Source organism: Lissotriton helveticus, chromosome 7, assembly GCF_964261635.1.
Source record: "Lissotriton helveticus chromosome 7, aLisHel1.1, whole genome shotgun sequence".
Classification (NCBI taxonomy): domain Eukaryota; kingdom Metazoa; phylum Chordata; class Amphibia; order Caudata; family Salamandridae; genus Lissotriton; species Lissotriton helveticus.
Window position 1 is genome coordinate 135,798,245 of NC_136068.1, and position 124,079 is coordinate 135,922,323.

The 124,079-nt window shown below is 45.1% G+C and overlaps 1 protein-coding gene across 1 annotated transcript; it reads left to right on the forward strand.

The window, feature by feature from the left end:
• The first annotated feature begins 13,908 nt into the window (after nucleotides 1–13,908).
• On the forward strand, nucleotides 13,909–99,617 carry LOC144768231 (purine nucleoside phosphorylase-like). Its single transcript, XM_078651731.1, has 6 exons — nucleotides 13,909–14,112; nucleotides 69,626–69,789; nucleotides 89,344–89,447; nucleotides 91,817–91,992; nucleotides 93,277–93,467; nucleotides 96,707–99,617. The coding sequence occupies exons 1-6, from the start codon at nucleotides 14,042–14,044 to the stop codon at nucleotides 96,949–96,951; spliced, it is 951 nt and encodes a 316-aa protein (XP_078507857.1). The 5' UTR covers nucleotides 13,909–14,041; the 3' UTR covers nucleotides 96,952–99,617.
• The last annotated feature ends 24,462 nt before the right edge of the window (nucleotides 99,618–124,079 follow it).

A 124,079-nucleotide genomic window follows, 5' to 3' on the forward strand; every position in this document is an offset into this window, starting at 1 on the left:
ATGTGATTTGGCTATCCTGTTCCTTCTGTACGTGAGTGTGCCCATGACTCACACATCTTTTCTGTGCATTTCAGCTTTGACAGAGGACACTCAGCCACAGACGGTGGAGAGTAGCCGAGGAAATGAGTCCGGCTCAGACTTCGCACACACGCAGACTGACACGGAGGAGGCCAGCGCCGGAGAGGGGGACAGGACCGTCCCTGAGGACTCGCATGTGGAGACACCATCGTCCTCCTCGTCGGACACTCTGGGTGAGCCTGCACTGTTGTCACAGACTGGGAGTGGGCACTCACCACCTTCTGTCGTAAGACAGCACACAGGGCCCACACTTCCGCCAACTGCACCATGTACTGTTCGTGGCCGGAGGAGTAGGGGGAGCAGAGTGGCGTTCGGTGCAGGCACCGCTGCCCCTGCCACGGTGAGCCAAAATGCACTGTGTGCTGAGGCCGTTGATCTGCTGCGACAGCTGTGTGTGGGGCAGACCAATATGACAAATGCTTTCCAGGACCATGATAGGAAGTTGGGGCAGGTGGTGGCATTCATGGAAGGGATGCATGGCGATCTTGCAGGTCTACACAGGACAGTGCAGTCATTGGCAAGCAGTGTGTCGTCTGCAATAGTACAGTCGAACGAACAGGGTGCTACTTCTGTTTCACCATCTACACCGCTGGATGTCTCAGGGGGTAGTGAATATTCTGAGCAGGACTCAAATACAGCTTATTGCACTAGAAGCAGCGTCAGACAGCACGTCAGGGCACGCAGGGCACAGACCCCATCCCCTAGATCAGCTAAATCTGTTCACGTAGACGACGTCAGATGCACTGGAGTACACACACAGGATCCACAAGTGTTGTTGGGGGACATGCCTTCCGGAGCTACACAGGCATTCAACACGAAAGGTACTCCCAAGGCAAGGGATACTCACATGTCCATGGACTGTTCCTTGGACAAGGCCAGTCAGAAGACAAAGGCACCTACTAAGAGCAGGGAGACTCCCAAGAGCAGGCCCACAGCAGAGGTAAGGGAGACTCCCAAGGACAGTGAGAAGACTAAGGCACCTACTAAGAGCAGGGAGACTCCCAAGAGCAGGCCCACAGCAGAGGTAAGGGAGTCTCCCAAGGACAGTGAGAAGACTAAGGCACCTACTAAGAGCAGGGAGACTCCCAAGAGCAGGCCCACAGCAGAGGTAAGGGAGACTCCCAAGGACAGTGTGAAGACTAAGGCACCTACTAAGAGCAGGGAGACTCCCAAGAGCAGGCCCACAGCAGAGGTAAGGGAGACTCCCAAGGACAGTGAGAAGACTAAGGCACCTACTAAGAGCAGGGAGACTCCCAAGAGCAGGCCCACAGCAGAGGTAAGGGAGACTCCCAAGGACAGTGAGAAGACTAAGGCACCTACTAAGAGCAGGGAGACTCCCAAGAGCAGGCCCACAGCAGAGGTAAGGGACTCTCCCAAGGACAGGGACACACACAGAGAGCAGGTGTCTGCTGGAGACAGGTGCACCACAGACGACAAGTCTGCTGGCAGGAACAGGGCGGCGAGCAGGGCACAGGCTACATCCAGAGACAACACTCCACCTAAGGATAAGGCACATCCTACGGACAAGGCATCTGGCATGGACAATGGCACTATCAAGGACAGGCATACTTCACCCCTGGCTGCACTGAGGCTGATGTTTTCTACTAAACGCAACACTGATGTCTCCGCGGCGGAGTCCCCCCATACCTCCACTCCCATCCAGGCCAGTCAGAAGCAGAGGAGGGTGTCCCCTGTTGTTGCATCCCCCATTACACATCATTCCGAGTCCAGGCGGCAGGCACAGAGCAAACGACAAGCAGGCTCCAGCACGTCCCCCGAAACCAGATCCCCGGCTGCAGTTGCTCCACCTATGCTGGGTGGTGATTCTTTGGAGTCCCCACCACTTGGCAGTCCTGTCCTGTCCAGGGTGCACTCACACCACCCTAAGAAACGCAGACACACACCATTGACATCTGCCAACCCCGATTTGGCTCTAGGTGAGCTATCCCCAGCTCCCAGGCCCACCCTGCCTCCTGGCCCATACAGCCCTGTGGCTCATCATTTCAGTTGTCCCAGTGGCGCTGGTGCAGTTGACTCTCATGTATCAGATGGTGGCACAGTGTCAGTTGTGCCCTCTCCTGTTGCAGATCCTGGCAGGGTATGTGGGTCTATGGCTCACGTGTCAGTTAGGAGATCTGTGGCTGTGTTGCACACTCCTGTTTCTGGTGCTGGCAGTCTGTCTGGGTCAGTGGCTCACGTGTCAGTGACTACATCTGTGGCTGTGTCTCACACTCCTGTTGCTGGTGCTGCCAGTGTGTCTGGGTCCGTGGCCCATGTGTGTGTCACTCGGGCTGTGGCTGTGTCTCACACTCCTGTTGCTGGTGCTGCCAGTGTGTCTGGGTCCGTGGCCCATGTGTGTGTCACTCGGGCTGTGGCTGTGTCTCACACTCCTGTTGCTGGTGCTGCCAGTGTGTCTGGGTCCGTGGCCCATGTGTGTGTCACTCGGGCTGTGGCTGTGTCTCACACTCCTGTTGCTGGTGCTGCCAGTGTGTCTGGGTCCGTGGCCCATGTGTGTGTCACTCGGGCTGTGGCTGTGTCTCACACTCCTGTTGCTGGTGCTGCCAGTGTGTCTGGGTCCGTGGCCCATGTGTGTGTCACTCGGGCTGTGGCTGTGTCTCACACTCCTGTTGCTGGTGCTGCCAGTGTGTCCGAGGCAGGTAGTTCACGCAGTCCCCCTGATTCTGTGATGTGAGGTGCTGTACACTTCACTCAAATGTTAGTTCACATGGTGTGTCCATTGAGAACTGCGTGGCACTCTTGTGGTCCCTGTGACGGTTTGGTAGGGACACGTAGTTGTGCTGCCTCTGATGTACCTGTTCTGTACTGCACAATGCCCTGTTGATGCTCTGATACTGCATTCTGCCCTCTCGTTTACTGCCTCTGATGTACCTGCTCTGTACTGCACAATGCCCTGTTGATGCTCTGATACTGCATTCTGCCCTCTCGTTTACTGCCTATGATGTACCTGCTCTGTACTGCACAATGCCCTGTTGATGCTCTGATACTGCATTCTGCCCTCTCGTTTACTGCCTATGATGTACCTGCTCTGTACTGCACAATGCCCTGTTGATGCTCTGATACTGCATTCTGCCCTCTCGTTTACTGCCTATGATGTACCTGTTCTGTACTGCACAATGCCCTGTTGATGCTCTGATACTGCACTCAGCCCCTCTCATGTGCTGCCAATGATGTACCTGTTCTGTGCAATGGACTGTTGATGCACTTAGCCCCTCTCACGTGCTGCCTCTGATGGACCTGTTCTGTGCAATGGACTGTTGATGCACTTAGCCCCTCTCACGTGCTGCCTCTGATGGACCTGCTCTGTACTGTACAATGCCCTGTTGATGCTCTGATACTGCATTCTGCCCCTCTCATGTGCTGCCAATGATGTACCTGTTCTGTGCAATGGACTGTTGATGCACTTAGCCCCTCTCATGTGCTGCCTCTGATGGACCTGTTCTGTGCAATGGACTGTTGATGCACTTAGCCCCTCTCACGTGCTGCCTCTGATGGACCTGTTCTGTGCAATGGACTGTTGATGCACTTAGCCCCTCTCACGTGCTGCCTCTGATGGACCTGTTCTGTGCAATGGACTGTTGATGCACTTAGCCCCTCTCACGTGCTGCCTCTGATGGACCTGTTCTGTGCAATGGACTGTTGATGCACTTAGCCCCTCTCACGTGCTGCCTGTGATGGACCTGTTCTGTGCAATGGACTGTTGATGCACTTAGCCCCTCTCACGTGCTGCCTCTGATGGACCTGTTCTGTGCAATGGACTGTTGATGCACTTAGCCCCTCTCACGTGCTGCCTCTGATGGACCTGCTCTGTACTGCACAATGCCCTGTTGATGCTCTGATACTGCATTCTGCCCTCTCGTTTACTGCCTCTAATGTACCTGCTCTGTACTGCACAATGCCCTGTTGATGCTCTGATACTGCATTCTGCCCTCTCGTTTACTGCCTCTGATGTACCTGCTCTGTACTGCACAATGCCCTGTTGATGCTCTGATACTGCATTCTGCCCTCTCGTTTACTGCCTCTGATGTACCTGCTCTGTACTGCACAATGCCCTGTTGATGCTCTGATACTGCATTCTGCCCTCTCGTTTACTGCCTCTGATGTACCTGCTCTGTACTGCACAATGCCCTGTTGATGCTCTGATACTGCATTCTGCCCTCTCGTTGACTGCCAATGATGTAGCTGCTGTGGTGCCCACTTTGCCCATGCTCACGCATACACTGTGATTTAACCCCTATTTTGTACAATAAAGGTAGTCTATCAGGTCTCGTGGTCTGTCGTTGTCATTCCTGCTTGCGTACTACTAATGTGTATTTGTATTTGCTTCTCATCAGTGGTTTCGGTAACATGACACTCCCCCTCCCTACGTCACGTCCCTTACTGGTATTCCCCTGCAGACAGCCAATGGTTTGTGCCTTACCTGCGTCGTCGTCCGTGGTGGGCCATGACTAGGACGTGGTGGATCGCGAAGAGCATCGGGAAAGCGTGTAGCGCTGGGTCCATGGTGTTGGTCAGCTTGCGGTGGGTATCTCTGCTATGTCACCTGTCTTCGCAGTGGGGATTCCGCCGTGTTCAGACAGGTTGTTTTTCCGCTGCGGTTTTATGTGTATTTTCCGCCATCTTGATTTGGAGGACGGTCTTCGACGTCAGTCCGTACGGCGTGGCCTCCGGATGTGTTCCGTCCGCCACGCTCTCGTGTGTAGTTCGGCGGCGGAGCGTGCTTTTCCGTCGCGGACGGGAATTTGACACGTTTTCCTATCCTGATATGGCGGACGGAGTATCCGCGGCAGGCGGACACGGAAAAGGCTTTTTCCGCCTACTCCAGGGCCGCGGTGGCTCTTCCGTCCGCCATCCTAATGAGCCCCTTAGTGGTGAGCAGAATTTCCAGCCCTACTTCCTGATAATCTCTCCAAAGTAACGCCCTTATTACGAGGGTGGGCGGAGCTCACAGAGTTTCACTCTGGAATTACGCAGAGTTACTATAAACTCAGCAAGATTCCGCAGAGTTCCAAGAGCGGGGGGAATTCGGCACATCTTGCAGATTTTTTGCGCCGGGAGCTTGTTCCGCGCTGTAAAATCAGCACAAACTGCACTACATGGCATGCTAGAGGGTCCTGCTTCTTTCTGCTTCTTGAGTAGATTTTCTACTGGAGCAGCAGCTTTCTCAACGAGAATAGTCACAACTTGCGCGACACCCTGCATTGAGAAAGTCTCACCAGCTGATGTTCCAGCACTTGAAAACCACGCATGGGGACGCAAAGTCTCGATTGTGCAAGGAAAAAATTCCATCACTCAGCGCTTTCCATAGTTTTGCTGGAACTCTGAGTTTGGGCAAAACTCCCCAAACTCCGCCGGAGGAGCGAAGTTTTCAGCCCACCCCTACTTATTACTACCTAACTCACCGGTCACTGTGTTGGTTCCTTTACCCAGCCTTGATCTCTTAAACTGCCCTAACCTACAAGAATGCTGCACATGACAGGCCCCAAGGTGTGGCGCATTAGGCGCCCAAATGGGTTGAACAGTTTAGTCATGCAAAGCACTCCAATATTGTGCAAAATGCCCCTTTAAGGTGGGAGGCAGTGATTAAAATATTACATGAATGGTCATACTGCCTTACAGGCTTGCGTGACGCATAAGTAATATATAACCTTACTCCCCAGATGCTTAGTCACTTGGTGCACACCCCACATATCTTCAGCCAATCGAAGCAGGAGGAAGGACCAGCACGTGCCAAAACGTGTGCTGTCTACCCCAATCGCCCTGGGTGGGAGGAGTATTCCGTGCAGCACAATCTAGTGGCCTTTTGCCTCCCTTAAGTATGGCCTGCAGCACCCCCTGTTCACTCTGGGTACAATCAATAGTTTCTATGGATCTCTCAGACTCCAAAGCAACCCATCTAGCTGGGCAGTGATCGCAGCCTGTCTCCTGCGCACTGGTCTCGTTTCCTGCGCATGCTTTGCATCGGTATAGAATCTTTGGGGCAGATTTACAAGCCCCCTGCGCCACCAGTACATCACTTTTGGTCCATATTTACAAGGACAGGAAAAGCCAGCCTGCGTGGCTTTTCCTCTCCTTGTAAATACGGCCCCTTCCCTTGCAGCACTTTGCGTTGAAGGGGCGTTCCGTGGGTGTTGCTGTGGATGTTCCCACGCAACACCCATGGAACAAGACACATCTCCAGATTTACGAGAAATCGTAAATCTGGAGATGCGTGTGAATGCTACGCTACCCTAGAGGTGGCGTAGCGAGGCGCAACGTTATTTCCTCTTTCAATGCGTGTTGCATTCTACAGCACACATTGAAGGAGGAAAATACCTGTAGTGATTGTTTTTGTGCAGGAAAGTGCCCCTTCCTGCACAAAAACAAAATCTCCACGACGCAGGCATCCTTGCCTGCGCCTGCGCATGGCTGCAGTTTGTGCGCCAGCGCAGGGGGAAGCACAGAGATGCGACATATTCTTGCAAATATGTCGCATCCCTGTGCTTCGGAAGTGCCGCAGCGTGGCGCAGCCAAAGGGCTTGCAGTGCCACGCTGCGGCACTTCCTCGTAGATCTTCCCCTTGGTCGTCTATCAAATTGCCAGGTTTTCCTCAAGTGCTCTCTGCTGGTTGAGCCAAGGTCACAGTCTCTTAAGCCACTCGCTTGTTCCCGTCTCATCCTCAGCGCCTCCCCTTTGGCAGCTGGGACAACATGACTGTCTCTTCTGTTTGAGTGTTTTCTGTTCCTCGTGCACAGTGAAAGTGCCTGGAAGTCGGGGAAAGGAGACAAGTGGGCGGTGGGGGGCAGACGGAAGTGAAGGTGGCGTGGAGAGTCCAGAGGGGTGTGGACCAAAACTAAACTCTAGGAGACAGTGAGCTGGGCCCAGACTCACCACGGGGCATACCACGAGACATTTGTGGGCGGACATCAGAGGGAAAATTCATCTCCGTGCCTAACCTACAGTCAAACACGTGTCTAATGAAAACACCCCGTATCCTGAGTGCCCTTTCGAGGAGGAGGCGCGAGCCGTGTCCAGTCTCGCCCCACTGACGTGCCCAGTAAGGCCCTGCTTCCGCCTCCCTCGCCCATCAGTGTCAAGTCCAATAACACCGCTGACTTGCCTAAGGCCGCTCTGCTGATGCGTCCAGTGACGCCCTATGGATTTTCCAATAACTCCCTAATAATGCCTGCAATAAAGATCTATTGATACCAAGAACACGCGATTGACCCCTCCAATATCCGTCTATTGACCCGGCAGTAACACTGCTGAATATCTCCTTTATTGCTTTTTGCATGTGTCCAATAACATTCTTTCTTTTGCTTTAGTCAATATCGCTCTGTTGATAATGGCGCCTGATAACACTCCATTGATTTAGCCAACAACATTCTGTTCACGTTGTCAATAATGCTCTATTTATGTGTCCAAAGCCGTTTTATTTTCATGTTCAATAACGCCTTGTCAATGCCTCCAATAATGCACATTTGACATATTCAGTAGCTTTTGACTGACTTTTTCTAGTCTGCTCGGTTGGCATGTCTTCTGCCACTCTTTTGACATGTCCATTCGCACTCTGCGGCTCATTAGGATGGCGGACGGACCTGCGTCCGTCCGCCACCCTAGAGGAGGAGGGACCGTCCGCAGGGGCAGCGGCGGTCCCTCCAGTGCAATTAGGATGTGACCGCCAGCCTGGCGGTCACATCCTCAATATTTAACATTGCGGCGGGTGCTGCTTGAAGCAGCACCCGCCGCAAGGTTAAATATGCATGCTTAGCATTTGCATGCACAAAGCGGCAGGCACCACGCGGTCCCTGCCGCTTCATGCATGCAAATGCAGGGGGGTACCATAGGTACCCCCCATGTGCACCCCCACCCCCCCCCCCACTCACCCTGGGGGCTCGCAACGGCCCCCAAAGAATTCACTGTATGCTTTTCCACGGGGGAGAATCCGCCGCGGAAAGGCATCTGTTTTCCGCCATCCTAATATGGCTGGCGGTGTCTGATAGACACCGCCAGCCATGTTAGAGCTTTTCCGCCGCGGTCGGAAGGCGACCGCGGCGGAAAAGCTGCGGACCGAATTTGAGACCCACCGCCATCCTAATTTGGCGGTGGGTCTTTTGTGCCTCCCCAGCGGTTTTCCCGCATCCTCCGGGCCGGCGGTGGCTTCCGCCAGCCCGGAGGATGCGGGAAAACCGCGATCCTAATCGCCCCCAAAGTATGGTAATCCTGTAATAAACCCTATAGCACTACTCTACTGACACCTTCCATACTGTTGTTTTGAAGGCTTCAATAATCTAATGACCCCACAATACCACTCATTAATGTGCCTAGTACCAGCCACTGTCCCCTAAAATAAAACACATTTGACATTTCCGTTAAATTTCTATACATATTCCTTTAACACAATCAATTATATTTATTGATGAGTCAAATAATATTCTTTTCATGTCTCCAATGACCCTCTATTGCTACATCCAATATTCTTCTTTTGGCAAGTCCAGTATCTCTGTGTTGACACCCGCAATACAATATGAGCGACGCCTAGAATAATGTAGTATTTATTTGCAGCCTTGGAAAAGTTACAGTGTGTTACAGTGTGTAAAGAAACACGTGTCGGCTGCCATCATCCCTCAAAAAACATCGAGGATACATTGGGATTACGTCCATTATTGACTTAGACAGTATATGTTTGTTACCATGCTTTATGAAACTTGAGGTTTTTTTACTTTTGACTATCATGTGAAGAACCACTACTAGATAATTAAAATGTGAATTTTTGGCAAACAAACTAAGGAATGAGTTATTGAAAGCTTTACCTGATTGTGGGCAGTCTCAAAAAATAGAGTCAAGACTGTTTTTGATGACCAGCTTAGACTAGAATATGGACATTTAGAGTGCAGAGACACATTGTTTGTTGTTCTGGGATAATGCGGTGTTAAAGTGTTCATAAACCCTTCATTGGGGCCTCAGTGCCGCTCTGTTGTCCACACTACAGTTCACCTCTAGTGACTACTTCAATAAGGCTGGATTGATGAGCCTAGTTACTCTCTATTGATCAGTATGTTTGTGTTGTAGTACAATGCTTATGTTAAGCACACCTAAACTCCTAGGTCTCACTTAGTGGTAAGAAGTGATACACAGTGAAAATAAAAACCACTTACACAGTTACCCAAAACAAAACTTGTTGGCTAAAGCCATGGTTCAGATGTTTCCTAAAAGTGACCAGAAGTGGGTGTTTTCTCAGCTCCATATTGAGTTCCATAAAGGGGGCACAAAAAAAGGAGCTATCACCGAGCCTCAGCTTCCCAATCGAACAAGTTGTAGGAACGAGAAGGTCTGGAGGGAATTTGGCTCAAAAACCTAAGACCCTATTAAAAAGAGATTGATAGACGATATGAGGAACCCTAATTGAAATTCAAGCCTGAACAGGCAATCAGTAAAAAATAATCTAAATAGAGTTTGCATGGCTTAATCAGGGAGTATTCACAACCCTCCTGTCAGCATATTCGGACTATTTTAAATGATTTGGACAAATTTAAACAAATATTTGGCCATACCTATGTATACTGCACTACTATACGCAGGACACGATCACACCACAGTTGAAACTAGTAAGATAATGATTTTATGCAATATTCCCAATGGACAAATGCATAAAGATGCAACTGCTAATACCTGATCTTTAGGATGGACATCAGAATCAGTTTTAAAGCCCAGATTTGTGACTGCTCTGACTGAGTCAGGACAAGACCCCACAGCAGGGTGAAACGGGAAGAGTGCTAGAGCTCTGGACTACCAGGTATTAGGAAGATCTCCATTGTTTTTGAATTTATTGCCAAGCAAAAAGGGGATGTTGATGTCATTTGCGCAAACAATGTTGGCCAAAGGGATCATGTATGTGTTGAAGAGGATGGGGCTGTGGGATGAACCTTGAGGCACTCCACAGATGAGTTTCAAGGCTCCTGAGGAATAAAGGGGTCAGGTTGAATTCTTGTGTTTTGTCCGTTAAGAAGGAACAGATCCAGCGGAGGACGGGTTCTTGCATGCCAATCTTGTATAGGTGACTTAAGAGGATGGAGTGAGAGACGGTGTCAAATGCTGCAGAGAGGCCAAGGAAGATGAGGGCTGACATATTTCATCTGTCTGGCATCATTCGGATGTTGTCTGTGATGGTAATTGGGGCTGTTTCGGTATTATGGTTAGGCCTGAAGCCGGACTGTGTGGCTTTGAGGAGTTGGTGGTTGATGAGTTGTAGTTGGCGAAAGTGGCTAGGTCAGTGGAGGGTTTCTTGATTAGGGGAGTGACTGTGGCATGTTTCCAAGCATCCAGGAAATTGGCAGAGTTGATGTAGGCATTGAGGATTGGTGTGAGAGATTTGCTGATCTGAAGGAGTCCTTTGTAGAAGGCATGGTGGGGAAGTGGTCAGCTGGGATCCATGAATGGATGGCAGGGGCGGCTCTTCCACGTAGGCCAAGGAGCGTTGCCCCACTGCTTTCTCGCAGTGCGAGAAGCAGAAACATAAAATGGTATTGTGAATACCATTTTTTGTTTTTGCTTCTCGCACTGTGAGAAAGCAGAAGGGTTTGGGTGGGGGAGGGCGGTTAGGTGGTCCTGCTCCTGGCAGGGGAGGAGGTATGTACCTAAAGTAGATGGTATCAATTTAGAGAGAGAACAGCTGGGCTGTGGGTCTGATTAGCAGGCCCACAGCCACACTAAAGTGGAAAAACCAGAAAATCACAGCAAAAAGTGGGGGTGACCATAGGAAGCAGACCCTACTCTCCTACAAACGCATTGATGTATCTGGTACCACTCTATTGACACCTTCAGTGCCTGTCTGTTGCTGTGTTCAGTGCCGTTCTATAGACAGCTTCAGTACCGCTCTATTGTTGTGTCCAGTACCCAGGGAACAAGTATGGGGTACAGGTGGGTACACAGCATCCACCCACTATTTTCGCTGTCCACCCTGCCAAGATTTGGGCCTCACAAAAATATGCTGGGCTGGTCCTGGTGTAATTTTCAGACACCGGGACAAGTTCAGCAGTGCATGCACGCTTTGTACTTTCCATTCCCAACAGCAACGAGCAGGCAGGTAGGGAAGCTTTTTTATTTTCACCTCCCACTGGGCCACCCATTAAGGCCGAAGATAAGAGGCAATCAGGCTTCCTTTTGATTGAGTATCCTGACAGTGCGTTGCCTGGAACCTCACACTTGAATGCAAATGCAACAGAGTGGAAACCAATGCATACAGCTTGTTACCAGTTCACAGGTACTTAAGAGAGGCATACGTTAGACTTTTTTCAGTCCCTGTGTTTAAATGCATGTACTGTAAGAATGTCAGATGTGTTGGTCTGTCCTAGTATTCACACAAATAACAATTTAAATAGCACTTTTTTTTATAGCGCTACTCATCCCAATGCAGGGTGTCAGAGTGCTTTATGTAACATACACATTGGCAATAAATTATGTAAGTGTATAAATCAGTGTACAAGATGTGTTACATGAGACAGTGAGGGTTAAACGGTATTGGAGTCATGTGTCCTTCATAGCTCACTGTGCTATATTAGAAGGATTACAATGTATGAACTGGTAGTAACAATAGGATCTCTCGGTGTAAAAAGCAGTAACCCACTTACCTATCTACATTTTTTTTTAAAGTTGTCATCTACATGTCACATGATGTCCTTTGCAGGAGACACATTAACCTTCTCTACTCCTTCGATTTAGATCTGGGACTTCACAAAACACAGATCTCTCCAACAAACGCGATCACCGACAGAGTTATCTCACCATTACTACTATTCCCAGAGATTTTCTGGGCACCTCTGCAGCAGATGCCTGAACCCCACATAATATTTTAAAATGCAGACTTTGCAACGAAATAAGCAGAACAGGTCTACTACCATGCTTCTCCTTGTTGGCAATTTCTTTGTGGCAGAGTTTTAAAAAAATGTATATCTATTAGTTGAGCCCTAGATTTCGCGTCAGGATTCTGCCACATTTTTGGCACAACCCCGACGCAAAATGTCAATTGTTGAATCTCATAATGCGCTTAAATGTACTCATAATATACCTGCTATACATTTGTGTGAGATCTTAATATAAGTTACTTCTTGTGATGTCACTTCCAGTGAGGTCACTGCCAGTGATGCCATGTACAATGTCACGCATCGTTACGTCATGCGCTGTGATTGCATGCGCCATGATGTCACTTGCATCCTGCCAAACTTGGTTAGAGCCCCTTCTTTTTTTAGGACTTGTGCTCTGCCAATACCGCTCTGTTGATGTATGCAGTAACTCTCTAGTCACACTACCACTCTGTTGATGTGTCCAGTGCCGCTCTATTATCGCCCTGAGTAGCTCTCTATTGACGGTTTTGACGGGAAACGGCCACTACAACGCGGCCTTTCCACGAAAAACTTTACCACGTATGCATTACAACGCATGCATGGTAACATCGAGAGGCTTTACCATGCATACCTTTACTACGAAATACGTAGTAAAGGCATGTGCGGTAAATGAAAAGGAAAAAAAGGGGGTTTGGGGGGTCCCCCCACAAAAAAATAAAGCGTGGGATTAAAAAGGGGGGTTGGGGGGCTCTCCCCCCCCAAAAAAAGCAAACCTGAAGCGCCGAAGCTGATGCAATCAGCGTCGTTAGAGAGGAAAAGGAAAGTAGCTTCCGCTTTCTCTTTACGACGTACGACCGATGTAACCAAAGAAGATAAAGAGGAGGCGAGTTAAAAGGTAAGGGGCATTTTAGTTTAAAAAAATATATATATTAAGGGTTAAGGGCAGGGGTAATTATAAGGAGTGGAGGCTGGGGGCATGTAAGGGGAGAGATATAACCTTTAACAAGAGTATGCCCTCACCATGCATAAATTTACAACGAAAAATGTTGTAAATCTATGCGTGGTAAAGGAATATTCGAGGTAAAGGTTATGTGTGGAAAACGAATTCCGTTGTAACGCATGCGTGTTAAAGGCATGAGTTGCAACGGAATTCGTTGTAACGACATACAACCGGTTTTGACACCTCTAGTACCGCTCTGTCTGTAGGCTTATCCAGGGCTTTAAGTGGGCCGGGTCTCACCGGGTCTGAACAACGGCAGTTTTTTTAAGTGGGCCTCGAAACGGGTCTCTATCGGGCTCTGTTTTGTGCCCTGGCACAAGCGGTCCGTTTTTTTTTTACAGACGGTAGTGACAGCAGACTCATCAATGTGGGCGTTGTAGGGGAAGGGAAACCGTTTAAAGAGTGTAATTTTCTCTCTGGATTTCCCTTCTCTTTATGATTCTCAAGAGCAGCAACATTGTCGTGGTGTCACCAGGGTTTTAAGTGAAAGTGTTTTCAATATTATATGCAAGTCATAGTTGCTGCTTATTTATCTTATGCAACTAACAAACATTGACAAAGCCAATGGTCCTGACTTGTAGGTATGATGTGACTTGTTGTATCATATGACAGGACCAGCTACAAGTCGGGCGGCACACTGCTAAACACAGATTTTTAGCTTACGTGTTTTAAGCCACGCCCTTAATTACATTGACCACGCCCCTTTGAGAGACCCTCCAGTTTTTTCATCCCACTTAAAGTCATGGGCTTAGTTATCTAATAACCCGTCATTGGCCTGTGTGGGCGCGGCAAGCCTTTGTTCATATTACATAATAAGCGACAGCAGGACAGGAGTCAGGAGCTTCCTGTCCTGCGGATCTATGGAGGCACGAGACCCTGACGTGGGCTCAGCCCCTCACACACCCCCAGGGACTGGCCACTGAGAGCCTTCCCTGAGACCCGCCCAGCACCCAATGGGACGGCCCGAGATGCTCGTATTTATGAGCCCACGCCGCCGACCTAAACTGCATCTGACAGACTCACAGCCGCCCGGCAGTGACCCGTGGACCCTGGACCAACTCCCGCGACCGCTGCACCGACGCGCCGCCTACTCCATCCGCCCCGGCCCCGCACAGATAGATCCATGAACCGCACACCCAGAACCCTGGACCTGAAGCAGCCCTGCAGCCAGATGCACAGCAAGGAAACCTTCAGGTGAGTGGGGCGGGAGGCAGGGGCAGCGAAGGGTGAGTGCAGCCCCCTGCCTGGCTGAACTCTGCCCCTGTAAAAGCGCGCGGTGTGCGCCAATGTGCCCAAGAGCGGGTGTGCGCTCTCAGCCGCTGGGATCTATTAGCCAATATCCAGGACTCTTCCTTCCTAATATGCAATGACTCTATTTGTCCAGCCCCTTTTCTGGTACTGCCACCCCTTATACCCTGTATTACTCTGTATGTCCAGTCCCTTGTCTAGTACTATTATTACTCGCCCCTTCTTGGTTCAGAAGCAGCTCAGACACTGAGGTACAAGCAGCGCAAGATTCAAACATCTCACAACTTTGACAGGCAGAGAATGGATAGCTCTGTTTCAGGCGTGAATCCACTAAACCCATATGTATCATTTAATGGATAGCGCTGCTTTCTGAGATGCGAGTTAGCAAGCTCTAAATGGCGTTAGGCATAGCTGTGCTATTTAGAGGAGTGAGTCAGTACGCTCTGTATAACTTGTACGAAAAGTTCTTCAAAGTTGTGTGCCCCTGTGATCTGTGTAACTTTAGTATAGTTCTGCTGTCTGAGGTGTGAGCCAGTAGGATCTGTGTAACTTTAGTATAGTTCTGCTGTCTGAGGTGTGAGCCACTAGGATCTGTGTAACTTTAGTATAGTTCTGCTGTCTGAGGTGTGAGCCACTGGGATCTGTGTAACTTTAGTATAGTTCTGCTGTCTGAGGTGTGAGCCACTAGGATCTGTGTAACTTTAGTATAGTTCTGCTGTCTGCGGTGTGAGCCACTAGGATCTGTGTAACTTTAGTATAGTTCTGCTGTCTGAGGTGTGAGCCACTGTGATCTGTGTAACTTTAGTATAGTTCTGCTGTCTGAGGTGTGAGTCACGAGGATCTGTGTAACTTTAGTATAGTTCTGCTGTCTGAGGTGTGAGCCACTAGGATCTGTGTAACTTTAGTATAGTTCTGCTGTCTGAGGTGTGAGCCACTGGGATCTGTGTAACTTTAGTATAGTTCTGCTGTCTGAGGTGTGAGCCACTAGGATCTGTGTAACTTTAGTATAGTTCTGCTGTCTGAGGTGTGAGCCACTGGGATCTGTGTAACTTTAGTATAGTTCTGCTGTCGGAGGTGTGAGCCACTAGGATCTGTGTAACTTTAGTATAGTTCTGCTGTCTGCGGTGTGAGCCACTAGGATCTGTGTAACTTTAGTATAGTTCTGCTGTCTGAGGTGTGAGCCACTGTGATCTGTGTAACTTTAGTATAGTTCTGCTGTCTGAGGTGTGAGTCACGAGGATCTGTGTAACTTTAGTATAGTTCTGCTGTCTGAGGTGTGAGCCACTAGGATCTGTGTAACTTTAGTATAGTTCTGCTGTCTGAGGTGTGAGCCACTGGGATCTGTGTAACTTTAGTATAGTTCTGCTGTCTGAGGTGTGAGTCACTAGGATCTGTGTAACTTTAGTATAGTTCTGCTGTCTGCGGTGTGAGCCACTAGGATCTGTGTAACTTTAGTATAGTTCTGCTGTCTGAGGTGTGAGCCACTAGGATCTGTGTAACTTTATTATAGTTCTGCTGTCTGAGGTGTGAGCCACTAGGATCTGTGTAACTTTAGTATAGTTCTGCTGTCTGAGGTGTGAGCCACTAGGATCTGTGTAACTTTAGTATAGTTCTGCTGTCTGAGGTGTGAGCCACTAGGATCTGTGTAACTTTAGTATAGTTCTGCTGTCTGAGGTGTGAGCCACTAGGATCTGTGTAACTTTAGTATAGTTCTGCTGTCTGAGGTGTGAGCCACTAGGATCTGTGTAACTTTAGTATAGTTCTGCTGTCTGAGGTGTGAGCCACTAGGATCTGTGTAACTTTAGTATAGTTCTGCTGTCTGAGGTGTGAGCCACTAGGATCTGTGTAACTTTAGTATAGTTCTGCTGTCTGAGGTGTGAGCCACTAGGATCTGTGTAACTTTAGTATAGTTCTGCTGTCTGCGGTGTGAGCCACTAGGATCTGTGTAACTTTAGTATAGTTCTGCTGCCTGAGGTGTGAGCCACTAGGATCTGTGTAACTTTAGTATAGTTCTGCTGTCGGAGGTGTGAGCCACTAGGATCTGTGTAACTTTATTATAGTTCTGCTGCCTGAGGTGTGAGCCAGTAGGATCTGAGTAACTTTAGTATAGTTCTGCTGCCTGAGGTGTGAGCCACTAGGATCTGTGTAACTTTATTATAGTTCTGCTGCCTGAGGTGTGAGCCAGTAGGATCTGTGTAACCTTAGTACAGTTCTGCTGTCTGCGGTGTGAGTCACTAGGATCTGTGTAACTTTAGTATAGTTCTGCTGCCTGAGGTGTGAGACACTAGGATCTGTGTAACTTTAGTATAGTTCTGCTGTCTGAGGTGTGAGCCAGTAGGATCTGTGTAACTTTAGTATAGTTCTGCTGTCTGAGGTGTGAGCCACTAGGATCTGTGTAACTTTAGTATAGTTCTGCTGTTTGAGGTGTGAGCCAGTAGGATCTGTGTAACTTTAGCATAGTTCTGCTGTCTGAGGTGTGAGCCACTAGGATCTGTGTAACTTTAGTATAGTTCTGCTGTCTGAGGTGTGAGCCACTAGGATCTGTGTAACTTTAGTATAGTTCTGCTGTCTGAGGTTTGAGTCACTAGGATCTGTGTAACTTTAGTATAGTTCTGCTGTCTGCGGTGTGAGCCACTAGGATCTGTGTAACTTTAGTATAGTTCTGCTGTCTGAGGTGTGAGCCACTAGGATCTGTGTAACTTTAGTATAGTTCTGCTGTCTGCGGTGTGAGCCACTGGGATCTGTGTAACTTTAGTATAGTTCTGCTGTCTGAGGTGTGAGCCACTGTGATCTGTGTAACTTTAGTATAGTTCTGCTGTCTGAGGTGTGAGTCACTGGGATCTGTGTAACTTTAGTATAGTTCTGCTGTCTGAGGTGTGAGCCACTAGGATCTGTGTAACTTTAGTATAGTTCTGCTGTCTGAGGTGTGAGCCACTGGGATCTGTGTAACTTTAATATAGTTCTGCTGTCTGAGGTGTGAGCCACTAGGATCTGTGTAACTTTAGTATAGTTCTGCTGTCTGCGGTGTGAGCCACTAGGATCTGTGTAACTTTAGTATAGTTCTGCTGTCTGAGGTGTGAGCCACTGTGATCTGTGTAACTTTAGTATAGCTCTGCTGTCCGAGGTGTGAGTCTCTAGGATCTGTGTAACTTTAGTATAGTTCTGCTGTCTGAGGTGTGAGCCACTAGGATCTGTGTAACTTTAGTATAGTTCTGCTGTCTGAGGTGTGAGCCACTGGGATCTGTGTAACTTTAGTATAGTTCTGCTGTCTGAGGTGTGAGCCACTAGGATCTGTGTAACTTTAGTATAGTTCTGCTGTCTGAGGTGTGAGCCAGTAGGATCTGTGTAACTTTAGTATAGTTCTGCTGTCTGAGGTGTGAGTCACTAGGATCTGTGTAACTTTAGTATAGTTCTGCTGTCTGCGGTGTGAGCCACTAGGATCTGTGTAACTTTAGTATAGTTCTGCTGCCTGAGGTGTGAGCCAGTAGGATCTGTGTAACTTTAGTATAGTTCTGCTGTCTGAGGTGTGAGCCCCTGTGATCTGTGTAACTTTAGTATAGTTCTGCTGTCTGAGGTGTGAGCCACTAGGATCTGTGTAACTTTAGTATAGTTCTGCTGTCTGAGGTGTGAGCCACTAGGATCTGTGTAACTTTAGTATAGTTCTGCTGTCTGAGGTGTGAGCCAGTAGGATCTGAGTAACTTTAGTATAGTTCTGCTGTCTGAGGTGTGAGCCACTAGGATCTGTGTAACTTTAGTATAGTTCTGCTGTCTGGGGTGTGAGCCCCTGTGATCTGTGTAACTTTAGTATAGTTCAGCTGTCTGAGGTGTGAGCCCCTGTGATCTGTGTAACTTTAGTATAGTTCAGCTGTCTGAGGTGTGAGCCAGTAAGATCTGTGTAACTTTAGTATAGTTCTGCTGTCTGAGGTGTGAGCCAGTAGGATCTGTGTAACTTTAGTATAGTTCTGCTGTCTGAGGTGTGAGCCAGTAGGATCTGTGTAACTTTAGTATAGTTCTGCTGTCTGAGGTGTGAGCCACTAGGATCTGTGTAACTTTAGCATAGTTCTGCTGTCTGCGGTGTGAGCCACTAGGATCTGTGTAACTTTAGTATAGTTCTGCTGTCTGAGGTGTGAGCCAGTAGGATCTGTGTAACTTTAGTATAGTTCTGCTGTCTGAGGTGTGAGCCAGTAGGATCTGTGTAACTTTAGGATAGTTCTGCTGTCTGAGGTGTGAGCCACTGGGATCTGTGTAACTTTAGTATAGTTCTGCTGTCTGCGGTGTGAGCCACTAGGATCTGTGTAACTTTAGTATAGTTCTGCTGTCTGAGGTGTGAGCCACTGGGATCTGTGTAACTTTAGTATAGTTCTGCTGCCTGAGGTGTGAGCCAGTAGGATCTGTGTAACTTTAGTATAGTTCTGCTGTCTGAGGTGTGAGCCCCTGTGATCTGTGTAACTTTAGTATAGTTCTGCTGTCTGAGGTGTGAGCCACTGGGATCTGTGTAACTTTAGTATAGTTCTGCTGTCTGAGGTGTGAGCCACTAGGATCTGTGTAACTTTAGTATAGTTCTGCTGTCTGAGGTGTGAGCCAGTAGGATCTGAGTAACTTTAGTATAGTTCTGCTGTCTGAGGTGTGAGCCACTAGGATCTGTGTAACTTTAGTATAGTTCTGCTGTCGGAGGTGTGAGCCACTAGGATCTGTGTAACTTTAGTATAGTTCTGCTGTCGGAGGTGTGAGCCAGTAGGATCTGTGTAACTTTAGTACAGTTCTGCTGTCTGCGGTGTGAGCCACTAGGATCTGTGTAACTTTAGTATAGTTCTGCTGTCTGCGGTGTGAGCCACTAGGATCTGTGTAACTTTAGTATAGTTCTGCTGCCTGAGGTGTGAGCCACTAGGATCTGTGTAACTTTAGTATAGTTCTGCTGTCGGAGGTGTGAGCCACTAGGATCTGTGTAACTTTATTATAGTTCTGCTGCCTGAGGTGTGAGCCACTAGGATCTGTGTAACTTTATTATAGTTCTGCTGCCTGAGGTGTGAGCCAGTAGGATCTGAGTAACTTTAGTATAGTTCTGCTGCCTGAGGTGTGAGCCACTAGGATCTGTGTAACTTTATTATAGTTCTGCTGCCTGAGGTGTGAGCCAGTAGGATCTGTGTAACTTTAGTACAGTTCTGCTGTCTGCGGTGTGAGTCACTAGGATCTGTGTAACTTTAGTATAGTTCTGCTGCCTGAGGTGTGAGCCAGTAGGATCTGTGTAACTTTAGTATAGTTCTGCTGTCTGAGGTGTGAGCCAGTAGGATCTGTGTAACTTTAGTATAGTTCTGCTGTCTGAGGTGTGAGCCACTAGGATCTGTGTAACTTTAGTATAGTTCTGCTGTTTGAGGTGTGAGCCAGTAGGATCTGTGTAACTTTAGCATAGTTCTGCTGTCTGAGGTGTGAGCCACTAGGATCTGTGTAACTTTAGTATAGTTCTGCTGTCTGAGGTTTGAGTCACTAGGATCTGTGTAACTTTAGTATAGTTCTGCTGTCTGCGGTGTGAGCCACTAGGATCTGTGTAACTTTAGTATAGTTCTGCTGTCTGAGGTGTGAGCCACTAGGATCTGTGTAACTTTAGTATAGTTCTGCTGTCTGAGGTGTGAGCCACTAGGATCTGTGTAACTTTAGTATAGTTCTGCTGTCTGAGGTGTGAGCCACTAGGATCTGTGTAACTTTAGTATAGTTCTGCTGTCTGAGGTGTGAGCCACTAGGATCTGTGTAACTTTAGTATAGTTCTGCTGTCTGAGGTGTGAGCCACTAGGATCTGTGTAACTTTAGTATAGTTCTGCTGTCTGAGGTGTGAGTCACTAGGATCTGTGTAACTTTAGTATAGTTCTGCTGTCTGCGGTGTGAGCCACTAGGATCTGTGTAACTTTAGTATAGTTCTGCTGTCTGAGGTGTGAGCCACTAGGATCTGTGTAACTTTAGTATAGTTCTGCTGTCTGAGGTGTGAGCCACTAGGATCTGTGTAACTTTAGTATAGTTCTGCTGTCTGCGGTGTGAGCCACTAGGATCTGTGTAACTTTAGTATAGTTCTGCTGTCTGAGGTGTGAGCCACTAGGATCTGTGTAACTTTAGTATAGTTCTGCTGTCTGAGGTGTGAGTCACTAGGATCTGTGTAACTTTAGTATAGTTCTGCTGTCTGAGGTGTGAGCCACTGGGATCTGTGTAACTTTAGTATAGTTCTGCTGTCTGAGGTGTGAGCCAGTAGGATCTGTGTAACTTTAGTATAGTTCTGCAGTCTGAGGTGTGAGCCAGTAGGATCTGTGTAACTTTAGTATAGTTCTGCTGCCTGAGGTGTGAGCCACTGGGATCTGTGTAACTTTAGTATAGTTCTGCTGTCTGAGGTGTGAGCCACTAGGATCTGTGTAACTTTAGTATAGTTCTGCTGTCTGAGGTGTGAGTCACTAGGATCTGTGTAACTTTAGTATAGTTCTGCTGTCTGAGGTGTGAGTCACTAGGATCTGTGTAACTTTAGTATAGTTCTGCTGTCTGAGGTGTGAGTCACTAGGATCTGTGTAACTTTAGTATAGTTCTGCTGTCTGCGGTGTGAGCCACTGGGATCTGTGTAACTTTAGCATAGTTCTGCTGTCTGAGGTGTGAGTCACTGGGATCTGTGTAACTTTAGTATAGTTCTGCTGTCTGAGGTGTGAGTCACTAGGATCTGTGTAACTTTAGTATAGTTCTGCTGTCTGAGGTGTGAGCCACTAGGATCTGTGTAACTTTAGTACAGTTCTGCTGCCTGAGGTGTGAGCCAGTAGGATCTGAGTAACTTTAGTATAGTTCTGCTGTCGGAGGTGTGAGCCAGTAGGATCTGTGTAACTTTAGTATAGTTCTGCTGTCGGAGGTGTGAGCCAGTAGGATCTGTGTAACTTTAGTATAGTTCTGCTGTCTGAGGTGTGAGTCACTAGGATCTGTGTAACTTTAGTATAGTTCTGCTGTCTGAGGTGTGAGTCACTAGGATCTGTGTAACTTTAGTATAGTTCTGCTGTCTGAGGTGTGAGTCACTAGGATCTGTGTAACTTTAGTATAGTTCTGCTGTCTGAGGTGTGAGTCACTAGGATCTGTGTAACTTTAGTATAGTTCTGCTGTCTGAGGTGTGAGCCAGTAGGATCTGTGTAACTTTAGTATAGTTCTGCTGTCTGAGGTGTGAGTCACTAGGATCTGTGTAACTTTAGTATAGTTCTGCTGTCTGCGGTGTGAGCCACTGGGATCTGTGTAACTTTAGTATAGTTCTGCTGTCTGAGGTGTGAGCCACTGGGATCTGTGTAACTTTAGTATAGTTCTGCTGTCTGAGGTGTGAGTCACTAGGATCTGTGTAACTTTAGTATAGTTCTGCTGTCTGAGGTGTGAGTCACTAGGATCTGTGTAACTTTAGTATAGTTCTGCTGTCTGAGGTGTGAGTCACTAGGATCTGTGTAACTTTAGTATAGTTCTGCTGTCTGAGGTGTGAGCCAGTAGGATCTGTGTAACTTTAGTATAGTTCTGCAGTCTGAGGTGTGAGCCAGTAGGATCTGTGTAACTTTAGTATAGTTCTGCTGCCTGAGGTGTGAGCCACTGGGATCTGTGTAACTTTAGTATAGTTCTGCTGTCTGAGGTGTGAGCCACTAGGATCTGTGTAACTTTAGTATAGTTCTGCTGTCTGAGGTGTGAGTCACTAGGATCTGTGTAACTTTAGTATAGTTCTGCTGTCTGAGGTGTGAGTCACTAGGATCTGTGTAACTTTAGTATAGTTCTGCTGTCTGAGGTGTGAGTCACTAGGATCTGTGTAACTTTATTATAGTTCTGCTGTCTGCGGTGTGAGCCACTAGGATCTGTGTAACTTTAGCATAGTTCTGCTGTCTGAGGTGTGAGTCACTGGGATCTGTGTAACTTTAGTATAGTTCTGCTGTCTGAGGTGTGAGTCACTGGGATCTGTGTAACTTTAGTATAGTTCTGCTGTCTGAGGTGTGAGCCACTGGGATCTGTGTAACTTTAGTATAGTTCTGCTGTCGGAGGTGTGAGCCACTGGGATCTGTGTAACTTTAGTATAGTTCTGCTGCCTGAGGTGTGAGCCACTAGGATCTGTGTAACTTTAGTACAGTTCTGCTGCCTGAGGTGTGAGCCAGTAGGATCTGTGTAACTTTAGTATAGTTCTGCTGTCTGAGGTGTGAGTCACTAGGATCTGTGTAACTTTAGTATAGTTCTGCTGTCTGCGGTGTGAGCCACTAGGATCTGTGTAACTTTAGCATAGTTCTGCTGTCTGCGGTGTGAGCCACTAGGATCTGTGTAACTTTAGCATAGTTCTGCTGTCTGAGGTGTGAGCCACTAGGATCTGTGTAACTTTAGTATAGTTCTGCTGTCTGGGGTGTGAGCCCCTGTGATCTGTGTAACTTTAGTATAGTTCTGCTGCCTGAGGTGTGAGCCAGTAGGATCTGTGTAACTTTATTATAGTTCTGCTGCCTGAGGTGTGAGCCAGTAGGATCTGTGTAACTTTAGTATAGTTCTGCTGTCTGCGGTGTGAGCCACTAGGATCTGTGTAACTTTAGTATAGTTCTGCTGTCTGAGGTGTGAGTCCCTAGGATCTGTGTAACTTTAGTATAGTTCTGCTGTCTGAGGTGTGAGTCACTAGGATCTGTGTAACTTTAGTATAGTTCTGCTGTCTGCGGTGTGAGCCAGTAGGATCTGTGTAACTTTAGTATAGTTCTGCTGTCTGCGGTGTGAGCCACTAGGATCTGTGTAACTTTAGTATAGTTCTGCTGTCTGAGGTGTGAGCCACTAGGATCTGTGTAACTTTAGCATAGTTCTGCTGTCTGAGGTGTGAGCCACTAGGATCTGTGTAACTTTAGTATAGTTCTGCTGCCTGAGGTGTGAGCCAGTAGGATCTGTGTAACTTTAGTATAGTTCTGCTGTCTGAGGTGTGAGTCACTAGGATCTGTGTAACTTTAGTATAGTTCTGCTGTCTGAGGTGTGAGCCACTAGGATCTGTGTAACTTTAGTATAGTTCTGCTGTCTGCGGTGTGAGCCACTAGGATCTGTGTAACTTTAGCATAGTTCTGCTGTCTGCGGTGTGAGCCACTAGGATCTGTGTAACTTTAGTATAGTTCTGCTGTCTGAGGTGTGAGCCCCTGTGATCTGTGTAACTTTAGTATAGTTCTGCTGCCTGAGGTGTGAGCCAGTAGGATCTGTGTAACTTTAGTATAGTTCTGCTGTCTGAGGTGTGAGTCACTAGGATCTGTGTAACTTTAGTATAGTTCTGCTGTCTGCGGTGTGAGCCACTAGGATCTGTGTAACTTTAGCATAGTTCTGCTGTCTGAGGTGTGAGCCACTAGGATCTGTGTAACTTTATTATAGTTCTGCTGTCTGAGGTGTGAGACACTAGGATCTGTGTAACTTTAGTATAGTTCTGCTGTCGGAGGTGTGAGCCACTAGGATCTGTGTAACTTTAGTATAGTTCTGCTGTGTGAGGTGTGAGCCACTAGGATCTGTGTAACTTTATTATAGTTCTGCTGTCTGAGGTGTGAGCCACTAGGATCTGTGTAACTTTAGTATAGTTCTGCTGTCTGGGGTGTGAGCCCCTGTGATCTGTGTAACTTTAGTATAGTTCTGCTGCCTGAGGTGTGAGCCACTAGGATCTGTGTAACTTTAGTATAGTTCTGCTGCCTGAGGTGTGAGCCAGTAGGATCTGAGTAACTTTAGTATAGTTCTGCTGTCTGAGGTGTGAGCCACTAGGATCTGTGTAACTTTATTATAGTTCGGCTGTCTGAGGTGTGAGCCACTAGGATCTGTGTAACTTTATTATAGTTCTGCTGTCTGAGGTGTGAGCCACTAGGATCTGTGTAACTTTATTATAGTTCTGCTGTCTGAGGTGTGAGCCACTAGGATCTGTGTAACTTTAGCATAGTTCTGCTGTCTGCGGTGTGAGCCACTAGGATCTGTGTAACTTTAGTATAGTTCTGCTGCCTGAGGTGTGAGCCAGTAGGATCTGTGTAACTTTAGTATAGTTCTGCTGTCTGAGGTGTGAGCCCCTGTGATCTGTGTAACTTTAGTATAGTTCTGAGGTGTGAGCCACTAGGATCTGTGTAACTTTAGTATAGTTCTGCTGTCGGAGGTGTGAGCCACTAGGATCTGTGTAACTTTAGTATAGTTCTGCTGTCGGAGGTGTGAGCCACTAGGATCTGTGTAACTTTAGTATAGTTCTGCTGTCTGAGGTGTGAGTCACTAGGATCTGTGTAACTTTAGCATAGTTCTGCTGTCTGCGGTGTGAGCCACTAGGATCTGTGTAACTTTAGTATAGTTCTGCTGCCTGAGGTGTGAGCCAGTAGGATCTGTGTAACTTTAGTATAGTTCTGCTGTCTGAGGTGTGAGTCACTAGGATCTGTGTAACTTTAGTATAGTTCTGCTGTCTGCGGTGTGAGCCACTAGGATCTGTGTAACTTTAGTATAGTTCTGCTGTCTGAGGTGTGAGCCACTAGGATCTGTGTAACTTTAGTATAGTTCTGCTGTCTGAGGTGTGAGCCACTGGGATCTGTGTAACTTTAGTATAGTTCTGCTGTCTGAGGTGTGAGCCACTAGGATCTGTGTAACTTTAGTATAGTTCTGCTGTCTGAGGTGTGAGCCACTAGGATCTGTGTAACTTTAGTATAGTTCTGCTGCCTGAGGTGTGAGCCACTAGGATCTGTGTAACTTTAGTATAATTCAGCTGTCTGAGGTGTGAGCCAGTAGGATCTGTGTAACTTTAGTATAGTTCTGCTGCCTGAGGTGTGAGCCAGTAGGATCTGTGTAACTTTAGTATAGTTCTGCTGTCTGAGGTGTGAGCCCCTGTGATCTGTGTAACTTTAGTATAGTTCTGCTGTCTGAGGTGTGAGCCACTAGGATCTGTGTAACTTTAGTATAGTTCTGCTGTCTGAGGTGTGAGCCACTAGGATCTGTGTAACTTTAGTATAGTTCTGCTGTCTGAGGTGTGAGCCAGTAGGATCTGAGTAACTTTAGTATAGTTCTGCTGTCTGAGGTGTGAGCCACTAGGATCTGTGTAACTTTAGTATAGTTCTGCTGTCTGGGGTGTGAGCCCCTGTGATCTGTGTAACTTTAGTATAGTTCAGCTGTCTGAGGTGTGAGCCAGTAAGATCTGTGTAACTTTAGTATAGTTCTGCTGTCTGAGGTGTGAGCCAGTAGGATCTGTGTAACTTTAGTATAGTTCTGCTGTCTGAGGTGTGAGCCAGTAGGATCTGAGTAACTTTAGTATAGTTCTGCTGTCTGAGGTGTGAGCCACTAGGATCTGTGTAACTTTAGTATAGTTCTGCTGTCTGAGGTGTGAGCCAGTAGGATCTGTGTAACTTTAGTATAGTTCTGCTGTCTGAGGTGTGAGCCAGTAGGATCTGTGTAACTTTAGTATAGTTCTGCTGTCTGAGGTGTGAGCCAGTAGGATCTGAGTAACTTTAGTATAGTTCTGCTGTCTGAGGTGTGAGCCACTAGGATCTGTGTAACTTTAGTATAGTTCTGCTGTCTGAGGTGTGAGCCAGTAGGATCTGAGTAACTTTAGTATAGTTCTGCTGTCTGAGGTGTGAGCCACTAGGATCTGTGTAACTTTAGTATAGTTCTGCTGTCTGAGGTGTGAGCCACTGGGATCTGTGTAACTTTAGTATAGTTCTGCTGTCTGAGGTGTGAGCCACTAGGATCTGTGTAACTTTAGTATAGTTCTGCTGTCTGAGGTGTGAGCCACTAGGATCTGTGTAACTTTAGTATAGTTCTGCTGCCTGAGGTGTGAGCCACTAGGATCTGTGTAACTTTAGTATAATTCAGCTGTCTGAGGTGTGAGCCAGTAGGATCTGTGTAACTTTAGTATAGTTCTGCTGTCTGAGGTGTGAGCCAGTAGGATCTGTGTAACTTTAGTATAGTTCTGCTGTCTGCGGTGTGAGCCACTAGGATCTGTGTAACTTGGGTATAGTTCTGCTGCCTGAGGTGTGAGCCAGTAGGATCTGTGTAACTTTAGTATAGTTCTGCTGTCTGAGGTGTGAGTCACTAGGATCTGTGTAACTTTAGTATAGTTCTGCTGTCTGCGGTGTGAGCCACTAGGATCTGTGTAACTTTAGTATAGTTCTGCTGTCTGAGGTGTGAGCCCCTGTGATCTGTGTAACTTTAGTATAGTTCAGCTGTCTGAGGTGTGAGCCACTAGGATCTGTGTAACTTTAGTATAGTTCTGCTGTCTGAGGTGTGAGCCACTGGGATCTGTGTAACTTCAGTATAGTTCTCCTGTCTGAGGTGTGAGCCACTGGGATCTGTGTAACTTTAGTATAGTTCTGCTGTCTGAGGTGTGAGCCACTAGGATCTGTGTAACTTTAGTATAGTTCTGCTGTCTGAGGTGTGAGCCAGTAGGATCTGTGTAACTTTAGCATAGTTCTGCTGTCTGAGGTGTGAGCCACTAGGATCTGTGTAACTTTAGTATAGTTCTGCTGCCTGAGGTGTGAGACACTAGGATCTGTGTAACTTTAGTATAGTTCAGCTGTCTGAGGTGTGAGCCAGTAGGATCTGTGTAACTTTAGTGTAGTTCTGCTGTCTGAGGTGTGAGCCACTAGGATCTGTGTAACTTTAGTATAGTTCTGCTGTCTGAGGTGTGAGCCACTAGGATCTGTGTAACTTTAGTATAGTTCTGCTGTCTGAGGTGTGAGCCAGTAGGATCTGTGTAACTTTAGCATAGTTCTGCTGTCTGAGGTGTGAGCCACTAGGATCTGTGTAACTTTAGTATAGTTCTGCTGCCTGAGGTGTGAGACACTAGGATCTGTGTAACTTTAGTATAGTTCAGCTGTCTGAGGTGTGAGCCAGTAGGATCTGTGTAACTTTAGTGTAGTTCTGCTGTCTGAGGTGTGAGCCACTAGGATCTGTGTAACTTTAGTGTAGTTCTGCTGTCTGAGGTGTGAGCCACTAGGATCTGTGTAACTGTAATATAGTTCTGCTGTTTGAGGTGTGAGCCACTAGGATCTGTGTAACTTTAGTATAGTTCTGCTGTCTGAGGTGTGAGCCACTAGGATCTGTGTAACTTTATTATAGTTCTGCTGTCTGAGGTGTGAGCCACTAGGATCTGTGTAACTTTAGTATAGTTCTGCTGTCTGCGGTGTGAGCCACTAGGATCTGTGTAACTTTAGTATAGTTCTGCTGTCTGAGGTGTGAGCCCCTGTGATCTGTGTAACTTTAGTATAGTTCTGCTGTCTGAGGTGTGAGCCACTAGGATCTGTGTAACTTTAGTATAGTTCTGCTGTCGGAGGTGTGAGCCACTAGGATCTGTGTAACTTTAGTATAGTTCTGCTGTCTGAGGTGTGAGCCACTAGGATCTGTGTAACTTTAGTATAGTTCTGCTGTCTGAGGTGTGAGCCAGTAGGATCTGTGTAACTTTAGTATAGTTCTGCTGTCTGAGGTGTGAGCCAGTAGGATCTGTGTAACTTTAGTATAGTTCTGCTGTCTGCGGTGTGAGCCACTAGGATCTGTGTAACTTTAGTATAGTTCTGCTGTCTGAGGTGTGAGCCACTAGGATCTGTGTAACTTTATTATAGTTCTGCTGTCTGAGGTGTGAGCCACTAGGATCTGTGTAACTTTAGTATAGTTCTGCTGTCTGAGGTGTGAGCCACTGGGATCTGTGTAACTTTAGTATAGTTCTGCTGTCTGAGGTGTGAGCCACTAGGATCTGTGTAACTTTAGTATAGTTCTGCTGTCTGCGGTGTGAGCCACTAGGATCTGTGTAACTTTAGTATAGTTCTGCTGTCTGAGGTGTGAGCCACTGTGATCTGTGTAACTTTAGTATAGTTCTGCTGTCTGAGGTGTGAGTCACTGGGATCTGTGTAACTTTAGTATAGTTCTGCTGTCTGAGGTGTGAGCCACTGGGATCTGTGTAACTTTAGTATAGTTCTGCTGTCTGAGGTGTGAGCCACTGGGATCTGTGTAACTTTAGTATAGTTCTGCTGTCTGAGGTGTGAGCCACTAGGATCTGTGTAACTTTAGTATAGTTCTGCTGTCTGAGGTGTGAGCCACTAGGATCTGTGTAACTTTAGTATAGTTCTGCTGTCGGAGGTGTGAGCCAGTAGGATCTGTGTATCTTTAGTATAGTTCTGCTGTCTGAGGTGTGAGCCAGTAGGATCTGTGTAACTTTAGTATAGTTCTGCTGTCTGCGGTGTGAGCCACTAGGATCTGTGTAACTTTAGTATAGTTCTGCTGTCTGAGGTGTGAGCCACTAGGATCTGTGTAACTTTATTATAGTTCTGCTGTCTGAGGTGTGAGCCACTAGGATCTGTGTAACTTTAGTATAGTTCTGCTGTCTGAGGTGTGAGCCACTGGGATCTGTGTAACTTTAGTATAGTTCTGCTGTCTGAGGTGTGAGCCACTAGGATCTGTGTAACTTTAGTATAGTTCTGCTGTCTGCGGTGTGAGCCACTAGGATCTGTGTAACTTTAGTATAGTTCTGCTGTCTGAGGTGTGAGCCACTAGGATCTGTGTAACTTTAGTATAGTTCTGCTGTCTGAGGTGTGAGTCACGAGGATCTGTGTAACTTTAGTATAGTTCTGCTGTCTGAGGTGTGAGCCACTGGGATCTGTGTAACTTTAGTATAGTTCTGCTGTCTGAGGTGTGAGCCACTGGGATCTGTGTAACTTTAGTATAGTTCTGCTGTCTGAGGTGTGAGCCACTAGGATCTGTGTAACTTTAGTATAGTTCTGCTGTCTGAGGTGTGAGCCACTAGGATCTGTGTAACTTTAGTATAGTTCTGCTGTCTGAGGTGTGAGCCACTAGGATCTGTGTAACTTTAGTATAGTTCTGCTGTCTGAGGCGTGAGCCACTAGGATCTGTGTAACTTTAGTATAGTTCTGCTGTCTGAGGCGTGAGCCACTAGGATCTGAGTAACTTTAGTATAGTTCTGCTGTCTGAGGCGTGAGCCACTAGGATCTGTGTAACTTTAGTATAGTTCTGCTGTCTGAGGCGTGAGCCACTAGGATCTGTGTAACTTTAGTATAGTTCTGCTGTCTGCGGTGTGAGCCACTAGGATCTGTGTAACTTTAGTATAGTTCTGCTGTCTGAGGTGTGAGCCACTAGGATCTGTGTAACTTTATTATAGTTCTGCTGTCTGAGGTGTGAGCCACTAGGATCTGTGTAACTTTAGTATAGTTCTGCTGTCTGAGGTGTGAGCCACTAGGATCTGTGTAACTTTAGTATAGTTCTGCTGTCTGAGGTGTGAGCCACTAGGATCTGTGTAACTTTAGTATAGTTCTGCTGTCTGAGGTGTGAGCCACTAGGATCTGTGTAACTTTAGTATAGTTCTGCTGTCTGAGGTGTGAGCCACTAGGATCTGTGTAACTTTAGTATAGTTCTGCTGTCTGAGGTGTGAGCCACTAGGATCTGTGTAACTTTAGTATAGTTCTGCTGTCTGAGGTGTGAGCCACTGGGATCTGTGTAACTTTAGTATAGTTCTGCTGTCTGAGGTGTGAGCCAGTAGGATCTGTGTAACTTTAGTATAGTTCTGCTGTCTGAGGTGTGAGCCAGTAGGATCTGTGTAACTTTAGTATAGTTCTGCTGTCTGAGGTGTGAGCCAGTAGGATCTGTGTAACTTTAGTATAGTTCTGCTGTCTGAGGTGTGAGCCAGTAGGATCTGAGTAACTTTAGTATAGTTCTGCTGTCTGAGGTGTGAGCCACTAGGATCTGTGTAACTTTAGTATAGTTCTGCTGTCTGAGGTGTGAGCCACTGGGATCTGTGTAACTTTAGTATAGTTCTGCTGTCTGAGGTGTGAGCCACTAGGATCTGTGTAACTTTAGTATAGTTCTGCTGTCTGAGGTGTGAGCCACTAGGATCTGTGTAACTTTAGTATAGTTCTGCTGTCTGAGGTGTGAGCCAGTAGGATCTGTGTAACTTTAGTATAGTTCTGCTGTCTGAGGTGTGAGCCAGTAGGATCTGTGTAACTTTAGTATAGTTCTGCTGTCTGAGGTGTGAGCCAGTAGGATCTGTGTAACTTTAGTATAGTTCTGCTGTCTGAGGTGTGAGCCAGTAGGATCTGAGTAACTTTAGTATAGTTCTGCTGTCTGAGGTGTGAGCCACTAGGATCTGTGTAACTTTAGTATAGTTCTGCTGTCTGAGGTGTGAGCCACTGGGATCTGTGTAACTTTAGTATAGTTCTGCTGTCTGAGGTGTGAGCCACTAGGATCTGTGTAACTTTAGTATAGTTCTGCTGTCTGAGGTGTGAGCCACTAGGATCTGTGTAACTTTAGTATAGTTCTGCTGCCTGAGGTGTGAGCCACTAGGATCTGTGTAACTTTAGTATAATTCAGCTGTCTGAGGTGTGAGCCAGTAGGATCTGTGTAACTTTAGTATAGTTCTGCTGTCTGAGGTGTGAGCCAGTAGGATCTGTGTAACTTTAGTATAGTTCTGCTGTCTGCGGTGTGAGCCACTAGGATCTGTGTAACTTGGGTATAGTTCTGCTGCCTGAGGTGTGAGCCACTAGGATCTGTGTAACTTTAGTATAGTTCTGCTGTCTGCGGTGTGAGTCACTAGGATCTGTGTAACTTTAGTATAGTTCTGCTGTCTGAGGTGTGAGTCACTAGGATCTGTGTAACTTTAGTATAGTTCTGCTGTCTGCGGTGTGAGTCACTAGGATCTGTGTAACTTTAGTATAGTTCTGCTGTCTGCGGTGTGAGCCACTAGGATCTGTGTAACTTTAGTATAGTTCTGCTGTCTGAGGTGTGAGCCCCTGTGATCTGTGTAACTTTAGTATAGTTCAGCTGTCTGAGGTGTGAGCCACTAGGATCTGTGTAACTTTAGTATAGTTCTGCTGTCTGAGGTGTGAGCCACTGGGATCTGTGTAACTTTAGTATAGTTCTCCTGTCTGAGGTGTGAGCCACTGGGATCTGTGTAACTTTAGTATAGTTCTGCTGTCTGAGGTGTGAGCCAGTAGGATCTGTGTAACTTTAGCATAGTTCTGCTGTCTGAGGTGTGAGCCACTAGGATCTGTGTAACTTTAGTATAGTTCTGCTGCCTGAGGTGTGAGACATTAGGATCTGTGTAACTTTAGTATAGTTTACTTTAGTACAGTTCTGCTGTCTGCGGTGTGAGTCACTAGGATCTGTGTAACTTTAGTACAGTTCTGCTGTCTGCGGTGTGAGCCACTAGGATCTGTGTAACTTTAGTACAGTTCTGCTGTCTGCGGTGTGAGCCACTAGGATCTGTGTAACTTTAGTATAGTTCTGCTGCCTGAGGTGTGAGCCACTAGGATCTGTGTAACTTTAGTATAGTTCTGCTGTCGGAGGTGTGAGCCACTAGGATCTGTGTAACTTTATTATAGTTCTGCTGCCTGAGGTGTGAGCCAGTAGGATCTGAGTAACTTTAGTATAGTTCTGCTGCCTGAGGTGTGAGCCACTAGGATCTGTGTAACTTTATTATAGTTCTGCTGCCTGAGGTGTGAGCCAGTAGGATCTGTGTAACTTTAGTACAGTTCTGCTGCCTGTGGTGTGAGTCACTAGGATCTGTGTAACTTTAGTACAGTTCTGCTGCCTGAGGTGTGAGACACTAGGATCTGTGTAACTTTAGTACAGTTCTGCTGTCTGAGGTGTGAGCCAGTAGGATCTGTGTAACTTTAGTATAGTTCTGCTGTCTGAGGTGTGAGCCACTAGGATCTGTGTAACTTTAGTATAGTTCTGCTGTCTGAGGTGTGAGCCAGTAGGATCTGTGTAACTTTAGCATAGTTCTGCTGTCTGAGGTGTGAGCCACTAGGATCTGTGTAACGTTAGCATAGTTCTGCTGTCTGAGGTTTGAGTCACTAGGATCTGTGTAACTTTAGCATAGTTCTGCTGTCTGCGGTGTGAGCCACTAGGATCTGTGTAACTTTAGTATAGTTCTGCTGTCTGAGGTGTGAGCCACTAGGATCTGTGTAACTTTAGTATAGTTCTGCTGTCTGAGGTGTGAGCCACTAGGATCTGTGTAACTTTAGTATAGTTCTGCTGTCTGAGGTGTGAGCCACTAGGATCTGTGTAACTTTAGTATAGTTCTGCTGTCTGAGGTGTGAGCCACTAGGATCTGTGTAACTTTAGTATAGTTCTGCTGTCTGAGGTGTGAGCCACTAGGATCTGTGTAACTTTAGTATAGTTCTGCTGTCTGAGGTGTGAGCCACTATGATCTGTGTAACTTTAGTATAGTTCTGCTGTCTGCGGTGTGAGCCACTGGGATCTGTGTAACTTTAGTATAGTTCTGCTGTCTGAGGTGTGAGCCACTAGGATCTGTGTAACTTTAGTATAGTTCTGCTGTCTGAGGTGTGAGCCACTGGGATCTGTGTAACTTTAGTATAGTTCTGCTGTCTGAGGTGTGAGCCAGTAGGATCTGTATAACTTTAGTATAGTTCTGCAGTCTGAGGTGTGAGCCAGTAGGATCTGTGTAACTTTAGTATAGTTCTGCTGCCTGAGGTGTGAGCCACTGGGATCTGTGTAACTTTAGTATAGTTCTGCTGTCTGAGGTGTGAGCCAGTAGGATCTGTGTAACTTTAGTATAGTTCTGCTGTCTGAGGTGTGAGCCAGTAGGATCTGTGTAACTTTAGTATAGTTCTGCTGTCTGGGGTGTGAGCCCCTGTGATCTGTGTAACTTTAGTATAGTTCAGCTGTCTGAGGTGTGAGCCAGTAGGATCTGTGTAACTTTAGTATAGTTCTGCTGTCTGCGGTGTGAGCCACTAGGATCTGTGTAACTTTAGTATAGTTCTGCTGTCTGAGGTGTGAGCCACTAGGATCTGTGTAACTTTATTATAGTTCTGCTGTCTGAGGTGTGAGCCACTAGGATCTGTGTAACTTTAGTATAGTTCTGCTGTCTGAGGTGTGAGCCACTGGGATCTGTGTAACTTTAGTATAGTTCTGCTGTCTGAGGTGTGAGCCACTAGGATCTGTGTAACTTTAGTATAGTTCTGCTGTCTGCGGTGTGAGCCACTAGGATCTGTGTAACTTTAGTATAGTTCTGCTGTCTGAGGTGTGAGCCACTGTGATCTGTGTAACTTTAGTATAGTTCTGCTGTCTGAGGTGTGAGTCACTGGGATCTGTGTAACTTTAGTATAGTTCTGCTGTCTGAGGTGTGAGCCACTAGGATCTGTGTAACTTTAGTATAGTTCTGCTGTCTGAGGTGTGAGCCACTGGGATCTGTGTAACTTTAGTATAGTTCTGCTGTCTGAGGTGTGAGCCACTAGGATCTGTGTAACTTTAGTATAGTTCTGCTGTCTGAGGTGTGAGCCACTAGGATCTGTGTAACTTTAGTATAGTTTTGCTGTCTGAGGTGTGAGCCACTAGGATCTGTGTAACTTTAGTATAGTTCTGCTGTCGGAGGTGTGAGCCACTAGGATCTGTGTAACTTTAGTATAGTTCTGCTGTCTGAGGTGTGAGCCACTAGGATCTGTGTAACTTTCGTATAGTTCTGCTGTCTGAGGTGTGAGCCAGTAGGATCTGTGTAACTTTAGCATAGTTCTGCTGTCTGAGGTGTGAGCCAGTAGGATCTGTGTAACTTTAGTATAGTTCTGCTGTCTGCGGTGTGAGCCACTAGGATCTGTGTAACTTTAGTATAGTTCTGCTGTCTGAGGTGTGAGCCACTAGGATCTGTGTAACTTTATTATAGTTCTGCTGTCTGAGGTGTGAGCCACTAGGATCTGTGTAACTTTAGTATAGTTCTGCTGTCTGAGGTGTGAGCCACTGGGATCTGTGTAACTTTAATATAGTTCTGCTGTCTGAGGTGTGAGCCACTAGGATCTGTGTAACTTTAGTATAGTTCTGCTGTCTGCGGTGTGAGCCACTAGGATCTGTGTAACTTTAGTATAGTTCTGCTGTCTGAGGTGTGAGCCACTGTGATCTGTGTAACTTTAGTATAGCTCTGCTGTCTGAGGTGTGAGTCTCTAGGATCTGTGTAACTTTAGTATAGTTCTGCTGTCTGAGGTGTGAGCCACTAGGATCTGTGTAACTTTAGTATAGTTCTGCTGTCTGAGGTGTGAGCCACTGGGATCTGTGTAACTTTAGTATAGTTCTGCTGTCTGAGGTGTGAGCCACTAGGATCTGTGTAACTTTAGTATAGTTCTGCTGTCTGAGGTGTGAGCCAGTAGGATCTGTGTAACTTTAGTATAGTTCTGCTGTCTGAGGTGTGAGTCACTAGGATCTGTGTAACTTTAGTATAGTTCTGCTGTCTGCGGTGTGAGCCACTAGGATCTGTGTAACTTTAGTATAGTTCTGCTGTCTGAGGTGTGAGCCACTAGGATCTGTGTAACTTTAGTATAGTTCTGCTGTCTGAGGTGTGAGTCACTAGGATCTGTGTAACTTTAGTATAGTTCTGCTGTCTGAGGTGTGAGCCACTAGGATCTGTGTAACTTTAGTATAGTTCTGCTGTCTGAGGTGTGAGCCACTGGGATCTGTGTAACTTTAGTATAGTTCTGCTGCCTGAGGTGTGAGCCAGTAGGATCTGTGTAACTTTAGTATAGTTCTGCTGTCGGAGGTGTGAGCCACTAGGATCTGTGTAACTTTAGTACAGTTCTGCTGTCTGAGGTGTGAGCCCCTGTGATCTGTGTAACTTTAGTATAGTTCTGCTGTCTGAGGTGTGAGCCACTAGGATCTGTGTAACTTTAGTATAGTTCTGCTGTCTGAGGTGTGAGCCACTAGGATCTGTGTAACTTTAGTATAGTTTTGCTGTCTGAGGTGTGAGCCAGTAGGATCTGAGTAACTTTAGTATAGTTCTGCTGTCTGAGGTGTGAGCCACTAGGATCTGTGTAACTTTAGTATAGTTCTGCTGTCTGGGGTGTGAGCCCCTGTGATCTGTGTAACTTTAGTATAGTTCAGCTGTCTGAGGTGTGAGCCAGTAAGATCTGTGTAACTTTAGTATAGTTCTGCTGTCTGAGGTGTGAGCCAGTAGGATCTGTGTAACTTTAGTATAGTTCTGCTGTCTGAGGTGTGAGCCAGTAGGATCTGAGTAACTTTAGTATAGTTCTGCTGTCTGAGGTGTGAGCCACTAGGATCTGTGTAACTTTAGTATAGTTCTGCTGTCTGAGGTGTGAGCCAGTAGGATCTGTGTAACTTTAGTATAGTTCTGCTGTCTGAGGTGTGAGCCAGTAGGATCTGTGTAACTTTAGTATAGTTCTGCTGTCTGAGGTGTGAGCCAGTAGGATCTGTGTAACTTTAGGATAGTTCTGCTGTCTGAGGTGTGAGCCAGTAGGATCTGAGTAACTTTAGTATAGTTCTGCTGTCTGAGGTGTGAGCCACTAGGATCTGTGTAACTTTAGTATAGTTCTGCTGTCTGCGGTGTGAGCCACTAGGATCTGTGTAACTTTAGTATAGTTCTGCTGTCTGGGGTGTGAGCCCCTGTGATCTGTGTAACTTTAGTATAGTTCAGCTGTCTGAGGTGTGAGCCAGTAGGATCTGTGTAACTTTAGTATAGTTCTGCTGTCTGAGGTGTGAGCCAGTAGGATCTGTGTAACTTTAGTATAGTTCTGCTGTCTGAGGTGTGAGCCACTAGGATCTGTGTAACTTTAGTATAGTTCTGCTGTCTGAGGTGTGAGCCACTAGGATCTGTGTAACTTTAGTATAGTTCTGCTGCCTGAGGTGTGAGCCACTAGGATCTGTGTAACTTTAGTATAGTTCTGCTGTCTGAGGTGTGAGCCACTAGGATCTGTGTAACTTTAGTATAGTTCTGCTGTCTGAGGTGTGAGCCACTAGGATCTGTGTAACTTTAGTATAGTTCTGCTGTCGGAGGTGTGAGCCACTAGGATCTGTGTAACTTTAGTATAGTTCTGCTGTCTGCGGTGTGAGCCACTAGGATCTGTGTAACTTTAGTATAGTTCTGCTGTCGGAGGTGTGAGCCACTAGGATCTGTGTAACTTTAGTATAGTTCTGCTGTCGGAGGTGTGAGCCAGTAGGATCTGTGTAACTTTAGTACAGTTCTGCTGTCTGCGGTGTGAGTCACTAGGATCTGTGTAACTTTAGTATAGTTCTGCTGTCTGCGGTGTGAGCCACTAGGATCTGTGTAACTTTAGTATAGTTCTGCTGTCTGCGGTGTGAGCCACTAGGATCTGTGTAACTTTAGTATAGTTCTGCTGCCTGAGGTGTGAGCCACTAGGATCTGTGTAACTTTAGTATAGTTCTGCTGTCTGAGGTGTGAGCCACTAGGATCTGTGTAACTTTAGTATAGTTTTGCTGTCTGAGGTGTGAGCCAGTAGGATCTGAGTAACTTTAGTATAGTTCTGCTGTCTGAGGTGTGAGCCACTAGGATCTGTGTAACTTTAGTATAGTTCTGCTGTCTGGGGTGTGAGCCCCTGTGATCTGTGTAACTTTAGTATAGTTCAGCTGTCTGAGGTGTGAGCCAGTAAGATCTGTGTAACTTTAGTATAGTTCTGCTGTCTGAGGTGTGAGCCACTGGGATCTGTGTAACTTTAGTATAGTTCTGCTGTCTGAGGTGTGAGCCAGTAGGATCTGTGTAACTTTAGTATAGTTCTGCTGTCTGAGGTGTGAGCCAGTAGGATCTGTGTAACTTTAGTATAGTTCTGCTGTCTGAGGTGTGAGCCAGTAGGATCTGTGTAACTTTAGTATAGTTCTGCTGTCTGAGGTGTGAGCCAGTAGGATCTGAGTAACTTTAGTATAGTTCTGCTGTCTGAGGTGTGAGCCACTAGGATCTGTGTAACTTTAGTATAGTTCTGCTGTCTGAGGTGTGAGCCACTGGGATCTGTGTAACTTTAGTATAGTTCTGCTGTCTGAGGTGTGAGCCACTAGGATCTGTGTAACTTTAGTATAGTTCTGCTGTCTGAGGTGTGAGCCACTAGGATCTGTGTAACTTTAGTATAGTTCTGCTGTCTGAGGTGTGAGCCAGTAGGATCTGTGTAACTTTAGTATAGTTCTGCTGTCTGAGGTGTGAGCCAGTAGGATCTGTGTAACTTTAGTATAGTTCTGCTGTCTGAGGTGTGAGCCAGTAGGATCTGTGTAACTTTAGTATAGTTCTGCTGTCTGAGGTGTGAGCCAGTAGGATCTGAGTAACTTTAGTATAGTTCTGCTGTCTGAGGTGTGAGCCACTAGGATCTGTGTAACTTTAGTATAGTTCTGCTGTCTGAGGTGTGAGCCACTGGGATCTGTGTAACTTTAGTATAGTTCTGCTGTCTGAGGTGTGAGCCACTAGGATCTGTGTAACTTTAGTATAGTTCTGCTGTCTGAGGTGTGAGCCACTAGGATCTGTGTAACTTTAGTATAGTTCTGCTGCCTGAGGTGTGAGCCACTAGGATCTGTGTAACTTTAGTATAATTCAGCTGTCTGAGGTGTGAGCCAGTAGGATCTGTGTAACTTTAGTATAGTTCTGCTGTCTGAGGTGTGAGCCAGTAGGATCTGTGTAACTTTAGTATAGTTCTGCTGTCTGCGGTGTGAGCCACTAGGATCTGTGTAACTTGGGTATAGTTCTGCTGCCTGAGGTGTGAGCCACTAGGATCTGTGTAACTTTAGTATAGTTCTGCTGTCTGCGGTGTGAGTCACTAGGATCTGTGTAACTTTAGTATAGTTCTGCTGTCTGAGGTGTGAGTCACTAGGATCTGTGTAACTTTAGTATAGTTCTGCTGTCTGCGGTGTGAGTCACTAGGATCTGTGTAACTTTAGTATAGTTCTGCTGTCTGCGGTGTGAGCCACTAGGATCTGTGTAACTTTAGTATAGTTCTGCTGTCTGAGGTGTGAGCCCCTGTGATCTGTGTAACTTTAGTATAGTTCAGCTGTCTGAGGTGTGAGCCACTAGGATCTGTGTAACTTTAGTATAGTTCTGCTGTCTGAGGTGTGAGCCACTGGGATCTGTGTAACTTTAGTATAGTTCTCCTGTCTGAGGTGTGAGCCACTGGGATCTGTGTAACTTTAGTATAGTTCTGCTGTCTGAGGTGTGAGCCAGTAGGATCTGTGTAACTTTAGCATAGTTCTGCTGTCTGAGGTGTGAGCCACTAGGATCTGTGTAACTTTAGTATAGTTCTGCTGCCTGAGGTGTGAGACATTAGGATCTGTGTAACTTTAGTATAGTTTACTTTAGTACAGTTCTGCTGTCTGCGGTGTGAGTCACTAGGATCTGTGTAACTTTAGTACAGTTCTGCTGTCTGCGGTGTGAGCCACTAGGATCTGTGTAACTTTAGTACAGTTCTGCTGTCTGCGGTGTGAGCCACTAGGATCTGTGTAACTTTAGTATAGTTCTGCTGCCTGAGGTGTGAGCCACTAGGATCTGTGTAACTTTAGTATAGTTCTGCTGTCGGAGGTGTGAGCCACTAGGATCTGTGTAACTTTATTATAGTTCTGCTGCCTGAGGTGTGAGCCAGTAGGATCTGAGTAACTTTAGTATAGTTCTGCTGCCTGAGGTGTGAGCCACTAGGATCTGTGTAACTTTATTATAGTTCTGCTGCCTGAGGTGTGAGCCAGTAGGATCTGTGTAACTTTAGTACAGTTCTGCTGCCTGTGGTGTGAGTCACTAGGATCTGTGTAACTTTAGTACAGTTCTGCTGCCTGAGGTGTGAGACACTAGGATCTGTGTAACTTTAGTACAGTTCTGCTGTCTGAGGTGTGAGCCAGTAGGATCTGTGTAACTTTAGTATAGTTCTGCTGTCTGAGGTGTGAGCCACTAGGATCTGTGTAACTTTAGTATAGTTCTGCTGTCTGAGGTGTGAGCCAGTAGGATCTGTGTAACTTTAGCATAGTTCTGCTGTCTGAGGTGTGAGCCACTAGGATCTGTGTAACGTTAGCATAGTTCTGCTGTCTGAGGTTTGAGTCACTAGGATCTGTGTAACTTTAGCATAGTTCTGCTGTCTGCGGTGTGAGCCACTAGGATCTGTGTAACTTTAGTATAGTTCTGCTGTCTGAGGTGTGAGCCACTAGGATCTGTGTAACTTTAGTATAGTTCTGCTGTCTGAGGTGTGAGCCACTAGGATCTGTGTAACTTTAGTATAGTTCTGCTGTCTGAGGTGTGAGCCACTAGGATCTGTGTAACTTTAGTATAGTTCTGCTGTCTGAGGTGTGAGCCACTAGGATCTGTGTAACTTTAGTATAGTTCTGCTGTCTGAGGTGTGAGCCACTAGGATCTGTGTAACTTTAGTATAGTTCTGCTGTCTGAGGTGTGAGCCACTATGATCTGTGTAACTTTAGTATAGTTCTGCTGTCTGCGGTGTGAGCCACTGGGATCTGTGTAACTTTAGTATAGTTCTGCTGTCTGAGGTGTGAGCCACTAGGATCTGTGTAACTTTAGTATAGTTCTGCTGTCTGAGGTGTGAGCCACTGGGATCTGTGTAACTTTAGTATAGTTCTGCTGTCTGAGGTGTGAGCCAGTAGGATCTGTATAACTTTAGTATAGTTCTGCAGTCTGAGGTGTGAGCCAGTAGGATCTGTGTAACTTTAGTATAGTTCTGCTGCCTGAGGTGTGAGCCACTGGGATCTGTGTAACTTTAGTATAGTTCTGCTGTCTGAGGTGTGAGCCAGTAGGATCTGTGTAACTTTAGTATAGTTCTGCTGTCTGAGGTGTGAGCCAGTAGGATCTGTGTAACTTTAGTATAGTTCTGCTGTCTGGGGTGTGAGCCCCTGTGATCTGTGTAACTTTAGTATAGTTCAGCTGTCTGAGGTGTGAGCCAGTAGGATCTGTGTAACTTTAGTATAGTTCTGCTGTCTGCGGTGTGAGCCACTAGGATCTGTGTAACTTTAGTATAGTTCTGCTGTCTGAGGTGTGAGCCACTAGGATCTGTGTAACTTTATTATAGTTCTGCTGTCTGAGGTGTGAGCCACTAGGATCTGTGTAACTTTAGTATAGTTCTGCTGTCTGAGGTGTGAGCCACTGGGATCTGTGTAACTTTAGTATAGTTCTGCTGTCTGAGGTGTGAGCCACTAGGATCTGTGTAACTTTAGTATAGTTCTGCTGTCTGCGGTGTGAGCCACTAGGATCTGTGTAACTTTAGTATAGTTCTGCTGTCTGAGGTGTGAGCCACTGTGATCTGTGTAACTTTAGTATAGTTCTGCTGTCTGAGGTGTGAGTCACTGGGATCTGTGTAACTTTAGTATAGTTCTGCTGTCTGAGGTGTGAGCCACTAGGATCTGTGTAACTTTAGTATAGTTCTGCTGTCTGAGGTGTGAGCCACTGGGATCTGTGTAACTTTAGTATAGTTCTGCTGTCTGAGGTGTGAGCCACTAGGATCTGTGTAACTTTAGTATAGTTCTGCTGTCTGAGGTGTGAGCCACTAGGATCTGTGTAACTTTAGTATAGTTTTGCTGTCTGAGGTGTGAGCCACTAGGATCTGTGTAACTTTAGTATAGTTCTGCTGTCGGAGGTGTGAGCCACTAGGATCTGTGTAACTTTAGTATAGTTCTGCTGTCTGAGGTGTGAGCCACTAGGATCTGTGTAACTTTCGTATAGTTCTGCTGTCTGAGGTGTGAGCCAGTAGGATCTGTGTAACTTTAGCATAGTTCTGCTGTCTGAGGTGTGAGCCAGTAGGATCTGTGTAACTTTAGTATAGTTCTGCTGTCTGCGGTGTGAGCCACTAGGATCTGTGTAACTTTAGTATAGTTCTGCTGTCTGAGGTGTGAGCCACTAGGATCTGTGTAACTTTATTATAGTTCTGCTGTCTGAGGTGTGAGCCACTAGGATCTGTGTAACTTTAGTATAGTTCTGCTGTCTGAGGTGTGAGCCACTGGGATCTGTGTAACTTTAATATAGTTCTGCTGTCTGAGGTGTGAGCCACTAGGATCTGTGTAACTTTAGTATAGTTCTGCTGTCTGCGGTGTGAGCCACTAGGATCTGTGTAACTTTAGTATAGTTCTGCTGTCTGAGGTGTGAGCCACTGTGATCTGTGTAACTTTAGTATAGCTCTGCTGTCTGAGGTGTGAGTCTCTAGGATCTGTGTAACTTTAGTATAGTTCTGCTGTCTGAGGTGTGAGCCACTAGGATCTGTGTAACTTTAGTATAGTTCTGCTGTCTGAGGTGTGAGCCACTGGGATCTGTGTAACTTTAGTATAGTTCTGCTGTCTGAGGTGTGAGCCACTAGGATCTGTGTAACTTTAGTATAGTTCTGCTGTCTGAGGTGTGAGCCAGTAGGATCTGTGTAACTTTAGTATAGTTCTGCTGTCTGAGGTGTGAGTCACTAGGATCTGTGTAACTTTAGTATAGTTCTGCTGTCTGCGGTGTGAGCCACTAGGATCTGTGTAACTTTAGTATAGTTCTGCTGTCTGAGGTGTGAGCCACTAGGATCTGTGTAACTTTAGTATAGTTCTGCTGTCTGAGGTGTGAGTCACTAGGATCTGTGTAACTTTAGTATAGTTCTGCTGTCTGAGGTGTGAGCCACTAGGATCTGTGTAACTTTAGTATAGTTCTGCTGTCTGAGGTGTGAGCCACTGGGATCTGTGTAACTTTAGTATAGTTCTGCTGCCTGAGGTGTGAGCCAGTAGGATCTGTGTAACTTTAGTATAGTTCTGCTGTCGGAGGTGTGAGCCACTAGGATCTGTGTAACTTTAGTACAGTTCTGCTGTCTGAGGTGTGAGCCCCTGTGATCTGTGTAACTTTAGTATAGTTCTGCTGTCTGAGGTGTGAGCCACTAGGATCTGTGTAACTTTAGTATAGTTCTGCTGTCTGAGGTGTGAGCCACTAGGATCTGTGTAACTTTAGTATAGTTTTGCTGTCTGAGGTGTGAGCCAGTAGGATCTGAGTAACTTTAGTATAGTTCTGCTGTCTGAGGTGTGAGCCACTAGGATCTGTGTAACTTTAGTATAGTTCTGCTGTCTGGGGTGTGAGCCCCTGTGATCTGTGTAACTTTAGTATAGTTCAGCTGTCTGAGGTGTGAGCCAGTAAGATCTGTGTAACTTTAGTATAGTTCTGCTGTCTGAGGTGTGAGCCAGTAGGATCTGTGTAACTTTAGTATAGTTCTGCTGTCTGAGGTGTGAGCCAGTAGGATCTGAGTAACTTTAGTATAGTTCTGCTGTCTGAGGTGTGAGCCACTAGGATCTGTGTAACTTTAGTATAGTTCTGCTGTCTGAGGTGTGAGCCAGTAGGATCTGTGTAACTTTAGTATAGTTCTGCTGTCTGAGGTGTGAGCCAGTAGGATCTGTGTAACTTTAGTATAGTTCTGCTGTCTGAGGTGTGAGCCAGTAGGATCTGTGTAACTTTAGGATAGTTCTGCTGTCTGAGGTGTGAGCCAGTAGGATCTGAGTAACTTTAGTATAGTTCTGCTGTCTGAGGTGTGAGCCACTAGGATCTGTGTAACTTTAGTATAGTTCTGCTGTCTGCGGTGTGAGCCACTAGGATCTGTGTAACTTTAGTATAGTTCTGCTGTCTGGGGTGTGAGCCCCTGTGATCTGTGTAACTTTAGTATAGTTCAGCTGTCTGAGGTGTGAGCCAGTAGGATCTGTGTAACTTTAGTATAGTTCTGCTGTCTGAGGTGTGAGCCAGTAGGATCTGTGTAACTTTAGTATAGTTCTGCTGTCTGAGGTGTGAGCCACTAGGATCTGTGTAACTTTAGTATAGTTCTGCTGTCTGAGGTGTGAGCCACTAGGATCTGTGTAACTTTAGTATAGTTCTGCTGCCTGAGGTGTGAGCCACTAGGATCTGTGTAACTTTAGTATAGTTCTGCTGTCTGAGGTGTGAGCCACTAGGATCTGTGTAACTTTAGTATAGTTCTGCTGTCTGAGGTGTGAGCCACTAGGATCTGTGTAACTTTAGTATAGTTCTGCTGTCGGAGGTGTGAGCCACTAGGATCTGTGTAACTTTAGTATAGTTCTGCTGTCTGCGGTGTGAGCCACTAGGATCTGTGTAACTTTAGTATAGTTCTGCTGTCGGAGGTGTGAGCCACTAGGATCTGTGTAACTTTAGTATAGTTCTGCTGTCGGAGGTGTGAGCCAGTAGGATCTGTGTAACTTTAGTACAGTTCTGCTGTCTGCGGTGTGAGTCACTAGGATCTGTGTAACTTTAGTATAGTTCTGCTGTCTGCGGTGTGAGCCACTAGGATCTGTGTAACTTTAGTATAGTTCTGCTGTCTGCGGTGTGAGCCACTAGGATCTGTGTAACTTTAGTATAGTTCTGCTGCCTGAGGTGTGAGCCACTAGGATCTGTGTAACTTTAGTATAGTTCTGCTGTCTGAGGTGTGAGCCACTAGGATCTGTGTAACTTTAGTATAGTTTTGCTGTCTGAGGTGTGAGCCAGTAGGATCTGAGTAACTTTAGTATAGTTCTGCTGTCTGAGGTGTGAGCCACTAGGATCTGTGTAACTTTAGTATAGTTCTGCTGTCTGGGGTGTGAGCCCCTGTGATCTGTGTAACTTTAGTATAGTTCAGCTGTCTGAGGTGTGAGCCAGTAAGATCTGTGTAACTTTAGTATAGTTCTGCTGTCTGAGGTGTGAGCCAGTAGGATCTGTGTAACTTTAGTATAGTTCTGCTGTCTGAGGTGTGAGCCAGTAGGATCTGAGTAACTTTAGTATAGTTCTGCTGTCTGAGGTGTGAGCCACTAGGATCTGTGTAACTTTAGTATAGTTCTGCTGTCTGAGGTGTGAGCCAGTAGGATCTGTGTAACTTTAGTATAGTTCTGCTGTCTGAGGTGTGAGCCAGTAGGATCTGTGTAACTTTAGTATAGTTCTGCTGTCTGAGGTGTGAGCCAGTAGGATCTGTGTAACTTTAGGATAGTTCTGCTGTCTGAGGTGTGAGCCAGTAGGATCTGAGTAACTTTAGTATAGTTCTGCTGTCTGAGGTGTGAGCCACTAGGATCTGTGTAACTTTAGTATAGTTCTGCTGTCTGCGGTGTGAGCCACTAGGATCTGTGTAACTTTAGTATAGTTCTGCTGTCTGGGGTGTGAGCCCCTGTGATCTGTGTAACTTTAGTATAGTTCAGCTGTCTGAGGTGTGAGCCAGTAGGATCTGTGTAACTTTAGTATAGCTCTGCTGTCTGAGGTGTGAGCCAGTAGGATCTGTGTAACTTTAGTATAGTTCTGCTGTCTGAGGTGTGAGCCACTAGGATCTGTGTAACTTTAGTATAGTTCTGCTGTCTGAGGTGTGAGCCACTAGGATCTGTGTAACTTTAGTATAGTTCTGCTGCCTGAGGTGTGAGCCACTAGGATCTGTGTAACTTTAGTATAGTTCTGCTGTCTGAGGTGTGAGCCACTAGGATCTGTGTAACTTTAGTATAGTTCTGCTGTCTGAGGTGTGAGCCACTAGGATCTGTGTAACTTTAGTATAGTTCTGCTGTCGGAGGTGTGAGCCACTAGGATCTGTGTAACTTTAGTATAGTTCTGCTGTCTGCGGTGTGAGCCACTAGGATCTGTGTAACTTTAGTATAGTTCTGCTGTCGGAGGTGTGAGCCACTAGGATCTGTGTAACTTTAGTATAGTTCTGCTGTCGGAGGTGTGAGCCAGTAGGATCTGTGTAACTTTAGTACAGTTCTGCTGTCTGCGGTGTGAGTCACTAGGATCTGTGTAACTTTAGTATAGTTCTGCTGTCTGCGGTGTGAGCCACTAGGATCTGTGTAACTTTAGTATAGTTCTGCGGTGTGAGCCACTAGGATCTGTGTAACTTTAGTATAGTTCTGCTGCCTGAGGTGTGAGCCACTAGGATCTGTGTAACTTTAGTATAGTTCTGCTGTCGGAGGTGTGAGCCACTAGGATCTGTGTAACTTTATTATAGTTCTGCTGCCTGAGGTGTGAGCCACTAGGATCTGTGTAACTTTATTATAGTTCTGCTGCCTGAGGTGTGAGCCAGTAGGATCTGAGTAACTTTAGTATAGTTCTGCTGCCTGAGGTGTGAGCCACTAGGATCTGTGTAACTTTATTATAGTTCTGCTGCCTGAGGTGTGAGCCAGTAGGATCTGTGTAACTTTAGTACAGTTCTGCTGTCTGCGGTGTGAGTCACTAGGATCTGTGTAACTTTAGTATAGTTCTGCTGCCTGAGGTGTGAGCCAGTAGGATCTGTGTAACTTTAGTATAGTTCTGCTGTCTGAGGTGTGAGCCAGTAGGATCTGTGTAACTTTAGTATAGTTCTGCTGTCTGAGGTGTGAGTCACTAGGATCTGTGTAACTTTAGTATAGTTCTGCTGTTTGAGGTGTGAGCCAGTAGGATCTGTGTAACTTTAGCATAGTTCTGCTGTCTGAGGTGTGAGCCACTAGGATCTGTGTAACTTTAGTATAGTTCTGCTGTCTGAGGTGTGAGCCACTAGGATCTGTGTAACTTTAGTATAGTTCTGCTGTCTGAGGTGTGAGCCACTAGGATCTGTGTAACTTTAGTATAGTTCTGCTGTCTGAGGTGTGAGCCACTAGGATCTGTGTAACTTTAGTATAGTTCTGCTGTCTGAGGTGTGAGCCACTAGGATCTGTGTAACTTTAGTATAGTTCTGCTGTCTGAGGTGTGAGCCACTAGGATCTGTGTAACTTTAGTATAGTTCTGCTGTCTGAGGTGTGAGTCACTAGGATCTGTGTAACTTTAGTATAGTTCTGCTGTCTGAGGTGTGAGTCACTAGGATCTGTGTAACTTTAGTATAGTTCTGCTGTCTGAGGTGTGAGTCACTAGGATCTGTGTAACTTTATTATAGTTCTGCTGTCTGCGGTGTGAGCCCCTGTGATCTGTGTAACTTTAGTATAGTTCTGCTGCCTGAGGTGTGAGCCAGTAGGATCTGTGTAACTTTAGTATAGTTCTGCTGTCTGAGGTGTGAGTCACTAGGATCTGTGTAACTTTAGTATAGTTCTGCTGTCTGCGGTGTGAGCCACTAGGATCTGTGTAACTTTAGCATAGTTCTGCTGTCTGAGGTGTGAGCCACTAGGATCTGTGTAACTTTATTATAGTTCTGCTGTCTGAGGTGTGAGACACTAGGATCTGTGTAACTTTAGTATAGTTCTGCTGTCGGAGGTGTGAGCCACTAGGATCTGTGTAACTTTAGTATAGTTCTGCTGTGTGAGGTGTGAGCCACTAGGATCTGTGTAACTTTATTATAGTTCTGCTGTCTGAGGTGTGAGCCACTAGGATCTGTGTAACTTTAGTATAGTTCTGCTGTCTGGGGTGTGAGCCCCTGTGATCTGTGTAACTTTAGTATAGTTCTGCTGCCTGAGGTGTGAGCCACTAGGATCTGTGTAACTTTAGTATAGTTCTGCTGCCTGAGGTGTGAGCCAGTAGGATCTGAGTAACTTTAGTATAGTTCTGCTGTCTGAGGTGTGAGCCACTAGGATCTGTGTAACTTTATTATAGTTCGGCTGTCTGAGGTGTGAGCCACTAGGATCTGTGTAACTTTATTATAGTTCTGCTGTCTGAGGTGTGAGCCACTAGGATCTGTGTAACTTTATTATAGTTCTGCTGTCTGAGGTGTGAGCCACTAGGATCTGTGTAACTTTAGCATAGTTCTGCTGTCTGCGGTGTGAGCCACTAGGATCTGTGTAACTTTAGTATAGTTCTGCTGCCTGAGGTGTGAGCCAGTAGGATCTGTGTAACTTTAGTATAGTTCTGCTGTCTGAGGTGTGAGCCCCTGTGATCTGTGTAACTTTAGTATAGTTCTGAGGTGTGAGCCACTAGGATCTGTGTAACTTTAGTATAGTTCTGCTGTCTGAGGTGTGAGCCACTAGGATCTGTGTAACTTTAGTATAGTTCTGCTGTCGGAGGTGTGAGCCACTAGGATCTGTGTAACTTTAGTATAGTTCTGCTGTCTGAGGTGTGAGTCACTAGGATCTGTGTAACTTTAGCATAGTTCTGCTGTCTGCGGTGTGAGCCACTAGGATCTGTGTAACTTTAGTATAGTTCTGCTGCCTGAGGTGTGAGCCAGTAGGATCTGTGTAACTTTAGTATAGTTCTGCTGTCTGAGGTGTGAGTCACTAGGATCTGTGTAACTTTAGTATAGTTCTGCTGTCTGCGGTGTGAGCCACTAGGATCTGTGTAACTTTAGTATAGTTCTGCTGTCTGAGGTGTGAGCCACTGGGATCTGTGTAACTTTAGTATAGTTCTGCTGCCTGAGGTGTGAGCCAGTAGGATCTGTGTAACTTTAGTATAGTTCTGCTGTCTGAGGTGTGAGCCCCTGTGATCTGTGTAACTTTAGTATAGTTCTGCTGTCTGAGGTGTGAGCCACTAGGATCTGTGTAACTTTAGTATAGTTCTGCTGTCTGAGGTGTGAGCCACTAGGATCTGTGTAACTTTAGTATAGTTCTGCTGTCTGAGGTGTGAGCCAGTAGGATCTGAGTAACTTTAGTATAGTTCTGCTGTCTGAGGTGTGAGCCACTAGGATCTGTGTAACTTTAGTATAGTTCTGCTGTCTGGGGTGTGAGCCCCTGTGATCTGTGTAACTTTAGTATAGTTCAGCTGTCTGAGGTGTGAGCCAGTAAGATCTGTGTAACTTTAGTATAGTTCTGCTGTCTGAGGTGTGAGCCAGTAGGATCTGTGTAACTTTAGTATAGTTCTGCTGTCTGAGGTGTGAGCCAGTAGGATCTGAGTAACTTTAGTATAGTTCTGCTGTCTGAGGTGTGAGCCACTAGGATCTGTGTAACTTTAGTATAGTTCTGCTGTCTGAGGTGTGAGCCAGTAGGATCTGTGTAACTTTAGTATAGTTCTGCTGTCTGAGGTGTGAGCCAGTAGGATCTGTGTAACTGTAGTATAGTTCTGCTGTCTGAGGTGTGAGCCCCTGTGATCTGTGTAACTTTAGTATAGTTCTGCTGTCTGAGGTGTGAGCCAGTAGGATCTGTGTAACTTTAGTATAGTTCTGCTGTCTGAGGTGTGAGCCAGTAGGATCTGTGTAACTTTAGTATAGTTCTGCTGTCTGAGGTGTGAGCCAGTAGGATCTGTGTAACTTTAGTATAGTTCTGCTGTCTGAGGTGTGAGCCACTAGGATCTGTGTAACTTTAGTATAGTTCTGCTGTCTGAGGTGTGAGCCAGTAGGATCTGTGTAACTTTAGTATAGTTCTGCTGTCTGAGGTGTGAGCCAGTAGGATCTGTGTAACTTTAGTATAGTTCTGCTGTCTGAGGTGTGAGCCAGTAGGATCTGAGTAACTTTAGTATAGTTCTGCTGTCTGAGGTGTGAGCCACTAGGATCTGTGTAACTTTAGTATAGTTCTGCTGTCTGGGGTGTGAGCCCCTGTGATCTGTGTAACTTTAGTATAGTTCAGCTGTCTGAGGTGTGAGCCAGTAGGATCTGTGTAACTTTAGTATAGTTCTGCTGTCTGAGGTGTGAGCCAGTAGGATCTGTGTAACTTTAGTATAGTTCTGCTGTCTGAGGTGTGAGCCAGTAGGATCTGAGTAACTTTAGTATAGTTCTGCTGTCTGAGGTGTGAGCCACTAGGATCTGTGTAACTTTAGTATAGTTCTGCTGTCTGCGGTGTGAGCCACTAGGATCTGTGTAACTTTAGTATAGTTCTGCTGTCGGAGGTGTGAGCCACTAGGATCTGTGTAACTTTAGTATAGTTCAGCTGTCTGAGGTGTGAGCCAGTAGGATCTGTGTAACTTTAGTATAGTTCTGCTGTCTGAGGTGTGAGCCAGTAGGATCTGTGTAACTTTAGTATAGTTCTGCTGTCTGAGGTGTGAGCCAGTAGGATCTGTGTAACTTTAGTATAGTTCTGCTGTCTGAGGTGTGAGCCAGTAGGATCTGTGTAACTTTAGTATAGTTCTGCTGTCTGAGGTGTGAGCCACTAGGATCTGTGTAACTTTAGTATAGTTCTGCTGCCTGAGGTGTGAGCCACTAGGATCTGTGTAACTTTAGTATAGTTCTGCTGTCTGCGGTGTGAGTCACTAGGATCTGTGTAACTTTAGTATAGTTCTGCTGTCGGAGGTGTGAGCCAGTAGGATCTGTGTAACTTTAGTATAGTTCTGCTGTCTGAGGTGTGAGCCACTAGGATCTGTGTAACTTTAGTATAGTTCTGCTGTCTGAGGTGGGAGCCACTAGGATCTGTGTAACTTTAGTATAGTTCTGCTGTCTGAGGTGTGAGCCACTAGGATCTGTGTAACTTTAGTATAGTTCTGCTGTCGGAGGTGTGAGCCAGTAGGATCTGTGTAACTTTATTATAGTTCTGCTGTCTGAGGTGTGAGCCACTAGGATCTGTGTAACTTTATTATAGTTCTGCTGTCTGAGGTGTGAGCCCCTGTGATCTGTGTAACTTTAGTATAGTTCTGCTGTCTGAGGTGTGAGCCACTAGGATCTGTGTAACTTTAGTATAGTTCTGCTGTCTGAGGTGTGAGCCACTGGGATCTGTGTAACTTTAGTATAGTTCTGCTGTCTGAGGTGTGAGCCACTAGGATCTGTGTAACTTTAGTACAGTTCTGCTGTCTGAGGTGTGAGACACTAGGATCTGTGTAACTTTAGTATAGTTCTGCTGTCTGAGGTGTGAGCCCCTGTGATCTGTGTAACTTTAGTATAGTTCTGCTGTCTGAGGTGTGAGCCACTAGGATCTGTGTAACTTTAGTATAGTTCTGCTGTCTGAGGTGTGAGCCACTAGGATCTGTGTAACTTTATTATAGTTCTGCTGTCTGAGGTGTGAGCCACTAGGATCTGTGTAACTTTAGTATAGGTCTGCTGTCTGCGGTGTGAGCCACTAGGATCTGTGTACCTTTAGTATAGTTCTGCTGTCTGAGGTGTGAGCCACTAGGATCTGTGTAACTTTAGTATAGTTCTGCTGTCTGAGGTGTGAGCCCCTGTGATCTGTGTAACTTTAGTATAGTTCTGCTGTCTGAGGTGTGAGCCACTAGGATCTGTGTAACTTTAGTATAGTTCTGCTGTCTGAGGTGTGAGCCCCTGTGATCTGTGTAACTTTAGTATAGTTCTGCTGTCTGAGGTGTGAGCCACTAGGATCTGTGTAACTTTATTATAGTTCTGCTGTTGGAGGTGTGAGCCACTAGGATCTGTGTAACTTTAGTATAGTTCTGCTGTCTGAGGTGTGAGTCACTAGGATCTGTGTAACTTTAGCATAGTTCTGCTGTCTGCGGTGTGAGCCACTAGGATCTGTGTAACTTTAGTATAGTTCTGCTGCCTGAGGTGTGAGCCAGTAGGATCTGTGTAACTTTAGTATAGTTCTGCTGTCTGAGGTGTGAGCCAGTAGGATCTGTGTAACTTTAGTATAGTTCTGCTGTCTGAGGTGTGAGCCAGTAGGATCTGTGTAACTTTAGTATAGTTCTGCTGTCTGAGGTGTGAGCCACTAGGATCTGTGTAACTTTAGTATAGTTCTGCTGTCTGAGGTGTGAGCCACTAGGATCTGTGTAACTTTAGCATAGTTCTGCTGTCTGAGGTGTGAGTCACGAGGATCTGTGTAACTTTAGTATAGTTCTGCTGTCTGAGGTGTGAGTCACTAGGATCTGTGTAACTTTAGTATAGTTCTGCTGTCGGAGGTGTGAGCCACTAGGATCTGTGTAACTTTAGTATAGGTCTGCTGTCTGAGGTGTGAGCCAGTAGGATCTGTGTAACTTTAGTACAGTTCTGCTGTCTGAGGTGTGAGCCACTGGGATCTGTGTAACTTTAGTATAGTTCTGCTGTCTGAGGTGTGAGCCACTAGGATCTGTGTAACTTTAGTATAGTTCAGCTGTCTGAGGTGTGAGCCACTAGGATCTGTGTAACTTTAGTATAGTTCTGCTGTCTGAGGTGTGAGCCACTGGGATCTGTGTAACTTTAGTATAGTTCTGCTGTCGGAGGTGTGAGCCACTAGGATCTGTGTAACTTTAGTATAGTTCTGCTGTCAGAGGTGTGAGCCAGTAGGATCTGTGTAACTTTAGTATAGTTCTGCTGTCTGAGGTGTGAGCCCCTGTGATCTGTGTAACTTTAGTATAGTTCTGCTGCCTGAGGTGTGAGCCACTAGGATCTGTGTAACTTTAGTATAGTTCTGCTGCCTGAGGTGTGAGCCACTAGGATCTGTGAAACTTTAGTATAGTTCTGCTGTCAGAGGTGTGAGCCAGTAGGATCTGTGTAACTTTAGTATAGTTCTGCTGTCTGAGGTGTGAGCCACTAGGATCTGTGTAAATTACGAGACAGGTCTGTCGTCTGAGGAGTAAGCAGTAGTATCTGCCTAACATAAGATATATAGCTCTGCTCCCTGGGGTGCATGACTGTAAGGATAGTTCTGCTGTCTGAGATGTGAATCTGTAGTTCAGTGTATCTTCAGGGATGAGTCCTGTTGCCTGAGGTGTGAGCCCGTGCATCTGTGTAACCACCGGTAAATCTCTGCTTCCTGAGGTGTGGGTCAGTCTGCACTGTATAACTTTCGCAATAGCACTGCTGTCTTGGGTGAGAGTTAGTCGTTGTTCCATCATACAACCTCCTTTCCCATTGCTAGCTTTTTGAAATCTATTAAGATTCTTAATCTGAAAAACATAACATGCAGATCCAGATGACCTACACCTCAGAGCCACTTCTTAAATTATATAGATTCTACTAACTCTCACCTAAAACAGCAGTGCTATCCCTAAAGTTATACAGTGCATACTGACCAGTTGTATGATAGAACAACGACCTCTGGATCAACTAGAGTCTTAACAACGATGCCTAAACAACGACTTAGTCTAAACAACAGTTTTTAACAATGACTATGCCTTTAGCACGATTGCCTTTACCTCAATCATGTATCTTTTTTTACAGGTAAGTATTAATATATATATATATATATATATATATATATATATATATGAAACACGTCATGCTGCCGTTCCTTTCTTTGGATTAAAGCACTTTATTTTCTACTGAAGTCCTCGTTGTGGTCTGTACCTGTTGACCGTGTTGGTGCCTTGCCGGTTGCTGACATTACAGGATTGTGAACCTATATATATATATATATATATATATATATATACATATATACACATATATATATATATATATATATATATATATATGTGACCAAGCCTTAACGGCGAAACGCGTTGGTTTGTGACTTCTTGTTGCCAATAAATTTACAGAAGCATCCTGGAGTGTCCGGATTACCTTTTTTTCGAAAAGAAAAGGTGGTTGTTATATATTTAGAAAACGCTGGTTTTCAAGAATGACCGCCGCGAGGCAAAGCCCTGAGCTACCGGCAACTTTTTGGTGGAGATATATATCTATATAATATATGTACAATGGGTTTATATGTACCTGTAAAATACATTTTGTGGTAAAGGCATGCATGCATGCTAAAGACATATGCGTTGTAAAATTAATATGGGTAAGTATTAAATATATATATACACACACACGCACACACCCCTATACTCACTCTTCATGTTATAAATTCCCTTTACACCCATAAACCCACCCAAACCGTAAAAATCTCCTTTATACCCAAAAACCCAAACCCACCCTAAAAATGTCCTTACAATCCCGAAAACCCATACCTACTCCTAACCCTAAAATGACTCCTGCCTCCCAAAAACCCGTACCTCCCCAAAAATACCCGTGCCACCCAAATACCCATACCCACCCTAAAATTACCATTGCCACCCAAAAAACAATACCCACCCTAATCCCTAAAATTCCCTTGACACCCAAAAACCCTTACCCCCTAATTCCTAAAACGTCCCTTGCCACCCAAAAAGCCATACCCACCCAAAACCTAAAATTACCCTGTCACCCAAAAAGCCATACCCACCCTAAAAATACCCTTACCACCCAAAAAACCCTACCCAACCTAAACCCTAAAATTACCCTTGCCAACCCAAAAACCCATACCCACCCAAAACTTGAAAATACCATTGCCACCCATACCCACCCTACACCCTAAATTTACCCTTGCCACCCAAAAATCCATACCCACCCTAAACACACCCTTGCCACCCTAAAAAAACACACCATCTTAAACCCTAAAATACCCTTGCCACCCAAAAATCCATACCTACCCTAATTTCTAAAAATACTCTTGCCACCCAAAAACCCACAACCACTCTAAACTCTAATAATAACCTTGTCAATCAAAACGCCATACCTACCCTAAACTCTAAAAATACTCTTGCCACCCAAACACCCACCCCAAACCCTAAAAATACCCTTGCCACCCCAAAAAACACACCAACCCTATACCCTAAAAATACCTTTGCCACCCAAATGCCATCTCCACCCTAAACCCTATAATTTCCCTTGCCACCCAAAATGCCCATTGCCAGCCTAAACCCTTAAAAATACCCTTGCCAATATATATATATATATATATATATATATATATATATATATATATATATATACATATATATATATATATATATATATATATACTCGTTTGCACATGCAAAACAGGGTCGCACATATGGCCCCCTTAACCTATTACATTTGGGGAATTTGAGGATCACTGATGGTCCCTCACCAACGACCCCGCCACCGCCAAAGCCAACCTCCAGGAAGGAATGAAAGACGTCGCAGAATGGCTGAAGATCAGCCATCTGAAACTGAACTCAGACAAGACGGAAGTCCTCATCCTCGGACCATCCCCCTCCGCCTGGGACGACTCCTGGTGGCCCCCTGCCCTGGGCACTGCACCCAAGCCAACAGACCACGCACGCAACCTGGGATTCATCCTGGACTCCTCCCTCACGATGACCAAGCAAGTCAACGCCGTCTCGTCATCCTGCTTCAACACCCTACGCATGCTCCGCAAGATCTTCCGATGGATCCCCACCGAAACCAGGAAGACAGTCACTCAGGCCCTCGTCACCAGCTGTCTGGACTACGGGAACACCCTCTACACTGGAACCACAGCCAAACTCCAGAAAAGACTCCAGCACATTCAGAACGCCTCAGCACGACTCATCCTGGACATCCCTCGCCACAGCCACATCTCTGCCCACCTGAAAGACCTGTACTGGCTCCCCGTCAACAAGAGGATCACTTTCAGACTCCTCACCCCCGCACACAAGGCTCTCCACGACATGGGCCCGAAGTACCTCAACAGCCGCCTCTCTTTCTACACACCCACCCGCCAGCTCCGATCCACCAGCCTCGCCCTCGCCTCCGTCCCACGAATCCGCAAATCCACCGTCGGAGGAAGATCCTTCTCCTACCTGGCAGCCAAGACTTGGAACTCCCTCCCCACTCACCTACGGCTGACCCGGGACCATCTCGCCTTCAGGAAACAACTCAAGACCTGGCTGTTCGAGCAGTAGGGACCCCCCCCCCCCTCAGCGCCTTGAGACCCTACGGGTGAGTAGCGCGCTATACAAATCCTGATGATGATGATGATTGGCCAGTAGGATATAATTATATCATGCCTTGGGAAATGTAACATCTAATTCTAAAGATTCTACGTAAGGCACCCACCGAGTCAATTACCAGCAGGAGTAGAGAGGGCAAGTGATCATTCACTGTAATTATCTGTGTGACGGCAACGTGATTACTGTAATGGATTACTTCGAGAACCTGTCTTATTTACTTTAGGATGTGGTGTGACTTCAGCCGAGGGTGGGGGCTGGACGCCGCTAGAGCCGTGTGTACCAGCCCCCGCCCCCCCTCCCGTGCTCCAGCCATCCGTCCTCCGGCACTGCAGTGTACCCATTAAAACCAAGCGCACAGAATGTGCCGGCGGGTGGAAGTTTTCTGGCTTGAAAGAAGAAAGCTCAACGTCAGCAAATGAAATGCTGCAAACCCTGCAGTATGCACGCGCAGGAGTGAAGGATGATGCGGACCGAAAAGTGCCCAAAACATTGTCGTCGTTTTGGGCTAAGAACGTTTTGTTTTGTTTACTTTCATCACGGCTCGTTGGCTTCGGCCTCGGGGGATCACCGTGGAACACCCGGACCCTCTGTCAGGCCTGTGCAGTTCTCATTGTAAATAAGAAAATAATGAATATTTAAATCAATCTCTGTCGAGAGTGTCTGGCTAGACAGCAAGGACTGGACTGGAATGTGGCCTAAAGTAATTACCAGGGTCTGAGATGGATTCACGCGTCTCACGCTGCACCTGTTCATGCGCCCAGCTCTCAAGCGAATCTGCTGCTAGCGCTATACATGGACTGAGAATTGGGTTCGACCCTTTCAGCCTTCGGCTTTCTTCGACCAGTCCCTTTATCAATGGCTTCCTCGCACGGCCCATTGGAGTTTTCATCACTTACCCAGGGGTTGATTTACAACAAGCATCTGCAATGCAATACGTCTCGCATTTACGGGAGTTTGAGCTATTGGCATTGTAAATGACAATGCCTTTTATTTATGTTTTGGTTTCTAAAACATAAATAAAAGGCATTCCCCCAGATGCATCAAGAACCCATTTTGCTATTCCTTAATAGCGAAAAATAACGATTCGCTATTAAGGAATAGCAAAATGCAATGCATGAAGAAATCACTAAAAAAATAGCGATTTCTTAAAATTCTTAATTGCGACTCACAAATTGCGAGTCGCAATTAAGGAATACCCTGCCATTCATTCCTATGGGCCTTGAGATTCCTTAAATGCAAGTAATCGCAATTAATTTGCGATTTTTGTATTTGGGATGATGCATCCCAAATGCAAAAATACCAGTCGAAAAGGGGCAGATTCTGAGAATCTGCCTCTTTGCAAGCGGATTTTACCTTGATGCATCTATGCCATTGTCATTTACAATGCCAACAGCTTAAACTCTCGCAATTGAGAGACCTATTCTATTTCATTGCAAATGCTTGAAGGGTTGGGGGCCGCTTAAAGGGCTGGGGGCCTCCCTGGGCTGCAGGGCCTGTGTTACGCCCCTGGTCACTGTCCAATACCAGCACTGTGTCATTGTGTCATCTCTGAGTGGACTTTGATATTGAACCAAAACGTCTGTCCAATCGCTGAACTGCCAAGGAAAAGAAACTGAAACTGGTCAAAGAGGTGAAAGTGATCTGGAGTGACCGTGTTTGGCCTTTTCTCCAGGTCCTGTGAAAGACTGAGTCCTGGGGACCTCCACTGTTCGTCCTAATGCTCTCCACTGCCCCCTACTGTTGACTGTCTGCAACGTTACTCCACACGCTCCCTTTATCCCGGCGGTAGCTGTGATTGAGCGGCCGAAGTGCAGCTATAGGGGCGGTCAAATCATAAACAGGTGCCCGCTTCTATGCTTTTCTCTTTGACTCGATATTTCTGAAGGTTATAGCGTGATTTTCAGACGGCTCAACTCGGGAGCAGTAAGCAATTTTTGCCCATTCTGTTTTTGAACTGTGCTGTCCGAAAAACATGCACTAACTTGGAGAAATTATGAGGTAAAGGCGGTAAGAAAACAGGCAGCGTGCACAGAGCCAGCGCCGCTGGTCATGGCACAGCCCATGGTGTGCTGCTTGATGCCAGTACAACATAGCACAGACTTTACAGTCAAAACAAAGGCCCAGAAGAAGTCAGATCACCAGTTTAAATCCCAATCCGGGATGACTGACTCGGGCTTTCAGTCTTTGAAGGTTGAGGTCTATTACCCTGGTCATTAGTAACACTAGAGGTGCGAAATGAAGTCCTATTTGAAAGCACGTTCTTCTTCTAACTATCATTAAAAACTCTGATAGAATAACAGAGCTGTTAAAGGGAAAGACCGTGTTGACCATCAGTAGCATCAGCGCTTGCTCAGTGAACACCAGAAGCATTCAGCACTTACTCAGGGAGCAGCAGAAGCATTCAGCACTTCCTCAGGGAACAGCAGAAGCATTCAGCACTTACTCAGGGAACACCGGAAGCATTCAGCACTTACTCTGGGAACACCAGAAGCATCCAGCACTTACTGAATGAACACCAGTAGCATTCAGCACTTACTCAGTGAACACCAGAAGCATCAGCACTTACTCAGTGAACAACAGAAGCATTCAGCACTTACTCAGTGAACAACAGAAGCATTCAGCACTTACTCAGTGAACACCAGAAGCATCAGCACTTACTCAGGGAACAACAGAAGCATTCAGCACTTACTCTGGGAACAACAGAAGCATTCAGCACTTACTCAATGAACACCAGTAGCATTCAGCACTTACTCAGTGAACACCAGAAGCATTCAGCACTTACTCAGTGAACACCAGAAGCATTCAGCACTTACTCAGTGAACACCAGAAGCATTCAGCACTTACTCAGTGAACAACAGAAGCATTCAGCACTTACTCAATGAACACCAGTAGCATTCAGCACTTACTCAATGAACATCAGTAGCATTCAGCACTTACTCAGGGAACACCGGAAGCATTCAGCACTTACTCAGTGAACACCAGTAGCATTCAGCACTTACTCAATGAACACCAGTAGCATTCAGCACTTACTCAGTGAACACCAGAAGCATTCAGCACTTACTCAGTGAACAACATAAGCATTCAGCACTTACTCAGTGAACAACAGAAGCATTCAGCACTTACTCAGTGAACAACATAAGCATTCAGCACTTACTCAGTGAACAACAGAAGCATTCAACACTTACTCAATGAACACCAGTAGCATTCAGCACTTACTCAGTGAACAACAGAAACATTCCGCACTTGCTCAGTACACACCAGAGGCATTCAGCACTTACTCAGGGAACACCAGAAGCATTCACATTCAGCACTTACTTAAGTGAACACCAGAAGCATTCAGCACTTACTCAGTGAACACCAGAAGCATTCAGCACTTACTCAATGAACACCAGTAGCATTCAGCACTTACTCAATGAACATCAGTAGCATTCAGCACTTACTCAGGGAACACCGGAAGCATTCAGCACTTACTCAGTGAACACCAGTAGCATTCAGCACTTACTCAATGAACACCAGTAGCATTCAGCACTTACTCAGTGAACACCAGAAGCATTCAGCACTTACTCAGTGAACAACATAAGCATTCAGCACTTACTCAGTGAACAACAGAAGCATTCAGCACTTACTCAGTGAACAACATAAGCATTCAGCACTTACTCAGTGAACAACAGAAGCATTCAGCACTTACTCAGTGAACAACATAAGCATTCAACACTTACTCAATGAACACCAGTAGCATTCAGCACTTACTCAGTGAACAACAGAAACATTCCGCACTTGCTCAGTACACACCAGAGGCATTCAGCACTTACTCAGGGAACACCAGAAGCATTCACATTCAGCACTTACTTAAGTGAACACCAGAAGCATTCAGCACTTACTCAGTGAACACCAGAACCATTTGCATTACACACTCTCAGTTAACACCAGTAGCATTCTTCACTTGCTCAGTGTACACTAGAAGCATTCAGCACTTACTCATTGACCAAGCATAGGCAAAGTCAATAGGTCATGCCCTTGTGAAATATTGGCCTTGCCAATGGGTTTACTGTGCAGGAAGACTAAAGCTAAAAAATAAAACCGCCTTTGATGCGCCCGCCCGTGTCATTTTGTTGGTGCGTTCACCTTGCATGCACATGCTTACAAAACAATCCAGGCGCTTTGTTTTACCTTTAGTTCGCTATCCCAGCTAGATCGGTAAATAAAAATAAAATAAAAGGTGCAAATGCGTTTAAATTTTTTTTTTTAAAGCTGGAGGACTGGGGAGCAGTAGCAGCACAAGGGAGGCTGGAACTAACTGCAAAGCAACATGGTAAAAGGTGTGGGGGCAAGCGGCGAAGTAACACGGGGAATTGGAAGCAACATGGGGGAAGGTGGGGAGACAGTGATGGTGGTCCCAAAAAAAAAATACAGGAGGGGACGCAAAAGCAACAGTGGGGAGAGGGCTGAATGGGACATGAAAACATGGGGAAGGGTGCGAGCGAGAGCAAAACAGGAGTTGGGGGGGAAGGAACATAGAGGGCTCGAGTGATGGGGAGAAGCACACAGGAGACCACAATAGAGAAGAGGGCTGGAAGAAACAGTCAGCGACAGATAGCAACACAGAATGTGGGGCAAGATGTATACTAGGAAGATGGCTCGAAAACACACACACTCTGAGTGCTTCACACAAAAAAAGTAGTACTTTAAAGCAAGCACTGGAAGCACCAATGCCAGTCAATCAAATAGACTGTATATAGGCAATGCTCCATGGGATGGACAAATACATGATTGACAAGCTAGGACACGAATAAGAAGCAATCAAATGGGAATGACAAGGAAAGCCAACCAATGGTAAACATTGGGTGGACTCCAAGCCCCTCTATGTTCTTGGTAAGGCACAATATGCCTTGCAATAGGCAGCCCATGCTCTGTCTAGAAGGCTTAACCTACCTTGAGATGGTTGCAAGCCTAGGATTTTATCAAGTAGTCTGTCCGGATAGGGAACTTCATTTGTGGTGCTGTCTGTCCTCATCTAACCCCTACAGTTTGCCATCTGTCACAACACCAGACCTTGACGTGGGACTGCCATCTCTAGGGCTATGTCCACTTCGCTCAAAATTCTCTATACTGACAGATCACTGTAGCTTGAAAAAGTCCTAGGATCTCAAGCCATCTCACTGGTGAAACACGTGTGGGCTGATTAATTGAAATCTGTAAGTAAATAATAATATATATCTTACAAAAATTAAGGCTGATTGAGTGCAATTTACAAATTATTGATAGATGCCTCACAGAAACTAAAACAACACCACCAGGAATAGAAAAAATGTTTGGAATCTGTATGTACTGTACTGGAAGAGGTGTGGCGCCGCGGCCAGGGCGACTGACGCTGGAATCTGGGGATCAGGGTTCGATCCCCGGCTCCGGCGGCAGGTTAGCCCAGCACCATGTGACTCTGGGCAATAGCTTGCTTAATCTTACCGACGGCCCCCAGCGCCTAGAGACCCTAACGGGTGATTGTGCGCTATACAAATGTGGATTATTATATGTTTGCATGTGAATGTACATGCCTTGGAGCGTATAACGCACTTACCCCCACATGCATCAACCTATTTAAGAAGTGCAAACGGTGCGAATCGGTAAATTCGGCCGTTTGCACTTCCTAAATACGTTTTTGGGATGCATCAAACAGTGCCATATTTCGCTATTTTTTGCATTTCTTAAAAATGCGAATGCAATTAAGGAATCGCATTTGTGCGATTCCTTAATTGCAATGCATCATTTTTTTTTAAAATTGCGATTTTTGAAATTGGAAGTGCAAATTAACATGAGGTTGACCCTCGTGTTAATTTGCGAAAATTTATAAAAAAGCAAAAAAATGCATTTTTTAAACTTGCATGTTACAGACACACATGTCCTTAGGACATGTGTGTGTGAAACATGCACTTGAAAATACATTTCAGGGGTGCAGGGGAGGGGGTCCTTTGGACCCCCGTCTGCACCCTTGCAATGCATCAACAAATTGCGAGTGCAAAAAAAAAAAAATGCAAAACGGCATTGATTCCTATGGGCCTCTAAGCCCATAGGAATCAATGTAATGCCATTCCTTAATTGCGATTCGCAATTAAGGAATCGCAATTTCCGAAAATTAAGAAATCCTAAAAACTTTTAGGATTTCTTGATGCATAGGATTTTGCATTTCCTAAATAGCGATTCCTTAATTTTCGCTATTTAAGAAATGCTAAATCCTAGATTGATGCATGTGGGGGTTAGCACCTTACAAGTAAATACCTCAACTATGCTCTTCTCCTGTCTGAGGTTTCCCAAACATTAAAATCCTTGCATAGTTCAAGGTTTGAAGGAGTATGAATTACGTTCAGGTGAGTGCAGACCTTCAAATCCCAAACAATTGCTAATATGTTTTTGGATCTCTTTCGCTTCGGTTGACACCTTGGCCCAGTGGGTACAGGATATCATGGCTGAAACCAGCATTAATAATAGATGGATGGTGAACACTCAGCGAGACCGTTATGGCCTCAAAGTCCTTGGTGGCCGATGGTCATTCAGAATTTTTGGGGGAAATTCGAGGACTTATCTTCCGAATCAATATTTAAAAGTGATTTTACTTCCAGCCTGTGTCCAATGTGGGTAAACTTTGAGCAAGCATAATCCTTGCCTCCAGTCCTGACACAGATTGTAAAATTTCCTAGATTTTGCATCTAAACGTTTTGAAATCTATTAGAGACACAGAGACAGGGGTTCTCTATCCCAAGGATGCTTGTTAAAACTGATTACATATTGCTTTGAGAGTCATAACCACTCATTGTAATGATGTTAAATAATTTAGTTTGGCTGAGATGTTGTGCTACACTAGGAACTGTGGGAAGTTCTTTGTATATTGAAAAGAGGTTTAGAAAATGTTTGTTGTACAAGAGTCACATATCGAGATGTGATATATATGCTGTTTTTCTAGGTATCGATAACAAACAACATTGACAGATATGAAAAGTTAAATGCGTCCGTTTTCCAGCAAAAAGAGCTGGTTAGTGTACAGGAGGCAGGTTTATTCAAGATTCTCCATCCTGATTGGTGGCAGCGTTGATGTCATGTTATCATTTTAATCAGAGACTCCTAGAACATGTACTCCTTACGTTTGTGTTGATAGTTGTTCATGTTATAAATGGGCTGCTCAGTATGCAAGTAATTGAAAAGAAGGTAACACCTTGCCTGCGTGTCCTAAATAGAATTGAAAACTTTCAGATCCGAAAGCTAGGAAACTTTACGTCCCGTTGAAGTCCATGGAGCACTGTTGGATGCTACCCGCTGTTTGTGATTTTCAGTATGTGGTAAAAGGAAGCAGAACCCCAAAAGGTGAATTTGCCTGGGCTTCTCTTCCACTTTCCATAAACTGAAAAAATCACTCTACCCTATAGCTGGGCCTTACAGATTGGTGTCAGCCAGTTTTGTCATATGGCCCACCAGACTGCCTGTGGCAGGGGCTGCCACCAAGCTGCTTGTCTTCATTACACCTAGGGTCTAGACTGAGTTTTCCATTGGAAAACATTATAATCAGTTTAATCAGTCCCACGGCCTAAACAGAATCACACCAAGGTTACAACATCCAGAATGCCCTGAATTGCCAAACGAAAGGCCAGGACTGCAAACATGGCGTCCTTATGACGTAAGGTAAGCAATGCCCACCTGTGGCATGGGCGCCGTTGCTTGTGTATTGTCCCAGGCAGACAGTAGCAGCTGCTACCGGACAGGAGTGGTGGGGCGGGGGAGTTAACCCCTTCGATGCTCATGACGGATCCCAGCCATCATGAGTCACGGGTGGCCTGTGCGCATGGCGGCTGGGTTCCATCACAAACACGCCCGCGATTGGAATGTCCAGCACAGGGCTGGAATTCCTGCCACAGGCAAGGTGTTAAAAAAAGAAAAACACTCACCTTTTTGCCAGCCACCGCCTCTCCTCTGTCTTCTTCCAGCATCCTTCTTCCTGCAGTCCAGGCAGAAGGAAGTACCTGGCACACAGCCTCCCCACAGCCAATCACAACGCTGCAATGCAGCGTTGAGATTGCTCTGAGCACTGTGGATCGGCGCTCAGACGGGGACTGGGAGGGTTTGTATGTTCCTTACCAGGCTGTGTAATGCAGCCTGGCGAGGAAGATGCAGAGTGCGCATGACAGTTTGGTCGCCCAATAGGGCTGATAAAGCAGTCATAGGAAAAATCCAATGATAATAATGGTACGTTATTATCCCTGCATTTTTCCTTTTGAGCAGTGGAGTGACACTCCTCCGCCATAGGGGATGAGCCGCCACTGCAGGCAGAACAGCTTGCAATATGGCTGCCTTGCTAGGAAAGCCTTGCCATTGGTGCTTGAAGACAGGTCTGTCAATATCAGGCCAAGACACGGTATTATTATTTTACTGGTATTTACATATCTCTTTGCATCAAAGTCGTCCAGCTTAAACCAGTCCTCCTATCAGGGTCAGTAGAAATGCAGTTACTTTGCTGCCTATTTCCTTTACTGTGTTTACACCTGACCATCTGTATCAATCAATCAATCAATCAATCAATCAGGATTTGTAGAGCACAGCTAATCACCCGTGAGGTTATCCAGGTGCTGGGTTCCTGCTGCATCCTGCAACTTCTTACTCATACTGGCACAGCCATGGGCACCCAGAAGCAGCTCGACTCTACATGTAGCATATATTAAATAATTAATAAACACACATACTTTTTTTGGGCCCAGCACTGTCACCGACTTCCACCCTCTGGCTTTAGATTGCCCTCTAGACAGATTTGTGCTATTGGGACTTCGCCTCACCTTGTACTTTAAACAGATCACCATGCTTCACACTTTTATATTTTTCTCATTACTTTATATCAAAACTCTTCGTCCATAGTATAACATTTTATGTCTTGTGGGTGTACGTTGTTGGGGGGGAGAAGTATCATAGAACAGTGGTAGAAAGGCCAGTACATCTCACACAAATTGGAGAAATTCACACACGTTGCTTTTTATTTTGTGAAATTAATGTGCTCAGCATTTTCACTGCAGGGCAAGCTGTATTGCAGCAAGGGAAATTAGCAAATATTCCCATTGGATGTCTGCCCACATGCCGCCTGGGCCTACTGACCTGAACAAGGAGTTGGGACGGACTGACCTACAGGGAACTTGGCAGAATTCAAGGCAAGCCAGTGCCCAGATAAGGCCAGTAGGATTGTACTACGGAATATCGAAACCCTAGAATACCGGGGTACAAGAATATCATGGAGACTGGCGTGGCCCATGCAGGTAAAAGCGGGGGGGGGAGGGAGGGGGGGGGGCTGGGTGGGGGGAGTCGAGGGATGACGATGGGTGGAGAAACTTGCATTTAAAAAAAGAAAACCATAACCATGCGCTCGCCGTATCACCGAGTCGGCGATGCGGCGAGCGCAAGATAAGTGGTTTTCAATTTTTTATTTTTTTCCCCTCATCGTTGCCTGTCGACTCCCTGCCCCACCGCTCTTACCTGCACGGACCGCGTCTGCATGGAGACAATATCGAGAATCAAAATATTGAAAGCTAAGTGAATATAGGAAAATAAAGATTTCTCTTTCCTAACTCCACATCTACATACCTTGAAGATATATATGCACTGCGTTTGTACGTATGTGTAATTTAGGTACAGAGAATGTAGACTTCCTTACCTGTCGATATTTTGTTTCTAGTATGTTGTCCTCGATATTTTGTCCTGTCGATAAACTGGGGTCAATATTCAGGATGCACCCCAAGCAAGTAGGGCTGGGTAGAGCCTGTAATGTGTTCGAGCTGGAGAAGAGTTTTCACAAATTACACAGTCTGACAAGAGGCCATGGCCACTGGAATTACAGCGACCGGGGTAGACCAAATGATGCAGCAGAGATGACTAAATTATGCAGCAAGAAAAAGTAAATTATGAGGCATACTGTAGCACGTTTTGCAATAGTGTGGTTTTCTGTTGTTGTTGTTTTTTTTTGTCCTCATTTGCCTCTTCCAAAGAGTAGGAAAGAGATAGCCATTTCACTGTAATGGAAGGAAAACATGCCTTTTGTACATTTGTGCAGGAAGCGGGAGGGGAAAGAGAGAGGAGGTGTCCGCTTCAAACTCGTACCTGCCCTGGTCAAGAAGCCTAGCCTTTCCTTCTCAACTTCCCTCCGGCAGACCAGCTGTACTGGGCAGATAGGGCATAATCATTGGACATCAGTGTTTGTTTGTTGCTCACACCATTTAAAAACCGGGGACCAGAAATTATGTTTTTTAAAAACCCTCATATCTAAACAGGCCACATACATAACAGATGACAACCAATCCAGAAAACTGGGAGGGGAGATCGATATCCAAAAGACAACACACTATTGCAAACCATTGATTGGTTTGCAATAGTGCGTTGTCTTTTTTTGCATACCATGACTGTCCGAGCAAAAGTTCCACCTAATTAGGACCAGTTTATCACCCAAATACAGAAATAAAGCGAAGGTCAAGCGCATGTGCCATTACCTGGATGAAAGTGGCCTGTGGAGAAGGGACACTTACTTATTGTGACTGGTGGCAGAGGGTGGTGCTACCAGAAAAGGCTATTCAAGGGAAGTGTGTTAGCCTAGGGAGGCACCAAGGAAATAGGCAGAGGGAGGATCTTCTTAACAATGGGAATTTTCGGGAGTGAGTGACACAAAGAGAGGCCAATCCTGTAATAATCGTTTCAAGAGCCACACTGCATATGGTTTAATCAAGGCCAGATGAGTTGTCACTGGGCTTGTTGTATCTCAGAGTGGAAAAGGCACATTCTAAACCTAAGACAGGGATTGATCATTTTACACTCCCGCCCCACCCCCGGGCAACCAATAATAAAACAGCATAACAGGAAAGACAATTGCTAATTCTCTGATTAATATCCCCATATGAACGAAAATGGAAGAGTCTTTAAAAAACAGGCCAGTCCAATCCCCAAACATGGGATTACCGCACCTCATACCTGCACCTCTCGCGAGTTTACACTATAGGGATGTATGTCTTTACAACGCATGCTTTTTCCAGGCATGCCTTTACAACGCAGGTTTTACAACGCAAGTCGTTACAACGACTTGCATTGGGGGGCGCTGAATAGTGGAATAGTTTAATTTACTATTCCAACTCCAGTCCCCGTGGATAGTAGGGAAGGTTTTGGATAGTACATTAAACTATTCCCTATCCTACAGCGCCCTCCAGCGCAAGTCGTTGTAACGACTTGCGTTGTAATACCTGCGTTGTAAAGGTACTGCGTGGAAAAAGTTTCGTTGTAAAGGATGTTTCCCACACCATAGTCTGTTACTAAGCAAAAAATATACTTTGTGGATCCGAATTACCAAAGAGACAAACCTTTTGTTTACATTTTCTGCATCTACAGAGAACTGCCTCAGTGAAGCACACTCCTGTTCTCGCCGCAGTCTAATGCAATATGCTCAGGGCATATTTTCACAGCAGAACTGATTCCATCAAAAACCACACCATAGTGTTTCCCATGCTGGAGAGTGTGTACATCAAGCATAGCTGCTTCCATTCATCCCAATCACATCCTTGCACATCACAAACATTCTCACTTCCTTTCACCTCTTCAACTTTTGTATTGTGCAGAAAGGTACCACTAGGCCTGTCCACTTTGGAGCTTATTATCACAAGACTCGTCAGTGCCTTCTCACAGATGGGATAGTTGGCCACAATCTCAACTGTACAAAAAAACAAATGCAGACCAAGAGGTTTTGTCCAGCTCTGACTTCATCTCAGGCTTACATAGACATCTCGGGTGCTTCGATAGGTAATAATCAGCTTACGATAATTAACTTGCTGAATTTTTTCTAGTCGGGCTCTTCCTAGACGTGGTTCTGCATTCTTGGACGTTATGAAAGATCACCTCTCAAGCACGACGTGTGCCAAGCGAGTGTCCTTCCAGGTGGACCTCTCTGCTGCATTTGACACAATTGTCCAAAAACTGGACCATAATCAACTGGTAACGGTGTCTGGAAATGGGGGGGTGGGGGCTCCTCTACCCTGGCTTCTTTCCTTCTTGTAGTCAGCCAAACAAGCTCACTCTGGGCCTCTACTCCAACACCAACATCAATCGTAGAGTCCCTAAAGGTTGACCCTATGCATATCTCGTCAACAAATATATGGTCCGCGAAGCCAGCAGCATGGGCTACCTCAGGACCCAGATCTACGTTCAGCTGGATGAGGGATCACGAAATCAACACGAAGCAGCAAACTGTATGAGACACACCCAGGAGAGAATACAACAATATCAACTTTACCCTAACATCCAAAAGAAAAGCACCTCCTTTACGGGCCTTGTCGACCAATCACCGCTCCCATTCTAGTGTTTTTACTCGCTCAGACTCTCTCGAAGCATGCACAATAAGTCAATATACTGAGTGTGCAGTTTCACCCTTGACAGAAATACAACCACCTAGAGTGCCTACTACTAGGTGTATCTGCTCTCCTCCCTATTTGCAAACCCCTACTCCCCTTACGCCACTGTCAGACTACTGCAATACTTCCCAAACAAGGCTGTCAAGAAATTAACTCTTCAAACTCAGAAGAATACATAAATACTCTGCCCAGCTCCTATAATGTTTCGGCGACTGTAACACCATTTCACCGTCGCTGATGGACTTACACTAGTTCCCAGTTTAAATCCCAGTTCAGGACATTGTGCCTAAATCCCAAGTCAAAACATGGAAGCTTTTCTGGTTACCTATGTAAGGTCTTGAAGTTCTTCCAACAAGTGCTTCAGGTTGGTCACATCCAATCAATCAATAGATTTGTAGAGCACTTCTTGGCACCCGTGAGGCTATCCTGGTGCTGGCTAATATTCTGGCCATTTGCCAACCATATCCAGCTAGCGTTGTGGGAAATCTGTACTTGTCCAAGGGTTCACATTTTCGTAAGTGCTCCCAGCACTCCTCGTAAAGTAAAATATACATCTAAAAATGTTGTGAATACTTGTAGACCATCCTATTATGCACAGCATATAACACAAAGTGATTCCACACTACGGTGCACCATTCCTCCACTCCAGCCTACCTTTTTTGCCCCTCCCTGCCCAGATTGGTGATCTGCTTAAACATTTCTATACCCTTGTGTCAGCGAGGCTAGTGATGACTCTTTTTGGGAAGCCCAGAATAAAGGGGTTACCCTCTCCTCATCTTAACTAGGCAATGGTGACATCAGTTGATATGGACACATCTATGCCCTGCTGCATGAATCCTGGGTAATATACCTGCCACGTCCAGAGTGCTCTGAAGTGGCTTAATTTATTTATGGTTGATATATAAATCAAATGACTCTTGAAATCAACCCCAAAAGTGTCTTGCAGAACCAAGTGAAGACTGCCCTGGCATTGCCCTCGACCAGAAAATCTGCCCTCTTATGATCATAGGACTTACGAGTTGAAGACCTGCATGAATCCTGGGTGGAAATTTCCAGTTTATGAGAAAAACCTAACTTGATAGCTTGATGGAGGGGTTTGCTTCTTATGCCATCAAGGTGTCCATCCCTGGCAGGCCGTCCATGAAATATTGTGGTTATTCCTCCAATTATGAGGCATACGTAGCACTGTGGTGACTATGGGCCAGATGTAGGTAAATCTCATTTGCCGATTCATAAATACCGTATTTTACTGATTCGGTATTTATGAATCGGTAAATAAGATGTAGGTAAAAATTAGGTATTTTTTACCGAATCGGTAAGATTCGGTATTTACCGATTCGGTAAATACCAAATCGGTATTTGCTATTGAATCCTATGGGCCTTGAAGCCCATAGGATTCAATAGCAAATACCGAATCGGTATTTACCGAATCAGTAAAAATACCGAATTGCAAAGGGGGACAGGGTGTCACTTTGACACCCTGTTGCACACCTGTAACTGGCTTGTTTGCCATGTGGCACACATACATGCCCTTAAGGCATGTCTGTGTGCCACATGGCACAGGTGTACATGCACAGATGTGCATGTACACAGGGATTCGGTATTTACCATGCAATTGTATTACATGATAAATACCGAATCCTGAAAGGCCTGAAGCACTGTTCAAAGTGCTACCTACATCTGAAAATACAGAATCAGTAATTTTACTGATTGGTAAATTTACCGAATCGGTAAAATTTACAGAATCGGTAAATTTACCGATTCTGTAATTTTACAGATTCGGTAAAATTACCGATTCTGTATGTTTTTTGAGCCCCTACATCTCCATAGCCCAATACCGGTCGGAAACGGCCGAAAATCGGTATTTTGGGCCGTTTCCGACCGGTATTGGGCTACCTACATCTGGCCCCAGGTTCGGCATGTGGTGGCTATTTCTAGCATCAGGTGCTCTTCCATGGGATTTGGAAGATTTCCTAGCATATGGTGGCCAACCATGACATATGGTGGAACTGTATGATTCCGTAAGGTGCAGCCTGCAATTTGAACCTGAACGTAGGAATGTTAAGCCGTATCTGTTAATGTGTGTCAAACTAACCAATTAGACTGCTATAATAAATGTGTTTTTATCCTTGAAATAAAGCTCATATTTGATGGCAACATGACGGTAACATGACAGCATTTTCCAGAAAATCACAGGCTATTGTTTTGTGACTATGGGCCTGATTACGATGGCGGACAGACTTCAGTCCATCTGCCATTGTTTCCTATTTGGGACCGCCCGCTTACACGGCGGTCCCACAGTAGGAATTACGATGCGACCGCCAGCGAGGCAGTCACATTGCTTATTTTTTGTACTGCGGCATGTGCTGCTGGCTGCAGCACACGCCGCAAGACAAAAAGGGGTCACCACACATATCCTTGCACTACCTGGCAGGCACCATGGTGCAGGGACATACAGGTGCCCACAGCCTTAGGCCAGGGGGGCAAGTGGGGGTCCGCTACAGGACCCCCAATGTCCCTTTGCACCACCTTTTCCAAAAAGGTCGAACCGCCATGGAGATGCTGGCAGGGAAGGGACTTCGTAATCCCTAAGGCGGTGCCTGGTGGGCACCACCACCAATGCAGGGATTGCAAGGCCCTCTGAGGACTCAAGGAGCCTGCCAGATGCGTGGCGGTCGGTGTTTACGACCACCATCACACCGCCCGCCATCCTAATGTGGCAGGCAGTGAAAGTGTTCCTGATGGCAGTGAGACCGCCACCGACAGACTGTCGGTGGCGTTCTAGTCGCCATTGTAATGATTCCTAAAATGAGGTGTATTCGCAAAAATTAATAAGCTGGGTTAGATGGACACATTTTTTCAAATGGGGATAATTAGTTTATTTCCTAATAACAAAAAATTGGGCATTTAGGTAGTGCATACTGCTTCAGTTCTTGGAATCTGATGTAAGACACTCTGCACTCACTGTCCATGTTACCTTCTCTTTCAGCTATGAGGACTGTGAGGCGACCTCCCAGTGGCTTCTTGGGCGCATCAAGCAGCAGCCGGAAATCGCCATCATATGCGGCTCAGGGCTCGGCATGCTGGCGGAAACCTTGGAGGGGAAGCAAACCTTCGAATATGGAGAGATCCCCCACTTCCCCACCAGTACAGGTGACCCATCACAGACACTGCATGTAGGAGCAGACCGGCTAGTGGGACAGAAGGGATTGTTCGACAGGCTGGTTCTTCTGAAAGGCTCGCAGGGTTGTCGCACGGGAGGCCACATTTAAGGCATCGGGGTTGTTTTATGAAAACATTTTTTAATTGTGGGTTGTCTTAATTTCCCTATTTCTCAATTTAATGACACAAAAAGCTGCATGGATACAACCTTGAGAACCTCCTCATTCTTTTTTGTCTGAGCTAAGCGGTTACTACTTTCGCAAATATGTGAGACTTATATAGTGCTTCATTTGTAAAGAAAAAATAGGTGCCAGGGCCCTGTCAGTAGTCCACTTCCACTTGCAGCACCCACCGCTGCTGTCAGCACTGCCAATTACAGTTTCAACACAACTACTAACCTTTACACTCCTACAAGTGAGACAATTCTGACTATTCCAGACCTCCAAAGCTATAAGGAATGACTTTGGCAGCAGGTATTAGTGTTTTTTAATGGTTTTTTAATTTTTCAAAGACCTTTATTGAAAATCGTGCATATCAGGGTACAAGGTAATCAGATAGTACTGCGGCACACGACAGGAGAAAATAGAAACGTCACATCAATCATAAACAGCATGGAGGCACTGGTACAATAGCGGAGGTATTAGTCATTTTTGATGTATTGAAGAACTGGGATTTCAAGTACCCAGTGGCGCCAGGGACACGCCCAAAGTCCTCTGGGTTCCCTTGCCTTGGTATACAGAGACACAGAATACTTCTAGGTGGCGTCAGAGATCAAATTTATTAGCTGCAGCTAATAGCAGAAATCCCAGTAATACAACACGGTGTACAACTCAAGAAACTGCTCAATTTTACTAAGGCGAGACATCCCTATTTATACACAAAAAGGTACATTTAAAATGCATGCCCCTGCACCAAAATTCAACCAATAGAAAATACATGACATCACACAGCATCATATAGTAAAGCTCATTTTACAGTGTCCCAACCCACAAGTTAATATTTAGGCATATCTAAATAATAATCTGTAAGGCCCGGACAAACCCTTAATTGAAAGCGTAACCCATGAAATGAAGAAACAGTAAAGAAAAGTAGTTTCAGATAATGTGCAAGATAACAGAAACGTAAAGAAACTTAATAGTTAACAAATGTCTTGAATGGTGATTGGGAAAGTGGATAACCATCTTGCAGGGAAATTGGCTTGGCAGGGTCAATTCCAGGTGAAAGGCCAGCTTCTGAAATTAACTCCAGCGCACGAAGGAAACCTTAGTTAATGTATACATGACCCACAAAAGGTCAGACTGCTTTGCTCGCAGACTAACTTCTGAGGCCTACGTAAAAGGCAACACCAGATGGCAGTCACGACGCATGGCAAAAACCCATGTTTAGAAAAGAAAGTTGTGCACTTTAAAAGCACGCAAAATCACAGAACTTCAGACCCTCCTTTTGCCATTGTATGTAGGTGTACTTTTATAGCGCAGTCCTGTCACCCCAAGGGCATCCTGGCGCTTGAAATCAACAGTATCACTGCATACTCTGCTCAAACAGCCCTGGGGAAAAGATGTGTTTTCAGGGCTTTTCTAAACGGAAAGAAGTCCCGTTGGCTTCTCAAAGATGGTGGAAGCGAGTTCCAGAGCTTGGCCGCCGCGACACTGAACGAGCGGCCCCCCATCCGCACTCTCTGGAATCTCGGTACCACCAGCAGATGATCCGAAGAGGAGCGTAAAGGACGCGCCGGGGAATACCAGACAAACATGTTCTGTAGTGGAACCGGTCCTTGACCATGCACTGCCCTGAATACTAAGCAGGCTGCTTTATAGCATACCCGAAGGTGCACTGGCAGCCAGTGTAGATCTCGTAGGGCTGCTGTTGCCATTACGTAGGCAATAACCTAAACTCATGTCAATCTGAATCTAGGTCTATATCTATTCTCATCAGGTCATCAAGGTGTTGATGTAACATCATCTTATTATCCTTCACTTCTCTCTGGACTGGTCTTCTCACACAGATCGTAGCACAAAGACTACAAATGGCGGGACCACACTGGATACATAAACAACACGAGAAAAGGATAGCTAACGCCATACCAAGGAACATCAGAATCTTCCATCCCATTTGGACAGCAATTCCCATAATCATCCCATCAACGACCAGTCTCCTTCGTCCACATGAATAGACTCAGAGATCTTATGAAGTCTAGAGATGGCTTGGTACACTGTCGGGGCATTATCTGGTATGAAAACGCAGCAACTAGATCTAATCAATTTGCATACCCCACCTCCATCTGCAAGTATAATATCTAGAACAAAACGGTTCTGTAATGTCATAAGGCGATCCGCTTGAAGCTCAGCTGTAATATTGCTAATGGCACCTGCAGTCTCATTAATAGTGGCCTCAACCACTCTCGTAAGCTGACGAATATTCCTACTATTAGCCATAGGACCCCAAAAGGGTAGGAAACCCTTAAAGAAGTCTCCAGCTTCTTGTGCGACAGTATCTTTCGCATCGATTACACCTCTACCATATCTCGTCTTATGGTAATCGGAAACAGCAGTGTATGTAGGGGGAAGCAAAAATGCCACGTAACATGTGCCGTAAAAATCAGATGGCAACCATGTGTATGCTCTATCGTGACAAACAAAATACGTGCCTTTAGCTGGCACGAACGGAGGAGATTTCTGGGATGTATAAACGTATGTGTGAACACACACACTCTTACCAAGCAGAGTTCTCGGATTCTGACCATTACCTTGCAAACAAAGATGAACTCGGTGGGGTATAATCCAAATAGGGGGAGACCTTCGCTGCCTTTCTTTCTCCGTCAAGCTAACACTATATGTCGTCTTATTCCAACCGACATATGCTCTCTCTCTAGGGATAGCGTTATACGCATCGATATCTCTAATCATATCAACTATCCCCCGTATCAATGCATTATTACTTGCCTTGTCTTTGACAGAACGTACAGAAGAGGCTTCATTCGCATAGATAAACATTGATTGGAGTGCCCAAACTGACCCGTTAGGTGAAAAAGGCAAAACCAAATATGGCATTCCCTTATCTGTAGTATGTGGCATAAGACCACACACCCAACAATTCGTGGTATTTATGACTAGCAGATGCTGATGCAACATCTGTATAAACGAATTATTCACAAATTCTGATCTTCGTGTCTGTTCATGTTCAGGTAACGTATGAAACTCATGTGGAGAAACAGTAGAAAAAGAAAAAGTAGGTTGGGAGGTAGATGTAAGTGGCAATTGTGTGACATAGAAAATCCAACCCACACAAGCTAACGTAATATTCAAAAGCATAAGGAAACACATTATTAAAAAACATTTGCTACGAACCAATGTACACATTTTCATTTTGAAACCACTTTTCTCAACACCTTTCTCAGACCCAAAAGACTCCATCCTCTAACCGTGCTGTTCGCAGCGGTTGGGTGTTCCGTGCTAAGGAATGCGGCTGTCAGTCCAGGGAACGCCCTGAGACCAACCAGAACCTCGACCTTGTGTCTTCGGCTTGCACTCCCAAGTCTTTACACCGCGACCTTACAGCTGAGTCCGGATGGTGACTCGAAAAAGGAAAAAGCAAAAAAAAGTCTCTTGATCTGACGAGGTGTAATTCACTATATAAAAAATTCCAGTCTCAACTTAATTTGTCCATATGTACAGTCTTTCGCGGTCTTAGATCGTAGCGTTCTTTATCAGGTACAGTTGAATCCTTAAATAAAAGTTCCGGATTGGTGGTGTTAATCTTTAGATGAGGAGGCACAGCAGCTTGCAGAACATCATCATCCTCGCGTTCCGACCGTGTCCATGTCAAATGAGCATCACTAAATGGAACAAATTTAAGAGTTTTTTCACGTTCAGAAACGGCTATACCTCCCCTCACCCACTGATCATACGGTAAAGGCAAAGGAACTTTTTTCGTATGGGTGGCATGCACCCAGTTCTTTTTACCAGCTACTTTAACAGCAGTTCTAGTGACCAGAAGAACTAAGTAGGGACCAGTCCATCTAGGTTCCAAGTTCTTGGTACGCTGAAAATTCTTGATCAAAATATATTGGCCAGGTTCGATGGAGTGTCCGGGATCTGTAGTAGCTGTCGGCAAACTATCATAGACCTGTTGGTGGAGAACACGTAATTTAGCAGTCAAGTCATGTAAGTAATCCACCAACATAGGGTACTCAATAATGCTGTATTCTTTAGGACGAGGCACACCCCAAACATTCGCAGGACGACCAAAAACTATTTCGTATGGGCTAAGTCCCACACGAGAATCCTGTCCTTGTTGACAAAAGAGCCAACGGCAAGGCATCCGGCCATGTACGACCAGTGCTCGCTTGTACCTTAGCTAATTTCAGCTTCAAGGTACCATTGTAACATTCAACAAGTCCAGCAGACTGGGAGTGATTCGCTGCATGGAACTTTTGATTTATTCCCAATCCAGCACACACTTTCTTCATGATTTGACCCACAGCGCCAGGATACCCTTGGGGTGGCAGCCGCGCTTAACAAGTAAATAAATAAATAAATAAATAAATAAATGTGAATGTAGTCTAACTGTATCACTTCAAACGGATACGTTGGAGGAGCAAAATGACCAGCTGGAGTTGGAATTCCCTTACCAGGATTATACTTCAGACAAATCATACAATGTTTCACCACATTCTCTGCACATTTCGGAATTCCAGCATTCTGCCAAACTGGAGCCAACAACTTACATATTCCCTTCGAACTAATGTGAGCCATTCCATGAGCCATTGTAACCACTGGGAGCACATACGCATCAGGCAACAACCATCGCTGGTGTTCTGACAACTCAACCCAACAACCTGTCGAATCCAACATACCCGTAGTTTCTCTCCAAACACTCACTTCTTTCTCAGTCGCTTCAGCCTGAATCGTTCTCACACTTTCTATTGTGTCTTCACACATTCCACCAGCCATAACCCAATTAGCTGGGCCTGCAACATACATATGGCTCATCATGTCTTTCGCCGTTTCCTTCGCAACTTCATCTGCAAACGCATTCCCTCGACCAACATCGTCCACAACTTTCTTATGCGCACTACACTTCACAATTGCAATCTGCTTTGGGAGAGTGAGAGATTCCAAAAGTTCATTCACCAACTGCCCATGCTGTATTTTTGTCACATGCGAAGTAAGGAACCCACGCTCTCTCCACAAACGCCCAAAACTATGGGCAACACCAAACGCATACTGACTATCGGTGTAAACATTCACTCGATTTCCTTCTGACAACACGCACGCTCTCGTCAATGCAATCAACTCTGCTGCTTGCGCAGAATTCTGTGGTATGCGTGCTGTCTCAACGACTGTATGTAAAGTTGTAATAGCATACGCTGCAGTCGTTTCACCATTCGGAAGCTTAAAACACGAACCATCTACCCATAGGGTACCATCAACATCCGTAAGGGGACTATCCCTTGGATCGACTCTAGCTTTTGTTTCTTCCTCTGTACGAAGAAAACAATCATGCTGTTCCTGAGGATCCGTCTCTGTAGAGATCGGTAACAACGTAGCTGGATTCAGCACATTACATCATTTAATGTGAACATGACTAGCCAACAATGTCAACTCGTAAACTGACAGACGTGCACCAGTAAGGTGCTGTGTCTTAGTCCTGTTCAATAAGGTATCCACTGCATGTGGGACCATCACAATCAACGTATTGTCCAATACCAAACCAGCAGACTGTCGGATAGAAACAGCCGCTGCAGCTCTCAGACAACTCGGCAACGCCTTAGCAACTGGGTCTAACGTTGCTGAAAAATACGCGCATGGACGCTGCTTGTCCCCAAATGGTTGTGTCAACACTGACACCGCACAACCTTCTCTCTCGTGTACGTACAGCGTGAAAGGCTTACTATAGTCTGGAGTACCCAACACAGGAGCCGAACACAATGCATCGCGTAGTTCAGAAATACTTTTCTGACATTCGTCAGACCAAGGAAGAGGATGCGAAGTATCTTTCAGAGTCAATGCCAACAGAGGTTTCGCTAGCAAAGAAAAATTGGGGATCCACTGTCTACAATATGATGTAATACCTAAAAAGGCACGCACTTCTCTCTGTGTGGATGGTACATTCATTTGCGCAATCGCTTGAATTCGTTCTGGGGTCAATCTCCTTCCCTCCTTCGATAAGAGATGACCTAAGTAGGTCACTTCTTGGCGGCAATATAGCAACTTTGAAGGTGACACTTTATGATGAAGGTCAGACAAATACCGCAACAAAGAAAGAGTAGCCTCTATACAAATCTTTTCATCATCAGCAGTAACCAACAAATCATCGACGTACTGAATAAGAGTAGCACCAACAGGTAACACAAAACCGTCAAGCTGAGTTTTCAACGCTAGACTATAGATGGAGGGACTTTCACAATAACCTTGGGGAGCTCTCTTAAACCAGAAGCTTCGGCCTCCTAATGAGAAGCCAAAAATATCCCTGCTCTCCTCAGCAATAGGAATACTGAAGAAAGCATTCTTCAAATCGATGACAGAAAACCAAGCTGCCGAAGCAGGAATCAAAGTCAACAAAGCAGTGATATCAGGTACCACAGGAAACTGTGGCACTACTATCTTATTGACCTCTCGAAGGTCGATCACAAACCTGTACACAGGTGGCTGAGAAGCATCAGTACGTTTAAGAACAGGCAAAACAGGACTGTTACACACATTACCTCTCGTTTCTTCAACTACACCCTTCTCAACCAGATCATAGACAATCTCTAAAAGAGCTCTCTCACCATCACTCGAGATCTTGTATTGGGGAATACGAGGTAGCCTAGAATTCGACTTAAGGGTAACAACATACGGAGGAATCTGCAAAAGACCAACATCATTTGGACCTGTGGCCCAAAGTGTATCAGGAAGCGAACGCAATTCCAGTGGCAAACAATCCTTAGACAAATACATTGGAGAAATCACTTTCTTACCAAGGGTAAGTTGTACTCCCGAAGGAGAACAATGCAATGTTGCATACAATCTTTTCAGCAAGTCCAAACCCAACAGATTCTCACCACAACCAGTCATTAAAATAAGTGGAGCTTCCAATTCACAAGGGCCAATGGAAAGGGACAAAGGACTAGAAACCGGATTACGAACTGGGGCGCCTGAAAATCCTACTGAAACATTGGTCAAGCCAGACAAAGGTGCGCCAGGAAGTTTAGAGTGCATAATAGAACTCTTCATCGCACCAGTATCCAAAAGAAAAGGTTCTACCACACCTAATGTAATCACTTCAACATAAGGTCCACTCTGATCTACTGGAACTGACACTACTCCCTCACTTTGTCCTTGGCTGTCCTAGTTATCATTATAACCAGAACTCTCACCTTCGACATAGTAATCCTCAACATAATACTGGGAAGACTGACCACTCGGAACATTCTGTCTGTCAAAATAATTCGCAGAATTCTGTAGGGAAGAGGAACGCTCATTCTGAGGGATCACACCACGTCCCCTACCCCTAGGAGCTTGCTGAAAACGACCTCTCTGACCAGATACACCATTCGCACGCTGTAACAAAGCCCGGCAACTATTCTTGTAATGACCTTCCTCTCTGCAATAAACACACTGATTAGGGCCAGGAAAGAATCGCTGAACATAAGGCTCAGGCTTCTGTAACAATCTCTGAAATTGTGGAGGTTGCTGAAACTGAGGCTGATTCTGACGAGGCGGATAAGCTTGCTGCAAAAGAACTTTCGTCTTTAACTCTTTAGTTTTCTTCTTCACTTTATCCTTCTCATCTTTATCCCTATTCTCGTAATATTGTGCAGTAGCCAATATCTGGGCCGACGAAGAGACAGCCCATGAACTCTCAGAGTCCTTTAACTTATTAGAAAGTTTGGGAAGCAAATTAAAGACAAATTTATTCACGAACAACCTTTGACCACCCTCCGTACTCATATCCTGACCACTATGATCAATAAACGTCTCTTCAAACCTAGTGAAGAAATCAGATACACTCTCGTCTTTCTTCTGCTTACATGCTGCTAACTTATCCCAATTTACTCGTAAAGCAGGCATCATCGTTTTCATCAGATTAATAATTCTACCTGGTAATTCTGAAACTAGAGGTTCAGGTTTAGCACCTCCCTCCTGTCTACCATCTGCGGCAACAATATTCGCCCAGGTATCACCTAATTCAGCAGCATGATTCTCATGACGAATCTTCGCCCACAAAGGTTGAGGGACTACATTACCCATCAACATATCGATGTCAGCTAAATTCGTAATACACGCTTCAACTGTCTGGGACAACTCCTTGTAATAACCAGCAGGATTCTTACGAGGGTCAGTTAAGGTCTGCTTAAGAGCCAAGACCTCTGCTCTCTTCCAAGGGACATGTACCCATACTCGCTGAAAATGAGCCGGAGCGGCCTGAATACCCTGATTTACATTAGCCTGAACTGCTTCTTTCCATACAGGAGGAACTTCTCTCATAGGATACTGTTTCACTTTCCTCCTAACAGAGGAATCAGGTTCATACAATGTCTGAGGCGAAAGCCTAGATCTGAAAGCAAGTATCTTCTCTACGGCATCTGTAACATCAGATTCCACTATCATCCCTTTAGCAAACTCCGACTGAACATCAAGTAGTTCCTGCAGGATCAAACCCAAATCATTATCTTCCCATTCCTGACGCAAAAACATACACATCACATTAAAAACATACCTTTGCTTAGGCGGCTCCCACTGAAAGAAAACATCCATAACCGCTGGCAAACTATACCTTGAGGCATTTATAATCCATTTATGAGCCAACAAATCCAACACAGCCCGTTCCTCAGAACCAGGAAGCTGACTACGACTCTGCTTACGCTCCGAAACAGGAGTCATATTCAGTGACCCAAACAATGGTGACAACAAATTAGAAACCGTTTCTGTCATTCGTTTTCGAACAGAAGGAGAAGAAGCAGACATACGAACAGGAGAATAAGTATTTTGAGGCAAAGAAGGTGTAGGGACAAGAACAGTAGAAATCAAAGATACAGAAGCAGAAGGCAAAGGAGTTTGAGGCAAAGCTGGTAGCAAGGCTGGCGACCCTAGAATGGGTTGCGCAGGAGGAGGCAAAACCATCTGTGGAGCACCGGGTGGCTGAACAACAGCAGGAGGTTGAACAACAAAGGGTGAAACAACCGGTGGTAATGGAGGCGCAGTAGCACCCTGCACATAAGGGGGTGGCAATCTCAGTAAATGAGACATCAAAGGATCTTTTTTAAGGTCTTCAGTCACTTTCGGAGGAGAAGACGGCAAGGCCGGATAACATTTATCTATGGCCATACAACACTGTCTATCTAAAACTTCACTCGCACGCTCTTCTCCATCTTCCTTAAACTGTCTAGCAGCTTGTAGTACTGACATATTCTTATCTTTCCTATCTCTCTTTGCTTGTTTAATTTCTCTCTGTTTGGCTTCCTTAAGCCAAAGGCGGAAAGAGTCAAACATTGCCGGCCGGGATTTCTTCTTAAATAGCTTAACTTCTAGATTGTCTAAAATCTCTGTTTCAAAACTACCATGTGGGGGCCATTGCAAAACACCCTCCTTTTTAGTATAGCGGACCCATACTTCATTATAAGTAATGGGACCCACTCCGTGTTTAGAATAGAGCTCATAAGTCGGTTTTCCAACCGGAGGTATCGGACATGAATCCTCCAATCCGGAATCCCTGTTACTACCACAAACAAACCAATTACCAAATTTACCAAGGCCAGGCATCTTGCTCAATAGTCTGGTTTCAAACTTCAAAGGGAATCAAAAAATGATACACTCGTAAATATACAAGCCCTTTGGCTTTGGGTACTGCAGCAGTCAAATCAAAACCAAGGAACCAGACAAAGTTGTGGGAGCGACCCACTTATACTTAACCAAATATCTGTCACGCCACCAGAAGGCCGTCTATCGTCTCGCTTTACAAACATCAATCGGAGGGTCCAAGACAAGGCGACAGTCAGGGCAGCAGTCCTTCCTAGCCGTTGGAAAGCGGAAAGCCTCGCAGGAAAGACCTTCGGTCCACGTCAACATGCAGGGATCGATGAAGTGGAGGCCCTCCTCCAGAGTTTCCTCACGTGGCTCCTCGCAATCTTCGGGCTTGGACCGGTACCACTGAAGTCGTCCCACTTTGGCCGCGCCAACTGAAGAACTGTGATTTCAACTACCCAGCGGCGCCAGGGACACGCCCAAAGTCCTCTGGGTTACCTTGCCTTGGTATACAGAGACACGGAATACTTCTAGGTGGCGTCAGAGATTAAATTTATTAGCTGCAGCTAGTAGCAGAAATCCCAGTAATACAACACGGTGTACAACTCAAGAAACTGCTCCATTTTACTAAGGCGAGACATCCCTATTTATACACAAAAAGGTACATTTAAAATGCACGCCCCTGCACCAAAATTCAACCAATAGAAAATACATGACATCACACAGCATCATATAGTAAAGCTCATTTTACAGTGTCCCAACCCACAAGTTAATATTTAGGCATATCGGGGAGGAGCCAAGCTCGCGAGCGAAATGGTCGCCTTATAGCTCGGCTCCGTCAGCCCTCCGTCCTGACTCACATATCCTGCTGCATATCCTGCCCAGAGATGACATATTTTCGAAGAAATAGAAACGCAACATTTCGCTCTCACTCACCGTTTGACCTGGAGGCTCCGGCTTGCAGTGGTTCCGGAGCTGTGCCCCCCGAGGGGACCGGGGCCTTCGTAGAGCTGGGACCGGGGCATCGCCTATTGGATCCGGCCCGGCGTTGCGGTAACCGTCGGCCCCGGCCGAGAGACTGCACCACTGGAGAGAGCCACTGTGAGAACTTCCCGGTGACCCTGAACCGGGCCTACCTTGGCGGCCGTGAGGCTGGTGCGGGGCGCGATGCTACGTGGACTGACCGTGTGAAGGGGTCCCCCTGCCGCTGCTCCGTCCATCGACCCTGGACCCTCGCGCTCGGGCTCTACCTTTGAGGAGCGCCAGCTCTCGTATAGGTGACCCTCCGCCTCGGGCGGCTCTCCTTTCTGCACCGAAGCGGCCGTTACTGGGACCCCCCGGACATCTGTAAAGTCCTACATTTGTGGACTGCTCCGGGATTGGCGGAGAGAAGTGAGGGGGCTGATTCTACAAAATGGCTGCCGGGGACCTGAGATGTGGATTTCCTCTTGATGGCGGTCTCTGGTTGCTGGATTGCACGGGAGCAGGGTCATGTGGGCGTGAGCCTACGATTGGCGACGTTCTTGATGCTTTGCGATCTTTGCACGCGACCTTGGCCCCCGGTGCTCCTGGAGACTCGTTGCGATCCGCCGCCATCTTGGGTGGACGCTTCTTCATGGTCCCCTCTTGCCTTGGAGATGCCATTGCCTCGTCCCCCTCGGTGGCTCCGAAGGATGCTGCTACTGTCCATCGACGGATTTACAGGCCGACGGCTTTGGAACCTCCTGCTCTTCGATGTCTGGAAATTGGGGACTTGGATGTCGTGCGGAGGCCCGATCATCCCCGGGTGCCTGAGAAAAATGGCGGACTGATGCTTGTTTCTGCCTTGATGAGGTCTTGTTTCTATTTTGCTAGCATACCCCCGCCTTTTCGATCTGCGGAACTGAACTCTTGTCCTTTACTGCCCCTGTTGCTGTTATTGAGACATTTGAACTGCCTATTTGACCTTTTGTTCACTTGCTTATTGATTGACCTCTCTGACCTGCGTCTTTCTTGTAATTTTTTTCATTTGTGTGCTTGCCTCGCATTGTGTTGCTCACTTCACACTGTTATTTGGTGGGTGGTAATTGCGGTGAAGAAGGGACTGGGGTAAGATGCATGGCTCCCGTTGGATTATTGGTATACGGATTTGTGACGACGTGGCTCATATCCATAGTGCTATGGGAGACCCCTCTGTAAGTTCTGTGGCGCTCGAGTTCGTGTCGTTCTGGTGCACACGTATTATGATTGTATGGTTGGGCGGAGGGCTGTGGCCGACCGTATTTATTTCTGCCCTCATGCTCCTCCCTCCTATTTACTACCTTGTTTTCATATCTTCTTTTTGTCTTTTTCTTCCTTTTCTCTCTTGTCTCTACTACATTTCGGGTTCTGGTTTAGGGCGACAGGCGCGCTGTTTGGAGGGTAGGCCGTAGCCTTCTGCAGGGGTGCTGGGTGGGATGGGTGGGTTGGGTCTTCTTTGATGTTTTATTTTTCTCAGTTCTATGGCCCTTTTGTGTATCTTTATGAGAGTGCCGCGTCTGTCCTTGCCTTCCGTGGTATGATTAGGGTGGGGTCTGTAACATCGCTGCTCTTCTTTTATAGTTCTGCTGCTTTCCATTGCGACTCCCATGCCCTCTTCGCTGCTGCTATTCCTGTTCTTTTATATGTTCCTCGCTACGGGGCCCTGTTTCAGCGCGGCATTCTTCTCTTTTAGTCTGTGTTTTCCTTCCCTTTCCTCTTTCTTCTCCCCTCTCCCCTCCTCCCCTTTTCCTTCTCTCCCAAGGTTAGTATGACGGGCTAGTTTTGTTGCTGTCGCTATTCCGGCCCCCCTGTTCTGTATCCAATGTGCTACTGGGTGGTGGGAATGCAAAGTTGTTACTATTTGCATATTGATTTGTGTTCACCACATCTGTTTTTATACCGATGTCTACAGTGCTGACACTTCTGCATTGCTGCCCTTTCTCCTTTTGTTGCTAATGATCTGTTTTGGGAATCCGGATACTTCTTTGTTGTCGCTGAGCCGGTCATATGCCTTATTGCTATAATATAAAATTAACCTTATTTTGCTCCTGATTGCTGGCCGTCTAGATCCTTTTACCTCCCCCCCTTTTTACGATTGTATTGAACGCACCTCTTTACGTCTGATTCTGTGACTTTTCATTTGGACTCTTTGACTGCTTATCGTATCGTGGCCGGCCGGATCGGTTGTAGGCCCTGCTTTGTATATCCTTTCTGTACTAATAAAGGTTTATAAAAAAAATTAAAAAAAAATAAAAATATTTAGGCATATCTAAATAATAATCTGTAAGGCCCGGACAAACCCTTAATTGAAAGCATAACCCATGAAATGTAGAAACAGTAAAGAAAAGTAGTTTCAGATAATGTGCAAGATAACAGAAACTTAAAGAAACTTAAAAGTTAACAAATGTCTTGAATGGTGATTGGGAAAGTGGATAACGATCTTGCAGGGAAATTGGCTTGGCAGGGTCAATTTCAGGTGAAAGGCCAGCTTCTGAAATTAACTCCAGCGCACGAAGGAAACCTTAGTTAATGTATACATGACCCACAAAAGGTAAGACTGCTTTGCTCGCAGACTAGCTTCTGAGGCCTACGTAAAAGGCAACACCAGATGGCAGTCACGACGCATGGCAAAAACCCATGTTTAGAAAAGAAAGTTGTGCACTTTAAAAGCACGCAAAATCACAGAACCTCAGTATATTGACTTAATAAACAACTTTTGTTGTATTTGGCTCTAAATTAGACAAACAGCGCCACCAAGTGACAGCCTGTCATAAGTTTTGGTTTTGATAATTAAGTGCCGGTCATGAGCACTGGAAACCACTGGCTTAAATTAAGCACTGGACTAGAATATGTCTCTATTCAAAGTCAGCACTTCACTGACACAAGCTTAAGAGACAGCTGAGGGATGAGAGAGTTTCAAGCAGTAGAAACATTTCTTTGAACATAGGCATGTTAGAAAATAAGATGATGTGTAATGTTTTTCCTGTTTGGACAGTGTGAGCCCAACACCCCACCCTTTCCCACACTGTCAGGGCTATCTACTGACAATGCCTTAGAGTCTTGCTTGCTTTGAAAGCCCATACAAGCTTGGCTACAAACGCATTAGGAATCTGTTCCTTCCTTTGAAGAGAAATATTTGTTTTCTGTAGAGGTTTTATCTCATTGAGTAGTGGTTGTTTCTACGATAGAAGACCGCTTCACTTTTTAATTTTACCCAGAAGTCTTGATGGGGCTTGATTTGCTTAAAAGCAAATCCCACTGCACTTTAAGCTTAATTGTTGGGTAAAAAGGTTGTACTGCGAAAAGTGGAAATATTTTAGCATTGGATAGAGATTCATTATCCAGCGGCATAACTGGATTTCCCTTTAAAATAAAAAGTACAGCCACTTTTCATTTGGTCAGACCTAACATTTGAAGATTTATGTATACCGGTCCAGGAATGATTGGCGATGTCTCAGACCTGTCCACGTGTAATCTCTTGGAAAGACTTTGCACCCCGGGTTCAACCACTCAGCCCGCTCAACCTGACCTCCATGGCTATTGAGGTCCCTTTTAAATGTGAAAAGCTTGCTTCCTTATATAGGACTTATCATCCAGGGATATATGGCTTCAAGAGGGCCCTTTAAATCCTGAAGAAGCCTCTAAACTATATGGTATATGGAGGTCAACAGGAAGTAATTGTGTAGTCCTGTAAAGACTGGGGTCAGAGGTACACCTGCACATTTTTTTCCAAACAGTAAACTCGCAATAGAACTGTTCTGAAGACTCCAAGACATTCTGTAAGTGGAAAAATGACTGTTCTCCAAATTTACAGTTAAAATCAGAGAACCATATTTGGATTGGGCATTGGCTCAAAAGTAAGCCAGGTGACCGTACTTCAAAGCAGGGCCACAAAAAAAGTGTGTTTTCCTAATTGGACCGACTAATATAAAATGTTTGCGATTGGACAGGATCTTCCATACATTTTATTCCACTTCTTGGAGCTTGATGCTGTCCACAGCCTTCAGATTTGACCAAGTCAGAGCATTTGCTGGACCAAAATATCTTGGATTTCTCGTTTGATCATTTGTGCCACATCTTACTGCCTGGAACGCACATCGGACACAGCCGCCAGGTAGCCCCCAGGATGATTTTAAGCTCCAGAAAAGATTCCAAATGAGAAGGGGAACAAACAGAACGTAGTCAAATTCGAGTGGTCAAAGCGTTACAGATACTGCAAAATCCCTGTCAACTTTATAGAATACTCTTAGAAACCCTCTCACTATGTGTTGTCATATTTTTACATTTTGGATATTGTGAATGGTTTGCCATTGATTTCTAAGATTGCATGCTTACCATTATTTTTCTGCTTTGACATTTTGTCACTACTTTCAATTTCATCACATTTTCGTTGATAGACGGTGCAGTTGGTAAAAGTCAGTTAAAAGTCACACCTATAGGACTTGAGCTGCCTGGCTGATGAGGGGTGTTACCTAGGAAACTGTCCGAGGATGCTTGTTTCTGGTCCAGGGAGGACCAGGCTTGGGTCCAAAGTTGGATGCCATGGTGAGCAAATGAACGATGGATTTAACCCAGATCTCATGACTGGGGGTGAAATGTATGAATTATTCAGCATTCTGTCCATCATCTGTTTGCATAGCACTTTTCTTTATAATGAGGCACCATTATTTGGCATCATTCAATTAATTATTACTGTCAGCCATGTCTAGCATCGTTCCTTGTGAAGCTGTTTAAGGGAGTCTCCATTTCATACTTCTCTGAAGCCTCTTCTCTCCAGTGGGTTGGATGGTGTTGGAGGGGTGAAGCATGTCTATTGCACAGTTATTTCCATCATAAGCAATTGTATCAACCGACAGAACGGGAAACATCCTTTACAACGAAACTTTTTCCACGCAGTACCTTTACAACGCAGGAATTCCAACGCAAGTCATTACAACAACTTGCGCTGGAGGGCGCTGTAGGATAGGGAATAGTTTAATTTACTATCCAAAACCTTCCCTACTATCCACGGGGACTGGAGTTGGAATAGTAAATTAAATATTCACTATCCAGCGCCCCCCAACGCAAGTCGTTGTAACGACTTGCGTTGTAAAACCTGCGTTGTAAGGCATGCGTGGAAAAAGCATGCTTTGTAACGACATACATCCGACAGAACACATTGTAGCTCATATTATATAGACCCAGGTACTGAGGGACACAGAGTAACCCCATTACTTTAACAGGACCCAAAGGACAGCATTTAAAATAGGTGAGGGATGCTCCCATATATTTAATTGTCGGAGTTGTCTAAACACAGTGATCTAAATTCTCTGTAGGTATCTCATAATTGTAAGTGAGGCCCTGTGGTACAGACCATTTGCTTAATGCAGTCATGATATGGCAAGGGCGGTAGATGCCTAGATGTTTTGCAGGAATCCTAGAAGTGGAAAACTAAATTGTAGTGTACGCATGGTACGAAACACATACCTAGTCATTTGGTTAAATTAAGTGCCCATGGGCAGGAAAGAGTCGATGATACTTCCTGAATTTCTAACTTTCCTTGAAGCTGTTGGTGGAACCCAAAATCCCTGGGGCCAGCTGTCAATTGAACATAGTTTTTTCAACCTCTGCATGTGATTTGCCACATGTGATGCATTGAGTTTAAAGTGATTTCATAGCATCCAGTGATCAGTGGGTCAGAAGCCCTCTGACAGCAGACTTTCATGAAAGCATATGCAGGCAGTCTAGGTATGTGGGCACTGCCAGTTTAGCCCCACTCTGGGGAATATTTCCAGTCTTCACAGTTGGTGAAAGGCACTCCTCTAGCCTGAAACTGAAACCATTTGCTACCTGACCTTCATTTTGCCCACTGGTCCTTCTCTGTACAGACTCTGAAATTGTGGCTACCTAATAGACAGTTCAAAAGGGGGTGGTGATGGACAGAGTATCTGAATTAAGCAGAACACTCCTACCCAGTCAAAAGATCAGGGCTTGATCCATCACCGTTTTTTAGCTCACTGCACCATCCCAGTTCAGAACCTGGCTACATGCAAATTAGTCTGACCCTGGCCCAGTGCATCATGGGAACAGGGCAGACCAAACTACCAAGCCAATTCTTTTCTGGAAAGGAAACAAGCTTCCGGGGACCTGTTTCTGGCATTACAGCCGTCTTCGGCCCGGCTTGCTTGAATCCTGATGGTGCAGTGAGCAAGGGACTCACATCTGAGCATACCCTTCCACACTTGTGGTGGCCAAAACGATTCAAAAGGGGGTGGTGATGGACAGAGTAGCTGAATTAAGCAGAACACTCCTACCCAGTCAAAAGATCAGGGCTTGATCCATCACCGTTTTTTAGCTCACTGCACCATCCCAGTTCACCACCCCCCTTTCTGAATCGTTTTGGCCACTATAGGAGTGGCAGGGTATGCTCAGACATGAGTCCCTTGCTCACTGCACCATCAAGATTCAAGCAACCCGGGCCGAAGACGGCTGCAATGCCAGAAACCGGTCCCCGGAAGCTTGTTTCCTTTCCAGTAAAGAATTGGCTTGGTAGTTTGGTCTGCCCTGTTCCCATGATGCACTGGGCCAGGGACAGACTAATTTGCATGTAGCCAGGTTCTGAACTGGGATGGTGCAGTGAGCTAAAAAACGGTGATGGATCAAGCCCTGATCTTTTGACTGGGTATGAGTGTTCTGTTTAACTCAGATGCTCTGTCCATCACCTCCCCCCTTTCTGAATCGTTTTGGCCACTATAGGAGTGGCAGGGTATGCTCAGACATGAGTCCCTTGCTCACTGCACCATCAGGATTCAAGCAAGCCGGGCCGAAGACGGCTGCAATGCCAGAAACCGGTCCCCGGAAGCTTGTTTCCTTTCCAGTAAAGAATTGGCTTGGTAGTTTGGTCTGCCTTGTTCCCATGATGCACTGGGCCAGGGACAGACTAATTTGCATGTAGCCAGGTTCTGAACTGGGATGGTGCAGTGAGCTAACAAACGGTGATGGATCAAGCCCTGATCTTTTGACTGGGTATGAGTGTTCTGTTTAGCTCAGATGCTCTGTCCATCACCACCCCCCTTTCTGAATACCTAATAGACAGTGGCATCTTGTGTGGCCAAAGTTTCCTGAAATGGGCTCTGAATAATTGTAATCCGCCTAAATGCGGGAATGCAAAACAAAAAGATTTTTTTTTAAAGTAGTGAGGCATGTAGTCATGGGGGTGTTTCCTCTCAGCCATGGGGGAGTCAAGGTTTCATGCACATCAATGTGTCAGCCAAGCCATGAGAATATGTGCACTACATCAAATCCTAATGACAAAGGCCTCTTTACAATTACAGCACAAATGCCAACCCAGGCTTCGAGAGTATATTGGGTGCAGTAATAGTGGGCCTGCCCTCCCCTCCCACCTCCCCCCCCACCTCCCCCCCACATTATTTCTGCCAGGTAAAATCTAGTGCTTTCGTGTCAACAAATACGATGCATCCTGAGTTTGTTCACCCTGGAACCGAGCATACAAGTTATTACCCATTCTGAGGTGCACACATCAGGATGGGATGGTAATAGAGCACCCGGTAAATAGCACACCTGGTGTTATTGGAATTTACCGGATGCCCTAGTACCTCCCGGAATTGCACGAGGCTTGTACACTTAGAAACACTAAGCAGGGTTTTAAAATGGTACAGCTAGGATTAAAACCTATCAAATGTGTATTTTCTTTGCTATTTGGATTTAATTTGAATGCGTTGGCGCCCCCGGGGCCTGAGGGCGCCAACGCCCACTGGAGCAGGTGCAAATCATTGAAAAACTCTGAAAGCTCCACACAGAGTTTGCTGAAGCCTCTGAAGAAATGCTCTGGGGAGCATGAAACGCGTCAGGCTTGTAAATAGCATGGACTCTGTTCTCATCTTTGTACGCTGTTTTCCTGAAAATAAAAACGAAATTCTATAACCTACCTGAATGCTGGCTCTTTAAAGTGGGATAATCTTTGTGTTGTGTATATATATATATATATATATATATATATATATATATATATATATATATATATATATATATATATAAAACGTTTTTTAAGGCACATTTTAAAGCAAATTTAAATACAGTTATCTCAAGTAACTGTAACTCGTATCCTAAGGTAACTATAAATCGCTCCCTTTGCCATACACTGCTAATTACCCCACATATTACATCACCCATGACATCTTCTATGACATCATTGATAATATCACTGCAACAGTTGCAATGAAATTATTGATGATAAAATCATGCATATCAGGGGACCGAGACATAGTTACCTTAACCACATCGGTGCTCATGACGAGCTCAGCTCGTCATGAGGCACAGTGGTGCTGGGCTCATGACGAGCTGAGCTCGTCATAACGGCCGTGGAACGCCCACGCGGGATTATTTCCCTGCTGTGCTGGGCGTTCCATTAAACGGGCGTGGTAATGACGAGCTCAGCTAGTCATGAGCACAGCGCCACCGTGCAGTATGATGAGCCGAGCTTGTCACAAGCACCGAGGTGCCACGGGGCTCCCCCCGCACCGTGGGGAAATTAGCCCCGCGGTGAAGGGGTTAAAACACCAGTTATAGTTACTTGAGATAATTGTAACTATAACTGGTGAATTTCTATGGTTTTCAGAGTTTAAAACATTACATTGTTTCTGAACATTTCACCTAAATATAACATTACTTTAACCTTTGTTTTTTTCCAGTGAAATTACAAATATACATATATATATCTATATTTATTATACATTAACAAATATTTGTCCCATGCTTCTACCTCTCTCTCCTGCTGCCTCTCCTATTTTCACTGAAACACATCTTTTATGCCCTACAGTGCCCGGTCATGCTGGAAAGCTGGTGTTTGGAGATTTGCAGGGGAAGTTCTGTGTCTGCATGAAAGGTCGTTTCCACATGTATGAGGGGTACCCGCTCTGGAAGGTATGTGTTGTATTGGTCGCACGTTGAGTACTCATAGCATGCACATCAAATGCTGTACGAAGTCTTGTCAACACTACTGTCTCTTATGTCTTGCTCTGGTCCAAATGGCCTCTATGCCCCAGTTAGGTAGCACAGGACAGTCATATTTCGGGTGAATTGGTGTCCTTCGACTTCCTTGTCCTGGTGCCATTGCTCCTTATCCACTAATTATGACTACAACCATGTTGTGTCCCTCGGATGTACAACGGAACAACACATGCCTTTACCACGCATCCTTTACTGTGCAATGCCTTTACCAGGCATTGCCACACATGACTTTACAAAGCAAGGTAAGTATATATTAGGTGAGAGAAGCACCAATTGTATATATCTATATATATCTATACATATCTATATATGCGATCAAGGGAGGGATCTCGCGAAACGCGTTATGGCGGCAATGGCTAAATAAAGAAAGCACGATAATTACCGGGTCCACGCTCGTTTGTTCTGCAGGAGTGGGAGTGAAAGCGAGGAATCAAGGATATATATAATATATATATATATATATATATATATATATATATATATATATATATATATATTGCACACAAAACCTGACATGTTTGTCACCTCTTGAGAAACAAGCCCTCCAGTCGAGAGTGGGTGAAAGCAAGTTCTTTATTTCAGCAGGTAACCCACAGGTATAGCATTACCCGTTTCGACCCAGATGGGTCTTAATCATATGCAAATTACGAGGGTCATATACTGGTGAGTTTAAATACACTGAGATAGTTAAACAGTGAGTAAGGACTCAGAGTGCACATGTTTTGTTAATATGATGTCAATCATGCTAAAACTTCACAGTTCCTAATTGCTTTGGAGTTCTGTCAACACAGGGGCATTGTGATCAGTGATGAACCTACACGAATATTCTTATTATGATCACATTAGCAACATATGGATTTAGAATATGGGTTTGGAAAAGTTAAAACTGATCTCCCAGCAATTAAGAACTGTGATATTTTAATACGATTGACAGCATATTAACAAAGCATTTGCACCCTTGATCACCCATAAGCCTAAAAAATACCCTAACTACCCTATACCCGTTCCCACCCCTAAACCCTAAAAACACCCTCACCACCCTATGCCCTTACCCACCCCTAAACCCTAAAATCACCCTTACCACCCAATATCCTTTGTCACCCATAACCCTAAAAAGTACCCTATCAACCCTACACCCGTACTCACCCCTAAACCCTAAAACACCCTTACCACTCTATACCCTTATTCACCCATAGACGTTAAAACACCCTTACCACCCAATACCCTTACCTGTCCCTAAACCCTAAAAACACCCTCACCATCCTCTACTCTTACCCGCCCCTAAACCCTAAAAACTTCCTTACTACCAAATACCCATACCCAGCCCCTAAACCCTAAAAACACCCTTTCTCCCTATAACCTTACCTACCCTAAGTGCTAAAACACCCTCACCACCCAATACCCAAACCCAGCCGTAACCCTAAAAAAACCCTAACAACCCTATACCTGTACCCCCTAAACACCAATACCACCCAATACCCATACCCAGCGCTACAACCTAAAAATACCCTTACCCACCTATAACCTTACCTGCCCCCAAACATATCCTTACCACTCAATATCCTTAGCCATCACTAAACTATAAAAACATCCTTCCCACCCAATACCCACACCCACCCCGTAAACCCTAAAAACACCCATACCACCCTATAACCTTACCCACCCCTAAGCTCTAAAACACCCACACTGCCTAAAACCCAAACCCACCCTACACCCTAAAAACACCTTTACCCACCCCTAAACCCTAGAAAACACCCTTACCATCCAATACCTTTACCCACCCCATACTCTAAAAACACCCTTCCCACCCTATACCCCTACCCACTCCTAAACCGCAAATGTGATATATACACACACACACACACACACACACATATTTTTCCTTAAATATACTTGCCTTTCGTTGTAAAGGCATGCGTTGTAAAGGCATATTCATGGTGAAGGCATGTGTGCTAAAGGTATGTCGTTGTAAACACCGCGTTGTAAAGGCTGTCTGCCCTGAATTCTGTGTACTGCTCCCTTCCTTAATGCATGAAAATACTCAGATTTCCTAACTTTAACTCATTCACTATGCCATCCTGCATATGTGAAAAGAAAGTAGTACTTCAACCCTAGCAACCCTGACCAGGTTGGAATTTGTAGATTAATTGAATGCATCCATCCCATCATTTCTATTTGTTCTTTTTGTAGTTAATGGAATTGTCTGTGTATGTACGAATGGCATGTTTAGAAAGTGTGCTTGCAAACCAGAAATAATTTCATAAATGCACTCTCTTCAATAGGTCACGTTCCCGATCCGAGTGTTCAAGCTCTTGGGGGTGCAGGTCCTGATTGTCACCAATGCCGCTGGATCCTTGGCCAACGAGTACTGTCCTGGAGACCTCATGATAATCCGGGATCACATCAACCTGCTGGGCCTGTCTGGACAAAACCCGCTCCTGGGACCCAATGATGACCGGTTGGTGAAGTAGAGCCAGGATTGTGAGGTGGGGAATGGGAGATGGTTACACACAGGGAACTGTGAATCACCAAAACCATGACCCCTACTTACATCGGCTTGTTGAACTGGAGAAAGTGTTGATACTCTTCACTATTTAGAAAATGCTCAAAACACAGTTTTGGTCCCCAAGAATCTTCCACCAAGGAGGCGGCAGCCATGGACAATTCCCTCCTTAGTTATTGTAATGTTCTCTTCAGTTGGCTGGTTTAAAAGGATGTATGATGATTCTATTACAATGCGGTATGTTACATCGCGGTCTTGACAGCGCAAGTCGTTACATCGACTTGTGCTGGAGGGCGCTGGACTTGGGGACAGTGTGAATTACTATTCCAACTCCCGTCTACGTACAGTAGGGAAGGTGTTGAAATAGTAAATTACACTATTCCTCAGTCTAGAGCGCCCTCCAGTGCAAGTCGATGTAACGACTTGCATGGTCAAAACCGCAATGTAAAATACTGTGTTGTAATGGATGCGTGGTAAAGGATGTTTCCCGGTTTAAAACACTTTTATGACACAACAAAAATGAAGTTTTCCTGAAACAGCTGTGTTGAAGTTACCTTAACACAGGTTGGTTTTTAGGGCATTTCTGCAGACGGCGAGACTGAATGCTTACTGCAGGTTCTGGGATTAGGGGTTCCAGATTGAAGGACCAAAACAGAGAAGGCTCGTCCACCTTCAGAGTACAGTCTGACCAGGAGGATCCTCATTAGATTTTTGTATTGGCTCTTAAATTCTCTGACTGTGCCACAAGATGTAGGGAAATACCACTAGTCAGATATATGGGGGGGGGGCATTAATGCATTTACATATTTGGTACCTTTTATAAATTCATCACGGTTTTTAGCCCTCAATATATGGCTAGCTGGATTTCCCCACACTGCTCAATCAGAAAATTATGAAGCCCGGACAAAAAAAAAAAACTACTATGGCTGACTGCCTGTAAGAGTGTAGAACACAGCAATCTGGAAATGGCCAGCCTAAGCGTGACCATATTTCTGAGGCCAGAAGGAATCAGCAATGGGTTCCGATTTTGAATCATATCATTTTATGGGACTAGATTTTGATGTAATGGAAAGTGTCATTTTAACAATTGTTTTTGTCAGGGAAAGAATCAGCCCCTACCATCTCATGGCAGCCTTTTAATCCCACCCATTACCAACTCTTGGCCTCTAATGCTTCTGTTTATAGGTCTCATGGCTTCCTTGAGAATCAGCCACTTATATTTCTTCTCGCTCCTCACAGGTTTGGTCCACGTTTCCCGCCGCTCTCCGACGCTTACGACAAGAAGTTGCGTAAAACGGCTCGGGATATCTCCGAGAGGCTGGGCTACTCATCCTTTGTCCACGAGGGGGTGTACTGCATGGTAGGGGGCCCCAACTTTGAGTCTGTGGCAGAGGCACGTTTTCTACATAAACTGGGGGCAGATGCAGTGGGTAAGTTGGGCTCACAGGGCACTGCAGCTTTCAAATGTTAGTGCATATTTAAAAATGTAATTCTGTACTGCTGCTACAGTACTGCTCCTGCTGTGTGTGAGGGAAGCTAACACTTCCGCCTCTAGTGTGCCTGCTGTGTGTGGGTGATGGGTGTCCTGATGCTATTTGATGTATGTTCCTGCTGTCTGAGGGTAATTGCCCTTCTGTTACAGTGTGGTGCCAGTGGTGTACAGATTATGTGTTTGAGTGAGGTGGGGTGGCTCTCCTTATTGTCACATCACCATTTCTGGAAATAATGCTCCACAGAACTTGCTGGCTCACACTGGAGAAGTCCAAACATTCACCAAATTTACAAGCCAGGAGTTCTCTGGAGCAGCAGAGAACCCATGTTCTCTCTGAAAAGCTCTTTCCATCTTTTCTGTTCAAGGGGAGCTACTTATTAGGTCTAGACCAGGTGTCTCCAACCAGTCGATCGCAAGATACCAGTAGCTCATAGGCACCTTCAGAGTAGCTCACAGCCGTGGGTTCATTTTTCAATAAGCACAGGGTCACATTTTCCTTTTAAAGTTAAGGGAAGGCTGTGTTTATTTTACACTACTATCTTCACACTGTAGATAGCAGGCCTGATAATGAGCAGTGTTCAGTGCTCAGTCAGATGCATGACCGAGGCTGGGGTACAAAGGTGAAGAAGTGAAGCGCTGATTTATTTAAAAACGAACTCAAGGCTGTGAGCTACTGTGAAGGTGTCTGTGAGCTACTGATAGCTTGTGATGGACTGGTTGGAGAGACCAGATTTACAGGTATTTAACTTTAGTTGTGTGTTAGAAAAAGATAGACGTGCTAGTGTCGTCCCTTTCATACTAAAACTATGCCAGCAAGTTTGTCGCATAGTTCATGTTACCAAATGCTCTCAATTTGCAGCCAGAGAAAGAAAAATAAACACCAATCACAATGTGAAAGAAGTAACCAGACATTTGTCACAGGAAATAGCTTGACATTTTCCCTGTGGCTTTGAAAACAGAAAATTTAAATGCACCTTTATTACTCTTTCACTTTTTGAACTCCAGAATGGTAAGTATGGGGGTGCTGAAGCACCCTTGCACTCCTACTCCCAGCACCTGAGTTTAAGTAGCAGCCAGCCCAGATTTAAATTCCCTTTCACGAAAGGACACTTTTCAAAATGTTAGGTGCCTGAGAGTACTGTGTGGACAATGGAACATGATGACTGCTGACCAGCCAGTGCACTTTTTTTATATTCTGACAAAACACTGAAACTATAAATTCTGAATTATTTCTGTGCTTAAATTTATAGTGTACCTTGAAGATATAAGTGCACATAGGAGCCTGTTAGTAGGTTTTGTCACTTATATGTCTGATTTATCTATGTCCACTCTCTCAGTTGCTGTGCCGTGCTTGACTTGGATAAGTAGACTCAAGTGTTGTGTGTCTGAGTTCAGAAACTTTTGTCAATTGTGCTTTGGCTGGTGTCAGAGGATCCTTGGCTGAAGAATCGGTGTGTTTGAGAATGAGTGGACCTGTGTCAAGTTGTAGCATGGCAGGGGTGGGCAGATTCCATGCTGGTGATTGCGTGCCAGAGACCGAGAGGTTATGTCATAACATATGGCATTTTGGAATGTGTTGGGCTCGTTGGATGATGATGGAATGCTGGTTTGTCTATGTGAAGAAGAGTGTGGAGCCCTGTGCTACTATCCTCATATAGGTAATGTGTGCTTGAAATTGACCTCTGGCTGAGTATGCACCAGTGCAGACAGGTCTAAAAGTGGCTGAGATGGCAGATTGTTCCAGCTCTGGTGCTTGTACAGATAAGGTACCTACCACTCGTACGTATCTCAGGATAAAGGAGACGAGTTTTGTATCTGCAGACAAGGACCTTTCTTAGAAGAGTCTGTTGTGATGTGCCACAAAATCCCATCTCTTTTAGTTTTAGACTTAGGCTTCTTTTGCCTTCTCCCCCTGTGACCAGTCACAAAGGATGATCAACAACTAACTAATCAGTAGCAAGCCAGATCAATGGAGTTGGCATCTCCTGACCCTTAAACAAGTATCTGAAAACAACAATTCCTCTAACACACGATCCCTCATGCAGTGTCCTTTAGGCAGCATTAAGGCCATGGTGCTCAGATGTGGATAAGTTACCAGACGAGCCAAGAAAGTCTTCCTACCATTAGATGGTACTGAATAACAGGGACTGCTCACGGGTGCTGGACCCCATAGTCTCTTGTGGGCACGTCCTGCAAGATACAAAAGCATAAAATTAATTATTTGGTCTTCGACACCACACATGCGACACAAATCATGAACTATGACATATAAAGACGAATACACGTCAGACCTAAATGTAGCCATTGGTTTGTAGCTAAACCATTACTTTTCATTCTACGGCACAATAACTTACAAACATACTGCTTCTTTTTACATTGCCATCCCCTTAACATGAGGCGCTTGCATACTAATATTAGGAGCCTGATTTAGAGTTTGGCGGATGGGAATTTTCACAAACAAATGTGGGGGATGTCCCTTTCAAAACATAATACGTTTATGATAGCCTGCGGCACTTGTAATACAGCGGACGGGATATTTGTCGCATTTTAACGAAGTCTCGAGGCTGCTAAACTCTAAATCAGGCTCTTCGTCTCCACATTTGCACGTCACCAGCAATGTCTGTTTTCTGTCCCATATCATATGGTACTTTTCCCCAAGTGCACCACACCGTTCAAACATCTTCCAAAGATCTAGACATTTCTGTTCACACACTTGTACAGTTTTCAAGCAGTCTTGTTTCTGAGGGTACTTGCTCTGTTCATAAGCAGATGGAGCTAAATGAGCAAGTACCCATATCTCCAACCTTTTCTGGAATAGGCTTTCAGGATAGGGTCTTACGAGCTGGTTTTCTTGGGTTGTATCCCATATCCCTTACCGACAGGACCTTTTCACAGAGTGAGACAATTGCACATTCTATGCGATTGTGGGAAGCATGCAAAACTGCACCTGTGTGAGGCGTGTATGTTATGAGGGATGCTTGTTCTGTCTCTGGAGGTGCTGTTTTGTGGGTTACTCTGTTCAGACCCTACATTTGTCTTCACCGTGACAAACTCTGATTCACCCACAAGACCTGATTGTGTCTGAAGCCTGCATGAAGCTCTCTCCTCAAAAAACTCTAGAAGGATCTCAAGGCTTTGGTGACTGCAAGAATAATTGTCTTTTCTCCCCGATCCTAGGGATGAGCACGGCTGCCGAGGTGGTGGTGGCCAAGCACTGTGGGCTGAAGGTCTTCGGCATCTCGCTCATTACCAACAGGGTGGTCAAGGACTACGAAGGCGAGGAGGAGGTGAGCCACGACGAGGTGCTGGAGATAGGTAACATGCGAGCAGCCACCCTGCAGACGCTGATCACAGAGCTGGTGGGCACCATTGACCCCAACAACAACAACATGATCTTCGAGGAGAAAGAGGCGTCTCTCTGAGACCATCTTTAGCCGCCTTTGAGTTAATTAATGAAGTGGAGTCCCTCACTCCTGTGTCCACACGTTAACCAAAATATGTCAAGCCTGGCCTGCTGACATGCATGCCAGTTTTCTGTGCGCAGGAAAGTGCCTGCTTAGTATACTTAGACTAAGGCAGCACCATAAGAAGCTCAGTAGACTGCCAATGCTAGCAGGAGAGCTGAGCTGACTGCATATCTCTCTATGAGGCTGCCTGGATTGTCGAGATAACTTATTAGGTGGGATGGGATGTAATACTACTTCATTGGACATAGGCCTGTTCAGCACTAAACTCCGGCACAGCTCTTTATAGCCAGGGCCACCAGAATTATGCAATTCTGTGACCGCTAGGTTTTCCGCATACCTTTTGATTTGACACACTTTCCACATAATCCATCATCGTCTGCATAATTTGTTGATTTTAACAATAACTTAGCTTGTATCACAATGGATCAAAAGTTGCTCAAACACTGCCACACATGTTGCAGCGCACTGGCATGCCCTTTACCACCGAGAGACAGGTAATTTTTTTTATCATGTTGCTGAATTTAGGTGTTAAAATTGAACTAATTAGGCACAACTCTGACCAGACAGTGCTAACACTGTAAAAATGACTAAACAATTAAGCATTTTACTGCCACAAAATGTGTTGCATTACACAGCATAATTTTCCATTTCTTTAACGTTATTTAACGTTGTTACATAATTTGTTCCTCTCTTGCCACCTAATTTCAGTGGCCCTGCTTATACTTAGCAAATATGGCCTGAACTACTTCTCCTACTACTTTTGCAGTCATTTAGCTCTCCATGTTTAAAACATTTGAGTGGGGACTCACTTGTGGCCTTGAGCACCTGCTGAATGTGTCTGCTTTTCTGAGGTAGCTTTGTAAATATCCCATTTCAGTGGCCTGTTGGAGACACTGATGGGTCAGTGGATTCATTAGGCATTGTTCTGTATTGCATCCCATGGGCACTTCCATTGTCACCCGGCGTTCCGCAGAGGGCTCCCCCATCAATCTCTTTCTTTAAGCTCTTCAAGACATTACCTCCCTCTGGTGGCCTTCCCACAAATACCCTCAAGCGCTCCTCCCATGTGCCGCCATGGATATTTCTGGTGCTACTTGGCCCCTCGGGGTTCTTCCATGAATCTGCTGCTTTGGTCTCTTCCTGGCATCTTCTGCCCAACTGAGCCTTCCCCCAAACCCACTCAACCCCTCTTCCCATGTTCTCCTGTTTCATGTGGTCCACACATGTATCATTAGCATTGGGATGTCTTCTGAAAACAGGGACCTCTCTGAGTCAGTTGCTATAGTTCTGTTATGCTTTGATAGTGTGAATTCCTTCCTCTCCTTATAAAAGTTGGAAAAGTGTGTTTTCCCATAGTGGGACTGCTCTCCTCATCTCCTGGTGTCTATAGCTTGTGGTATAGCTGGTGTATAAATCCTCTCTTGGTAATGTCTAAGTGCAGACAGCAGAGTGTGCAAGTTTCGGAGGTGAATAAGTATTTCAGTAGGATTGGACACCTTGGAGACATTGTAAATATTCCCCAATTTCCCATATTGTATGATAAATGTGCTAAGAAAAGTGATCAATCATTGCACTGCCCTAAAATGTGGGCTAGTTGACCAAGGACTTACATATCACACTAAACAAGTGCTGATTAACATGAAGCGGCATGTCGGTTGGAGTTTCCTCTGACCGACACAGTGGCGAAAACTGGACCAACTGTCCTCCAGTCGGCGGTCCTGACCACTTAATTACGATGCGACCACACATGGTGCGATCACATTCCCACATTTCCCTATGGGATCATGTGTTACAGCAGTAAACAGGCCGTAGCACAAACTCCCATAGGGAAATGGGAGGTTGTGTTAATCCCTGCATCCCGTGGCAGGCACCTCTGCCGGAGACCGCAAGTAAAAGGGAGCCCTGCTAGGGGCCTCCAAACTCGCTTTCAGACATGTTTTCCATGTCGGAAAGCCCAACATGAAAAGCCTATCGGAAGCTGAGCATTGTAATCCCGAAGGCGGAAACGCCTTCCTATGGGATTACGGGCCAGTCTCCCAGTGACCAACAGGCTCCTGGAGCCTGTCGGAAGCCAGCCGGAATGACTAGCCGGTTTCCATTCTGACCGGCTGTATTGTTATCAGCCGGTCGGAATTGAAACCGGCGATCTCGGTCGTAAAAAGCCTCCGACCTAAGGTCAGAATCTTTACGACTGAGATCGTAATAGGCCCCTAAGAGTACAACCATTCCTAGATATTCAGACTCTGATAACAGCTTTATGATCCCCTTATAACCAACATGAGAACCATTTCATTTCAGTACAATATATTTATTGGTTCATTTACCTAATATCCTCTTAGTTATTCCTTCCAAGCGCGGACAGTATCACAGTACCAATCTTTCACTGTTGTATTTTAAATGACAGGAAGGCTCTATTTATTATATTACTAAAATTTCAAGTACTGTATTATTAAAAATATTATTTTAACACTGTAAAAGCTCTGAATTTGGAAGAGATGCAGTGCTGCAGAGAGTAAATGTTGGGGACTGTCTTGTAATGTGTTAAATGTCATATTGTATACCCTATGTGAAGCACTTATATCTACACGTCAAACGAAATAAAATATTGTTTAACAGTAAAACCTCTCCATTGATTTTCTTTTATTTTGACTGGGTGGTAAATGAGGATGCAGGGTAGCCAGTAGTAAGGTGAAACAGGATCAAGGTTTATTCTTAAGGTAGACGTCTCAGTTTACATGTAAAGTAGGTGTGAAGGAAACCCCACCAGGAGCAGCAACCTTGCTGCTCAGCCCACGCAGTCCAAATGATATTCATTCAACCAGGCACACATCAGCATTCTAATTACATCACAGACACTTTGGCTAAGCAGCAGGGGGCAAAACACTAAGGGCCATATGTATCAAGGCCAAATGGGTTCGCAAACGCCGAAATCCACAGAATTTCGGCGTTTGCGAACTCATTTTCGCAAAATGGTATGTATGAAAGAATTTGGGTGCAAAATAAGGAATCGCAAAATTTGCCATTCCTTATTTTGCGATTGCATTTAAGGAATCGCACATTTTGCGATTCCTTATATGCACTGTATTAAGCAAAAAAAAATTCTAAAATGCCCATAAGGAATCGCAAATTACCACCAACTAGAAGTTGGTGGTAAGTTGCGATTTCCTTGAAAAATGCACATTTCAGCATTTTTCAAAGTGCCATGTGACGCACATACATGCCCTTGGGGCATGTATGTGCACCACATGTGCACCCATACTTATTTCAGGGGTGCAACAGGGTGTCCTTTGGACACCCCTGCACCCTTGAAATTATTCTCAATTTGCGATTAGCAAATTGCGAATGGCAAATTGAGAATAAATTCCCATTCCTTCCTATGGTCCAGGAGGCCCATAGGAATGAATGGGAAAGTATTCCTTAATTGCGAATTCGCAATTTGCGAATTCGCAATTAAGAAATATCAAGAAATCATTAAAATATTGCGATTTTCTTGATACATACCAATTGGCGATTCTGAAATAGCGATTTCTTAAAAATCGCTTTTACAGAATCGCTAATTGGTATCTTGATACATATGGCCCTAAGTGGAGAATGCATGGCATGGATGATGATACCACACACTGGTTAGTGCGTTTGAATGTGTCCTCGCAACAATTTGTCAAAATGAAAAAAAAAGAAAAACAAATCAGTTTTTGGAATTGAAAACGGTGGTGGTTTACTTGTGTAACTCCAGCAGACTATAGACTGATGTGAATAAAACATCAACATGTAGTACAAAAATTGTCGCAGCTTTCGCCACAGGAAAACTGTGGTGATTCCGAGGGATATCACTGGAATTCTGACTGACTGGTAACGCCCCAGGGCAAACAAAATGGCTGACATAGTTTATAGCAGGAACAGTGAGTCGCTGTAAGCTGGACTGTAGGTGACTTGGTATCAAAAGGGCTCCTCCTTCTGTAGGGGGCACCAAGAAGGGTATATAGTACTTCGTGTGGCAAAAGCAGTGACTATCTTTGAAATATATGTGACTCAGTGTGAACACAGCACATATCTTAATACAGAGAACGTCATAAAACGAACTAAATGCAACTTTGCATCATCAGAGCCAATGTTTACGGTCCGTTGAGCACATATCGGGGACGTTTCTGTATTAAAACATTTAATATTAAAATGTAATAACGTGAGATTACTGAGCTAATCTTATGACTATCTGAAACATCTTCCAAAGTTCCATTCATAGTAACCCACACATGTAGATTTAAAGTTTCATCATCATCATCATTTCATCTTCATTTCGACAAGGATGTCATAAAAGAGATCACATAGATAAAACATTTAAAAATTATTAAAATACATTTCGATACACAGTAAAAGATTAAAATGACGCGCAATCTAGCAGCTTATCAATACATCAACTTAATAACGAAAAACAGAGTAGATAGATGCCCAAGAGGACCACCTTGCCCACTCGAATTTAAGATTAAGCTCCAAAACAGTTTAGAGATGTAACTACTGAGGCCCATTTCAGACAATGGTCACATACTACCTTCTTGTGTTCCACATAGCTGCAAGAAAATTGGTTAGAGCGAACACAGTTAATGGAGAAAGATCCGTTTTTAGTATTCTATAGCCTACTGAGCAATGTATGATGCCCCAATTTTTACAAAGAGGAATGATCCATCTCCCTCTGTTTTTTGTAGGCAGGGCAAAAGAACACAACGTGCAATTCAGATTCCAACTCCGAAGTACAACCTGGACAATTCTAGGGAAGTTTGGATGCCACTTGCTCGTGAAGGCTCTAATAGGTAAAGAGCCGTGTCTCCATTGGAGATAGAGTTTCCTAAGAATAACAGGACTAACATCATCTAATACAGACTCAAAATAGTAAAAATCTTTAGTCATTAAAGTTTCATTTAACGACATTTTCAAAGGTACATTCAAAGTTACACCAATGTTTGTACAGCCCTCACCAATATCTTTAATGCATTTCTTCATAATTCTATGCTATCAGGAGGACATGGAAGTAGGTTTCAAGTTCATCAAGGACATGAGGGGACATACGCGTGTGGGTTGTTAGGGGTACTTAAAACACAATATTTTTCAAACTGACCAACATAATTTTAAAGTCTTCAAAACAGAAACGTGTGTGGTTTTGTCAGTGTGAGCCATGTAAAAATCCCAGGTGAAATCCGACAGACATCTCACTATGCCCGACTAAAAGCACCTGTACTCAACTACTTACTACAGAATACATTTATAGGGGGAGTGTAACATATCCCCCACAAGCCCCCCACCACCGAAGCTACGTCCCTGGAAGTACTTTAGATCCAGATCTCCATCATCAGTTTAGTACCCAATTATTTTACATGACTCCATACTTTTAAGTTTTTATTTGAACTCTTTAAAGTGAGCCTTAACTGAAACTTTTCGTAACAAAATGACAAACATGGAGGTGCAATTGGGAAAATCAGCCTGGGCTCACTGAGACCAAGTCTGTCATAAGTGTTATCAGAGATCCCACAAAAATAAAAAGCATGTAATCGAGATATACAATTTTGATGAAGATCAATGAATATTTTATTATTATTATTATTAAGCAATTTGTATTGCGCAGACTAAACCCGAAGGTATCAAGGCGCCTATCAAAATCAATAAACAGAAAATATACAGAAATACGCATTGCACAAGCAACGTGCACCTCTGTTGCCTAACTGGGGATGTTGAAGGAGATGGGAATGTGTCTCAACAGGTGATGCCGCACTAATTTTGACGTTAATGACAACCCAGGAAATAACATCAGTGACATGAGAAAAAAATATTGAAACACATGTAAAGTCAATAAAATAACACCAACACCTCTATAAAGTAGTCTAGTGCTTACAAATGTAAAGATCGAATAATAGGCATTCGAATGAAATGTTAGACAAGTGTTTTTTTCAGTTAGCGGAGCACCACTCTGGTGAATCCAAATGGGCTCCACTCTTCTGCTATAGGGTGGGCTTGAGTACAAACTGCTTCCTGTGTCTTTACTTCCTTTATAGTGCCCTGAATTGGGAACCTGTATTCACCTGTACCGGGTATTGCTACTAATGATGAATCTGTATTAGCTCAGAGCCTGGAGAAAGTAGCTGTGGGTCAGGAGATGGCTTTTAACTCTATAGGAGAAAAGGGCTCTGCATGAGCAAGGGCACAAGTAAAACACAGAGAGCCTTGAAATGGTCTTATACCAAGATCTGTCTGTGGCACAAAGTGATTTTCTACTGTCCTGTCCAACGCACCATCCATCAGAGGCATATTCTCATTCAGAGGGACCAGAATAACATAGTATGTGCAGGATTCAGTGAGACTGAGTACCTGACCGATGGCACAACCACGGTTTCAAACAATAATAAGAGTATACTAAGGGCAAACTTTATTTTTAGGTTACATCCGGCACCCAATACACAAAAGATGATGGGAGAAATACTTGCAATTTGCCTAACCAATGGCAATCACTCGAGGTAGCTTTCGAACCCATAGTTTGTGTCCACCATACCACTTCAGATTAAAGACAGCTATATGCAAATCAGTCTTGGTCCTACTCCAATAAGCATAGTGTAGCCCATAATGCAGTGGGCAAAAAAGAGAATGAGATGCTAAAAAAAAATGGCCCCCGTTGGCAAATCAGGCAGTTTCAAATTTCAAAAGACGCGCTGTATTTGTGTTTTGCTAAGGAGACTGCAAGCATTTGAGGTTGCTGCAGCAATATTTCCGATGATATGAGGCAAATCAACAGAAACTCCTGTCCCACCAGACCATAAAATGGGTCCACAAGCAGCCCAAAAAATGAACCACACACTGACATGTCAGTCCAGCCCTACAGGTGTTTAAAAACATAATTTTTTACTATCAGGTTCTTTTTGCTGTGGGTTTCTCAACAGTTTGGTGCGTGTCAAGAGTTTTTGCAGATCCCTGGTGTGGGGAGTGGTGAGCCGGACCACGATGGACTGCCCTGCTGGGCAGGCTAGCTTCAGAACAATTTGTACTTTAAGGAAAGGATTTAGATAGCAAAATCATATCATACTGGTCATAAGTTACTTGCACTTTAAATAGTCATCTGGTGGAACCTACACAGTTGTAGAATTTAACTGGCTTAATTGGCAATCTCAAAAGATAAAAGTTACAATTGTGTGCACTTTACAACATTCTCACGTTTAAGGAAATTAAATCATGATTCATGATACTTTTTCCCGGTCACATCATAAAAAATACGATTTTATTCATTATTATACAGTAAGGTGCTTTCTTCACCTTGCGACCCTAACACTCCTCATTTATTCAACATTACGTTCCACCTATCAAAACTTGAGAATGCTTCAAATGAGATGTTTGAGAGACTTGTTGATTGTGCATATAAGTGTGACCCTCTTCCATCCAATTTCTTCTGTGAGATTAAAACGTCTCTCCTCCCACTTTGGACCAAGATAATTAATGTCTCACTGCTTCAAGGCATTATACCGGACTGCCTAAAATACGACAGATCACATGGATCTAAATAACTTCAGTCTAATCTGTAACATCCCGACTGTGGCAAAGCTCCTGGAGAATTGTGACCATGTCCAATTATGCAACCACATAGACCAATTTCAACTCCTAGACCAATTCCAATCTGGCTTCCAACAGGGCCACAGCACAGAATCTGCAATAACACACATAGTTGACGACGCACTAAAAATGCTGGATCAGAATGATTCCTGCCTACTAATCCTCCTAGACCTCTCATCTGCTTTTGATACGGTCAAACATAACAGCCTCCTAGACTTACAGCAACAGAGGATAAGGCTATCAAGGCCGGTCCTTAAATGGTTTGCCTTGTGTCTCCACAACAGAACTCAAAAGAGCAAGGTTAATCAGTCCCTCTCCAATCCCACCTCAACACACTAGGCATCCCACAGGGGTCTTCGCTATCACCCACTCTCTTCAACCTATTCATTGAACCTCTAACTGAAATACTAAAATTATCCGACATCCACTACTACATGTATGCTGATGAAACTCAGCTATACTCCCCTGAGGATATCAGATCACTCAACTCAATTCTACTTAAAACTAAAAAATGACTGACCTACAACCACCTCAAACTCAATGCCTTTAAGACGGAATTCCTCCTAATCTCCACTACCAAACAGTCATGTGACATTGAAGACTGGATGGAGCATTTAACTGCTCTTAACTGCCCCCGCATGTTATAAACTCCACAAGATCACTAGGAATAACGCTTGACAAGAATCTGAATATGCAGGATCACACAAGTACAGTTATCAAAGGCGCTAATTTTCAAATTAACATCCTTAGGAAAATAAAGCCCTTCCTCCCCCCTGACGACTTCAAGTCAGCTGTTCAAGCTCTAGGGATTTCCAGGCTGGATTATGGAAGTGCAACACTCTTTGGCTTACCTAGCTGTAAGCTGGCCCCACTAAATGCTTCTCTTAACTCTGCTGTAAGAGTAATCACTGGATCAAAAAAAACTACCACATCTCTCCTGTCCTGAAATCTCTGAAATGGCTCCCATGTGAGGCTAGGACACAATTGAAAATTGCGTGTATAACCCATAAATCACTTCACTTCAACACCCTGAGATTTCTTGCACAAAAACGTGAGCTTTCAGGTGGCTGCAGATCCTCTAGAAGCACCAGCACAATGTTGAAACCACAGAAATTACACAAAAAGAAAACATACAATCGAGCCTTCTCGGGTATTGCTCCGCGTATTTGGAACTCCTTGCCCCCTGCAATCAGAATGATCCCTTCCACTGCATCATTAAAAAAATAAGTTGTAATGTTATTGTTGAACAAATCTCTACTCTTGAATCCATAGGAACCTACTCCCAGGACACTGTTTTGATGCAATATTATCATTCATGCTTTCACTTGATGGGTACTGTCTTGTATGTAGATCTGTCACCTTGGACCTTGCAATCATATCTCCTGCACCCTAGGAGCTGTTACAGCCTATATTATTTGAGATTTTAACACACCAACACATCTCCATTGTACTTTCATCCAACTAACTACTTATGTCAACACACCCAACATGACATGCCATCATTCCAAAACATCTCCTCTCAACTATAATATGCCAACACATCCACCATTTTACATCAATTAACAAATCATATGCCCACACGACAACCCTCATACGTCTAAACGATTAAAACACCAACACATCCACCACCTGTACACAGCCAACATAATACACCAACAAACCCGCCATCAGAGGTCCATGCATTCACCATAATTTATCCTTACAACTTACACATAAGCCACATCACACCCTGAACACACCTATCATAAGTACCCACATCACATACCAAAACATCTGCTATCATACTTGAGTACATCCACACTCATACGCCAACTAACCTACATAAAACACCATCACACCAACTATGATGTCCACACAACTATTATTTTATCTTGACACACCAACCATCTATCTACACAGACAACATCATACACTTAACACACCCATGGTTATATGCCAACATAAGAAAAATCATACATTCAAACAACCACAATCATATGCAAACACAACCACCATCAGATGTACAATCAACATATGCTTGGTTATCACCGTAACGGACGCTAGACGCCAGCAGTAATTACTCTCGTCCTTCACCAGTTTTTCTAAACTTGACTCGTGTAATCTACATCACGCTGTCCCTTAAACGAGCAAGTGCGGTAGAAAATAATCCCGCTCTACATCGACTGGGCGTCCTACCTCGAAATATCGTTTTGGTAGTGAACACTGTTTCTTTGGAATTATTGGAGATTCCACCTTCTACATTTTATCGATATAAACGTTGTCATAATCATTGGCACTTACCGTCTGTTTACACGCTCTTTTGACTCGAGCTGTGTTTCAACAAATAGGTGTTCTAACTTGTAACCACAGTCGCTTATATGAAGGCGATTTCAACACTGATTTAAGGATCGTATTTATCTTCATGAAAATCCTGCTGTATGAGTCATAGGTCCCTTACATATCGAGTAAGAGATCCAGGACAGATGTACCTTTTTCCTTGTTTTAAAAATGTGTGTGGCTCCTGAAGAAGGCGTTGTCTTATACGCCGAAACGCGCGTCGAACATATTTTCTTGCCACTTCTTCCTTTTTATATATTAATTTCCCTATTGATTATTGTTGTTTCTTCTTATATTTTTAGTTTATTTTAACTGTGTATTTGAAACTGTGATGAATAATTTGTATCTGATAAATATGTGTATAATGTACTGTTGTTTAATAAATAGCATATGATTTTATTTGCATTTGCCTTAATGTCCTTCCCCCCCTCTTACTAGCTGCCTTGTTTTTATTATAATTGCCTAGGAATTGTTGCACATGTGTTCATTTCCCTGTCCTAGGAATTGTTATCTCTATTCAGGGGGTCCTTGTTTTTCCCATACAATCAACATATGCCAACACACTCATCAGTATATAACTATACACCAAGCATCCTACTTACAATCAACACCATATGCCAACACCCCCCGCATGCTATACAGTACACCCACCCTCATACATCCACATTATCAATATCATATGCAAATACTGCCATTTATGTCAACATGACCAGTATTCTATATCACACAAGCAACTTCATACGTCTGCACACCTGCCATCATACGCCCACACTAGCACATTGTACAGGAGTGCACCCACCACCATGTCTACACAACTCCCATCATACAAAAACACATCCACAATCTTACTGAACACAATGCGCATCAAATGACGCCACACCCATTATTATATGTCCACACACCCAACATCTTAGACCAACCGTTTAATCATCTGCACCAAATATTGCATGCTCTTAGATAGCTTACTGAGCTGCTTCTCCCACATTCGGTGCAGATTGGTCAGGGCACACAGGCAACTTCGTAATGGCGGTGGAGCTTCGCCCCACAACCCAGCACCAGTAGATGATAAATAAAATGATAATAACACAATGTTACTATCATTGTATTTACACTGACTGAGCCGCGCAGTGAGAATTGGGTGGGGCTGGGCATGGCATGGCAGGGAGCCGGCGTAGTGTGCACTTATAAGTGAACATGTCAGTTTGGCCGGCCGTCTTAGACCGGCCATACAGACATGCACACTTATGTTTCTCCATCCCAGATATGTTGTGTTGCACAACCGTGTTGAAGAAAAGCCACAGGCTCCAATGCACAGTCTGAGCTGCAAAGGAGGTCGCTCAGACAAATCCTGGTGCTGCTCTAATAGCATGACAGCAGGATCTGGATTGGGTGGGGGAGCCTGTGCCTTGAGGGCCCACCCCCTTCTGGCTGATGAGAGGAGCAGCGAGGCAGTGGGAGCGGAACGGCAGTGGGAGCAGGGCGGCAGGTAAGTTTTTTTATTTTTATATTACTCCCCCCCCCTGAACCCCTGTATACTTTACCCCGAGGCTGCCCTACCACTTTAGATAGCGGCGGCCCTCACTGTCAGGACATACAGTTATTAAGGTTGCAAAATATGATTCTCTCGTAGGGGATTTCCATGTATAGTCATAAACAAATGAATAGTCCCACCCATGTACGGGGACCCCGGAGCACTTCTTCTAGATATATCTCCTTAAGTGGCTATTCTTTGCCTGTAAAGGCACTTGAAAGTTAGAGACGCAATATAATGCAGCCTAAGTACATAGGCTACGCTGGCCAAAGTCTTCATCATGAAGTGAACAAGGTGACAGTACACTACATTTGAGAGGAATTTGTAATGTTTTCCATACAGAATGGATCAACTTCACAAAACACTTTTTCATGATAGAGATGAAGGAGAGCAGGGCAGAGTAGCCTCATAAGCTGCCGTTATATTGCTAAAAAATTGAGACTGTGCTTTTAAGACCCCCATAGACCACCAGTATTCCATCATGCACAGCTGGTGGCAGTTGCTTCAGTTCTTTTTTCTGGCTCCTGCTGACAGGAGCCTAGAGCATTGCACTCAGCCAGTTTGTTGTTTTAAAATGAATTTCTGATGTTCACGTAAATCTGATTTACTCGACGTTTATGGTTTTTCTCTGCCTTTTTCTGACAGGAATTATTGGATTTTTACTTCAAAAAGGCCATCTCTTTTTGATAAGTGTCCAGACTGTGGCAGAAAAAAGGCCAAGACTGATCCTTACAGAGTATGTATACTCTGTTTACCTAAAAGTCATGTTCCTGACTCTTGTCAAATTTGTAAAACATTCTCCAGGCGCACTCTTTGCGACAGATAGAAGATTCGCCTTCAGGGAGTAGAGGAATGGCAAAAATAAAAGGAAGGTGGAACGTCAGGGCAAGGAGAGAGTCAGTCCTCTTCCAGGGCTCTGTCATCAGTCTCTGGTGGACTTTACAGAAAGAAAAGGGCTGAAAAACGCTGCCGGTCCCGGTTGACATAGAGGGCCATGACGCCCAGAGGAAGTACGGCGCCGACCTGTTCACAGTCAGCCCACGGATCGACGTTGATGAATTGCCACCAGTATACATCAAGGCAGCCGAGACTGCCGTCATCGCATGGACACAGGTCAACTTCATGAAGCCAGGTACAATTGACGTTGCCATGCTGGTCTCCGTTGAAATGGTTATCTCGTCGACACATCACCAGTCGATAATGACACACCACCGTTGATTGACGTTGACCCACCGCCGTCGATCAACATCAAGAAACCACCATCGATCAATGTCAAGACAGGATCTGATATCAAGCCGCCGATGGTCATCGTCGAGCAGATCGACGTCGAGGGGGAGAGGAAGGTCATCTTCTATCTTTCTTTCAGAGTCCTCCAGGCTTCAGAATGCATGCAAAAAGAGGAGACGAATTTATATGCCACTGGATTCGGAGTACTCTTGTATATATTCTCATTAAGTGAGCGCACCATCTCCAAGGCCTGCACTTCCTCTTCCAAGGTGTGCTCCTCCTGAACCAGCTACGGAACCAAATCTTCTAACACCTCAACCTCCACCAGTGCCTCTTGCTCCACCATCAAGGCCTATATCCCGGTCTTGATATAGATCTCACAGGCACAGTCCAAAATGCTGCTACAGAAGCAGGCGTTGGAGCCTGTACCTCCTCTCCAAAGGGCACGGGATGTATTCAAGGTTCTTTCTCATCAAAAAGAAAGACAAGAACGAGTTCAGACCCATTCTCGACCTCAAAACAGCCAACAAGTGGATTCAGCAAGAGAAGTTCTGTATGCTGGCATTTCACCAAATTAACCCCCAGTTGCACCAAGGGGATTGGCCCTGTGCCATCGACCTTCATGACGCATACTTTCACATACCAATTGCCAGAAAGCATTGCAAGTTCTTGAGGTTCATAGTGGGGCACAGGCACTACCAGTACCGAGTGCTTCCTTTTTGCCTGAAGTCAGCGCCCAGGACTTTCTCCAAATGCATGGCAGCGGTTGCCATCCATCTCCGGAAACACAAAGTGTTTATCTACCCCTATGTGGATGACTGGCTGATCATTGCATCCCTGTCTCAGGAGGCTCAGCTGCACTTCAATTAGGCTTGTGATCTCCTACACCTGCTGGGCCTTCATGTCAACCATGCGAAGTCCAACTCTGCCCCAGTGCAAATATTACACTATCTGGGGGCTTGCATCGATACACTCCGGGCAAGCGTGTGACCTTCGGAAGAGAGCCGCTTATCAATCCTTCCAGGGGCTCAGAATCTCATGTCAATCTCTCATCGCAATGTGAGGAAAGTCTCCTCTGTCCACGGCTTGATGGCTTCCTGTATTTTTCCCACGACAAATGCACACTTCTACACGAGACCGCTACAGGAGTATCTCGAAGACCAGTGGAACCAACTGACATGTAATTGGGACAACAGGATACAATTGTATCAGCATGCCCAGCAGTTCCTTAAATGGTGCTGCTCTCCAACCAATATCCTATGAGGGATTCTTTTTTACAGGGAGATATCTCCTTAGACCATAGTCACAGATACATTGCTCCTAGGATGGGGAGTCTACATGGACCACCTTCAAATCCAGGGCAAGTGGCCACAGAGGGAGCCCACAAACCACATCAATCTCCCGGAGCCAAGGGCAGGCCATCTGGCACTGAAGGCCTTTCATCCATCGTTCACCTCCAACTCTCTGCTTGTTCAGACAATACAACAATGATGTACTACCTCAACAAGCAGGGAGGAACGAGGTTCAGGCCCTCATCTCAAGACGCCCACACAATCTAGAAGTGGCTTCTGAAGACAGGCAAAGAATATCCACTTACAAAGATATATGTAGAAGAAGTGCTCTGGGGTCCACGCACATGGACTATTTGAGTGCTTATGACTGATCATGGAAATACTCCTACGAGAGAACTGGAGTTACAGGTAAGAAACTGTTCCTTTCACATGACAAAGCCCAATCCAAGGTCCCAGCTTAAAACTGAAGTCGCAGAACATTTTCTTATAGCAAAGGAGTTATTTCCTACAATATATAATTATCTCCACCAGTATCTTGATGACTATAGCGGATCAGTTGGAAACTTTTTACCTCACCTGTTTACCTTATCATCTAGGCTGTGTTTTTTCTTAAATGCTCTGCTCAGTCTAGTCCCACCCAGTATTTTCACTCTGTTACTCCAGGGTCCCCCTGGAAATTACTCCAGTTACTCAGCGAAACACGCTGTTGTGAATCTTGATAACCCAGTCGAAGTACACTTTGTGTCAGGGTCCTCCGCTCCTCTGCAGCTCCTGCTAATGAGCCAGGGAGCCTGTTTCGCTGAAAGTATTTAAAGTTGTCAGAAGACAGCCCTACAGCCTCTCTCAGACCTAGTCTAAAAAATGTCCTAGAAAGCTTATTAGACACACATACAGCTCCCAGGTTTAAATCTTTACTGATTTATGCACATCAACAATATATGACTGATCTCTATTACTATATTAATTTTAAAAAACTGATAAATACAGAAATAGTATATTCTTTCAAACTTTTCTCCAAGCTGTAAATTATGACTGGCAGACTGCAGTCCAACAGCTATGGATGTTGACAGGGTGGAAGGCTAAAAAAAGTCTTTAATTTCCTACTAAAGCTTATACAGCTAAAATGGTGGCCCCGCGCTCATACCAAAATGTAAATGTTTTAGTAGGTTACATTTATTTTTGCTGTATATATATGTCTGCTAAACCAACTAAAGTGCTATAGACCTTAAAATCTAAGTGTACAATTTTCAGTTCAATAAATGTGGGACTACAATAGCAGCAAGTATAACTTTTTCACTAACCAAATATATATGGATAAATAACACTAAAATATGAAAATAATAAATATGGATAATAGGGACATAAATGTAAAAACAATAAATTTCGAACGCTAAATACAGGCTACCTTAAGAGGTAAACTTTAGGAAGGTTTCCACCCAGGTTTCCTGAGAAATACTGTGTAACTGTGTGCTCGTGTTGTGCAAATGCTCAATGTGAATGATCCGAGTTGGTTTATTGGGAAATGTTACATCCGATTCGATCAGTGTGATCTGTTTAGTATGAAAGGTTATGATGATTGAAAAGACCCACATTTTTATTAGTTTTAAAACCAATAGGTCTTTATGGGTGGATTGTTATCACACTGTGCAAAGGCATGTTGACACATATTTTCTAACATGGATTTCCAAAAGTAACTGGAGTAGGCAATGCCTTTGCTTACCACGTCTGACAAGCCATGTTTTTTAGGGAATTTCATTTGTTTTTAGGCCTGGCATGACAGCACAGCTGTCTGCAAGGGTGTATGTGTTCATGGGACAAAGAGCTGCAAGAAGTAGTATCAAGAGAGGAGGGGACCACATGGCGAATACATTTCTTCAGAGAGGGTGAGGGCGTTGTGATTCCCATGTACATGAGAATCAAGCTGCAGAACTAGGGTTGGGCATAACTCGCGTACTTCCATGTAGCATAATCATGTGGCATTACCTAAGAATTCAGCGAGATTGTAAGGAATTACGTGAGAAGAGTAATTATGTGTTTAGCGCTATTTATTAGAGCAAAAATGCATCTTGCGTCCATTTTTAGGTCTCGCCTGTCGATGCGCATGCGCATCGAGCAAGCGAGACTATAGGGGCTCATCTACTCTTTATCTAACTTGCAAGGAATCGTGGCGATTCCTTGCAGTGCCCGTGACTTTTAAGCTCAATGCGCATGTGCATTGAGCTTAAAAGCGCGTGCACAGCCGCCCGCATTCCTCCGACACCTTTGAAGTGAAGCTTAGCTTCACTTCAAAGGCCCGGCTTCTTCACACCCACATGCCGCTCTGCCCCGCTCCGCCCCCTCCCCTGAGTCATCCTGCCTGCCCCTTCCCGCCGTGTCGCATTTCTCCTCCCCCCTCCCCTCTCCCCTCTCTTCCCTCCGTCTTGTTTTCTTTGATGCTGGTATTTCCATATCTGGCAGCTTCCTGCCCTCACCCCACGCACGCTGTTTATTTATTTATATTTAATATGCAGGAGATCTCAGTTTATTTAATTTATAATTAATGATGCCGCCCACGCTGAGGCTCGAACCCTGTTCTCCTTCTCCAAAGTCGGCATCGTTATATGTTGAGCCACCTCTTCGCACCGTTTGTTTGTGCTGACTTTCTTGCTCTGCCGCTGCTGGCAGCGGCATTGCGCTTGGAGGGAACATGTAATTGACCCGTCTCGCTTCTTTTCATTTGAATTTTTTTTACATTGTCTCCTTCCTTCCGCCCCTCGCAGTTTGTTTTCCTTGCACCGTCCCTTCTTACAGTCCCTTTAACCATTTTGGTGTTGCTCAGCCCCAACTAGCATGTTATTGTCAAGCCTCCAAATATGCAGCACAAACACGACGTACAAAGAGATTAACGTGTTGCCTGGAGCACATTTCGGGAATAACATTAAATGAAAGCCCAAACCCGCTTTACCGCAACTTGCTTTCACTTGTTGTCTTTGTTTCCAGTGCTATTTTAGAGCTTTGTGCAAACTACACTCTCGTTATTTTGCTGGTAATAACTTTGAGGGAATAGCGTATTTTTGTTTTTTAAATAGCTGGCAGCTTCCTGCCCTCACCCCACGCACGCTGTTTATTTATTTATATTTAATATGCAGGAGATCTCAGTTTATTTAATTTATAATTAATGATGCCGCCCACGCTGAGGCTCGAACCCTGTTCTCCTTCTCCAAAGTCGGCATCGTTATATGTTGAGCCACCTCTTCGCACCGTTTGTTTGTGCTGACTTTCTTGCTCTGCCGCTGCTGGCAGCGGCATTGCGCTTGGAGGGAACATGTAATTGACCCGTCTCGCTTCTTTTCATTTGAATTTTTTTTACATTGTCTCCTTCTTTCCGCCCCTCGCAGTTTGTTTTCCTTGCACCGTCCCTTCTTACAGTCCCTTTAACCATTTTGGTGTTGCTCAGCCCCAACTAGCATGTTATTGTCAAGCCTCCAAATATGCAGCACAAACACGACGTACAAAGAGATTAACGTGTTGCCTGGAGCACATTTCGGGAATAACATTAAATGAAAGCCCAAACCCGCTTTACCGCAACTTGCTTTCACTTGTTGTCTTTGTTTCCAGTGCTATTTTAGAGCTTTGTGCAAACTACACTCTCGTTATTTTGCTGGTAATAACTTTGAGGGAATAGCGTATTTTTGTTTTTTAAATAGCATGCACGAAAACAGTATAATTTCAATTTGCACCACTTATTTCCCATGTTTGTGTCAATGTAAAAATCGACCCTGCACACCCAGCACCAGGGCCGTGTGCCTCAATGATGCAGTACACGCACCAGTAACTGAAATATGACGAAAGACTGAAAGGAGTAGCTACAAGCTGTGCTCTAGTTCTGCTCTCCAAAAAATCAGCAAAGAAACAAGCAATTAAGAACATTTCATTGAAGAAACCATTGAGCAGGAAACAGAAGGAAATCCTACAGAAAGAATCCTAGAGAAAGAAGCTTGAGGTATGTAAACACTTTTATTATGCAAAGGACGTCAATTTCAGGATGCTCAGATGCTCTCATTGGAGTGAAGCGATGGCTTACGTTGAATGAAGAAGCAGCTCTGAGCACTTCAAGAACAGCTGTAGTTTACCACAAGGCACAGAGGCTCTGGCAAGCTTGCATAATGTGGCGGTAGTCCACATCTCGTCATCTAGTGCCCCTCCCTCTGACCACATTATAACACGTTTGTGCCGAGTTGGCTCTATGGTTTATGCAGGAATGAAAAGAAACAAGTAAAATGCATCAGAGATGAGAAAATAAAAAACAGCGAATCTTTCGTACTAAAAAGATGTATGTGAAATAGTTACGAATCTGTTAAAATATGAGCGACAATCCTCAAGTCATCCACAACTTACACTGGTGCTGTTCACTGAAGGGTTCACACTCTGCTTATTCAATTGTTGGCCTCTTGCTGAGATGGTGAATAAAAAGCTATTTAGTGTTCATTTGTATTAGAGCATGAATTACAAGATCAGCGAGTAGTAGTGAGACCACCCAACAATTCTCCATCAGTTGGCAAGTAAGGGGCCATTCTAAAATGGCAACACCCAGATCCTGGACTGCCTAACTCTCGGCCCACCCATAGTATAGTCTGGTAAAGATGATGCTCACGAGTGCCTGTGCAGCAACAAAAAATATCAAAAATGCATAATCTCGCCGGCGCTGAACTATGGATCGATAATTATTTGTCAAATACATTTTTAAAACATAAATGTTCCTCTAAGGCACATGGCAGATGCTATCTGTAGCCTTGAAAGTCCATAGGCCCTGAGAAGTGAAAGGTGATTGGTGAGGGCAAGTTGTGCTAAGACATACTCCTAAGCTTGTGTGCTCACCCTCACCCTCAAACCTTCACCCTCAACCCCTCACTCACCCTCACCCTCACTCTCACTCACCCTCACTCAGCCTCAACTACTCTCACTCACCCTCAACCCCTCACCCTAACTCACCCTCACCCTCACTCACCCTCAACACCTCACTCACCCTCACCCTCACTCACCCTCACCCTCACTCACCCTCAACACCTCACCCTCAACCCCTCACCCTCACTCACCCTCACTCTCACCCTCAACCCCTCACCCTCACTCACCCTCACTCACCCTCACTCACCCTCACTCTCACTCACCCTCAACCCCTCACCCTCACTCACCCTCAACCCCTCACCCTCACTCACCCTCACCCACTCTCACCCTCACCCTCACTCATCCTCAACCCCTCACCCTCACACAGTGCAATAGGTCTCAGACCATTTCAGTTAGAGCTTTAAGAAATGTTTATGGCTTTTTTTATTTGTAATTCTTTAGCATTGGCTACAGGAAACAAAAATGCTAAACATTTACAAAAAAAACCCATAAACAATTCTAAAAGCACTAACTCTAATGGTGCGAGACCTATTGCATTTCCAATGCTTGTTAATGTAAGGAAGCATTTCTGCACTAAGAGATAGCGCTAAATGTGCTTTTGGAAGAGGATTTTTCCCCAACTTACGACTGGTATTTAGCGCCATTATCTTAGTGAAAAATGGAGGTGAGAGTGCATTTTGCACTTAAAATAGTGCTAAATGAAGCTGAAAATTAATAGCAAGTGTCCGCTTGCGCTCACTAAATGTGCTCTTGCTGTAAGCCTCCCCCCCCCAATATTTCACGAAGAGGAGCAATTGCGTAATTATTGGTAATTCCACAAAGAGTAACATAAAGTTACTGAAATTACTTTGGTGTATTGCAATTCCACCCAGGTATAATTTGCACTAGATAGACCAAAAAGCAGAACGCAAAGACAAAAAAGCTTTGCCTCATGCTCATATAATGTCCGTCCATACATGAGAGGAGTCTGAAGGGGCAGGAGATGGGGTCTGCGGAAGGCAGCAAATGACATCCCACCAGTCTCTGCTGCTTTCCCAGCACTATGCGCTCAGAGAATAAAGGCCTTGAGCAACCCCTGCACCCAGCAATGCCCACGCATGGTACCCAGTGGTTAGAAGGGCAGCCTGTCTTAACTCCTCCTGACTACCAAGCACAATTAAAAATTTGCAAACATACGTGACAAGAATTTTCAATTCTATTAAGGACAACGGAGGCGAGGATTATGCTTCTCATTTCTTTGTTTAATTTTCAGCAGCCAATCAAACTTCTTATATTCAAAAACTACAAATCTCATGAGCACCCAGTACCTACAACAACCATAGAGTCCAGACTATAATAGGTCCTGCAGAGGTAATCACTTCCTCTTTCTTTGCCTGATCTTCATAACATATAAACCCATGCAGTCCGAACTTCAACTTGAACTGTAAACCTGGAAGAAGAGTCCTTCACAACCAATAGACATTCCATTCTCCAAACATGAAGACAAATCCTTGATCCTTGGCAAAACGGCGGGCAACCAAAACCGAACTCCGAAGAGAACACTCCACTTCAGACACCGTGAAGATGATAGAACCTTCATTTGCCATCAAAACCTGAAACAGAAACAGGAATCCGTAATATCAGAAGACTTTACAGAGATCATAAGTAGGTCATCAAGCCACCGGGGGGGGAAACTCATGCAATGCAAGATATTTCAACATGCCAGATGTCATAATACATAACTCTGGGCGGGATAATCCTCGCCTCCGTTGTCCTTAATAGAATTGAAAATTCTAGTCACGTATGTTCGCAAATTTTTAATTCTATGTCAGGACCGGAGGCTCCGATTATGCTTGTTCAAAGCGCTTCCACCACAATTGACGCAACATCCAGAATAGGCTTATAATAGAAAGTCTTAAACGTAGTTTTAGCTGACCAATCCCCTGCATCCATTATGTCTGAAAGACTTGCACCAATGGAAAAAGATTTGGACGTCATTGCCCCACGGACAGAATGGGCGCCAAATTTGGAGACATCAATGCTTGCTTCATTCATGAGCCAGCGCACCCATCTAGAGAAGGTGGCTGGGGTCACTGTTCTGAAAGGCTTTTGTAATGCAATTAACAGTTGACCATTTAAATCAGATCTGAATTCAGCCGTACTTACCTCATACGCTTTAAGACATTGGACCACACATAGTTTGGGATTGTCCGGAAAAGCCGGTTAGGACACTGAAGTGGAATTACCCTTGGTACGCCGGGATATAGTAAATGTTACCCCTTCAGGGGAAAACTGACGTCCTGCTAGATCCAGAGCTCGGATGTCCGAAACCCTCTTACAAGAAACCAGACATAATAATAATAATTTTGCTGAGATTTGTTTTTGTGACAGATATTTGTTAGCCGGCCAGGTTTCCAAAAACCGAAGGACCACTGAAACATCCCAGAGGATCGCGTACTTAGGCCGTGGAGTTTTGACCATTGAATACCTCTAAGTAATTTGCACACTAAAGGGTGCTCCCCCACTGACTTTCCATCTATCTAGACATGTCCTGCCGAGGTAGCAGACCGAAAATTATTAACAGTTCTATATGCTAATCACGATGACGCTAAGGAGGCCAAGAAAATGACGACCATGGAGACAGTTGCTGTAGCGGGATTGGTGTTCTGTTGAGAACACCAGCTACACCACCTATTCCACGCTGATGAATATTGTTTATGTGTATTGGCAGACCATGCCTCGTTAATGAACCTGTGAGCGTCTCTCGAAAGACCTGGGAGCTCCCATCTATCCCTGAAACTCGCCATGCCACCAGAGGAAGTTGTCCTGATTCTACCAAGGGGTGAGGATTCTTCTGAGGGTCCAGCAATAGGTTCCATCTCTGTGGAAGACGGAGAGGCGTGGCACATGACATCTCTAAAACTGACGGGAACCAAACTTGCGCCCTCCACAATGGAGTTATTAGAACAAAGTCTGCATGTTGACGTCTGGTCTGAGCCAACACCCTGGGTATCATAATAAATGGTGGAAACGCATAGTTCCGAGTCTGGGGCCAATTCTAAGGGAAAGCGTCCGAGGATATCGCCTCTGGATCCGGACGCCAACATTAAAAGTCCGTCAGTTGTTGATTGAGACGCGAGGTAAACAGGTCCAGGTGGCACGGACCCCATAATATGTTCAGGGCTCGGAACACCCGCGGGTGGAGCCTCCAATCGCTGAAGTCTCATAGGTAACAAGAGTGCCATTCAGCCACTTCGTTGCTGCGTCCTGGGAGGTATTCCCCCACCACAGAAATTCTGTGAAGAAGGCAGTAATGCCAGAAATCTTTGGCTATTTCTGTCAGGATTTTGGACCGCGTCCCCCTAATTTGTTGACGTATCGGACCGCTGACATGTCCATTCGTAGAATAATGCAACAATCCGTTTTCTGCGAGAGAGACTGAATCGCGCAAGAGCCTGCCAGCAACTCCAAGCAATTGATGTGTAAGGATAGCTCCTCCTGGGACCAACGACCTCCAGTGGATGTCGAGCCGCAGCGGGCTCCCCAGCCCCATCTGCTGGCATCTGACTCAATTACAACTTCGGGACTGGACCCGAAGATGGCTCTGCCATTCCAGGACTCCATGTGCTCGAGCCACCATAGCATCTCCCATCTCGCTTCCTCTGAAAGAGGGATTCTCTCTGCATATTCGAGGCCTTTGCGGAGATGCTGGATTTTCAATCGTTGGAGTGCACCATAGTGAAGAGTGCCTGGGAAAATGGCTTGTATCGAGGAGGCCAGGAGCCCCACTATCCGCGCCACTGACCTCAACGATACAACTTGCCTGCTCAATACCGACCGTAACTCCTTCTTGATGGTTCTGATCTTCTTGGAAGGAAGGAGAAGCTGGCAGCTCCGAGAGCCTATCTGGAAACCTAGAAATTCTAAAGACTGTGTGGGAGATAACACGGATTTCTGAGGATTTATTACAAACCCCAGGCTCTGCAGGAGAGAGATCGACCTTTCCAAATGCTTGGTTACCAAGCATGGGCAGCGCGCCATGAGAATGATGTTGTCTAAATAGACGATCAATCAAACCCCATGCGCTCTCAATGACTCCACCATTGGACGAAGCCTTGGTGCTGACGAAAGTCCAAAGGGAAGAACATTGTACTCGTAACAAACGCTTGCCCAGACGAATTGGAGAAAACGCCAGTGAGGGGCGTAAATGGGGACTGAAAGGTAAGTGTCTTTTAAGTCGAGACGCACCATCCAATCTCCTTCCTGTAAGAGTTTGCGCAGAAGATGGATGCCCTCCATCTTGAAATGAAGATTTATGATCCAGCCATTGAAATCCTTTAAGTTCAAGACTAGCCTGGACCCGCCCCTTTTTTTCTCCACAAGGAATACATTGCTGATAAAGCCTCAGGGGTGTATTTGAGACATGACAATAACCCCTTTCCTTAGAAGAGAGGTTATCTCTTCTGCGATAAAATTCCGATTGAGTTGGGAAAAATATATTGGAGGGGGCATAAGGCCCTGGATGGGTGTGTCGTAAATTTCTAGTTTGTAACCCTGTACTGTCTCCAAGCTCCAGTCATCTTGCGAGATCTTTTGACAAGTCTGTAGGAAAGATTGAATGTGACCCCCCAATGTCACCTCGGAAGCCAAAGTCAGTCTCACCTGAATTTCCGGAGTTGTGCTCATTGTTTGGCTTGCCGTTGTATCTGCCCCTATGGAACTTGCCCCGTGCTCTGCGAGTGGGGTAGAAGGAGGAATTGGATTCTTGGTATCCTCCGCGTTGTTGGTGCTGGTGATACTGCTGATGGTATTGGCCTAGTGGGCCGCCTGAATTACCACGGCCGGACGACCGCCCTCTGTATCATCCGGCCCTGCTGAAAACCGGACGGAAAGCCTTCCTTAGGGCTTCTTGTGCCTTATCCAGGCCACTGAAGGTGGCCACAAACTTGGTCAGCTCCTTCAAGAACGGTTGACCAAAGAGGAGGCCGTGGGCCACAGGACCTGCCTCAGAGGTAGAGAGCTCTGCTAATTTGGGGTCTAGCTTGAGGAGCGTGGAGCGCCTTCTTTCAGTAGATATGGCACAATTCGCATTGCCGAGTTGACATATTGCTCTCTGTGCCCAGCCGATGAGCTCATCTGGGTCAATGGAAGCCCCGCTGTCCTTGGCTCTGAATCCAATCTCTAAAATTTTAGTGAGGGGGCCAGAGAGATCAAGCATCTTATCCTGGCATTACCGCCAGGCCCGGTCAATGCCTTTCTTTGGGTCTCTGGAGTATTTGCGAAGATAAGTTAGCATAGTGGGGTCCATTTCAGGGGTGTCCGCCACTTTGGGCACTAGTTCTGGCCGAGGACAATCGGAACGCAGCCGCGCCCTGACCTCCTTATCATAGGGGCAGCGGAGATGCGATTGTACATAATCTGCAACCTCTTGGGATGGAAACAATGCAGTGTAGTTGGGGTGAATGATGTCTGATGGCTCAAAGGTAAGGACCTTGGGCTGAGGGGACGGTTCCACATGATGCTCCTTCCTCTTTTTCTTGGCAGGTTGGGCTGTCTCCTCTTTATCAGGTTCTTGGTCGGTGTTGGTATCGCCCATCTCTCCGTAGAGAGAATCTTCAGGATCTGCTTGTGGCGAAGTGGCCTGGCCTTTTGCAAGAGAGTCCGCAAGCTGTGCAAAATCATCTTTGTGGGGGTTTTTCTCCTGTGGGCAGTCGTTTTGGCAGGGACATTTGTGACTGGAATCCAGCCTTGCTGCATTGCATATTTATTGAGATGGCGTTTTAAGGGCGCAATCGCCTTCAACAGAGCTGTGTTCACGTACTTCTGGACTCCTTTGTCCAAAGCCTCAACAAGGTCCTGCTCAAGGGAATCAGTAGGATCCTCTGCGTAATACTCTTCATCATATATGTACACTGCCATAGTATACAAAGGATAGGTCAGTATATATAAGTAGTGTAACCTTGCAGAATTAGAGTACTTTGTTAACCAAAACCAATATCCAGGACCTGGAAGGAATCACAAAAGAGGAATAACCTCAAATCAAAAGTCCAGAGCTTGGACACTCAAGGGGGAGGTGAACCCCAGGCAAGCCAAATAGCCACTGTAATAATCTGATTTTATGTTGGAGGGAGGGCTTGCCAGCAGCCTCTCTAGACAAAGCCTATTCTTAACTATGCAGCCCTCTGATCACACATGCATCAGGTGTAATTGGGGGCGAAAACGGGCACTTATTATTCACCAAAAACGGAGCTTCCACACTGAAATGCTGCTCCGATCGCCCTTATCCAGAACTGGCATCCAAAATGGCAGACGCGCATGCGCGGTACTGCCGCCCGTAGCAATTCAAAGAGGACTACGCGATCGCCTGTCCTCGCCCCTGTACTCCCGCTCCACCGGAAGACTGCGGCCGGCACGAGGTGCCCTGCAGGGGAGGCCGAAGCGCTCCCGAAACGAAGGGAACTGTGTGGGAATCGCTGCCTAGACAAGAGAACACCAGCTAAATAGTAAGCACAAACAACACTTCGAGCTGGCAACAAGGTCACAATGCAACAAGTAAACACAATATTAATGGTCGCGTTATTGCGCGTGTTATAAAAAAAACACAATATAAACCCAATAGCACAAGAAACATGCAGAAAACGGTAAAGGCCCTTAACTGGCTGCGGAGCAGCAAAGAAAGAGGAAGTGATTACCTCTGCAGGACCTATTATAGGCTGGACTCTATGGTTGTTGTAGGCACTGGGTGCTCATGGGATTTGTAGTTTTTGAATATAAGAAGTTTGATTGGCTGCTGAAAATAAAGCACAGAAATGAGAAGCATAATCGGAGCCTCCGGTCCTGACATAGAATATATCTGTACCAATTGTGGATAAAGGAGCATTCGGGCCCCAAATGCATTTCACCTAGCTTCCCTCCGGTGTCCTATAATCTCTGCTGGCTGTAAAGCCAACCCACACCTCCAGGTTAGATTCAGAGGGTGCATTTTAACACCACCTCATCCGGAGCCTGTAATCTGCACAGATCGGTTCCCATACTTGAGCTCCCGGGAATGCATTTTTCTGTCTGAGGACAGCCAGAGATGTAGATTCGATTTGATATCACTGTAGTGCACTCAGGTAAAAGAGAGGTCAAGATGGAAGAACTTACACCGCTGCCTCCAAGCAGCTTGTGTGATATTTAAATATTTATCGAGTTTTGTGTGAAGCGAACTTGACCTGAAGGCATGACATTCACACAAGTAAAATCATTCTTAATAAATTACGCAATTGCTGACAAAAAACGCATGGGAAGAAACTCATAGTAACACTGGGCACTGAATACAAAAGTGCAGCACTGTGCACCAGTTATATTATAATATTGCTTGTGGTTAACTAAAGAAAAATCTGCATGAAGTGTTTTTTTTTAAGTTGAGTCAATGACTGGCTGGTAGTTTTATCCCAATGTGGGTAAAACTAGCCTGGTCTGGGGGCTCAAATGGCTAAAACATTCACTTCTGGGGTTGTGTTTGACCCCGGTATTTATAAGTGCTTGTGTGTCGACTCAGCACTTCATCCTCGTGAAGTTGATAAAATGAGTTACACTGAGCTGGGTAAGAATAAACATATTATTCTTTGACGCAATACCACGATCAATGTGCGTTTTTATCTAGAAACGATATTTTAGGCATCATTTGCCACTAACTCTCAAACATCCTTGGGGTAGAACTCTTAACATTCCCTGAATATTAACCCCACTTAAGTCTCAGTCGTTTACGGGCCCACAGTTCTTGAAGAATTTGCCTACAATTCTGGCAGTGAAATATGTCTACCTCACTTTTAACTAAGGTCCAAATATACGTTATATTTAATATGTGCTTAGAGACCCCTGGGTTATATAGCGCTATATAAATCGAAAGAAATAAATAAATAAATAAAACACTAAAAAAAGAAGAATAAAGACGTTTCCTAAATACACTGTTATTCTATTTTGATGACCCGTCAAGTTATAAACGACTGCACCTTCAGTGCGACGTTAGGTCACTTATAACACTCTGTAAGCAAAAGGCCGATCATGTCTACAGCCCCATCTAATTAAGTCACAGCTAATGTGATAGAGCAGGATGGAAACACAACACACGCTTTCCAAGCCAACTTTTGGGTAACCTGCTTGTTGAGTAAATGGGCCCTACTACTTTGAGTACGTATTGCAGCTGCCCACGCTTCATTGCAATATTGTCTCTGTAGAACACCTGAGGAAACATACGCTGTCCAACTTTTACCACCAATATATGC

Bases quoted from the DNA above. Each gene is read 5' to 3' on its own strand.
- LOC144768231 (XM_078651731.1), top strand. From the start codon at position 14,042: ATGAACCGCACACCCAGAACCCTGGACCTGAAGCAGCCCTGCAGCCAG. The intron at 14,113-69,625 runs GTGAGTGGGGCG...CTTCTCTTTCAG, and splicing joins CACAGCAAGGAAACCTTCAG to CTATGAGGACTGTGAGGCGA. The intron at 69,790-89,343 runs GTGACCCATCAC...TATGCCCTACAG, and splicing joins CCACTTCCCCACCAGTACAG to TGCCCGGTCATGCTGGAAAG.